The sequence below is a fragment of the Pinus tabuliformis genome, chromosome J (genome assembly GCF_031772625.1).
Source record: "Pinus tabuliformis cultivar Carrire ecotype Pingquan chromosome J, CPIR1, whole genome shotgun sequence".
In the NCBI taxonomy this organism is placed as follows: Eukaryota; Viridiplantae; Streptophyta; class Pinopsida; order Pinales; family Pinaceae; genus Pinus; species Pinus tabuliformis.
This window is the reverse complement of record NC_142295.1, coordinates 844,141,965-844,286,143: the sequence shown is the minus strand read 5'-3', so window position 1 is coordinate 844,286,143 and position 144,179 is coordinate 844,141,965.

The window sequence follows — 144,179 nt, the reverse complement described above, 5'->3', positions numbered from 1 at the left end:
GTAGAAGCCTGAGTTTGCGTTTTCGGGCTTCCTGTAGAAGCCTGTGATTGCGTTCCTGCAGATGCAATTCTCACCACCTTCTCTTGCCTTGTTGCGTGGCTTTTGCGTTTGGCTTGGACTGCAGAAGCTGACGAGGTGCTTGGGCTGGCAGGGGCCACCTCAGCTTTGACTGCCCTGCTCTTCAACCTCTGTTCTCTTGCTGATAGGATGAGGGTGTCCTCTTTGACTTTGTCATCTTCTCCCTCCTCCTTCTTCTTTCGTTCCTTTTTCTGTGCTGGAGCCGGAACTTTTTGGCTTTTTCCTTTCTTACTCCCGGCTGCCGGCTCGTCTTCTTCTCCGTTAGAGGATTCCGCTCCTTCAAGCAACATTTTTATGTTCCCCGTTCTTGATAAGTTCCTAAATGATTCCCAAGCGAGGGGAACTTTATATGAGCGGAGAGCATCCTCCACGAGGAGCTTGACTAGCCCATGGTGGGCTATCTGGTCCGGAATTCCGTCCTTGAGCTTGGTGGAACACTCCATTAAGGATTGTAGTAGAAAGTAAGGAATGCTCAACCTCTGTGCTGCAGGGAGGTCAATATGGTGTCTTAGTTCGTTAAGCAGCCTGAAGTGATACGCATATACAATGCTATATCGGCCCTCACAGGTGATATATTTCATAATTTGTAGACTGACTTCGTTCCATGGCGGCAACAGGCTTGCCCTTTTGACTCCATTTTTGTCTTCGGTGAATGACTCTTCCGGTGGGAAGAACTCCTTCTTTGCTTGCTGGCTCTGCTTCCGCTCTTCTTTGTCCCACGGCAGACCCATGGGCAACTCTGTAATCCGACTGATATGCTCGGGGGTGAGTTTGAGGCTGAGACCTCTGAAGGTTACCGTGGCCAACGTCTGTGATTTAGGCTGCAGAGCCTGCAAAAATTCCTCGGCTACTTCCTCATCGTAGCCCTGTAGTTTATCACAGAAAGGCATCCATTGTGCTCTAGTGAAGAGCTCAACCACTGCCGGGTTTCTCCTTAATGCATTTGAATTAGTGGGCTCTCGCCTGATAAACCCGCCAGGCATGATGAACACAGTGTTTGTACCAGAGGTGGTGGATACACAGGAAATTCGGTCTTAAAGACAGAACATGCAATGAATTTTCAGACCACAGTGTGATTATACAGCTATCCTGTAGGAGCGATAGTATAGGCACGGCAAACCAAAATTTTTTATGACCACACTATGACTAATTGCCTTGCCACCTTTTTAAAAACCAATTGCGGAAGGAGTTGCAGGGTTACCTCTTTTCTGCCACCTTTTTTTTTTACGTGAAGACTTCACCTTCCTGTAGAGCCGCGTGCCTGTAGAAACTGCTTCCTGTAGGACGGCGTTCCTGTAGAAACTGTTCCTGTAGGAGCAGTGTGCAGGCTTCGGGAAGAGCTTTTAGCTGGCTGGCGGTCGAGAGGTGCTTTACCAGCGTTCAGGTGGCCGAGAGCTCGGCGTGTCAACATGTAGAGGTAAGCAGAGGATCTACTCGAGTTTTGAAGTGAGGTTGATGGAGATACACGCTTAATCGAGCCGATTAGATTTTGAATCGGCGCAGCTCGTGGCGCGGAGGTGAGCTGTCCCCGCCGGACCGTTGGGTGACGTCACCCCTCATCCGCCTGCACATTCGTTTGTTGCCGCATTCATTCCCACAGATCTGCCGCCGCCCTTTTCGGTTAAACTTCACTTCTCGGTTGACGGGACTGATCTTCACATGCTTGCTGCGTGTGTCTCTCGTCGTGGCTGCCACCTCGTCCTCTGACTATCCCTTTACTAACCGACGTGGCCCATCACTGGCCTTTAGGCCGCTCAACCATTCACCTTTATGCCATGCAAAACAAATCGAAGTAATAATCATGCAGTTTGATGGAGAGAAGGATTAGAACACTTACCTGCGCGCGGCTGCACATGATTTCCAGATTTTTTTTAGCGATGGATCCACCTGCCGCATGTGGCTGCACATTCCTGTAGGCTCGTGGTTACAGGATGCTGGCGATGGAGTGGATGGATCTGCGTTCATGCGCCCGTGTTTGATCTCAGATGGCGGTGCTGTGAACGGTCTTCACTTGAGCAGGTCGAACTGTTACAGGATCCCCGCGAGGGGTCTTGTCACCGTTCTTTCTTCTCGGGTGTATGCTGCATGCTGGCGGTTCTGGCTTCTCGATCATGATCCCAGCGCTTCTGATGTATCAACATGGATGTGGTATGGTTCTCGGTGCTTAGTTTCTCTTTGACAGGTGCTTTCTCACGAGAACTGATTACTTTGGTGTGCTGCTGCAGGGATCTGGGTTGCATGGCGACGAGGGTGGTGGAGGACGATAATGGCAATGTTCAGGGGTGCCATCATTGACATGCATGCATTCAATCCACTCCTCAGTCGCTAGATCTTCATTTGAAACACATTTCGGCCATCGTAACCTTCTACAGGAAGTTTCCTGTAGAACACAGAGCTTCCTGTAGAAATTTGGCACTTTCCTGTAGAAGATCCACGTCTTCCTGTAGGAAGACTGTCTGTTCCTGTAGAAAAACTGTATCCTCCTGTAGAAGATCCAAAGCATGATAATAACTGCACATACCTTAAAAACATTGCTGTTCTTGGAGGAGGTGCTGATGACATCCTTTGCTAGCATGATGAAGGCCCCTGGCTTGGAGTGGAGAGGCTTCTTCTCCTCCATAGAACATCTGCATGCAAACCTTTTTATTGTGTTGATTGTCTTTTTCTTTTTTTTTTTTTTTTTTTTAGAAAGACAATAGGAGCGCCTTGATGAGGTTTTCACCCCCACTGCCTGCTTTGGGTGCCTCAGAGAGGTTTTCACCCAAGGATCTTTATTTTCCTCTTTTTTTCTTGAAAGACAATAGGAGCACCTCAATGAGGTTTTCACCCCTACTGCCTGCCTTGGGCGCCTCAGAGAGGTTTTCACCCAAGGATCTTTATTTTTATTTTTTATTTTTTTTTTATTTTTTTTTGTGTTTTAGATCCTTCAGGGTATGCCCAAAGTGGATGCAGAACCCTTCTCTATGACCAAAACAGATTTCTCCATAGTGTTGATAAACTCTTGTCTTGAGGGAGGTCTTCTATAGATCTTCAATCGGTGCCCATTTACAAGCATGGGAATGGATTCCTCATCAATGGTTCGAATGAGGACAGATCCATTGTCATGGCACTGTTCCACCACATATGGTCCTAGCCATCTGGTTCTCAACTTCCCCTTGAAATCTTTGAATCTGGAATCATACAACAAAGCCCAATCTCCCGGCTGAAATTGCTTGTCATGGAGATGTTGGTCATGCCACACCTTCCTCTGAAGTTGAACCACCTCTGAGTGAAGGAGGGCCTGCATGCGGTGTTCATCCAGTCCATTCAGCTGCAATAGCCTTTCTTGCTGTGCATGGCTGAGATCTAGGTCCAGCTGAGCTGCCAACCTCAAAGTGTTATACTCAAATTCAATGGACAGCAAAGCTTTCTTCCCATAGACCAGCTCATAAGGTGTGAAACCGGTGGTGGTCTTCCAAGTGGTGTTGTAAGCCCATGTGGCTTCAACTAGGCGATCTGCCCAGTCTTTTCTGCTGCTGTCTACCACTTTGGTCAAGATCCCTTCTAGAGCTCTATTGGTGACTTCCACCTGCCCATTGGCTTGAGGATGATAAGGGGTGGAAGTCCTATGCTTGATCTTGTGATGAGCCAATAGATCTTCAACCAAGTTAGAGGTGAACTGGCTCCCTTGATCGGTCACCAGCTCTCTTGGGTAGCCAAACTTGTAGAAGATGTTCTCTCTTAAGAACTCAACCACTTTTCTTCAGTTGCTGCTTTGATTGCTTTAGTCTCTGCCCACTTTGTCAAGTAGTCAGTACACACTATGATGTAGGATCTTTGCCTCGAAGAGGGATTGATTGGGCCCACAAAGTCCATGCCCCACTTCTCAAATGGCTCGAGAGTCACTTGAGGTTGGAGAGGCATCTCATCCCTTTGGGTCAGTTTCCCCATTCTTTGGCATTGGTCACACTGGCTAACATATCTTCTGACATCTTGATGAAGTGTGGGCCAATAGTAGCCTGCCTGCAGGATCTTGAAGGCAGTTCTCTTTGCCGCAAAATGTCCTCCACAAGGCCCATCATGACAGGTGAGGAGAATGTCAAAGACTTCCTCCTCCCTTACACAACGCCTTAAGATCTGATCAGGGCCAAGCTTGAACAGGTTGCCCCCAATCCATGTAAATGAGGCACTCTTTCTGATGATTTTGCTCTTCTCTTTTGAAGAGAGGTGCGGAGGAAACTGAGCTGAAACAAGGTAGTTTGCTATGTCAGCAAACCATGGAGAGAGTACTGAGATAGCAAACAGATGCTCATCAGGCATCTGGTCATCCACCGTCCCATCTTCATCTGCAGACAAATCCAATCTAGACAAGAAGTCAGCAACAACATTTTCTTTTCCTGGTTTATCAACAATGGTTAGATCAAACTGCTGCAATAAAAGTAACCATCTAATAATACGAGCATTCACATCTGGTTTATTCATCAAGTATCTAATAGCAGCATGGTCAGTATGTACAAAAGTCTGGTAACCGGTAATGTAATGTCGGAACTTGTTCAGTGCATGAACCACAGCTAAGAATTCCTTCTCGGTTACAGTGTAATTCAGCTCTGCTTTGGACAAGTTTTTGCTAACGAAGTAAATGGCATATGGAAGTTTTTGCTCAACTTGTCCTAAGGCTGCACCTATGGCTTTGTTCGAGGCATCAGTGTGGATGTGGAAAGGTAGGGCCCAGTTTGGACCTCTTAGGATTGGAGCTGACACTAACTTGTCTTTTAATTCATTCAAACTCTTCTGACAATCGTCAGTCCAATTAAACTCCACATCTTTTGCCAACAAACCAAACAACGGTGAGGCTAACTTGCTGAAGTCTTTAATGAACCTCCGGTAGTATCTTGCTAATCCCAAGAAACTCCGAACATCCCTTACTTTTTGAGGAGGTGGAACCCTCTTGATGAGAGCAATTTTGTTAGGATCCACCTGCAATCCTTGAGAAGAAATGGTATGGCCTAGCACTGTCCCTTCAGTCATTAGGAATTCACATTTCTCAGGGCTAAGGGACAAGTTCATCTCGATGCACTTGGTTAGGACCTTTCCCAAGTTGGACAATGCTTCCTGGAAGTTGGCCCCATAAGGGGTAAAGTCATCCATGTAGATTTCCACTGCATCATGGACCAACTCCGAGAAGATGCTCAAGACAGCTCTCTGAAAAGTAGCAGGAGCATTGCATAGCCCAAAGGGAAGGACTCGGTAGGCAAAGGTACCCCAAGGACAAGTGAAGGTGGTCTTATCTTGGTCTTCCGGGCTGATTTGGATTTGATTGTACCCGCTGAACCCATCCAGGAAAGAGAAGAACTTCTTTCCTGCCAGTCCATCCAACACTTGATCTATGAAGGGTAGAGGGAAATGGTCCTTCTTGGTAGCTTTGTTCAGCTCCCGGTAATCTACACAGATCCTCCACTTCCCATTCTTCTTGGGAACCAACACCAGAGGGGACACCCATTCACTATCTGAGATGGGGTAAATGAATCCGGCGTCCAACAGTTTTTGCAATTCTTCCTTGACAATGTCCTTAAGGGCTGGATCCATTCTCCTCTGGGGTTGCCTAACTGGTTTACAATCCTCTTTGATGTATATATGATGGGTACAGACCGAGGGATGGACTCCTTTCATCTCCTTATAGCTCCAAGCAAAGGCATCTAAGTGGCTGGACAATAGGCTACACAACTCCTTCTCCTGGGAAGGAGATAGGGAGGAGCTGATCTTCAATGCTCTCTCAGGGCCGAACTCCACATTCTTAACTCTGGGAGTGACAGGGTTGGTTGTACAAAGATCCACTAAGGTGCTGGCTTGGGCATCCTCCACCAATTTTTCTAAAGGTAGTGCATTGGTAGGTGGGCTTTGGATCAAGTTCTCGATCAAATCATCCTCGGTTGGGGGATTTCTTCTATTGGTTTCTATGGTACATAGAGGTGCTAAATACACCTCGTCTTCTTCTCCTTCTTCCAACCAGAGTGGTAAGTCATGCTCTAAAGAGGGTTGGGCAGGAGGGTATAGGACAAGTTGCTTGGACATAGGACCATTTTTGATGGTCATATTTCCAGCACGACAACTGATATAGGCATCTGCAGTGGCTAACCAAGGCCTTCCCAAAATGAGGGGATATCCAGTAAGCTTTGCCTTTGGTTGCAGAACCAGGAAGTCTGCAGGATACTCCCAAGAGTCAATAGAGACCAAGACATCCTCCACAATCCCTTCGGGAGTCACGGTGGAGCGATCTGCTAACTGCAGTACTGTCGAAGTCTTTCTCAAGGAACCCTGAAGATTGAGTTTAAGCATGGTATCCTTGGTCATCACATTGATGGCTGCCCCCAGATTAATCAAGGTGTGGGGGATAATGGTGCCATTGATGTGTACATCTACTACAGGACTTCCAGGATCTAGGTATTTTGGGCAGATGACTTGTCCTAGCATAAGGTCAGACAGTTGTCCTATGACGTTGATAGTTGAGGCATCTTTCTTCCATCTGCCTGGGTGTTTGAAACACTTCTCCTTAATCAGCTTGTTATATATTGGCACATCCTTGATGGCTTGGAGAAGTGGGATTTTAACACACAACTGTTTGAGCTCACCCAAAAGCTCATCTTCCTCCGGGTTGGGTTGTGTGGTGGCTGTAAGTCTCTCAGGAAAGGGTGGAATAGGCTTTGGTTCACTTTCCTGATGGTCTTCCTCCTCCTCTGGGGGAGGAGGTTGGCGATCTGGAAGAGTCTTTCCAGATCTCAGATTGATCTCCTGGATCTCCACAGCATAGGTAGGGCATGAGGTCTCCCCAGTATATACCTGCTGAGCCTGTCTATTGTTGGGGTTCGGGTTTGGTTGAGCAGGCATTTGAGGTTGCCTTGGAGGAGCAGGAGGTAAAGGCTGAGGTTGAACTGGAGGTGGAGGCAGAATGGAGGGAGGATTGTTGTATTGAGGCCTCCACCCCGACTGAGGTGCACTCCATTGAGGCTGCGACTGGGTATGTGAGTGATATGGATGAGAAGTAGGTTGAGTAGGGTACTGAGGTGGATAAGACCATGGAGGAGGCATGGACTAGGAAGGATGAGCAGGGGGACCCCAGGAAGGCATGGGAGTCAAGTGGTTGGGGTTGTAATAAGCTTGAGATGCCCCTTACATCCCCTGCTGATAAGGTCTAGATCCTTGAGGCCTCCTTTGGTTGATGAAGTAGAGAGGTTCAGTGGGGGCTTCAGTCCCTTGGTACATAGCTTTAAACCCAGGCAAGGTTGGACACTGATTTGTTGGGTGGTCCTCCTCACAAACGAAACACACTTCAATCGAATGCAATGGACATTCGTTCTTAGGGTGTCTTCTGGTGCACCTAGGGCAGAAGACAGCCAAGGCTCTCTCAGCTTCCTCTTTCTTTTGCTGGATCCTGAATGTGTCCAGCTGCATGGCAATGGTATGTCTCACCTCACTCTTAAGATCTTCTAATTGGTTTGTAAGCTCATGTTTGGAGAAAGGGACACCGGTGGAGAGGAGGTTTCCTCTACCTCGTTTTCTAGCTGCCCTGGAATGATTTCGAAACACAGTTTTGATGTCCTCATAAGGCAGTTGGTAAATGTCCCCCCCGGCTAACATGTGAAGGGTGTCTAGGAGATCTTCAGGGACTCCTCGGAGTAGAACCAACTTGAGGGATTCAGGGTCAAGTGTGCACCTGGCCCGTTTATAGCTAAGTTGGAACCTCTCCTCATAGTCCTCCAAAGACTCATCATTCCCCATGGTCATTCGAAAGATTTCTCCCTTGGTTTCCTTGGACCTACAATAATCCCTATACTTGGTATTGAAGGCTTGCTGCATCTGAGCCCAAGTGGTGATGCTATTCCCAGGTAATCCCATGAACCAACGTAGTGCTGCATCCTTGAGAGTGGAAGGGAAAAGCTTCAACTTTTGCTCATCCTCAGTATAGTCATAGGTTCGACAAAGGACAGCAAACTCAAACAAGAAGGTATCCGAATCCTCAGTGGTCAGTCCATGGAAGTGAGGCAAGGCAGAGGGGCTAATGTTTTTCATTTTCATATCCCCATTGGTTTCTTGGATGGGGAAAGCTCCTTCTATTCTCTCATCTTCTCTCCCATTATCAGCCATGGCTTCAGATGGAGTGGTTTCTAACTCTTCTTCGTCTATAGGGTCTTGGTATATCTCGGGATGTTCACCTATAGGTTCCTCTGGGTCACTGTCACCAAAGAAGAGAGAAGGGTGACTTAGTGATGTGGTGGGGGTGTTTGGTAGGAATTTGCCTGATCTATCTCGGTTCCTACGAGGCATGAAAGGGAAAGGACTCTTCTCTGTTTTTAGTGCTTTTGCTTTTTTCTTGTACCTGCAAAACTGAAACAAAGTGATCTACAACTAACTAGATTGCTCAAATGAAATTTGCGGAATTGGAAATATTAATCTAGGAAAGCAGGAAATACTAATCTAGGAAAGCAGGAAATACTAATCTAGGAAAGCAGGAAATACTAGTCTAAGAAAGCAGGAAAGTCTATGCTACTTTTGCAGAATGGAAATGAAGCAAACTACTTAGCAGAAGCGTCAGAGCTCCAGTATTGTAGCAATAATGCTACAACTCCTGGGGCTTCCTGTCTCTTAATTTTATCAACCCGGTAGTTCGTACAAACTTGGAAGCGACGGTGCTGTATGCACAAGTACTAGCCCTTGTCGCAGCTGTCACTTGGTCAGCTGGCACAAGTCCGCTAGGGTTTAAGCCAACTTCTATAGGCTCACAGAAGAAGCTTTATCAATGATGGACGAAAGTTAACTTCAAAGAAAGGCTACTCTACTTGACAAACTGAATCAAAAGCAACTTAAAGCATGTAAATCTATGAAACCCTAATTTAACTAGTCTATCCTCTATAATGCAAAGAATGTGGGTGCAACTCTTATGAATGCTGTCATCGCCTCTAACAAGTATGAATGCATGGGTCTAAGCTACTGGCATCATGAGAAATGTGTTTTTGTGTTTTTCCTTTAAGTGTGTGGAATGATGGTGATCTTGAGCTAACTAGGGTTTGGTTGTGCAGATGGGATGGAGAAGGAAGGAAAGCGTGGGATAGGTTGGGGAGGCTAGGAGAGGTCCCTAGGGATCCTTAGCACCCATCCACAGAGGTTCCTCGCATTCAGATGCTCAGCAACCGAGAGAGTGGCCTCCTACAGGATGGCTGTGGAGAATCCTACAGGATACTCTGTTTTCTACAGGATGTCGAGAAATGGCTACAGGATGACCTACTGTGAATGTTTGGAGTGATGGAGGGATGGTGAAATGGTAGGGGGAGATGTGGAAGGTAGGGATGAGGTTGGTGATGGCCTTAGAAGCGAAAGATTAGGATGGGAGGTGAGTGTAGGAAAGAGGATAGAAGGTGAAGGGCTATGTCAACGAAAGGCGAGAGAATGGAGACACGTGAAGAATGCAAGACTTGATGAGGTAACAGAGCGGAGCAGGGGTCAAAGAGATGTCTGCATGCGTGATCAAGATGGAGGACAAAGTGATGGAACGAGAGAGAGAGGGAGAGCAGTGTAAGTGAAACAAATGATTATGACTGTTACTTAACCAAGAATGCATCAACCTAAACTACTTGTGCTTGTAAATTCAATGAGCAGCAATCGAAATGTGAAAGAGAACGTGCATGAAGCTGTGGTAAGGAAGTGCAGTGCATGAGTGGATGACAAGGAAGCATCTAACGTAACAGTGACTGTATTGCAGCAATCATCAAGTGAAGAAATGCGTGTTTTTGGTGGCTAGCTTTGGGCTGCACCCCAATATTCAAGAAAGATGGCAGTGAGTCCTAACAGCCTTTTTGTTGGAGCTCCAATGGACTCTATCTATCCTCTGCCACACTAAATGACTGTAAAAAAAACTCACCATAAGCAAATCCTATCTACTCATGAAAAAGACCAACTCATCAACTTGTAATTCGAATTGCATGTGTAAATGGAAAGCTCACAATGCTGCAAATGAAATGGAAATAACACTACAACAGAGGGGATCTATGGCTCTCAGGTTGGGCCCTAACATGAGAGCTATAGTCTCCTTAAGGAACTCAGAACTAGATCACAAACTGTCTTCTTTATTCATAACTGATATCATGCCAAATTGGCTTACAAAAGAGAACGAAACTTGAGCTGTGCTCCAAAATTACAATAGTAATACGAGAGTTTCAACAACCTAACCAAGGCTAAGGCTTCTATACTTATACAAAATGATGCTCCAACAGATATCCATGATTCTAGGAGCTCGGCTGTTCAATCTATAGTTTAACTGCTGATCCTGTAGGATGGTCATAAATGCTGTTTCCTGTAGAGCAGTTTTGAACTGCTGTTCCTGTAGAACAGCTGGCCGTGTATTAAGCTCGGAGGGAGGCTGAAGTGGGCTCGGAGTTCTTGGTGAGGATCACGAGGAATGTCCCCCAAAACCGTGGACAACCTCTCCTTATGTCAGCAATGCCAACTCGTTGTCTCCTTGCCACCTTTTCGTTGTCTTTTGCTCCCTTTTAATGCCAAAACCTGGAATCACAATGCATTAGCTACGTGGATAAAGTGCCTATCCTTTCTCCTACAAACAACATGAATAAACTAAGAAGTGTATGCATAAACAATAAAAATGAATGGTTTGAGCAAGCAAAATAGGCCAAAAATGAGCCCAAATTGTATCAAAATTGGGGCTCATCAATCATCCTTTCCATGCTGCAAAGGTTCCATATTTCCCAAAAAACAGAAAAATTTAAAAAATGTAAAGAGGGTATGCCCTAAAAGAAAAATCAAAGGGCAAGAAGAATGAATTGGTCAAAAAAGAAAGAAATTGAACCCCAAAGAAAGACCAGGAAAGTGGCTAGTCAAAATGCTACTACTGTACTACTTTTTGCAAAGAAGTTTTGAATGTGCAATCACTGACTTCTGTCACATTTGATGGATGGCCCAATAGCACAATATTAGCCAATCCATGTTTAAATTTCTTGTTTTAGCATTAGAGAATAAGGTCTGTTCAAACAGTTCAAGCTTGGCAGATCACTAGCTAGGTAGAGAAACAAGGGTGCTCAACAGTTGAATTTGAGCCCCTGAAGAGATAAGGGCAGACTTAGATAGGAAGGCAGTCAAAAGAAAAAGGAAGAAGGGGTTTGCTAGTTCAAATTCACCCAAATAGGATGAAGAAAAAATATTAGGTGTAGCAGAATGGGTAGGTAATTCTGGTGTTGCAGAAGCAGGTTACTGTTCAGTTTTAAATATGATCTATCTCATAAGTATCACAAACATCATGGCAAAGTGGCTACAGTCCAGTGGAGCATGACTGATTTCCCCTCTCATTTCCCCAAGAACCATTACTAACATACCCTCAAGGACATTGGGATCTGCTCAGTGGTCCTAGCTCATTTCATTTTATGAGAAATACTAAGTAAAACTTTGTGTTTATTTGGTCAAAACAAGCCACATTTCTTGTGTAAAATAATCACTTTATTTCCCTTTCATTTCCCTAAAAACCTAAGTTTCCACCTTCTGAACTTAGCATTCTCCTATCATTTGTCATATTAACACCCTAACTTTATTATATAACTCCTATATAAAGTTTCCATGCCCCTACTATATATAAATAACAAAAGAACCCAAAAACATTATAGATATCCAGCCCCAGCCTAATATGGCTATATTTTAAGTTTTCTTGGGAGTCATCGGTCCACCTGGGGCCAATAACAACCCACCACGTGTTCTGCCGGGTTTGTTTGACCTTTGGTTAAACAAATAACCATAGTTCGCCGCGCAATAGCAGTGGGATTTAATTAACATTCGGTTAATTAAATAACCATATCCGCATACCTCGATAACCGAAGTTTTTTAACCCTGCAATGCATATAAAGCATTAATATTTGGTGGGCTCCCGTGCCATAACTGCCCGCCACCTCCACGTTCCGTCAACCGTCGGATCGGGCCCTCCCCATCCAACGACTCTCATTAATATCGGAGCCGCTCCGACGTTCGAACATTAGCGCCCGATAGAAAGCGGTTTTCCCGCCGTACCCCAGGATGTGTGTCGTCAGCCCATTGCATCGGGCCCGTTCTGCCAGAAACCGCCCCCGTACATAAGGCGGTGCGATAGAAACCACAAACCGCTCCCGCCTCCCGCTGACCATGTCATCCGCCCACGTCAGTGCCCACGTCACTATTTAGTCTGCCGTATCTGCCATGTCATCTGCCCATGTCAGCAACCACGTCATCCGCCACATCACCTTCCATACTCTGCTACAGGACAAAATTACGTCATGATGACGTCATCCCAAAAAGCGCCAAAAAGGCCGAAAAAGCCCAAATTTCGTTAAAAAGGCGTGAAAGTGATGGTTTTTTGTTTATTGCTATTTTGTTGTGTTGTAGAGACTGTGCATGCATATTACGTCCAATTCACCACCAACGCTCCAGTCCGCCACCCAAGCGAGTTCACGCTGCAAACCCGACCCCCTCAGCTCAGTCTGCAACCACATTTCGTGCCAGACACCTGTAAAACAGGTATTTACTCGATAGTCGCCCATAAACCCTGTTTTTACGAAATTTCTCTCTTACAATCACCAGAAGAGCTAAATTCGAGTAAAATGCGCTATTGTCTATAAACCTGTGCATTTTAAGTCACTGTTTGACCATTGTTTCCAAAGAAAATCCAGCAAATCCTGTTCTCCTCCGCAAATTGCCCACTATATTGCAATTCAAGTCCATTTCCGCTAGAAAAATCTCCAAAAATTCCTAAATGTTGAGTTAAATTTGTCAAACTCACTTGCAAAAGAGCACCATTTCCTCTGTTTTATCCAGCTTCCCAATTAAACTCTGCAGACTCTGTCTTTCCTTTGAATTTTACCCAGTGAGGCCATTTCCATATAAAACTCAGTTTGTAAAATTCCTGTGAAATTCCTGTGAAGGACCCAGTGCCAGTACTCTGTTTCCTGTTGTAACATAGACCCAAAATCCAATTATAAACACAGACAGTGAACCATGGAAGCTCAAGTGGCCTTGAATGTTGCCCCTTTGAATGCCCCACATAAAGAATTGGAATGGATGCCCGTTGCTGACAGGGACTACCAAATTAAGGATATGATGTGTTACAAATCTCACTTTCAAGCCTTTTGTGAAATTAGAAATAGCCACAAAAGCAGCACTGATTTCTTGGGAATTTGGGAGTCCAACATGCCTATCTATTACCTCCCTTCAGTGAATGTGCTCCCTGATTTCATTCATTTATGCTGTGCAAATTATGAACCCACACAAAGAGCAGTTATGGCTCCATCTGGGTCTGTGCTCTTCTATATTACTCCTCAATCCATAAATGAGATGTTGAACTTCAAGCCAACTCAGCCTCTGGCTCCTCTCACCATGAAATTCTTGCTTGACCAAGGGGCCAAACTACCTAGCTCAGAGATAACAAGAATTTCTCAGTTGTTTATGAAACCAAATTGCCAGCCTGATCAACCTCCTCCTTATCTCCAAGTCTAGTTCAATGAGGCAGGGAGACTCATTATAGACATGATATCCTACATTTTATGATTCAAAACCAGTGAGTATGTTGATGAAACTGTTTTGGTATTAATGTCCATATTCACTCCAGGACAGCCCCCTGCTATCAAGTATGATTATGCCACCTTCATATCAAATAAAATCCATGAGCAATTCATGAATTTGGAGAGAGAAAGAGTGTTCAAATTCCTACATATATCATTTGCTGCTGTACTATCAACCTGATAGTTTCCAAGTTCCTCTTAGAAAATTGGACCTCAAAGGTGAAAGGAGGTCTATGATTTTCTGGACCTCAGTATTCCATGAGGTCCACCATTCCCCTTATACATATTGTGAGTTCATTGACCTGTTCATATATCCAGCCACTTCTTTGTTGATAACAACTCCTCCTGCTAGGCTCTCTACTGAAATGCAAAAAATTTTACATCTCTCAAAGGAATACAGTATTGGTGACTGGTATTTTTACCAAAACCACACAGTGATCAGGATTTATGGCTGTCAATTAGCTCCCTACAAGCTGCAAAAGTATGTCCCTATGAGACTCTTTGCCCTGGAATATTACCGGCAATTTAGTAGTTCAGATTTGACTCATTTCTATGGTGCTAGGAAAAAAGCACAACTCAAGATAAGGCATCAATTGGGTCCTTTTATCTTCAATAAGAGGGAAGAAGCCTGGGAAGAAGTAGATAAGATATTAAAAGATCAACTTATGCTGAAACAAAGTTTTCATTGGTCACCATATGACCCTGAACACTTCATAAGTTTTAGAAGAGTCAAAAACAAGCTTACAGGATATGTGCACCACAAAATCCCTGAAATTGAACAATATGCTAATCAACAGGAATGGGTAGAAGGCACACTAGTTGAAGAGCTTACTGAAGAAGAGAAATTAGAAAAAGAAATGAAAGAGCTTGAAAAAACACTTGACCTAGACTCTTTTGGACAGGTGCCTTTCACATTGCCTCAACAACTTGGAGCGGGCACATCATCTACCACAACTTCACAACAGCCTGCCCAAGAGACTACTCCACATGCAGGGACATCCAAAGGCAAGGAAGTACAACATTTAGAGCAGCAAGATACAATGGCAGACCGGCCAGATACAACAAAATAGCAAAGTCAAGGGCAAGGTCCTTCAACACAAACAAAGGCACCTGAAATCCCTGTGTTACAAACTCCTCTCAATGAGGAAAGAGACACCTACAGGTGGATCCACAGAACAGCAAGGGGAAAAGAGGCAAAGATTGAATCCTTACTCTGAGGAAAAATTGACAGAAGAAACAACAGGAAAATTGAGGGGTGAGGAAACAACTGAACAACAGATTCCTCCAATTCTGGAAACATCAACTAGCTCCTTTCAGCAAGAGCAAGAGAGGCAACATGGTGTGGAGGTTACATCCACCAAGCAACAAAGCAAGCAAGGCTCGGATATCAAAAAATCATTCACTGAAATATAGGCCAGAAATGATCCAGTAAGGTTCCAGCTTTATAATCAATTGCTAAGAATGGCTCCCACCAATCAACAAAGGCTAATGGCAGACTATGATATCCAAGAAGGGAAAATGACCCTTAGTCACTTCAGGCCTACAATGCAGTAGCCACAGTCAACTGCTGATTATATCAGAACCAATCTGGAAGTTCTCTCCAAAGACATCCACCCAATGGACGAGATTGAGTTACATAAACAAACCGGTGAAATGGTGTATTCCACCTTGGCAGACAAAACATTATTGGTTCACAGACTGTAGAATTCATTGCACAATACTTCTGCCCAATTGGAATTGGAGAAGGCCTCCTCATTAGCCAAGGATAATAGAATCAAATCCTTGGAGGAAATTATTATGGAGTTGGGACATGATCCTGTTAACACCCAGGTTGTTCCCTTTGACTCCCAAGGGAATACGGCCGGGGTAACCACTAACCAATCTTTGGATTACAGTTTCTAGCCAAACTGTAATCAGAGAGGGCTCTCTCTTTATGATTTGTCTCTGTTTTGATAGTTTTTTAGGCTAGCTATAATGTTCAGGGTTTTGTTTTATGTTTTGGTTGAGGGATGTCTTCTGCATCTAAGGTGTAAGTTTTCAGGCAGTATTAGTCCATTGGGCAATGGAGTCTGTGGCTACAGGTTGACTGAATATTGAGTTGAGTTACTGAAATTACAGGTGTTGTTGGGAAAAGTATCCAATACGGAATGACCCTATCCCACTCTAAGGGTGATAGTACCTCAGCAACAACCGAATGCAAAGCTATTCAAGATTACTTCTTTATGAGATGTAAGAGAGAGGAGAAAGAGATCCACTAACCGTTGTCTTCTGCTAATGATTGATCCAATCTTCTCTCTTTGCCGCTTGCTCCTAGCTCCTTGCTCTTTCACTGGCCCAGCTACACAAAGATCCTGCAAAAGGGCAAGAGAGGAAAACTACAAGCAACATACATTCATAACTGATTCAAGGATTAGAATAAATCAAATACACAAGTATAACAATTCACCATTGAGACACATGCATATAGAAGAACCTCAAATGCTTTATTAATGGAAGAAGTAAAGTTCTGAGAGTGTTACAACCATAAGAGGCCCAATCCAGCAACACCTCTCAGCAGAAAGAAATCTCCTCTTCACCTCCTTCAAGCAAATCACCCAATAGTTCTATACTCAAACCAACAGCACTTCCTTACATTCACAAGATTCCAGCCTCCCTAGACCTCATGAGAGAGCTCTATATATAGGAGTTTTGGAGAAAAGATGAGTCAGCTTGAGGCTGGCATGAAGCTGACTAGTGTCCTTTCCCACTTCAGTTATTCTTTAGTTCTTGAGTCCACTTGGAGGTTCTTGCTTCCACTTGGAGATCTAGACCCTCTTACTCATCACAAGGCGAATTCCTTGATCCAAGTGTCATTTTGGAAGCTTCCTGGGCATTTGACACCTTGAGGAATGACTGTGCCACTTGGCCAATCTCGCCCAGCGCAGGTAGCCTTCATTACTGTTGACATTCAGCGCAGGTACAGAGTGGAGCAGTTGACATTCAGCGCAGATGCTCAGTGGAGCAGTTGACATGATCCAATATTTGCTTGTTTTTGAGTGTTTTCAGGTGGAGAACTGATATTTAGTGCTGTGGTTTGCTGACCTTGTTCCTCTAGGGGTAGGAACAACATGTTTAGGGACTTTGGATCCCTCAGATTATTGACATTTCATGCTTCATGCTGTAAGGCACAAAAATGTCTATAACAGTTGCCCCCTAAAGTATGAGGTCGTTTATCGGGTGAAATGCTTTATCAGGAGGATCCGAAGTTCATTCAATCGCTGAGAGGTGACCTGTAATTAAATACAATACAATACATTATTTTTCATTCTGCTTTCATGATCTAGCTGAGGCGGGCATTCCCATGCTCAGCTTTATAAATTCATTTTGGTACATAGAACAGACGATCGTCTGATGGTAGACTGATAATTCTCTGCTGAAATTATCATCCTTTGAGTAGGATGATCATTTGCTGCAATGATGTACATATCAAATGTCTTTATATTTCCTGAATATATATCGCAGCCCGGATGGATGAAACTAGATCTGGGGTCTTCAAACTCGTTCGATCTTCACTCTAAGTACAAGTCGATCCATGTGAGAATTGCGCTGAAGTCGAACATGGAAAGACATCGCTTGATTACCGGTCAATAATGTAAACCGTTAACAAGCGTGAGAGGAATCACCGATAATGATAATGACCCTCAAGGTACTGCAGTACAATTCACGTGGTGTGAATATAGGACTTGGCGTCGAACACCACGCAAAATCTTCTGGTCGAAGGTCATTGATGTATACCTGTCGCCGGAAGTGAGAAACTTGCCATTGAGGCATGCAAGCTTCAAAGTACAGAGGGGGGTGTTCCTAGATCAACTTCTTGGATAATGAGCTGAAGTCGACAAGAAGCGATCCGTCAAAGGAGGGCCTTAATGAATCCCACATCAGTGACACGGAACGGAGCAAATGATTTTAGTGGAGGTGAAAACAATCTGTGAAATATGATTCAGGGTGGCGATCATGGGTGGATGAAGGATAATGTATGGCAGTGGATGGGACACGGTTGACTCTTTCTGAACAACATCTCTTGAACATATAACGACACTGATGTGATGGATCGGTAGCATTACCCCAAATGTGGATGGTTTGGCGAAGACCATGGTGATGAGACCGGTGAATGAAACAACCCAACCCGATGTGATACGGAGGACAAAGTGTCATGTTCAAGAGCAACTTGCTACCATTAAAGCTTTGAGGTTCTCCCAATTTTTCCCCAGTCATTTCTGACCAGTACCTCTTTATTTTTGTCAAGCTTGAGGAGGATAACATATGCTTGTTCTATAACCTGCCCTTCGGGCAAGCCCATCGCTATGTTTTAACGAGCCTAGCGATAGGGAAACTCGTTCTCGTCTAAAGACAAGTTTGTCGCTATTTAATCATTTTAACGAGTCTAACAACAAAGAAAACTCGGTCCTTTTCATTTTTAGAGAGTCTGAAAAGGTACAGAAAGTTAACTCCAAAATTCCTTTTTCGTCATCTAATCCCTTAAGTCCGAAAAAGTATAAAACAATACAGAAGGGATGAGTTTTCGATAACTTTAACGAGCCGAATAAAACAAGCGCTCGACCTTTTTGTGCAATAATCCCTCAGGTCCAAAAAGATTAAAATCTAGAGGAGGGATAGCTCTTCCGGTCCTTTTAACGAGCTGGAAGGCCAAAACTCGGCAAACTTTTCATATTTTACGAGTCAGGAGAAAAGAGCTCAAAGAAGACTCGTCTTTTGAGGAACGAGTGATAAACAGGGATAGCAGCAGATTCCAGGTACAGGTTGGAATTTTCCAATCACGGCAGTGTCACAAGGATGGCTAAGTGAAATCACTCTTCGCAGCTGTTCCTCAAAATGGGTAAACAATCATATGGGGGTGAACGATCGGCCAAATGGAATGGAGGTGGCAGGTGCAAACACGACCAAGGCTTTTTATGGCTAATAAATTTACGATCACAATGGTTATTTACCGGAATAAGTTCATTTTTTAATGAGCTTAAACTCTGGAGGAAACTCTTGCTCAATCTTATGTTTATTTTTTAACGAGCATGAACTATGTGCTAAAACTGCTCGGATCTTCGCTTTTCTATTTTTTAACGAGCATAAATTCCGCGGTAAAACTGCTCGATAATACCAGTCATAAGATAAGAATGTCTCCTGTGAGATCTCTATTTTTTATAGAGCTTCATCTTCACTAAGCTTTGCTCCCTCTCATCCTTTCTTTATGCAAGTTTGGAAACGGATAATCTTAAAAAACAGATAAATAACCGCTCTTAGCTTGCACTCCAAAAGGTTTGCATGCCCCCAGGTATAAAGTACAATTTCAAGGCTGCCCCTACTTATCCAATAAAACATTTGTTTTAAAGGGTGAGGCTTGCCTCTTTCTGGTTACCCAAAGATTGTTTTGTTAACACCATCAAACAAAAACATCTCCTCGGCACTGTCTACCGAAGTAGACAATGGTGAATGACCTTTGTCAAACAAGTAACCTTATCAAAAGAATCTTGTTCTAGAACAACCCCTCTTCCTTCCACGGACGGGGTACGGACTAGTCATATTCCTTCGCGGAAATTCTACTTTATACCCAAGGTTTCCTCTGCCCGAAGCAGACCAGGATGCATGCCCCCTGGGTTCCAGTCCCATCTTTCCGAATCACTCGCACTCATCGGGAAGGAGGACTGGGGGTGGAGACATTTCTCGAGTGAATAGACCATTGAGGGTTGGTATGTGACTATTTGCGATGCGTGATCCCGGAAATGAAAGTTGGTCTACGAGCTTGACCATTCTTCCTTCGTGTGGAAAACACATTACTCTAAAGAGTGAGGAGACTATAGCTCCCATGCAATATATATAGTCTCGTCCAAGGAGTAGGTTATAATCCAAGGGTCCTTGAACAACCATCACGTTCAATTGAACGGTCTTCCCTTTCAATGTAACAGGCACATTGGGGAGGATCCCTAACGGTCGACTGGTTCCTTTATCAAAACCCGAGAGATTTCTTATCTCAGGCAAAAGCTCCGGGGAACCCAGTTCTTTCCAAGCAATAGAGGAAAGGATACTCACAGATGCCCCTTCATCAATAATAGTTCCAGCCATTACCATTCTATAAATTTGGACTATGATTCTGAATGGTATACTGGCTGGTAACCGGGGTCTGCCTAGTTGGTTCCAATCAAAGGACACAACCAGGTTGCTTGGTGGTGGGACCGAATACACGGCCGAATATGACCCTGACGATGTTCCTTCCTGCGATAAAGGAATGGGCGCATTGCCCTGATGCTCATCAGAGTTGGTGTTGATGAAAAGAATCTGGATGGTGTCATCCTTATTCTCTTCAGTGAGGGTGTCATTTGAAGATGAATCTTCAGTGACGGTGTCATTTGAAGATGAAACCTCTGAAGGCGGAACCGGGTCAACTACCGTATCGACCTTTAGACTTTCGTCTGGTCTGGATTCAGTAGGTTCATTTTCAATGACTGACTCTTCAGCTGACCACTTGAGCGGGCCGGCTGTATTTCCAACCAACGAAGGACTCGGCACGAGTTTTTTGTATCCAGGAGGAAGTCTCGAGGGTGAAACCGGGCGATCTTCCAAAACTCTCTTCGCTTCGTCTAAGAAGGGACAACGGTGGATGGCGTGATCGCCTTTACACAGTTTGCAGGGGGATCTTATTCCCCCTCTTTGTCTTGAACCTTCACTTTCGCTGGTTGACGGTAAGCATTCAACATGGCTATCAGAGGTTGATGCTCCCGAATTGTGCAACCGAGGGGGCCAGTCCCTTAGTATCTGGGGAATACAGGGACAATCTCTATGGAAGTGGTCTCCTCTACATATGACACATGGCGATTTAGGCCTGGTCTGTGCTGTGTGTGGATTTTTGTCAGATGTCTTTTGCTTGCCCCCAGTCGCCTTAGGCTCCTTCTTCTTCTTCTCTCTCTTCTTCTTCTCCTTCTTCTCCATGGGAGCTTGGCTTTTGCCGGCTCTACCTTGCGAAGATGAAGGATTGGAGGAAGAGTTATAGGAAGTAGAAGGCTGGTGGACAGCTCTAGACTCATCTAACTGTTGACTCGACTGTTCAGGAACCATGGTGTTCTGAACTACATTGGTCGAGAATAGCCAAATTGGCAGGCCAATTGTCAGTCCTGGAAGCGACAATGTGGCCATGTGGGGCGCACCAACTTCTCCCCAAGAGGAGAAAGGACTAGGATTTCCATCTTGTGGAATTCCTTGGTTGGGGCGTTCCATGTTCTCAACCTACAGATCAACGCGGGAATAGGAGGTGATTATGTTCCGTTTAAAATAAATTTTATAACGACGCTTTAGACACAACTTGCTTTTTCACTTTTTAAGAGTCGAGAAAAAGCTAAAGATGACTCTAGTCTCCTTCGATGTTTTAACGAGCCTGAAGTGACAAATGCTCGGATGGACTTTTTCAGTTATAGAGTTTGAAAAAGGCCAAAAGAAACTGCTCTGGAGATCTAGGCAGAGGGTGTGCCAAACCTTTCGCAAAACCACAGAATACGTTTTACGGTACGAGTGGTCGATCTTCGTGAATGCTGTGTTCACTGCATTGCGATCAGTAGGGCGGCCGACACGGTTTCCTATGGATAAAGGTTTTGTTCCTATAGGGGTCTCCCAATATATACGCGACGGTACGTGGGAGCACAAGTCCGTATTGATACTTATCGCTTCACCGTGGAGGAATCACCCAACCACTCAACGCTAAGATATCACGTTTAACGACGTCGGAACACGTCTCTAGCTTAGACCTCTATGTGTTTGCGTTATGTTCCAATGCGTTGTTATGTAAATTCAATTTATTTTAAGGTTGATCTTGTTTAGCAGTTTGCCTTTATGGATCACCACGAGATGTATGATAACACTCCTAAATGCAGTCTAAGATGATAAGCAAGCTTTTCAATCTTTCAACTTTGAAAATCTTAACTACTGAGGGAAAAGAAAGACAACATCTTTTCACACAGATCATAGAGCACACACTAATGCATTTTTCCTAAATCAATATGCAAACTGTCATAATGCACATGCACAATGCAAGTATTTCTTTTCTCTTTCTTAATGTTGGTGCGATACAAAAAGAAAGCTGTTGTATAACTTTGAATTCAATTTCAAGTGAAAGCAAACAAGCTTGTCCAAAATCAAAAGACACCTTAAGATTTACTTGTTTCGACACTAGAAATATATAAATTCAAACCATATTACGAAAGCAAAAGCTCAATCAGCTATGAACAGCAAATAAACTAACTCTTAAGATCAAAACGACACTTAATCACAGGTCTAGATCTAAGAGGCCACAGCAAGACTAGTTCACTTTCGGTATGGGAAACTGCAAATGATACAAGAAATACACAAAGAAGAAACACAGTTTCTTTATACAACCGAGGTGGAATAGTGGCAAGGAAAGTTGGTTTCAGATAGGTACATTGACTGGTAACAGGCAGCAAAAACAAGGGTGAAAACAGGGCAAGAAACAGCAGGAAACCCCAGTAGCACAAGGCAAGACTGGTTCAGCGCAGGTGGGACACAGGCAGTTTGACCTTCAGCGCAGGTAGCCCCTTCGGGAACTGCGCTGAAATGCAGACAGCCTTCACACAGCCTGCACTGAAGAACGAAACTTTCATTTCTCTTGGTTTCCGGGTCACAGATTGCTAAAAAATTCACAGTTTTTGGCCAAATCAGAAGCTATCAATCAAGGACACACTAAGGGATGAAAAGGAGGATGAAAAACTATCACTAAGAGCTTATTAGAGTCCTTGTGGATCAGCTCTTCAAATCATAAACTTGCCCAGAAACTGAGCTAGAGTAGCTGCCCTCTACTTTGCATTTGAAAGATCCAAATGCAGTTCGATTCGGTACTCCCTGTGTTTATGAAATGAATAGCAAAAACACAAACAACCAACAAGATACGATCCCCAGTGGAGTCGCCAATTTGTTGTTGGGAAAAGTATCCAATACGGAATGACCCTATCCCACTCTAAGGGTGATAGTACCTCAGCAACAACCGAATGCAAAGCTATTCAAGATTACTTCTTTATGAGATGTAAGAGAGAGGAGAAAGAGATCCACTAACCGTTGTCTTCCGCTAATGATTGATCCAATCTTCTCTCTTTGCCGCTTGCTCCTAGCTCCTTGCTCTTTCACTGGCCCAGCTACACAAAGATCCTGCAAAAGGGCAAGAAAGGAAAACTACAAGCAACATACATTCATAACTGATTCAAGGATTAGAATAAATCAAATACACAAGTATAACAATTCACCATTGAGACACATGCATATAGAAGAACCTCAAATGCTTTATTAATGGAAGAAGTAAAGTTCTGAGAGTGTTACAACCATAAGAGGCCCAATCCAGCAACACCTCCCAGCAGAAAGAAATCTCCTCTTCACCTCCTTCAAGCAAATCACCCAATAGTTCTATACTCAAACCAACAGCACTTCCTTACATTCACAAGATTCCAGCCTCCCTAGACCTCATGAGAGAGCTCTATATATAGGAGTTTTGGAGAAAAGATGAGTCAGCTTGAGGTTGGCATGAAGCTGACTAGTGTCCTTTCCCACTTCAGTTATTCTTCAGTTCTTGAGTCCACTTGGAGGTTCTTGCTTCCACTTGGAGATCTAGACCCTCTTACTCATCACAAGGCGAATTCCTTGATCCAAGTGTCATTTTGGAAGCTTCCTGGGCATTTGACACCTTGGGGAATGACTGTGCCACTTGGCCAATCTCGCCCAGCGCAGGTAGCCTTCATTACTGTTGACATTCAGCGCAGGTACAGAGTGGAGCAGTTGACATTCAGCACAGATGCTCAGTGGAGCAGTTGACATGATCCAGTATTTGCTTGTTTTTGAGTGTTTTAAGGTGGAGAACTGATATTTAGTGCTGTGGTTTGCTGACCTTGTTCCTCTAGGGGTAGGAACAACATGTTTAGGGACTTTGGATCCCTCAGATTATTGACATTTCATGCTTCATGCTGTAAGGCACAAAAATGTCTATAACAACAAGGCCATTTAAATATCTCATGGAACAAATCTGAAATTGTGATTATGAGGTGTGTTCAACCAGTGAAAGGCAATTAAGAATTTTCCACTAAGCTGGGTGTCGGAAAGAGATATGCTGCACAGGAGCAAACTTGAATTCCTGAAACAACAATCACTGTGAAAGTATATAGTTTGAAAGTGCAGCAATTAAGAATTACACCTTTATAACTGTAACTGAAGAAAACATTTATAATAGCAAAGATTGAGTCTAGGGTAATCTGTGATTAAATCCTAGAACTATTCTTTTTCTTTGCCATTAACTGTAAAACACAGAACATGAATGAGCTATGAGAAGATGACAAAACACATAACTAAGAGTTTGAAGAAAACTTATTGATTCATGAGACACGTAGGAATCCTGTAACATTCAGCAAAACACCACAATGACTCAGATAACGCAGAGCTTTGGAAATTCCATCAGCTTTTGTATTAATAGTCTGGAAATTTACAGCATAAGAAACTCTTGAAGAGAGATCAACAACAACCCCTGCAAGATTATGCGAGGGGGGAATATATACAATCGGTCATACAAAATATCTGGAGCGTTGAGTCATTTTTAGAAATGAATACGTTCACCAACTTTTCAAGATAGTAGATAAGAAAGTTATTACATCATTGAATACAAAATAAGTGCCCTTTATGTATGTCAGAAGATATTTTGACCTTTGGAGGCCACTGAGTCGGTCTGAACGCTCTGCTTTAATTCTGGAAAAATGTGCCTTTATGGCTGTCGTGCTGTAGTTTTTTGGCCCTGTCATCTGTAGCTGTCAATCTTGCTTTATTGGCCGATTAGTTCTGCTGAGTTGGCCCAGCCTTTTCCTTTTCATGCATGCTGATTTTATCAAATTTTCCTGTGTATGATCACCTATGAATTTAAATGAAAATTTGATTTACAGGCTCTGGTTTATAATATCAACTGTATCATTTTGGTCCAGTATTCCTGTGTGGGCAATTGATGTCTCAGAATTGCCTCCAATGTCTCATCTGCCTCTGTGTATTTGTAGAAGTTGGGAGGCACTTCAAACAGATGTTTGATCTCATCCATGATAAAAAATAAGTTTTCTACCCTGTTGTAGAGACTTTGTCCTGTAGCTGGCCCTGTTTCCTCTGAGGTGCTGGGCCTTTCAGTGATCTGATTTGTGGCGAATGTGTTGACCCTCTTGGCATACTGCTCATGTGTAAGTAGCCTTCCTGCGTTGTTCAGTAAGCCAGGGAGACCTCTGTTTTGCAATGCCACAAATTTGTCCATGAATCTATTGACCTCTGTCTGCATGTCCTGGGTCCTTCTTTCTAGTGTCTGCACCAGGTTTCTTAGTGTTAGGACCCTCTTTATTAACAAAATAGTCTCAGTCCTGTTGGAGATTCCCATAGTTGCTAACTGAGCACTTGTTCTATTATTAAGCACATTGATCATCCTGTTGGTAACTTCAGGCATATTGCCTAGAGAGGCCCTTGATCTCTGGATTTCCCTCTGTGCTTTTGCAATGAGCTCCAACTGCTCATGAATTGTCTCAATATATTGCCATTGATCAGTGATGGATTGGCCAATATTGGCCCATAGCACTGTCTTGAGCTCAGCCACTACTTTATCCAGTGTGAGCTCCTTCTCCAGCTCCTTTATCCTTTCTTTGAGGGCTTTTATTTCCCTGCCCTTTTCTGCCACAGTCTGCTTGGATTTATCATATCTTTCATTGAGCTTGGCTAGACTCTCCCTAGCCTCATTTAGCTCTGCCATTTGGGCTTCCAGGGCCTGAATCTCATTTCTCAGCTTTTGCATGTCCAAGCTTGGGGCCTGCTCTGTTGTTGGTGGTGGTGCTGAGGTAGAAGGTGCTGCCTGTTCTGTTTGTTGAGTGAGGGGAGCAGTAGTTGGAGGAGCTTCCTCAAGGTTAATTATTTCTGGAGGAGGCTGAGATGTTTGACCTCCTTCCTTTTGCTGTAATGCTGCTTGCAATTCTGCCTGTGCAGCCTCCGATTCTCCCAACTTTTCTTGAGTTTGGATCAGCTGTTTGTATAAAGACACCAGCAAAGCTGCCGCATCTTGATCATGTCTCAGCTGGGCAACTTCTTCCGTTTGAGGGTGAATAGTTGCTGGGATTTTGATCTTTTTCCCCAATGCTGCCATGTCTGCATCCCATAATTTCAATAATGCTTGTATGCCCTTGATGTCCTTGGGGTCATGCCCAATCTCTATGATTATATCTTCTAAGGCCCTGATCCTGTTGTCCTTTGCTTGAGAGGATGCTCTCTCCAACTCAAGTTGGGCAGCTGTATTATTTAGGCTATTTTCTAGCCTGTAGTTATCCAATGTCTTATCTGCCAAGGAGGCATACACCATCTCACCCGTTTGCTTATGCAATTCAATTTTGTCCATTGGGTGGATGTCCTTGGCAAGGACCTCAAGGTTGGTCCTTATGTAATCTGCAGGGGACTGTGGTTGCAATGCAGTTGGCATGAAGTGACTCATGATCATTTTGCCTTCACTAACATCATATGCAGACATTAGTCTTTGCTGGTTAGTGGGAGCCATTTTCAACAAATGATTATATAGCTGTATTTTTATTGGCTCATTCCTCCTCTTTATGTCAATGAACTGCTGTTTGATGCTCAGTTCACCTTCTCTCTGCTGGCTTGAGGAGCTGACTTCTCCTCCCACTATCCTCTCTTGTTCCTGCTGGAAGGAACTTGCTGAGGCCTCCATACTTGGTGGGCCCATGCCCAAAGATTGCCCCATAGGCATTTCCTCTTCTGAAAGGGGATTCATTCTGTGTCTTTTCTGCCCTTGAGTTGTTGTTGTTGTGAGGGGAGTCTCTCTGTCCCTCTTTCTACTTATATCCTCCTTTTGTGGGGTTTGTAGGTTTGAGGCTTCAGCTGTTGTTTCCTGCCTAGGAGGCACAATTTGTGGTGGCTGCTGCTCAGTAAAAATTGGGGCCTCAGCTGCCTTTTCTTGCTGTAGTGGCTGCTCTTTCTCTTGCTGCCCCTCTTGTGGCTGTTGTACCTATTGTTGTTGCTGCTATACCTCCTCATGAGGTGGCTGTTCTGGTTCCATTTCCTTTTCCTTGCCTTTGGTAGAGGTTTGCTCAGTAGCTTTGGCTGCTTGCTGATTTGCTGTGGAGGAAGATGCAGCTGCTCCCACTTGAGTGCTTGGAAGAGTAAACACCTGTGAACAAAGCTCTAGGTCAGCCACCTTTTTTAGATTTCTTAGTGCTCTTTGATTTAACTCTTCTTGTGTGATAGGCTCCTCTAAGGTTCCTCTCCTCCACTTTGTTTGATTTGCATACTTTTCTATATGAGGAAGTCTGACGTGGTCATAACTGGCCAGCCTATATTTGACCCTTCTTAGGCTTATGAAGTGACCGGGGTCATATGGTTTCCAAAGGAAACTGGTTTGCAAGCCAAGGGATTCTAACATTCTATCCGCCTCTTGCCAACCTTCCTCCCTTTTGTTGTAGATAAAGTGGCCTAATTGGTTCCTGACCTTGAGCTGTGCTTTCTTGCCTCTACCTGAAAAGTGTAGCACATCAGCATTCCCAAATTGCCTGAAGTATTCCAGGGCAAACAATCTCATGGGCACATATTTGGGCAATCTGTATGGGGGCAACTCACACCCATATATCCTTATAACTGTGTGGTTCTGGTAGAAGTACTAGTCCCCAATGCTGTATGATTTAGACAACTGAAGTACCCTTTGCATCTCATCAGTTAGTCTTGGAGGAGGTGAGCTCATCATCAGAGACATGGCTGGGTGGATGAAGAGATCAATGAACTCACAGTAAGTATATGGAGAGTCAGATCTGTAGTGGAAGGCAGAGGACCAATAGACCACTGACCTTGGATTGCCTTGGGCATCCACTCTTTTCACAACAAAAGAAAACTTTTCATGTTGATAATATAGGATTAAGTGGTAGATGTAAGAGGTGTATCTGAACACCTTTTCTCTTGCCAAGTTCATCAACTGCTCATGTATCTTATCAGAGATGTAGGTGGCATAGTCATAGCAGATTGGAGACTTGCCAGGAGAGAACATGAGCATGATCACCAGCACAGTTTCATCAACAAATTCAATTGAATTATAGCCCAAAATGGGACTAATCATGTCTGCAAGATCTCTGCCCAATTGGTTGAGGTATACTTGGTTAATAGGAGGATACTTCACAGATTTAGAGCCAATGTACAGCTGATTGAGTTTGGTGACCTGAGCATCTGTCAATCTAGCTCCTTGATTTATCAAATCTATTAGTGACAAAGGAACTAATTTCTTCTGAGTCTTGAAGTTCAGCATCTCTTTGATAGCTTCAGGGGTGATATAGAAAACAACTGAGCCTGAAGGGTCAAGCACAGCCCTCTAAGTAGGGTCATAGCATTCGGCACATAGGTGGATTAAATCAGGAAACTGGTTGACCTGAGGGAGCTTGAAGATAGGGAGAAAAGAGTCCCATATGCCCAACACATCTGTTCCACTCTCATGTTTAGCCTTCAATTCATTTAGCAGGTGGATGTGGAACTTGGTATTCATCAGCATTTCCTCTGATATTTGATAATCCAGGTCTGCTAGAGGTTGCCATTCCAATTCTCTCTGAGGGGCATTTAAAGGAGCAATGTTCAATGCTACAGGAGCTACTGGTGGATCCATGGTTACTTTTAGGATTTCTGTTGTTTATAAACTGGTGTTACTGTGCAGAGCAACACCAAAGAGTTTTTCTTTAAAAAGAAAGGTGAATTACTGATGAACAGAGAATAAATGGTTAATTACAGCAATTGAAATACTGCTCAAAGTATGGATAAGACAAATGCCTGGCTTTAAACTCTTTTTCACAGCAAATTGGTGCAGTTTAGGCTACTAGTCCACGATTGCGCGAACAGAATGTAAGTTTTATGAAAACTCTGGTAATATAAAGCTCAGCTGGTGAATTTCGACCTTACAGTGCAAATGGGGACTAGGCACAGGGGATTCGCCGGTGAATTATGTGTTTTTTCACTGTTTTAAGCTATTTTTGGCGATTCACAGACAAAACGAGGCGCAGGAGGGATTTACAGGGATAAATACCTGGCAACTGTTAACAATGGTCACGAATGCAGGTGGAAATGGCGCACCAGCGGTCTCCAGGTCGAATTTAGCAGGTTGGCGTGAGTTTGGACGTGAAAAACATGCAGAGAAAACGACAGCCGTTTTTGCAAAAAGTGCAAAAAACGCGAAATTTTGGCCAAAATATGGATTTTTTGGAACATTGGCGCTTTTTTTGGATGACGTCAGCATGACGTCATCAGGCAGGGTCAAGGTCAGATGACGTCAGCATGACGTCATCGGGTGACGTGGTGGCATAAGAGAGATCCACGGGGATGGTGAGGTGGCAGACAGGTGGAACAAAGGCGGACGGGGGCGCCGACGCGGCGATGATGCTGGCGATGACGCTGGCGGTGACGCTGGTAGTGACGCTGGCAGGTGGGTTCACCGAAACCGGAAGTGGTTAGCGGTTTCATATCGCACCGCCTTCCATACGGAAGCGGAATTGTCAGAGGGGCCTCCGATACGACGTGGGGGTGACGCGTGGCAGAGGCCTGACGTCACCCTCTGACAAATTTCGGACGGTATCTTTCGGACGTCGGGGCCGGTCCGAAATGCACGAGGGCCGTCAGATGAAAAGGGCCTGATCCGACGGTCGACAGATCGTTGAGGTGGCTGGACGATACGGATGGGGGGCGGGATTAAAATAATATATCTTTTGAAATTTGCGCCCAGCGGGAACCTTGGGAATTTGGCAGTTTACATGGTTTTTTCAATGTTTTTTATAAAAATGCGGATAGCGCTAAGACTTTGGGTAAATGGAAAAAGTGGGTTTTTATATGTATTTTGCAAATGAAGCGGGTTAGGGGTAAAAAGGGGTTTATCGCAAGGTTTCTTAGCAAATGAAGGGTTTAATGGGTTAAATGACTTCTGAAGGGGAAAGAGGGGTAAGGCTTAGGGCTCTTAAACTGACCAGATGTCAATTTAATCCCTGATAGTGAACATATGGCTATAATGCCAAGGGGAGGGATATTTATACAATGCTTGTGGTTTATACACCATAGTGTTATAATAGTAGGGAAAGGGTAACATAGGGGATTTAGATAATAGAAGTTAGGGGTTAATATGGATGGAAAAGGTGAATGAGGAGTGAAATCACTAAGTTTATGTGAAGATAACTTAGCTTAGGGAGTAGATCAAAATGAAAAGATTTTTAGACAAGAAATGTGGCTTTTAAAGGAATAAGAACCACCATAAAACCTCAAATTCTTCCATGAATCTCAACTGATGAAGGGATGTTAGTAATGAATGTGAAAGGGGAAAATGTGAAGTTAGACATGCTCCTTTGCTTTGCTGCAACATGATGGAGAAGAATACCTTCTCAATCCATCGATTTTCCTTTGTGAATAGGTTAGCACACATTCAATTGTAAGGAATGACATTTATGCAACCCCATCTGCCTACCCATCTACCTGCCTAGCATTTTTTGTTTCTTCATGGAGGGTGCATTTAGACTTGCAGACCCTTATGTGCCTTTTCTTTTCTTTGGCTTTTTCCTTTTGATTTTCTATCTAGAACTACCCTTATTGCTTCCAAGGTCCCAGATTAAGCAGTTGGGAACCTTACTTCTCTACCTAAGCTACTGGTCTGCCAAGATTAAACAGTTTGGACAGACTTCTTTCTCTATTTTACAACAGAAAAATTGAAACATGGCATGATCTAGATTAGGCTTTTGGACCATCCATCAAAACTTAATCAACATGAAGCTATATACACACCTTGTCTCCTTTTGGAAATATGGGATCTTTGTATCACCAAAGCAGAGCATATTTGGAAATTTCTTTGCCAATCATGAAATATGAAACCTATTGGTATAGGTAGCTAACAGTGGCTCCACATGGGGATGGCTTTTCCATTTGAAAGGCCAAGAACAGTAGGTCAGAATGCCTTGGCCCTTGACTGCTTTTACCAGAACTTGAAGTATGCTGCTTTGATATGCCAAATTGTACTCTTCCCATCTTGGTAGATCTCTGAACCCATTTGCCTTTTGCTGATAACTAATAAAACTTGAGAAACTGCATTTTTACATTTTAACAGAAAGTAATATATACACCTGAATATGTACAAGGGAAACTCAGGATGTACTTATGGATAGTAGTCAAAATAGTGCTTCAACATCCTGCCATTCACAGGACCTTCATCCAAATCAGTTTCATTAAGACTTTTAAGGAAATAAGTATTGTTTCCTTGTACTGCTTGAACAGCAAATGGTCCTCTCCAAAGGGAATCAAATTTTCCATGTTTTCCCTTATCTTCTCTTCTTGAGTCCCACTTGAGGACTTTGTCTCCAACATTAAAATCTTCTGCCTTTGTCCTTCTGTCAAAGGCTTTCTTTAACTTTTCTTGTAAAACTTGAACTCTGCTGTAAACTTGGTCTCTAGTTTGCTGCAAACATATTATTTGATTTATCCTTCTTTGCACATCATTTGGTTCTGCCTGGCTTTCTTGAAGAATTTTCATGACAGGGATCCCTAGTGATGAAGGAAATTTGGCTTCTAATCCATAAACTAACTCATATGGGCTGATCCCAATTGATCTTTTGGTTGTTAGTCTATCTGCCCATAAGGCATTCACAAGCTTCTTATGCCAATTCTTCTTATTTTCTTCCAATACCTTCTTTATGATGTTCACAAGGCTTTTGTTTGATGATTCAGCAAGGCCATTTCCTTGGGGATAGTATGCAGTAGAATGGCCCAAGGTAATGTGAAATTTGTGGCAGAAATTCACCATCTTCTTAGATCTGAAGGCAGCAGCATTGTCTGTTATTATTTTGTCAGGACAGCCAAATCTAGAAAGAATATTGGTCTCAAGGAACTGAATGATTGTGGAATCATTGGCTTGTCTACATGGAATAGCTTCAATCCATTTAGTAAAGTAGTCTGTAGCTGTTAGAATCCATCTATGCTGGCCTGAAGATGAGGGATGAATTTCCCCAATGAAATCCAAGCCCCATTGTTGAAAAGGTCTCTCTGTTGCAATAGGCCTCAAAGGAAGTGGCAGTAACTTTCTCTTTCCCTCAAACACTTGACATTTATGACAAGAGGTGGTAAATTTCTTGACATCAGAGAAAACAGTGGGCCAATAGTAACCAGCCCTTAGTATCTTATCCACAGTGGACTTCCAATACAAGTGTCCACCACAGTCACCTGCATGAAATTCTTTGGTGATATTATTAGCTTCATTTTCAATCAGGCAGTTTAACAATATACCCTCATGGTTTTTCCAAAGCAAATTGCCATCCATGACACAAAATCTTGAAGCTTTCATTTTTAGGAACCTACATTTAGTTCTGGACAATCCTGGGGGAGCACACAGGTTTTGTAACACATAACATATATCAGAGTACCAAGGGGATTGTTCAAAGGCTACATTGATCTTTGGAGTCGCCAGCTCCGGTTCATTGTCCAGCTGGTTTATGTCTAGGGCTTGGAAGTTTGCTTCTGTCATTAGTCTGGCCAAACCTTGCCCTTTTATTAATTTTGTAGGTTTTATTTCAATATCAAATTCGAGGATGTTGGCAATCCATTTTCCTCTTCTACCTTCTAAGTTTTCTTGAGTGAGAATGTCTTTAACAATGGGACTTGGCACATAAGCTATAACATGGGAATAGAGGATGTAAATCCTAAAGTCTTTAATGGCCTTGACCAAAGCATAAGCTTGTTTCTCCATGATTTGATATTTCAGAGGTGCATCTCTAAGAGCTCTGCTAAAGAAAGCAATGGGTTTCTCATTTCCTTGGTCATCTTTCTGTAATAAAACAGCAGCAATGGTATGCTGGGAGGCAAAAGAGAAAATGATAAATTCTCTGTCAAATTGAGGATTTGTTAAGACTGGGGTTTGGGTAAGGGCCAATTTTATACCTTCAAAGGCTTGATTTGCCTCAACTGTCCATTTCACTTTTGAATCCTTCTTTAGCATGTTATTTAGTAATCTGATCAATTCTGCTAAGTTTGGGATAAACCTTCTCAAGAAGTTGATCTTACCCAAGAAGGCTTGCAATTCTTTGATGTTTCTTGGGTGGGGCATTTGTAAGATAGCTTGTATCCTGTCCGGGTCAATTCTTATGCCATCCTTTGAAATAATATGCCCTAACAGCTTACCTTCTTCCAAACCAAATAGAGATTTCTTGGGATTCAAGGAAATCCCATATTTCCTACATGTTAGGAAGATCTGTCTCAAATGCTTCAAATGTTCTTGGTCTGATTTTGAGAAAGGTGTGAGGTCATCTAAATAAATGACAAGAAAGTCATGAATCTCCTTGGCAAAAGCAATATCCATTGCTCTTTGAAATGTTGCCCCTGCATTTTTCAATCCAAAAGGAATTTTTACATATTTGAAAGTTCCCCATGGGGTTGTGAATGCAGTTTTGTCTTGATCATCAGGGTGCACTAGGATTTGATTAAAACCTGAGAATCCATCAAGTAATGAAATCCTTGAGGCCCCTACCACTCTTTGGAGAATGTGATCCATCTTAGGTAGGGGGTAGTTGTCTTTGAGGGATACTTGGTTTAGGTTTCTAAGATCAACACAAAGTCTTATTTCACCAGTTTTCTTTCTTGTGAGCACTAAATTCGAGATCCAATCAGAAAACCTGATTGGTGCTATGATACCAGCTTTAAACATTTTTTGTACCTCTTTCTCAATTGCAAGGAGAAGCATGGGGTTTATTCTTCTCAATTTTTGCTTAAATGGCTTTTGATTTGGCTTGAGAGGGATGGTATGTTGGATAACAGAGGTGTCATAGGATTTTAAGTCCTCATAACTCCATGCAAAGACATCTTGGAATTCTTTGAATAGGTCAATGTATTTGGGTTTCTGATCAGGAGGAAGGGATGCAGATAATTTTATTATCTTGGGTTTTTCAACAGTTCCAATGTTGCATTCTTCAGTGGCAGAGTTAAGGGGCTGCATTTTTGGTTTTCTAGGGACGTCATTTGAATCAAAAATATCCTCTAGTGGAGTTAGGCCTATTGGAAGAAAATTGTCTTTCAATTGTATCACTTCAGCATCAGCATCAACCACTTCTTCACAACTGATTTGTTGAATTTCTTGTATATTGTCTTTGTTGAAAATTGTTGGATGTAGGATTTTGTGAACTGTCTTAGGTGATAATGGCTTGTTATTCTGTTCATTCTGTATTTGTGATTGACTTGCTCTTTCAAGTATTTGTGATTGACTTGCTCTCTCAAGTATTTGTGATTGACTTGCTCCCTCAATGTCAATATTTAGTCCTGCAAATTCTTGTTGCAGGGTCAGGAAATTATTTATTTGTGCATCATCTTCAAATACTTGCCAGTCTTTGACATTGTTTGGGACAGAAGGTCTGTGTTTTACCTCAGCTGTAAAGCAATGATGGGGCTCAAAAGGCAACTTGCAGGTGCTTGCAAATGTGGCCGAGCTATGAGCATGCAGGTTATGGGTCCTGGGAATCTTGGTAATTTGAAATTCAGTGAAGGACTGTAGTAGTTCAGCAGCAGCAGATCTATAAGATCTTAGTCTTTTATTATTAGTAACAAAATTTCCCTTTACTTGTTGGATAATCAAGTCTGAATCTCCCATAATTGAAACTTTTATGGCTTGTAAGGATTTTACTAGCTTAAGGCCTAGCAAGAGAGCTTCATATTCTGCCATGTTATTAGTGCATCTGAAATTTAGTCTATAGGCCCGACCTTCTGCATGATTGTTCTGCTTGTTATGTATCCAAACCCCAGCTCCTGCCCCTAATTTGTTAACTGACCCATCAAATTCTAGAAACCATAGGTTCTCTTTTTCTAGGGGAGATTTAATAACTTCTCTGTGATCTGGGATCATAAGTTGAAGTTCTGGTTTTTCACCTATTTTGTCTTTTAGGACAGTCTCATTACTTGTTTGGATCAGCTCTATTTCTAGGGCAGCATCTTGTTCATTAATGTCCTGATCTTGTTCAAGTGTTTTGGTTTCAACATCATTATTTGTAAGACCTGTATTGTCATTGAAAAGAATGTATGAGTCTATGTCAGAATGGACAACATATATGGGAAAATTTTGAGGTTTTTCTTCACTGCTGACCATGTATTTCATAAGTGACTCTCTATATAACCTCTTGGGTTGACCAAAGACTGAGATGGTTGCGTATGACATGTCTAATTGTAGGGAGCCTTGGAGTTTAGCCCCCCATGACCTTGATAACAACATCCCATATTTGGGTGGGATATCAGCAACCACAACATCCATGAGGATTGTTTTATTGGGATATTGGACGAGTGAGACACAGAGGTCTTTTATGAGACCTAAACACTTAACTTGGCTGGAGTCAAATGAGAATAGGTCCTTGTATGGTCTTGTAATATCTAGGTTCAATCTCTCCATGACTGATTTAGGCATCAAGTTGTGAGAGGCACCTGAGTCAAACATTGCGTTGTGTAGTATCTTGTCATGAACATGCAGGCTGACATAGAAAGGTAAGATACCTGTGACTGCTGTTTTTCCATCAACTTCTGGACCGAACAGTAATTCTGGGGTGTCATCCAACACATTGACATTATCTTTATTACGAGTAATTTGAAGGGACTTCTTGATTTGTTGTCTATAAATGTCATGCTTGGCTAGTTCTGAAAGAGGAATAGCTACCTTCAATTTGCCAATTTCAGCTTCTAAGTCAAAGGGCTTTTCAGATTGGATTTTGGGGTTGTGGATGACAGTCTTTTCCTTGTTCACTAAGTCTTCTTCTTGATTCTTATCTCGGTCTTGCGGCTTGTCCTTCTTACTCATCTCTTGAGGAGTGTTACTTGGATTGGGCTGCAAGGGTGATGAATCTACTGGTTGCTGTTTTGAGGGAGAAGTTTCAGCTATTTCCTCAACTGTTACCTCATCTGTAATTGGACCAGTTTTGTCACTTGGTTCTGTGATAATAGCTTTCTTAGGCTGTGTAGTGTCCTTTGTCTTGTCAGGCTGTGTCACATTTATAGTTCTGCTTCTTAGCTTATATTGTTTATGAACTTCATAAACTGCTGTGTCATATCCTTGTTTAAAGTCAAATGACTCACCTGACCTAGTTTGGAATTGCTGAATGTCATCATCTTTATGATCCTCTTGACTCAAGAAAACTTGCTGCTCATCATTCAGGCCCATTAGGTTAATGTGGGTGTCATCTGTTTGCTCATTCGAAGTGGATGCCTCAGTATAGTTTTCCTGGAAAGGAGGCCTTATGTCTGGATCAGAACCGGTTTTTCCAGTGTTTGGGTTTTGATTTCTCCTAAAATTTGGATTCCTGATAGGGTTATTTTGTGGTGCTTCCCATGATGACTTTCTCTCAACTGATTCTACTCTATCACCCAATCTCTTCATACCAGTAAGTATTGCATCCAGTTTTTGATCAAAGGCTGAGGGTTCTTCTTTAAAAGTGGTTCTCTTTTCCAATCTTGCCCTGTTTCTTTTGGCAATCAGGTTAGCATCTACTGTGACAGCAACCTTTTGGGCTTCTTCAAGGGTTTCAGGCGCCCTTTCTTTTAATTGATATGCCATATCAGGGTCAAAACCATCAGGAAATTTGTACAAGGCTAAATCAGGGGGGGGTCTTAAATTCTGTGGTATTGCGTTATATACATTATTGAATCTTGCACAATACTCCAAAACGGTCTCTTGAGGACCTCATTTGATTGTGTCATATTCACCAAGTATGTGCAGGGGATCTTTCTTCTTCTCCCATCTATTAGTAAAGGCTTGATAAAGGTCATCAGGAGTTGTGATGGTATTTGCAGCCAGTGATCTAAACCAAGTTCTTACATCCCCTGTGAGGCTCTGAACAAAGATTCTCATTCTCACACTGTCATCATCTATTTCATAGTTCTCAAAGTGGTCTTGCATCCTTCTGGCATGATGAATTGTTGTGAAAGGGCCAGTGGAGTCAAAATATGAGATCTTGGATTGATAGTCCTGAGGTAGAGCTGGAGCATTGGCAGGTAACTGCAGGGGTGCATATCTATTAGCCATATTTGCAGGATTTATAGGGTTGACAGGGATAACTGGGATAGCATGAATGACTGGTACAACAGGGGTAGTGGGAAAGGTGGAAACTAGAGTGTTGGTCAAGGGAATATGTGCAGTGGATGGAGGTGTGAAAGGAGGGCTTTGAGATGTGGATGGTGAACTGGGGGAATCAAGGGTAGACCGAAATAGAACCTTGATTGGAGTTGGAACAGGGTTTGGATGGGCTGTCTCAGGACTTGAATCAGCAAGAGTTTCCTGTCCCTGTTGCTTCCTAATGATCTTAGGGATTGTATTAGGATTTTCAAAAACAGCTGGTGGATTTGGGTCAGGATTTGACCTTGTATATCGTGGATTCTTCTTGGGAGCCAGGTTCTGAATTTCTTTTTGGTATTTTTAGGATATTTTAGGACTGCTTCAAGGGGGTGCTCAAGATTTTTAGAACCACAGTCTATGGACAGACCACAGTTGAAAAATAATATGCTCCTCCCCAGTGGAGTCGCCAATTATGTTAACACCCAGGTTGTTCCCTTTGACTCCCAAGGGAATACGGCCGGGGTAACCACTAACCAATCTTTGGATTACAGTTTCTAGCCAAACTGTAATCAGAGAGGGCTCTCTCTTTATGATTTGTCTCTGTTTTGATAGTATTTTAGGCTAGCTATAATGTTCAGGGTTTTGTTTTATGTTTTGGTTGAGGGATGTCTTCTGCATCTAAGGTGTAAGTTTTCAGGCAGTATTAGTCCATTGGGCAATGGAGTCTGTGGCTACAGGTTGACTGAATATTGAGTTGAGTTACTGAAATTACAGGGCCATTTAAATATCTCATGGAACAAATCTGAAATTGTGATTATGAGGTGTGTTCAACCAGTGAAAGGCAATTAAGAATTTTCCACTAAGCTGGGTGTGAGAAAGAGATATGTTGCACAGGAGCAAACTTGAATTCCTGAAACAACAATCACTGTGAAAGTATATAGTTTGAAAGTGCAGCAATTAAGAATTACACCTTTATAACTGTAACTGAAGAAAACATTTATAATAGCATAGATTGAGTCTAGGGTAATCTGTGATTAAATCCTAGAACTATTCTTTTTCTTTGCCATTAACTGTAAAACACAGAACATGAATGAGCTATGAGAAGATGACAAAACACATAACTAAGAGTTTGAAGAAAACTTATTGATTCATGAAACACGCAGGAATCCTGTAACATTCAGCAAAACACCACAATGACTCAGATAACGCAGAGCTTTGGAAATTCCATCAGCTTTTGTATTAATAGTCTGGAAATTTACAGCATAAGAAACTCTTGAAGAGAGATCAACAACAACCCCTGCAAGATTATGCGAGGGGGGAATATATACAATCGGTCATACAAAATATCTGGAGCGTTGAGTCATTTTTAGAAATGAATACGTTCACCAACTTTTCAAGATAGTAGATAAGAAAGTTATTACATCATTGAATACAAAATAAGTGCTCTTTATGTATGTCAGAAGATATTTTGACCTTTGGAGGCCACTGAGTCGGTCTGAACGTTCTGCTTTAATTCTGGAAAAATGTGCCTTTATGGCTGTCGTGCTGTAGTTTTTTGGCCCTGTCATCTGTAGCTGTCAATCTTGCTTTATTGGCCGATTAGTTCTGCTGAGTTGGCCCAGCCTTTTCCTTTTCATGCATGCTGATTTTATCAAATTTTCCTGTGTATGATCACCTATGAATTTAAATGAAAATTTGATTTACAGGCTCTGGTTTATAATATCAACTGTATCATTTTGGTCCAGTATTCCTGTGTGGGCAATTGATGTCTCAGAATTGCCTCCAATGTCTCATCTGCCTCTGTGTATTTGTAGAAGTTGGGAGGCACTTCAAACAGATGTTTGATCTCATCCATGATAAAAAATAAGTTTTCTACCCTGTTGTAGAGACTTTGTCCTGTAGCTGGCCCTGTTTCCTCTGAGGTGCTGGGCCTTTCAGTGATCTGATTTGTGGCGAATGTGTTGACCCTCTTGGCATACTGCTCATGTGTAAGTAGCCTTCCTGCGCTGTTCAGTAAGCCAGGGAGACCTCTGTTTTGCAATGCCACAAATTTGTCCATGAATCTATTGACCTCTGTCTGCATGTCCTGGGTCCTTCTTTCTAGTGTCTGCACCAGGTTTCTTAGTGTTAGGACCCTCTTTATTAACAAAATAGTCTCAGTCCTGTTGGAGATTCCCATAGTTGCTAACTGAGCACTTGTTCTATTATTAAGCACATTGATCATCATGTTGGCAACTTCAGGCATATTGCCTAGAGAGGCCCTTGATCTCTGGATTTCCCTCTGTGCTTTTGCAATGAGCTCCAACTGCTCATGAATTGTCTCAATATATTGCCATTTATCAGTGATGGATTGGCCAATATTGGCCCATAGCACTGTCTTGAGCTCAGCCACTACTTTATCCAGTGTGAGCTCCTTCTCCAGCTCCTTTATCCTTTCTTTGAGGGCTTTTATTTCCCTGCCCTTTTCTGCCACAGTTGCTTGGATTTATCATATCTTTCATTGAGCTTGGCTAGACTCTCCCTGGCCTCATTTAGCTCTGCCATTTGGGCTTCCAGGGCCTGAATCTCATTTCTCAGCTTTTGCATGTCCAGGCTTGGGGCCTGCTCTGTTGTTGGTGGTGGTGCTGAGGTAGAAGGTGCTGCCTGTTCTGTTTGTTGAGTGAGGGGAGCAGTAGTTGGAGGAGCTTCCTCAAGGTTAATTATTTCTGGAGGAGGCTGAGATGTTTGACCTCCTTCCTTTTGCTGTAATGCTGCTTGCAATGCTGCCTGTGCAGCCTCTGATTCTCCCAACTTTTCTTGAGTCTGGATTAGCTGTTTGTATAAAGACACCAGCAAAGCTGCCGCATCTTGATCATGTCTCAGCTGGGCAACTTCTTCCGTTTGAGGGTGAATAGTTGCTGGGATTTTGATCTTTTTCCTCAATGCTGCCATGTCTGCATCCCTCAATTTCAATAATTCTTGTATGCCCTTGATGTCCTTGGGGTCATGCCCAATCTCTATGATTATATCTTCTAAGGCCCTGATCCTGTTGTCCTTTGCTTGAGAGGATGCTCTCTCCAACTCAAGTTGGGCAGCTGTATTATTTAGGCTATTTTCTAGCCTGTAGTTATCTAATGTCTTATCTGCCAAGGAGGCATACACCATCTCACCCGTTTGCTTATGAAATTCGATTTTGTCCATTGGGTGGATGTCCTTGGCAAGGACCTCAAGGTTGGTCCTTATGTAATCTGCAGGGGACTGTGGTTGCAATGCAGTTGGCATGAAGTGACTCATGATCATTTTGCCTTCACTAACATCATATGCAGACATTAGTCTTTGCTGGTTAGTGGGAGCCATTTTCAACAAATGATTATATAGCTGTATTTTTATTGGCTCATTCCTCCTCTTTATGTCAATGAACTGCTGTTTGATGCTCAGTTCACCTTCTCTCTGCTGGCTTGAGGAGCTGACTTCTCCTCCCACTATCCTCTCTTGTTCCTGCTGGAAGGAACTTGCTGAGGCCTCCATACTTGGTGGGCCCATGCCCAAAGATTGCCCCATAGGCATTTCCTCTTCTGAAAGGGGATTCATTCTGTGTCTTTTCTGCCCTTGAGTTGTTGTTGTTGTGAGGGGAGTCTCTCTGTCCCTCTTTCTACTTATATCCTCCTTTTGTGGGGTTTGGAGGGTTGAGGCTTCAGCTGTTGTTTCCTGCCTAGGAGGCACAATTTGTGGTGGCTGCTGCTCAGTAAAAATTGGGGCCTCAGCTGCCTTTTCTTGCTGTAGTGGTTGCTCTTTCTCTTGCTGCCCCTCTTGTGGCTGTTGTACCTGTTGTTTTTGCTGCTGTACCTCCTCATGAGGTGGCTGTTCTGGTTCCATTTCCTTTTCCTTGCCTTTGGTAGAGGTTTGCTCAGTAGCTTTGGCTGCTTGCTGATTTGCTGTGGAGGAAGATGCAGCTGCTCCCACTTGAGTGCTTGGAAGAGTAAACACCTGTGAACAAAGCTCTAGGTTAGCCACCTTTTTCAGATTTCTTAGTTCTCTTTGATTTAACTCTTCTTGTGTGATAGGCTCCTGTAAGGTTCCTCTCCTCCACTTTGTTTGATTTGCATACTTTTCTATATGAGGAAGTCTTACGTGGTCATAACTGGCCAGCCTATATTTGACCCTTCTTAGGCTTATGAAGTGACCGGGGTCATATGGTTTCCAAAGGAAACTGGTTTGCAAGCCAAGGGATTCTAACATTCTATCCGCCTCTTGCCAACCTTCCTCCCTTTTGTTGTAGATAAAGTGGCCTAATTGGTTCCTGACCTTGAGCTGTGCTTTCTTGCCTCTACCTGAAAAGTGTAGCACATCAGCATTCCCAAATTGCCTGAAGTATTCCAGGGCAAACAATCTCATGGGCACATATTTGGGCAATCTGTATGGGGGCAACTCACACCCATATATCCTTATAACTGTGTGGTTCTGGTAGAAGTACCAGTTCCCAATGCTGTATGATTTAGACAACTGAAGTACCCTTTGCATCTCATCAGTTAGTCTTGGAGGAGGTGAGCTCATCATCAGAGACATGGCTGGGTGGATGAAGAGATCAATGAACTCACAGTAAGTATATGGAGAGTCAGATCTGTAGTGGAAGGCAGAGGACCAATAGACCACTGACCTTGGATTGCCTTGGGCATCCACTCTTTTCACAACAAAAGAAAACTTTTCATGTTGATAATATAGGATTAAGTGGTAGATGTAAGAGGTGTATCTGAACACCTTTTCTCTTGCCAAGTTCATCAACTGCTCATGTATCTTATCAGAGATGTAGGTGGCATAGTCATAGCAGATTGGAGACTTGCCAGGAGAGAACATGAGCATGATCACCAGCACAGTTTCATCAACAAATTCAATTGAATTATAGCCCAAAATGGGACTAATCATGTCTGCAAGATCTCTGCCCAATTGGTTGAGGTATACTTGGTTAATAGGAGGATACTTCACAGAGTCAGAGCCAATGTACAACTGATTGAGTTTGGTGACCTGAGCATCTGTCAATCTAGCTCCTTGATTTATCAAATCTATTAGTGACAAAGGAACTAATTTCTTCTGAGTCTTGAAGTTCAACATCTCTTTGATAGCTTCAGGGGTGATATAGAAAACAACTGAGCCTGAAGGGTCAAGCACAGCCCTCTGAGTAGGGTCATAGCATTCGACACATAGGTGGATTAAATCAGGAAACTGGTTGACCTGAGGGAGCTTGAAGATAGGGAGAAAAGAGTCCCATATGCCCAATACATCTGTTCCACTCTCATGTTTAGCCTTCAATTCATTTAGCAGGTGGATGTGGAACTTGGTATTCATCAGCATTTCCTCTGATATTTGATAATCTAGGTCTGCTAGAGGTTGCCATTCCAATTCTCTCCGAGGGGCATTTAAAGGAGCAATGTTCAATGCTATAGGAGCTACTGGTGGATCCATGGTTACTTTTAGGATTTCTGTTGTTTATAAACTGGTGTTACTGTGCAGAGCAACACCAAAGAGTTTTTCTTTAAAAAGAAAGGTGAATTACTGATGAACAAAGAATAAATGGTTAATTACAGCAATTGAAATACTGCTCAAAGTATGGATAAGACAAATGCCTGGCTTTAAACTCTTTTTCACAGCAAATTGGTGCAGTTTAGGCTACCAGTCCACGATTGCGCGAACAGAATGTAAGTTTTATGAAAACTCTGGTAATATAAAGCTCAGCTGGTGAATTTCGACCTTACAGTGCAAATGGGGACTAGGCACAGGGGATTCGCCGGTGAATTATGTGTTTTTTCACTGTTTTAAGCTATTTTTGGCGATTCACAGACAAAACGAGGCGCAGGAGGGATTTACAGGGATAAATACCTGGCAACTGTTAACAATGGTCACGAATGCAGGTGGAAATGGCGCACCAGCGGTCTCCAGGTCGAATTCAGCAGGTTGGCGTGAGTTTGGACGTGAAAAACATGCAGAGAAAACGACAACCATTTTTGCAAAAAGTGCAAAAAACGCGAAATTTTGGCCAAAATATGGATTTTTTGGAACATTGGCGCTTTTTTTGGATGATGTCAGCATGACGTCATCAGGCGGGGTCAAGGTCAGATAACGTCAGCATGACATCATCGGGTGACGTGGCGGCATAAGAGAGATCCACGGGGATGGTGAGGTGGCAGACAGGTGGAGCAAAGGCGGACGGGGGCGCCGACGCGGCGATGACGCTGGCGGTGACGCTGGCAGGCGGGTTCACCGAAACCGGAAGTGGTTAGTGGTTTCATATCGCACCGCCTTCCATTCGGAAGCGGAATTGTCAGAGGGGCCTCCGATACGACGTGGGGGTGACGCGTGGCAGAGGCCTGACGTCACCCTCTGACAAATTTCAGACGGTATCTTTCGGACGTCGGGGCCGGTCCGAAATGCACGAGGGCCGTCAGATGAAAAGGGCCCGATCCGACGGTCGACGGATCGTTGAGGTGGCCGGACGATACGGATGGGGGGCGGGATTAAAATAATATATCTTTTGAAATTTGCGCCCGGCGGGAACCTTGGGAATTTGGCAGTTTACATGGTTTTTTCAATGTTTTTTTATAAAAATGCGGATAGCGCTAAGACTTTGGGTAAATGGAAAAAGTGGGTTTTTATATGTATTTTGCAAATGAAGCGGGTTAGGGGTAAAAAGGGGTTTATCGCAAGGTTTCTTAGCAAATGAAGGGTTTAATGGGTTAAATGACTTCTGAAGGGGAAAGAGGGGTAAGGCTTAGGGCTCTTAAACTGACCAGATATCAATTTAATCCCTGATAGTGAACATATGGCTATAATGCCAAGGGGAGGGATATTTATACAATGCTTGGGGTTTATACACCATAGTGTTATAATAGTAGGGAAAGGGTAACATAGGGGATTTAGATAATAGAAGTTAGGGGTTAATATGGATGGAAAAGGTGAATGAGGAGTGAAATCACTAAGTTTATGTGAAGATAACTTAGCTTAGGGAGTAGATCAAAATGAAAAGATTTTTAGACAAGAAATGTGGCTTTTAAAGGAATAAGAACCACCATAAAACCTCAAATTCTTCCATGAATCTCAACTGATGAAGGGATGTTAGTAATGAATGTGAAAGGGGAAAATGTGAAGTTAGACATGCTCCTTTGCTTTGCTGCAACATGATGGAGAAGAAGACCTTCTCAATCCATTGATTTTCCTTTGTGAATAGGTTAGCACACATTCAATTGTAAGGAATGACATTTCTGCAACCCCATCTGCCTACCCATCTACTTGCCTAGCATTTTTTGTTTCTTCATGGAGGGTGCATTTAGACTTGCAGACCCTTATGTGCCTTTTCTTTTCTTTGGCTTTTTCCTTTTGATTTTCTATCTAGAACTACCCTTATTGCTTCCAAGGTCCCAGATTAAGCAGTTGGGAACCTTACTTCTCTACCTAAGCTACTGGTCTGCCAAGATTAAACAGTTTGGACAGACTTCTTTCTCTATTTTACAACAGAAAAATTGAAACATGGCATGATCCAGATTAGGCTTTTGGACCATCCATCAAAACTTAATCAACATGAAGCTATATACACACCTTGTCTCCTTTTGGAAATATGGGATCTTTGTATCACCAAAGCAGAGCATATTTGGAACTTTCTTTGCCAATCATGAAATATGAAACCTATTGGTATAGGTAGCTAACAGATCCCAAGGATCCCAAGGGCATATAGGCCTTGATAAAAAAGAAAGAAGAAGATATAGTAGCCCTCAGAAAATAACTTAAGCTCCCAATTACAATGCACCCTCAGACCACAGAAGTTGCACATAGAAAGAAGAGGAGGATGTGGTAAGTTTGCTAATGAGGATGAATGAAAGGCTAGTAGAAACAGAGAAAGCCTTGGAGACGGCACTGCAAGGAAAACAGGGAGAGTTGGCCTCTCAGCCAGCTCAAACAGCTCCAATTATTACAACTGCTATTCCTACAGTCACCACAGCAGTCCCTCCCATTGTCACGGAATCAACAGCAGGTACCTCAACTACATCAATAACTAAAGCAGTACCAGATACTAGCCTGAGCATGGAAGATATGATGAAGGAAATAAAGGCTTTGGAACTCCAAATGGGAGAGTTGAAGGAAGCCAAAGAAAAACTAGCAAAGATTGAGGTAAATTATGATAAATCAAAAATGAATGTGGTTGAGAAAACAAGAGAAGTGAAGGCCCTGGAAAATAAGGTAAAAGCCTTGGATAAGGACCTTACTCTTCACAAAACTCTGGTAGAAATCAAAACAATTTTGTGGGCTAAAATTGGCCAGTCCATCACTAATAAATGGACATCAATCCAGACTATTCATGACCAGATTGAATTGATAGCGATAGCTCAATTTGAGGCTAAAAAATCCAGAGCATTATTGGCAAACAAGCCCGAATAGGCCAATAAACTAATTCATTTTTTGAATACTCATACCAGAGAGCAGCTAACAACACTAGACATTCAAGACATAACAGATACAATTTTGACAGTAAAAAAGGTGCTGACCATGGGGAATTTTGTACAAACTTTGGAAAGAAAGTGCCAAGAGATGCAAACAGAAATAAATGCCTTCAGACAAAAGTTTGCAGTGTTGCAGAGCAAGGGGTTACCCAGCTTATTGACCAGAAATGGAAGATTGTTAACACATGAACAATATGCTCACAGGGTAAATAGCTATGTTACCAATCAAATCACAACATCATCAAGCAGCTCAAAAGAGACAGTGCCTCCCTCTGGACAAAGTTTATATGACAAATTAGAAAATTTGTTCTACATTGAACATGAAATGACACATCTTTTTGAAGTCCAACCCAATTACTACATGTATAATGAAGCTGATGAGACATTAATAAAATTACAAAGACACCAGTTGCCAACAAATCAATAGTGGTAGAGCATGCTTGAGGTTTTACCAAGGTAATTTTGGTTCTCTTTCTTTGATCATCTACATTAAAGCAAATTCCAATATACGGGTCACCTATCAGAAAACCAAAATAACAAGGGAAGGAATTCATGCTAGAATGCGTTAAGGCAGAATCAGGCACAGTTGACAGGGCTGTGACAGCAACATAGGAACGCAAATCAAAGGGACAGCTATCATCCGACTAATTGGGTCAAAAAGGTCAAGCGTAGCACACCACCTAAGGCAGCCAGTACAATGTAGCTACTTCTACATTCATTACAGGCTGTTTCCAACATCATTTATTGCCTTTGAAGAAGTAGATGGATAAATTTATTGTTTGATATTTTCCCTATGGGATATTTTGTAATTCTCTTTGTATAAATACCTCCTCAAGATATGTATTATTGTTGGCTGGTGAATATCATTCTGGACTTGCGCTGTAGTTTTGAGAAATTTTCTGAATAAAGATTGCTGGAATGATTTGCTGGTGAACTTTCTGTTGTGGAATTAATGGCAGAAGAATATGTTGCAGAATTCTCGTGTTACTACATGGATCAATAAGTCTTTTAACCCTTGTTTACTGTTCTTATGTTTTACATATCATCTATATATCATATTCTGAATTGCAGGAAAAAAGGATAACCCAGAATTTACTTGACTGTACTCTGTGTTCAATTCCTGTTAATTTTTATGTTTTCTACAGGTCCAACATAGGCAAGAATTCTTGACTGCTCTTCTCTCCCTTGTTCTTTCACTCTAACTATCATCAAGGAATTCTTAACTGCTCCCTGATAATGTTTATTCAATTTCCCTCTGTTAGCATAATGAAAGATTCTTGATTGCCTTTCATTCCCTGACTTCATTTCATCTTATTCCAGCTTGAAAACTGTTCTGTGTTTAATTATCTTGCTCTGTAGTCCTCCTTTTTCGTAGGAAACCATACTAGAGGTTCATCTTCGACAGACTCCATTAACCCAATGGTCTGAATTTCTCTTATCTTGCAGCCCTGTTCTACTGAATGTCACCTTCCAAACACCAAACAAATACCTGTGCTTCATATCTAGCCTAACATATAACAAAACAAATCTAAATCATAAAGAGAGAGCCCTCTCTGGTTGTAGATTGGCTAGAATCTGCAGCTAAAAGACTGGTTAGTGGTTACGTCGGCTGTATTCCTTTTTTTCAAGATCTTTTGGGGAACAACCTGAGTGATAACATCATTGGCGACTCCGCTGGGGACCAGAATGACTGTTTGTTACTACTGTCTATTTTGTAAAGCTACAGATGGAGCCTGAACTTGGCCAGGTAGCCTTTGAAACTATTTCTGCTATGCATTTACAGGAGTAAATAAAAGCTGCTTCAGTCAAACTCCAGACTAGCATTAGGATTTATACAGCTGTTTCAAAAATTCTATCAGTTTCCTTTTGTTTTCAAAAAATATCCTTAAGGAAAATTCAAAACTTTGCAATTCATACTTTCTTAGAAAAATATTGTAAAAAACAGTGTCCTTTAAACATTTCCAGAAAATACCAAAAACAGAACTAGAAGCTGGCTCCAAAGAAGAAAGTGCATTACACTAGATCAAAACCTGATCCTGACCCTCCGGCTATTTTTGAAAATCCTAATTTAATCTCCAAAACCCTAAGAAGACAAGAAAGTATAGAAAATTCTACTGATGTAAATCTTGATATAGTTCAACAAAAGTTGACCCAATCTCCTCCTGGAAAAGGAGAAGTCCTTTCTACTGTGGCTACAGCCTCTTCTAGTTCACCATCATCACTCCAGAGTACATCTTCCACCCCTCCATTCACTCCGTTCTCCTCAGCTGTTATCCTTGTGCTACCAACTGTCCCATTTATACCTGTAAATATGGCAAACCGTTATGCTCCTCTGTAGTTGCCTGCAAATCTAGGTGCTATGCCTCAGGATTATCAGAGCAAAATTACATATTTTGATGGCACTGGCTCCTATACGGCCCAACAACACACAAAAAAAATGATGGACTACTTTGAGAACTATGAAATTGATGACAACGATGTCAGAATGAAAATTTTTGTTCAAAGCTTAACTGGTGAAGTAAGGACCTGGTTTAGGGCACTTGGGGCAAACACAATTGCTGATCTCGATGCCCTGTACCAAACCTTTTTGAATAGATGGGAAAAGAAGAAGGACCCATTGCATATCCTATCAGAGTATGACAGTTTAAAAAGAGGCCCACAAGAAACTGTCCAAGACTATTGTGCTAGATTCAACAATGTATACAATGCTATCCCTCAAAACCTTAGACCTCCACCTGACTTAGCCTTAATCAAATTCCCTGATGGATTTGACTCTGACATGGCATATCAGCTAAGAGAAAGAGCTCCTGCCAGCTTGGAAGACATGCAGAGCATAGCTGTTAGTGTAGAGGCAAATCTGATCTCTAAAAGAGCCCGAGCTAGAGCTGAAAGAAGGACAACTTTCAAAGAAGAGCCTTCAGCATTTGAACAAAAACTGGATGAAATCATCAAAGGCATGGATAGACTGGGTGATAGAGTGGAAACCATTGAAAGAAAATCTTCTTGGGAAGGTCAACCAAGTAACACCACTAGGAATCCAAACTTTAGAAAAAATCAAAATCCTAACACCGGGAAGGCTGGCCCTGATCAGAATATCAGACCTCCATTTCAAGAGAACTATGTCGAAGCCTCAACCTCTAGTGAGCCAACAGAGGACACCCAAATCAACCTAATGGGTTTAAACAGTGAGCAACAAATCTTTCTAACACAAGATGACCAAGAGGCCCATAATTTCAATCAATTTCAAACCAAGTCCAGAGAATCATTTGATTTCAGAGAAGGTTATGATGCAGCGGTCTATGAGGTCCATAAACAATACAAATTAAGAAGCAGAATGATAGATGTGCCTGAGCCTAACAAGCTGAAAGATATCAAGCAGCCTAAGAAAGCAAAGGATAAAACTGTGCTGACAAAACTCCCTGTTAAAACAGACCTCAACCCATAAGAACCCACGGTTGAAGATATATCAGACTTACAGCCCTCAAAAAATCAACCATCCACATCTTTTCCTCCAAAAGAAAATGTAAACAGCTCTCCTAAAAATAATTTCAAAACAGATTTAGCTCAGAACAACACTCATGATGAAGAGAAGGTCACTGAAAATACAGCAAAAAAGGAAAACCTTGCTGCTTGCAATACAAGAATTTGAGTGGAAAAACCTTTTAACCTAGAAACAGAAATAGGCAAACTGAAAATAGCCATTCCTCTGTCTGAATTGGCTAAACATGAAGTTTATAGGGAACAAATCAATAGGTCACTTTAAATATCAGAGAATAGGGATGCAGTCAATGTTTTAGATGACCAACCAGAATTGATTTTTGGTCCTGAAGTCAATGGTAAAACAGTAGATGGAGGAGTTCCTCCATTCTATGTGAGCTTAAACATTCATGACAAGGTGCTGCATAATGCAATGTTTGATTCGGGAGCTTCTCATAATCTAATGCCTAAGTCTGTGATGGAAATATTAGACCTAGATATCATAAGGCCATACAAAGACTTGTTCTCATTTGATTCCAGCCAGGTCAGGTGTCTAGGCCTAATCAAAGATTTGTGTGTATCTCTAGTGCAATATCCTACCAGGACAATCTTGATGGATGTGGTGGTAGCTGATATCCCACCTAAGTATGGAATGCTTTTGTCCAGATCGTGGGGTGCAAAACTCCAAGGATCTTTGTAGCTAGACATGTCCTATGCCACCATTTCAGTCTTTGGCCAGCCAAAGAGATTATATCGGGAAACATTGATGAAATATGTGGTCAGCAGTCAAAGAAACCCAAAAACTTCCCCATTTATTCCATGCATTAAGATATGGATTCATTCATATTATACAATGCTGAAAGGTGTCCCAAAACTGATGTAAAGCTCCTAGAATCAACACAAGCAAGGAATATAAATGAACAATTCAGTGCTCAAGATCGAAAAATCGTTGAAGTGGTTGATGCAACAAATGAACAAGACATACCATATGAGCTACAAAATCCAAATCTGCCCACTGAGCAAGTTTCCAAAACTCCTAAGGCTAGTGGTAATCAAGAAACCTTATGGTACTTAGAGTTTGATGGGTCAGTGAACAAATTAGGAGCAGGGGCAGGGGTTTGGATGCACAACATGCAAAATGACCATGCTCAAGTACATGCATATAGGCTAAATTTCAGATGTACAAACAATATGGCCGAATATGAGGCCCTTTTGCTGGGACTCAAACTGATTAGAAGTCTAGGGGCAACCAAGATTTCAATTCTAGGGGACTCAGATTTTATTATCCAATAGATAAAGGGAAACTTTGTTACTAATGATCTTAGGCTAAGAGCTTACAGAGGGGCAGCCATTGAAATCCTCAACACCTTCATTGAATTTCATCTCACCAAAATCCCAAGAAACCATAATTTACATGCGCATAGTTTGGCAACGTTTGCTAGCACTTGTAAGCTACCATTCAAGCCCAATCATCACTTCACTGCTGAAATCAAACACAGACCTGCTGTCCCAGATAATGTCAAAAATTGGCAAGTGTTTGAAAATGATACACAAATCAATAATTTCCTGACTTTGAAAGAGGAATTTTCAAGCACATGCATAGACACAAGCCCCATTGATGATCAACAACAAATAGACAAATTTGAGCAAAATATATCAGTTGAAACGACAAATCAGATTTTGCATCCAACAATTTTTTCCAACAACAATTTACAAGAGCTGAAACAAATGGACCTTGATGAAATTGCTGAAGGAGAAGCTGAAGTAATTGATTTAAAAGATAACTTTTTGCCCACAGGCCTGACTCCTTTGGAGGATATATTTGATTCAAATGATATTCAAAGAAAGCCAAAAATGTAGCCTCTAAATGTAGAGATTGAGGACTGTAACATAGGAACAACACAAAATCCTAAAATGATAAAATTGTCCAAAGCCTTGCCTCCAAATCAAAAACTGAAATAAATTGATCTCTTTAAAGAATTCCAAGATGTCTTTGCGTGGAGCTATGAGGACCTCAAGTCCTATGATACTTCGGTTATCCAACACACAATGCCTTTAAAAGAAAATCAAAAGCCTTTTAAACAAAAGCTGAGAAGGGTTAACCCAATCCTCCTTCCTCTCATTGAAAAAGAAGTTAAAAGAATGTACGAAGCTGGAATAATTGCACCTATCAGGTTCTCAGAGTGGATTTCAAATCTGGTGCCCACTAGGAAGAAAATGGGAGAGATAAGACTGTGTGTTGACTTAAGGAATATGAATAAAGTATCTCTCAAAGACCATTACCCCTTGCCCAAGATGGATCACATTTTACAAAGGGTAGTGGGAGCCTCTAGGATCTCACTGCTAGATGGATTCTCAGGATTCAATCAGATCTTGGTTCACCGGATGATCAGGATAAAACTGCCTTTACAACACCTTGGGGAACCTTCAAATATGTCAAAATGCGTTTTGGACTTAAAAATGCAGGGGCCACTGTTGTAGGGAAAAGTATCCGATTCGGATGACCCTATCCCACTCTAAGGGTGATAGTACCTCAGCAACAACTGTAAAGAAAACTACTTAAGGTTTACTTCTTTATGAAAGCAAGAGAGAATGAAGAAATGCACTAACCGTTGCCTTGCGCTTAATGTCGAATCCAAACTCTTCTCTTTGCTTGCTTGCTCCCAGCTCCTTGCTCTTTTGCTGGCCCAGCTACAATGAGATCCTGCAAAATAACAAAGAAGGAAACTACAAGAAGCATGCAATCATAACTGATTCAAGGATTAGCATAAATCAAATATACAATTATCACAATACATCATTGAAACAAGTGCATATAGAAGAACCTCAATAGCTTTTATTAATGGAAGAAGTAAAGTTCTGAGAGTGTTACAACCATTGAAGGCCCCAATCCAGCAACACCTCCCAGCAGAAAGAATTTCTCCTCTTCACCTCCTTCAAGCAATCACCCAATAGCTCTATAGTGAAACCAACAACATATCATTACTTTGCACAAAATTCCAGCCTCCTGAGCTCATAGGAGAGAGCTCAATATATAGATGAATTGAGAAAGGATGAGTCAGCTTGCAACTGATGTGTAGCTGCCTTGTGTCCTCTCTCTCTTCAGTTGATCTTCAGTTCTTGAGTCCACTTGGAGAACCTTGCTTCCACTTGGAGAAACAGAGCCTCTGACTCATCACAAGGCGAAATCCCTGATCCAAGTGTCATTTTTGGAAGATTCCAGAGCAATGACTCAGTGTGCCACTTGTCCCATCTCGCTCAGCGCAGGTGGCCTTTGTTCTACCTGCTTTGCAACGCAGGTACACCATGGAGGAGTTGAGTTTCAGCGCAGAAGCCTAGTGGAGCACCTGCTTTGATTTCAGGATTGCTTGTTTTTGAGTGTTTTCAGGTGGAGAACTGATCTGAGAGCTGTTGGTTTGCTGACCTTGTTCCTCTAGGGGTAGGAACATCATGTTTAGGGACTTTGGATCCCTTGGATTATTGACAATTCATGCCTGATGCTGCAAGGCACAAAATTGTCTATAACAGATGCCCCCTAAAGTATGAGGTCGTTTATCGGGTGAAATGCTTTATTAGGAGGATCCGAAGTTCATTCAATCTGCTGAGAAGTGTCCTGTAATAAGATACAATACAATACATTATTTTTCATTCTTTTTCATGATCTAGCTGAGGCGGGCATTCCCATGCTCAGCTTTATAAATTCATTTTGGTACATAGAACAGACGATCGTCTGATGGTAGACTGACAATTCTCTGCTGAAATTATCATCCTTTGAGAAGGATGATCATCTGCTGCAATGATGTACACATCAAATGTCTTTATATCCTGAATATATATCGCAGCCCGGATGGATGAAACTAGATCCGGGGTCTTCAATCTCTTCCGATCTTCACTCGATGTACAAGTCGATCCATGTGAGAATTTCTTGAAGTCGAACATGGAAAGACATCGCTTGATTACCGGTCAATGATGTAAACCGTTAACAAGCGCGAGAGGAATCACCGATAAGGATGATGACCCTCAAGGTACAGCAGTACAATTCACATGGTGGGAATAAAGGACTTGGCGTCGACCACCATGCAAAATCCTCTGGTCGAAGGTCATTGATGTATACCTGTCGCCGGAAGTGAGAAACTTGCCATTGAGGCATGCAAGCTTCAAAGTACTGAAGGGGTTGTTCCTAGATCAACTCCTTGGATAATGAGCTGATGTCGACAAGGAGCGATCCGTCAAAGGAGGGCCTTAATGAATCCCACATCATTGACACGGAACGGAGCTAGTGATTGTGATGAGGTGAAAACAAACTGTGATGTATGATTCAGGGTGGCGGTCATGAAATGGATGAAGGACAATGTATGGCAGTGGATGGGACACGGTTGACTCTTTGCAGAACAACATCTCTTGAACATATAACGACACTGATGTGATGGATTGGTAGCATTACCCCAAATGTGGATGGTGTGGCGAGGACCATGGTGATGAGACCGATGAATGAAACAACCCAACCCGATGTGATACGGAGGACAAAGTGTCATGTTCAAGAGCGACTTGCTACCATCAAAGCTGTGAGGTTCTCCCAATTTTTCCCCAGTCATTGCTGACCAGTACCTCTTTATTTTTATCAAGCTTGAGGAGGATAGCATATGCTTGTTCTATAACCTGCCCTTCGGGCAAGCCCATCGCTATGTTTTAACGAGCCTAGCGATAGGGAAACTCGTTCTCGTCTAAAGACAAGTTTGTCGCTATTTAATGAATTTAACGAGTCTAACGACAAGGATAACTCGGTCCTTTTCATTTTTAGAGAGTCTGAAAAGGTACATAAAGTCAACTCCTGAATTCCTTTTTCGTCATCTAATCCCTTAAGTCCGAAAAAGTATAAAACAATACAGAAGGGATGAATTTTCGATTGCTTTAACGAGCCGAACAAAACAAGCGCTCGATCTTTTTGTGCAATAATCCCTCAGGTCCAAAAAGATTAAAATCTAGAGGAGGGATAGCTCTTCCGGTCGTTTAACGAGCTGGAAGGCCAAAACTCGGCAAACTTTTCATATTTTACGAGTCAGTGAAAAGAGCTCAAAGAAGACTCGTCTTTTGAGGAACGAGTGATGAACAGGGCAACAGCAGATTCCAGGTACAGGTTGGAATATTCCAATCACGGCAGTGTCACAAGGATGGCTTAGTGAAATCACTCTTCGCAGCTGTTCCTCAAAATGGGTAAACAAACATATGGAGATGAACGATTGGCCAAATGAACGGATGGAGGTGATGGCATATAAACACGACCAATGGCTTTTAATATGGCTGTCAAAGGTTACATTTACCAAGGTTATTTACCGGTTCATTTTTTCTGGGTGAGCTTGAACTCTAGGGGAAGATTGCTCACAACTTATGTTTATTTTTTAACGAGCATGAACTATGTGCGAAAACTGCTCGGATCTTGCGTTTATTTTTTAACGAGCATGAACTGTGTGCTAAAACTGCTCGATTATACCAGTCATAATACAAGAAACGCCTCAGGTGAGATAGCTATTTTTTAAGGAGCTTTATCTCACGAAGCTATGCTCCTATTTGGCAAGTTTTGACTTTTGCCCCACATCCTTTCTTTATGCAAGCTGGAAACGGCTAATCCTACGAGTTTAACGGGTTAGACCTACAGGTTTAAAGGGAGGACCTAAAAATTTAAAAAATAAATAGTCGTCCCGCGCTTGCACTCCAAAAGGTTTGCATGCCCCCAGGTATAAAGTATAATTTCGAGGCGCTGCCTCTTTCTTATTATCCGAAAAATGGTTTTATTTGCTGCCGCAAACTGAACTCTCTTTTCGGCGATGTCTATCATTAGGTTGCTAAGGATGGTGACTACTTGTTGCAGCAATTTCATCTCTTTCTTTGGAGGCTGCCCCTACTTATCCTTCAAAACATATGTTTTAATGGGTGAGGCTTGCCTTCAAAGATGGTGGCTACTTGCTGCCACAAATGGATCTCCTTCCTCAGGAGAGCCTACTTACCTAGACAAGGGGAGCGAGAAGCTGATTATCTCACTCACATAACTTTGACAAAAGAATCTTATTCTAGAACAACCCTCTCTTCCTTCTTTCGGACGGGGTACGGACTAGTCATATTCTTCTGCGGAAATCAACTTTATACCCAAGGTTTCCTCTGCCCAAGGCAGGCCAGGGTGCATGCCCCCTGGGTCCCAGTTCTTTCTTCCGAATCACTCGCATTCATCGGGAAGTAGAACCGGGGGTGGAGGCATTCCTTGAGTGAATAAACCGTTAAGGGATGGTATTTGACTATTTGCGATGCGTGATCCTGGAAATGAAAGTTGGTCTACGAGCTTGACCATTCTTCCTTCGTGCGGAAAACACATAACTCTGAAGAGTGAGGACACTATTGCCTCCATGCAATATATATAGTCTCGTCCAAGGAGTAAGTTATAAACCAAGGGTCCCTGGACGACCATGACGTTCATATGAACTGTCTTCCCCTTCAATGTAATGGGAACATTGGGGAGAATCCCTAACGGGCGACTGGTTCCTTTATCAAAACCTGATAGATTTCTCATCTTAGGTAAAAGCGCCGGGGAACCCAGTGCTTTCCAAGCAGTAGAGGAAAGGATACTCACAGAAGCCCCTTCATCAATGATAGTTCCAGCCATCACCATTCTGTAGATTTGGACGATGATTCTGAATGGGATACTGGCTCGTAACCGGGGTCTGCCTAGTTGATTCCAATCAAAGGACACAACCAGGTTGCTTGGTGGTGGGACCGAATACACGGCCGGATACGACCCTGACGATGTTCCTTCCTGCGATAAAGGAATGGGCGCGTTGCCCTGATGCTCATCAGAGTCTGTGTTGATGAAAAGAATCTGGATGGTGTCATCCTTATTCTCTTCAGTGAGGGTGTCATTCGAAGATGAATCTTCAACGACGGTGTCATTTGAGGATGAAACCTCTGAAGGAAGAACCGGGTCAACTGCCGTTTCGACCTTTAGACTTTCGTCTGGTCTGGATTCAGTAGGTTCATTCTCAATGACCGACACTTCAGCTGACCACTTGATCGGGCCAGCTGGATTTTCAACTATCGAGGGACTTGGCACGAGTTTTTGGTATCCAGGAGGAAGTCGTAACGGTGAAACCGGACGATCTTCCAAAACTCTCTTCGCCTCATCTAAGAATGGACAACGGTGGATGGCGTGATCGCCTTCACACAGTCTGCAGGGTGATCTTGGTCTCCCTCTTTGTCCTTCACTCTCACTAGTTGACGGAATGCAATCAACATGTCTATCAGAGGTTGATGCTACCGGATTGTGCAACCTGGGGGACCAGTCCCTTAGTATCCGGGGAATACAAGGACAATCACGGTGGAAGTGGGTCCCTTTGCAAATGACACATGGCGATTTAGGCCCGGTCGGTGCAGTGTGTGGATTTTTGTCAGATGTCTTTTGCTTGCCCCCAGTTGCCTTCGCCATAGGCCCCTTCTGCTTCTTTTCTCTCTTCTTCTTTTCCTTCTTCTCCATGGGAGGCTGACTTTTTCCGGCTCTACCCTGCGAAGATGAAGGATCAGAGGAAGAATTGTAAGAGGTGGAAGGCTGGTGGGTAGCTCGAGACTGGTCTGACTGTTGATTCGACTGCTCAGGATTAGTGGCGATTTGAACTACATTAGTTGAAAAGAGCCATACAGGTAGGCCAATTGTCAATCCTGGAAGTGACAATGTGGCCATATGAGGCGCACCAACATCTCCCCAAGAGGAGAAGGGATTGGGACTTCCACCAAGGTGACTTCCTTGGTTGGTGGGCTCCATACTTTTCAACTGAAAGATCAACGTGGGAATAATAGGTGATTATGTTCCGATTAAAATAAATTTTATTAATGACGCTTTAGACACAACTTTGCTTTTTCATGTTTTAAGAGTCGAGAAAAAGCTAAAGATGACTCTAGTCTCCTTCGATGTTTTAACGAGCCCGAAGTGACAAATGCTCGGATGGACTTTTTCAGTTATAGAGTTTGAAAAAGGCCAAAAGAAACTACTCTGGAGTTCTAGGCAGAGGGTGTGCCAAACTTTTCGCGAAACCACAGAATACGTTTTACGGTACGGGTGGTCGATCTTCGTGAATGCTGTGTTCACTGCATCGCGATCAGTAGGGCGGCCGACACGGCTTCCTATGGATAAAGGCTTTGTTCCTATAGGGGTCTCCCAATATATACGCGACGGTACGTGGGAGCACAAGTCCGTATTAGTGCCACCGACTCTCAGGAGGAATCACCCACCTTCGAAGAGATCGACAGTCACTACGTTTAACGACGTCGGAACACGTCTCTACCTAGACCTCTATGTGTTTGCGTTATGTTTCAAAGCGTTGTCATGTAAATTGAATTTATTTTAATGTTGATCTTGCTTAGCAGTTTGCCTTTAAGGATCACCACGAGATGTATATGACAAATTCCTGATGCAGTCTAAGATGAGAAGCAAACTTTTCAATCTTTCAACTTTGAAAATCTTAACTACTGAGGGAGAAGAAAGGCAAATCTTTTCACACAGATCATAGAGCACACACTAATGCAAAATTTCCTAAATCGTCATGCAAGCAGTCAAATGCAAAATGCACAATGCATGTATTTTCTTTTCCCTTTCTTAATGTTGATGTATTACAAAAAGAAAGTTGTTATATAACTTTGATTTCGATTTAAAGCGAAAGTAAACAAGCTAGTCCAAAATCAAAAGACACCTTAAGATTTACTTGTTTAATCACTGGAAATACATGAAATCAAACCATAATGACGAAAGTAAAAAGACTAATCAGCTATGGACAGCAAACAAGCTAACTCTTTAGACCACCAAAATGCCTAACACAGGTTCAGATCTAAGAGGCCAAAGCAAGACTGGTTCACTTTCGTTATGGGAAATTGTAAATGATGGAAGAAATACAAAAGAACAAGTACAATTTCGTTATATAACAGAGGCGGAATGATGGCAAGTAAGGTTGGTTTCAGAATAGGTACAAGACTGGTAACTGGCTGCAAAATCTATAGTGAAAACAGGCAAGAAAAAGGGAGGAAACCCCAAATGCACAAGGCAAAATTGGGCCAACGCAGGTGCTGCACAGCCAGTCTGGCTCTCAGCGCAGGTAGCCCCTTCGGGACCTGCGTTGCAAAGCAGGTAGCCTGTGTACTACCTGCTTTGGAAAACGAAAGTTGCGTTTTCACAGTTTCCGGGTCACAATTTTCTCAAAAATTCACAGTTTTTGCTCAAATCAGAAGCTATCAGTCAAGCACACACTAAGGGATGACAAGGAAGATGAAAAGCTATCACTAAGAGCTTACAAGGATCCTTGTAGATCAGCTCTTCAAATCATGAACATGCTCAGAAATGAGCTAGAGTAGCTGCCCTCTACTTCGCTTTTGATATAGTCAAAAGCTTTTCGATTTGGTACTCTTTTGTTCAGGAAATGAATAGCAAAATACTACAAACAATCAAACAGATACGATCCCCAGCGGAGTCGCCAGTTTGTTGTAGGGAAAAGTATCTGATTCGGATGACCCTATCCCACTCTAAGGGTGATAGTACCTCAGCAACAACTGTAAAGAAAACTACTTAAGGTTTACTTCTTTATGAAAGCAAGAGAGAATGAAGAAATGCACTAACCGTTGCCTTGCGCTTAATGTCGAATCCAAACTCTTCTCTTTGCTTGCTTGCTCCCAGCTCCTTGCTCTTTTGCTGGCCCAGCTACAATGAGATCCTGCAAAATAACAAAGAAGGAAACTACAAGAAGCATGCAATCATAACTGATTCAAGGATTAGCATAAATCAAATATACAATTATCACAATACATCATTGAAACAAGTGCATATAGAAGAACCTCAATAGCTTTTATTAATGGAAGAAGTAAAGTTCTGAGAGTGTTACAACCATTGAAGGCCCCAATCCAGCAACACCTCCCAGCAGAAAGAATTTCTCCTCTTCACCTCCTTCAAGCAATCACCCAATAGCTCTATAGTGAAACCAACAGCATATCATTACTTTGCACAAAATTCCAGCCTCCTGAGCTCATAGGAGAGAGCTCAATATATAGATGAATTGAGAAAGGATGAGTCAGCTTGCAACTGATGTGTAGCTGCCTTGTGTCCTCTCTCTCTTCAGTTGATCTTCAGTTCTTGAGTCCACTTGGAGAACCTTGCTTCCACTTGGAGAAACAGAGCCTCTGACTCATCACAAGGCGAAATCCCTGATCCAAGTGTCATTTTTGGAAGATTCCAGAGCAATGACTCAGTGTGCCACTTGTCCCATCTCGCTCAGCGCAAGTGGCCTTTGTTCTACCTGCTTTGCAACGCAGGTACACCATGGAGGAGTTGAGTTTCAGCGCAGAAGCCTAGTGGAGCACCTGCTTTGATTTCAGGATTGCTTGTTTTTGAGTGTTTTCAGGTGGAGAACTGATCTGAGAGCTGTTGGTTTGCTGACCTTGTTCCTCTAGGGGTAGGAACATCATGTTTAGGGACTTTGGATCCCTTGGATTATTGACAATTCATGCCTGATGCTGCAAGGCACAAAATTGTCTATAACAGCCACATTTCAATGAGCAATGGATATAGCCTTTGCAAAAGAGATCCATGACTTCCTTGTCATATATCTTGATGATCTCACTGCTTTTTCCAAATCAGATCAAGAACATATAGAACATCTCAGGCAAGTATTCCTAATTTGCAGAAAATATGGCATATCTTTGAACCCAAAGAAATCATTGTTTGGCCTAGAAGAAGGCAAACTCCTAGGTCATATAATCTCAAAAGATGGCATTAGAATTGACTCGGACAGAATTCAAGCTATCCTCCATGTGCCTCACCCAAGGAACATCAAAGAATTGCAAGCTTTCCTAGGAAAGATTAATTTCCTAAGAAGATTCATTCCTAACTTGGTCGAACTGATAAGATTGTTGAATAATATGCTGAAGAAGGACTCTAAAGTCAAATGGACAACAGAAGCTAAACAAGCCTTTGATGAAATCAAAATAGCCTTGACCAAAACACCTGTCCTTACAAGCCCCAAATTTGATAGAGATTTCATAATCTTTTCCTTTGCATCTGAGCATACTATTGTTGCTGTCCTATTACAAAAAGATGACCAAGGATGTGAGAAGCCCATTGCTTTTTTCAGCAAAGCACTTAGAGATTCACCACTTAAATATCAAATCATAGAGAAACAAGCTTATGCCCTTGTAAAGGCCATCAAGGATTTCAGAATTTATATCTTGTACTCTCATGTGATAGCCTATGTCCCAAATGCTGTGGTCAAAGACATTCTTGTTACAGGGAAAAGTGTCTACACAGAACTGCTTATCCCACTAAGGTGTGGTAGCTACCTTAGAAACAAACAAAGTAAAGCTACTGTCGTTTTTCATTTATGAAATATAGATGAGAGAAGAACAAAGAAGACCAACCTCTGTCTTGCGCTAATCTCCTAGTTCAATTCCTCTCTCTCTTGATAGTCTTTCGCTACTTGCTCCCTTGTACGCCCAGCTTCACAGAGTACCTGTAGGATCACAGTAGCATAAAACTATACAAGAACATGGATCTATAATCATAAACAATCTAGGATCAGATGTAAATTGACCATACAAATGCATAAAACATAAATAACACAAGAGTATGGAGGAAAACTTGAATAGCTTTTATTGATAAACAAGAAAGAGCCAAGGGAGTTACAACCAGTTGTTCTGACCCAGCATCATCCTCTCAGCAAGTAAGACCTTCTTCACCTCATACAAAGCTTAGATCACCCAACACTCTGATGTTGTCTCAAGAAACCAATAGCAATTCCTTACAATATGCAAAATTCCAGCCTCTGGATCTCTGGGATGAGGGATCCATATATATATATCTGTAAGGGGAATGAGTCAGCTTGTGGTTTGATTAGTGTCTTCCCTCTGATAGTTCTTGCTTCCACTTTGAGATTGTTGATCTCTTACTCATCCTTGGTTGAATTCAGAGAGGCAAGTGTCATAGGAGAAGTTTCTGGAAGATTCCATGCCTCTCCACCTCGGGGAATGGCACTGCCATTTGTCACTTCTCACCCATCGCACCCCATAGAAGGGCTTTTTGAAATGCAACGCACCCACACAGTGTATTTAGGTGAGATGCAACGCACTTTGCCTATGGAGCAGCTGAAATGATCATGTTTTGACCAATTCTGAGCAATTTTTCATGGAGAACTTCTGGGAGAAGCTGTAATCAGTTGACCTTGTTCCTTTAGGGGTTAGAACAACACTTTTAAGGACTTAGGAGCCCTTGGTTTATGGACATTTCATGCTTGGGGTTGTAGTGCCCAAAAATGTCTATAATAGTTGGCCCCTAAAGCATGAGGTCGTTAATCTTTTGATGTCGGGTGAAATGCTTTATTATGAGGATCCGAAGTTCTTTCAAGCTGAGAGGAGACCTGTAATAAGATACAATACAATACATTATCTTCATATATTTTCATGATCTAGCTGAGGCGGGCATTCCCATGCTCAGCTTTATAAATTCATTTTCATGTACATAGGACAGACAATCGTCTGAGTGTAGACTAATGATTCTAGTAGAGTCATCATCCCTTTGATTGGATGATTATCTGTGCAGCAATAATGTACATTTGATGTCTTTATTTCCCTGAATATATATCGCAGCCCGGATGTATGAAACTAGATCCGGGGTCTTCAATCTCATTCAATCTTCACTTGAAGTACAAGTCTATCCATGTGAGAGTTGTTCTGGAGTCGAACATGGAAAGACATCGCCTGATTACCAGCCAATGATGTAAGCTGTTAATAGGCACGAGAGGAATCACCGATAATGATAATGACCCTCAAGGTACTGCAGTACAATTCACGTGGTGTGAATAAAGGACTTGGCGTCGAACACTACGTGAAATCTTTCGGTCGAAGGACATTGATGTAAACCTGTCGCCGGAAGTGAGAAACTTGCCATTGAGGCATGCAAGCTTCAAAGTATTGGATGGGGTGTTCCTAAATCAGCTTCTTGGATAATGAGCTGATGTCGACAAGAAGCGATTCGTCACATGAGGGCCTTAATGAATCCCACATCAATGACACAGAATGGAGCAAATGATTTTAATGGAGGTGAAAACGATCTGATGACATAAGGTTCAGGGTGGCGGTCATGAAAGAATGGAGTGTAAATGTGTTGTAGTGGGTGAGACACAGGTGAATTCTCTGAATGACTTCTCTTGAACATATCAGCGACACTGACGTGATGGATTGGTAGCATTAACCCCAAATGTGGATGGTGTGATGGGACCATGGTGATGTGACCGGTGAATGAAACAACCCAACCCGACTTGGATGTGGAGTTAAAGTGTCATGTTCAAGAGCGACTTGCTACCAACAAAGTTTCTTCAAGTTTTCTTCCCAATTTTCCCCAGTCATTGCTGACCAGTACCTCTTTATTTTCGTCAAGCTTGAGGAGGATAACATATGCTTGTTCTATAATTTTCCCTTCGGGCAAACCCATCGCTATGTTTTAACAAGCCTAGCAATAGTGAAACTCGTTCTTGTTTTCTATGGACAAGTTTGTCGCTATTAAGTTTTAACGAGTTTAACGACAAAGATAACTTGGTCCTTTTCAGTTTTAGAGAGTCTTAAAAGGAACGTAAAGGAAACTCCAAAATTCCTTTTTCGTCATCTAATCCCTTAAGTCCGAAAAAGTATAAAACAATATAGAAGGGATGAATTTTCGATACTTTTAACGAGCCGAACAAAACAAGCGCTCGATCTTTTTGTGTAATAATCCCTCAGGTCCAAAAAGATTAAAATCTAATGGAGGGATAGCACTTCCGGTCCCTTTAACGAGCTGGAGCGGCCAATGGCTTGGAAATCTTTTCATATTTTACGAGTCAGTTGAAAAGAGCTTAAAGGAGACTCATCTTTTGAGGAACGAGTGATAAAATTAGGTAGCAGCTGATTCCAGGTAAGGTTTGGAATTTTCCAATCACGGCAGTGTTACAAGGATGGCTAGTGGGATCACTCTTCGCAGCTGTTCCTCAAAAGGGGTAAACACTCAAATGGAGGTGAATGATCGGCCAATACAGAGTGGAGGTGATGATGAGAACATGACCAGGGCTTTAAAGGCTGAAGTACTACATTCACGATGGTTATTTACCGGGAATTGGTTCATTTTTTTTTGATTGAGCTTAAACACTGGGGGAAACATTTGCTCATGACTTATGTTTATTTTTTAACGAGCTTGAACTATGTGCTAAAACTGCTCGATTAATCCAGTCGTATAATAAGAATGTCTCATATAAAAACAACAATTTTTAGAGTTTTGCCCCACATCCTTTCTTTATGCAAGTTAGGAAACGACCAATCCTACGAGTTTAAAGGGTTAGAGGACCTACAAATTTAAAAAATAAATAGTCACTCTTCGCTTGCACGCCAAAAGGTTTGCATGCCCCCAGGTATAAAATAAAGTTTCAAGGTCACCTTTCATTCTACCGACAAAACATTTGTTTTATCAGGAAAGGTCTACCTCTTTCAGGTTACCAAAGATTGTTCTATTCACACTGCAAACAAAACACTTCTTCGGCGATGTCTACCGAAATAGATAAAGGTGAGACAATCCACTCACATAACTTTGACGAGGGAATCTTATTCCAGTCTAACCCCCTCTTCCAATCACGGATGGGAGTACAGTCTAGTCATATATCTCTCGCGGAAACCTACCCTATACCTGAAGTTTTCTTGCCAAAGCAGACTAGGGTGCATGCTCCCTGGGTTTCAGTGATGTCCCCCGAATCACTCGCGCTCATCAGGTGGATGGACTGGGGATTGATGAGACATTCCTTGTGTGAAAAGACCATTTAGGGATGGTATATGACTATTTGCTATGTGTGATCCGGGAAATGAAAGCTGGTCTACGAGCTTGACCACTCTTCCTTCGTGCGGAAAACACATTACTCTAAAGAGTGATGAGAGAATCACTCCCATGCAATAAATATAGTCTCGTCCAAGGAGTAGATTATAATCCAGGGGTCCTTGGACTACCATTACGTTCATTTGAACAGTTTTCCCTCTCAATGTTATGGGCACATTGGGAAGGATCCATAATGGTCGACTGGTTCCTTTATCAAAGCCTGTTAGATTTCTCATCTCAGGAAAAAGCGATGGTGAACCAAGCACTTTCCAAGCAGTCGAGGAAAGGATACTCACAGAAGCCCCTTCATCCATGATGGTACCAGCCATAACCATTCTATATATTTGAACAATAATTTAGAATGGTACACTAGCTGGTAAACGGGGTCTGCCTGGTTGATTCCAGTCGAAAGAAACAACTAGGTTGCTTGGAGGTGGGACCGAATAGACGGCCGGGTACGGCTCTGACGAATTCCTTCCTGCGGTAAAGGAATGGGTAAATTGCCCCCATGTTCATCGGAGTCTGTGCTTACGAAAAGAATTTGGACGGTGTCATTCTTATTCTCTTCTGTGACTGTATCATCTGAAGATGGAACCTCTGAAGGCAAGACCGGGTCAACTTCCGCCTCGACCTTTTGACTTTCGTCTGGTATGGGTTCAGATGGTTCGTCTTCAATGATAGACGGTTTGGCCGACCACCTGGGCGGGTCAGCCAGATTTTCAACTAGTGACGGACTCGGCAAGAGTTTTTTATATCCAGGAGGAAGTCCTAACGGTGAAACCGGACGATCATCCAAAACTCTTTTAGCCTCGTCTAAGAAGGGGCAACGGTGGACGGCATGATCGCCTTCGCACAGTTTACAAGGAAATCTATATTTTCCTTTTTGTCCTGGGGCTTCACTTTCACTAGTCGACAGTGTGTTTTCAACATGATCATCAGAGGTTGACGACACCAGGTTGTGCAAACGAGGAGACCAGTCCCTTAAGATCCGAGGGATGCAGGGACAATCTCTATGATAGTGGTCTCCTTTGTAAATGACACATGGCGATTTAGGCCTGGTCGGTGCAGTGTGTGGATTTTCGCTAGACGATGCTCGGTTGCCCCCTTTCACTTTTGGCTCCTTCTTCTTCTTTTCTTTCTTCTTCTCAGGTACTTGATTTTTGGCTTTACCAACCCCATCAAGCGAAGAGGAAGGAGGAGAGGAAGAATTGGAGGAAGTAGAAGGTTGGTGGGTAACTCTGGATTCGTCTAGTTGCTGACTCGATTGTTTAGGAATTGCGATGTTCTGAACGATAGAGGTTGAGAAGAGCCATACGGGCAAGCCGATTATCAATCCTGGAAGCGACAATGTGGCCATATGGGGTGCACCAACATCTCCCCATGAGGAGAAGGGACTAGGATTTCTCCCAAGGGGAATTCCTTGGTTGGTGGGTTCCATTTTCTCAACCTAATATCAACGTAGGAAAGGGTGATGATTATTCCATTTAAAATAAATTTTAGACGCTTTGACACAACTTGTTTTTTCAATTTTAAAGAGTCGAGAAAAAACAAAAGATGACTCTAGTCGCCTTCGATTTTTAATGAGCCTGAAGTGACAAGTGCTCAGATGGACCTTTTCCATTAAGGAGTCTGAAAAGGTATGAAAGGGACTGCTCTAGAAATCTAGGTAGAGGCATTACCAAACCAATCGCAAAACTGCAGAATACTTTTTACGGTACGGCAGTCAATCTTCCCGAATGCTGTGTTCAGTGCATTGCAATCGATAGGGCGGCAGACACGGCTTCCTATGGATAAAGGATTAAGCCTATTGTGGTCTCCCAAAATATACTCGATGGTACGTGGGTGCACAAGTTTGTACTGGCATTTATCGTCTCAAAGTGGAGGAATCACCCAACCATCAGTGAGAACAACAGTTACCAGGCTTTACGACGCCGGAATACGTCTCTAGCCTAGACTTATAGATGTTGTGCGTTAGGTTCCAAAGCGTTGTTAGATTCATTAAATTTATTTTATAGTTTATCTTGCTTAAGAAATTTTCCTTTCAGGTTCACCGCGAGATGTAAATGTATAATTCCTAAAATGCAATCTAAGATGATAAACAGTCTTTTATCTTCTTTGTGCAATGAAAATCCTAGCTACTAAGGAAAGAGAGACAGCGCTCTTTCACAAAGAGAAAAGAGCACACACTAAATGCACTGTCCTAAATCAAACCAATCAAACAGTCTAAATGCAAATGCACATGCATGTATTTGTTTTCGGCTTTCTTAGTATGTGAATGGTAAAAAGAAAGCTAATGCACAAATTTGAATTACTTTTCAAGCGACAATTACTAACAAGTTTCTTTTCGAAATCAAAAAATGGAGACAATCACAACACTTTACGATTTGGAAATGAATACTTGCTTTCGACACTAGAAAAATTACAATTTCAGACCAAATACAATAGTAACAGGGTAATCAACTATCTACAACAACCAAACTCTTTCCTATGACTGAAAACGACACTTGCGACACTTTCAAATCAAAGGACGAAAGTACAATTACGTTACTTTTTGCAAAGGAGAACTGAAAATGACTCAACAAATACACAAAAAAATTTACAGTTCTTTTGCACAACGAAGGTGGAATATCAGCAAGGAAAAGGGGTTTCAAACAGAGATATACTGATTACAGGCAGCAAAATTGATGAATAGAACTGAAAAGAATGAATCACAGAAACCAAAACTGAACAATGCCTAGACTGATCAGCGCACCTGTAACACAGGGAATTTGAAATGCAGTGCACCTACTACGCTAGGGAAGTGCGCTGAATTTCAGATTCACAGAATAGTACCTGCGCTGGGCCAGAGATGAGACTTTGCTTGGGTTCCGGGTCACAGTTTGCAGTTCAGTTCATGGGTTTTGGCCGAGCAAATGGTAATCAGTAATGCAACAATCAGGGGTAGATCTAAGGAGGTTACTAGAGCTACCACGAGGGCAATCAGAGAGTTTGTGAATCAGTTGTTTAAGTCATAAACAAATCCCGGAGATTGACTGAAGCAGCATTTATCTACTTTGCATTTGCATAGCAAATGCAGTTCGAAAGCTACCTGGCTCAACTTCAGGCTCCATCTGTAAGTTTATAAAATAATCAATCAAGGAAGATAAACAAACAAACTAATTCGTCCCCAGCAGAGTCGCCATTTTGTTACAGGGAAAAGTGTCTACACAGAATTGCTTATCCCACTAAGGTGTGGTAGCTACCTTAGAAACAAACAAAGTAAAGCTACTTTCGTTTTTCCTTTACGAAATATAGATGAGAGAAGAACAAAGAAGACCAACCTCTGTCTTGCGCTAATCTCCTAGTTCGATTCCTCTCTCTCTTGATAGTATTTCGCTACTTGCTCCCTTGTACGCCCAGCTTCACAGAGTACCTGTAGGATCACAGTAGCATAAAACTATACAAGAACATGGATCTATAATCATAAACAACCTAGGATCAGATGTAAATTGACCATACAAATGCATAAAACATAAATAACACAAGAGTATGGAGGAAAACTTGAATAGCTTTTATTGATAAACAAGAAAGAGCCAAGGGAGTTACAACCAGTTGTTCTGACCCAACATCATCCTCTCAGCAAGTAAGCCCTTCTTCACCTCATATAAAGCTTAGATCACCCAACACTCTGATGTTGTCTCAAGAAACCAACAACAATTCCTTACAATATGCAAAATTCCAGCCTCTGGATCTCTGGGATGAGGGATCCATATATAGATATCTGTAAGGGGAATGAGTCAGCTTGTGGTTTGATTAGTGTCTTCCCTCTAATAGTTCTTGCTTCCACTTGGAGATTGTTGATCTCTTACTCATCATTGGTCGAATTCAGAGAGGCAAGTGTCACAGGAGAAGTTTCTAGAAGATTCCATGCCTCTCCACCTCGCGGAATGACACTGCCATTTGTCACTTCTCGCCCATCGCACCCCATAGAAGGTCTTTTTGAAATGCAACACACCCACATAGTGTATTTAGGTGAGATGCAACGCACTTTGCCTATGGAGCAGCTAAAATGATCCTGTTTTGACCAGTTCTGAGCAGTTTTTCATGGAGAACTTTTGGGAGAAGATGTAATTAGTTGACCTTGTTCCTTTAGGGGTTAGAACAACACTTTTAGGGACTTAGGAGCCCTTGGTTTATGGACATTTCATGCTTGGGTTGTAGTGCCCAAAAATGTCTATAACAATTTGACTCAAGAAGGAATTGAAGGTAAGAGGGGCAAATGGATAGCCAACATTTTGGAATATGACATTGAAATCAAACCAACAAAACTGATAAAAGGACAAGGTTTAGCTAAATTGATGTCTGAAACCAATTTCCAGGCCCTTGACATCAACGAACTGGATAACGAGCAGGATATGGCAACTCCACAGATCAATCAAGCCTTCTTACAATCACCTTGGTATGCTGACATAATTTATGTATTGTTAAACCTGCAAGCTCCTCCAGGGTTATCCAGAACTAAGAGGAGATTCTTAAAAATGAAAGCTTCAAAGTTTTGTATTATAGACAATGTTTTATTTTGGAAAAATCATGAAGGTATTTTGCTAAATTACCTAGTACAGGATGAAACTGACAAAGTGCTCAAGGAATTTCATGCAGGGGACTGTGGTGGACATTTATATTGGAAGTCAACAGCTGATAAAATTCTAAGAGCTGGTTTCTATTGGCCCTAGGGGTGATTTTTGGGGCGAATGTTCGCCCTTTGGCAAAATTAAGGGGTCTTAAATTTTTAGTGGGCGAATATTTTGTATCATAGTACATTTTTACAAATCACCTCAAATAACCCACCTTATTTTAAGGGAGAGGGTAAAAAAGGTAAATTTAGCCCTTGAAATTAGGAGTTACAACCTTCCATTCACCCATTTTCAAGAATAGGTTTTATTTAAGTGAATCCATTCGCCCATTTTCAAGAATAGGTTTTAATTTAAGTGAATCCTATGGGCCAAAGGCCCAAGTACCATATTTATGAAATAGGTATGGTAAATTAATAAAAATATAAATAAATGAGAGGTATGGTAAATAAATAAAGCATTTTTTATATTTACTCCATAAGCCACCTTATATACATGCAAGGGTGTAAACAAATAAAAAAATAAGTAAAGTGGAGGTATGGTAAATAAATAAAACGTCTTTTTATACTTACTCAAAAGGTATGGTAAATCAATAAAAATATAAATAAACTAGACGCATGGTAAATAAATAAAACCTCTTTTAATATTTAGTCCATAACCCTCATTCTATTTATGAAGGCTCAAGAAAGAGGTTTTATTTAAGTGAATCCCATGGGCCAAATACCATATTTGTAAAAGAGATATGGTAAATTAATAAAAATATAAATAAGCGAGAGGTATGGTAAACAAATAAAACATTTTTTTATATTTACTCCATAAGTCACCTTGTATTTATGAATGGTATGGTAAATTAATAAAAATATAAATAAACGAGAGGTATGGTAAACAAATAAAACATTTTTTTATATTTACTCCATAAATCACCTTATATTTATACTATGGGACAAATACCATGGACTAGATTGTTATTAATACCATGCAAAAAAACATTATTAACCCTAATATTGGTATTAATAAAAATAAAAATGGCATATGGTATTGACCCATGGTATTCACAAAAATGGCACATGGTATTGACCCATGGTATTCACCAAAATGGCACATGGTATTGACCCATGGTATTCACCAAAATGGCACATGGTATTGACCCATGGTATTCACTTGGAATGTAGCCTATTTAAATGGGGTAATTCCATCTTTACTCTGGATCTACTAACCCCCGAGAGGTATCAAATATCGTGATATGCAAACTAGCATAGAGTGAAAAAATATTTGATCCGATCAAGAGTAAAAATGGATGTTGTAATTTAATGTATGTTAAACATTTTAGCTTGGCTAAAATAAAAAATAAAATAAAAATCAACTATTAATTTTATTAATTTTTATAAATTACTAATAGTAATTTTTAAGCTCTAGGTTTATGATAACCCATGGTATTCATGTGAGCATAGACTATTTAAAGGGGAAATTCTATCTTAGATCCATCTTAATTCTCGGTCTACCAAGTGCTCAGAGGGATAAATAGATTTCATCCCCCTAAGAGTGGTAGATGTGGAGTTAAGATGGATATAGGTTGGTTTTTATGATAATGAAGATATTCAATAGACTTAGGAAATTATATTGTAAAAACATCTTAAGGTGAATGGTTAAAGCATAGACACTGGACAAGTATATTTGTATACTTATGTTTTAAACTGAAACAAATCTAGGGCTAACACGAATGGATTGATTGCACTAGTCATCCTTCTATAACTTTCCAACATATGCTGGAGTAAACAGATTGTAATTTGGGTAATTTTTCTAATTGCAAACGGGAACAAACTTGTGTATTGGCAGGGTGGTTACGAGGTCCCTAGAAGTGGAGTAAACAGATTGCAATTTGGGTAATTTTTCTAATTGCAAACAGGAACATACTTGTGTATTGGGTGGTTATGAGGTCCCTAGAAGTGATGAATTTGAATTTTTCTTGGTTTTATATATAGTATTAGGTGATTTCTCATGCTTTCTGTGAATGGCACGGGTGAATTTTATCCTACACCCACTAGGTTATCGATATGTAATTTCGGTAATTTTGATTTCAAAAGATATTTTAAAGAAATGCAATGATTTCATTTGTGTATTCAATAAACACAAGATTTTATAATTGAGTAAAATATTGGCCATGCCTAGTGAGAGATTCGCCAAAAAATTATATATACATATCATATTATTGATGAAATTGCCTTCCATTTTTCCTATATACCATGGAGATTCGCCCATTTATTATACATGTAAATTTAGGGGGGGTTCTTAAAATTTTCCCTGATTGGCCCTCCCTGTTTGTTGATGTGAAAAAATTTGTAGTTTCTTGCCATAAATGCCAGATCTTTGAAGGCAAGAGAAAGCTGTTACCTTTACATCTAAAACCCATTTCCACCGAAAGACCATTTCAACAATGGGGTTTAGATTTCATTGGAGAAATTCACCCTTCCTCCTCTGGCCAACACAAGTGGATTTTAACTGCCACAGACTACTTCACCAAGTGGATAGAAGCCGTCCCTTGTAGGCAAGCCAATGACTCAATTATCATGCAATTCTTAGAAACCAATATCCTATCTAGGTTTGGCTGTCCGGAAAAGATCATAACAGATAAAGATGCTGCCTTTAAATCCAAAAGAATGATCAAATTCTACCACAAGTACCATATTACCTTAGGCCACTCCACAGCCTATTACCCTCAAAGTAATGGTCTAGCTGAATCATCCAATAAGAGTCTGATAAACATCATAAAAAAAGTATTGGAGGAAAATAAAAAGAATTGGCATAAAAAGCTTGTTAATGCACTTTGGGCAGACACGCTATCTACAAAAATATCTATTGGAACAAGCCCATATGAATTGGTTTATGGCATGGAGTCTCTGTTCCCTTCATCCTTGGGAATCCCTATGATCAAATTGCTGCAAGAAATACAAGCAGAACCCAATGGTATCCAAAGAAGGATCAATCAAACTATTCACTTGCAGCAGACTAGAGAGGAAGTGTATCAGAGAACTCAAGTTTTGCAAGACAGACTCAAGAAGATTTTTGACAAAAGAACAAAAGAAGAGGATTTATTCATTTAAAGCAAAGTGCTGAAGTGGGATTCTAGGAGGGAAAACAAAGGAAAACATGGCAAATTTGATTTCCTATGGAAAGGCCCTGTTGTCATTCAGGCTGTACAAGGAAATAACACCTATTTTTTGAAGAGTTTGGATGGTACAGAAGCTGAGGAAGGGCCAGTCAATGGGAAAATGCTCAAGCATTATTTTGATCCTCTTTGATAAACATAATAGGACTGTATATTGTACATAAATAGTGTCTATTTTAGCAGTTCATTACAGCAATAAGATAGGGAATAGGATGCAACAAATTTTGAGGGAAAAGCAAGGAATTGTGCCACCCTTTTGTGTATATTTTGTCTTTATCAGAAGAAATCAAGAAGAAAACTTGGGAGCTATAGAGATGGTGACAAATACTCAGACAAACCAGCAAAGACAGAGCTATAATTCTGTACAGATCAGCTCATGAGAAGTGTATACATGCTACAAAGACTCAGTTTGTTTGTCTACAGCAGAAGGAAGTCTCAGATTACAGCAAGAGTTGAAAGTAAGGCCATCTGACCTGTTGTTCTTGGCTTTTCACCTGGAAAAGCCATCCCCAAGTGGAGCCACTATTAGGTTCCTATACCAATAGGTGTCATATTTCATGATTGACTGGGGAAATGCCAAATATGATCATCCTTTCCATGCTGCAAAGGTTCCATATTTCCCAAAAAACAGAAAAATTTAAAAAATGTAAAGAGGGTATGCCCTAAAAGAAAAATCAAAGGGCAAGAAGAATGAATTGGTCAAAAAAGAAAGAAAATGAACCCCAAAGAAAGACCAGGAAAGTGGCTAGTCAAAATGCTACTACTGTACTACTTTTTGCAAAGAAGTTTTCAATGTGAAATCACTGACTTCTGTCACATTTGATGGATGGCCCAACAACACAATCTTGGCCAATCCATGTTTAAATTTCTTGTTTTAGCATTAGAGAATAAGGTCTGTTCAAACAGTTCAAGCTTGGCAGATCACTAGCTAGGTAGAGAAACAAGGGTGCTCAACAGTTGAATCTGAGCCCCTGGAAGAGATAAGGGCAGACTTAGATAGGAGGGCAGTCAAAAGAAAAAGGAAGAAGGGGTTTTCTAGTTCAAATGCACCCAAACAGGATGAAGAAAAAATGTTAGGTGTAGCAGAATGGGTAGGTAATTCTGGTGTTGCATAAGCAGGTTGCTGATCAGTTTTAAATATGATCTATCTCATAAGTATCACAAACATCATGGAAAAGTGGCTACAGTCCAGTGGAGCATGACTGATTTCCCCTCTCATTTCCCCAAGAACCATTACTAACATCCCCTCAAGGACATTGGGATCTGCTCAGTGGTCCTAGCTCATTTCATTTTATGAGAAATACTAAGTAAAACTTTGTGTTTACTTGGTCAGAACAAGCCACATTTCTTGTGTAAAATAATCACTTTATTTCCCTTTCATTTCCCTAAAAACCTAAGTTTCCACCTTTTGAACTTAGCATTCTCCTATCATTTGTCATATTAACACCCTAACTCTATTATATAACTCCTATATAAAGTTTCCCTACCCCTACTATATATAAATAGCAAAAAAACCCAAAAACATTATAGATATCCCGCCCCAGCCTAATATGGCTATATTTTAAGTTTTCTTGGGAGTCATTGGTCCACTTGGGGCCAATAACAACCCACCACGTGTTCTGCTGGGTTTGTTTGACCTTTGGTTAAACAAATAACCATAGTTCACCGCGCAACAGCAGTGGGATTTAATTAACATTCGGTTAATTAAATAACCATATCCGCATACCCCGATAACCAAAGTTTTTTAACCCTGCAATGCAGATAAAGCATTAATATTTGGTTGGCTCCCATGCCATAACTACCTACCACCTCCACGTTCCGTCAACCGTCGGATCGGGCCCTCCCCATCCAATGGCTCTCGTTAATATCGGAGCCGCTCCGACGTCTGAACATTAGCACCCGATAGAAAGCGGTTTTCCCGCCATACCCCAGGACGCGTGTTGTCAGCCCATTGCATCGGGCCTGTTCTACCAGAAACCGCCCCTGTACATAAGGCGGTGGGAAGGAAACCACAAACCACTCTCGCTTCCCGCTAACCATGTCATCCGCCCATGTCAGCGCCCGTGTCACTATTTAGTCCGCTGTGTCTGCCATGTCATCCGCCCATGTTAGCAACCACGTCATCCGCCACATCACCTTCTGTACTCCACTAGGACAAAATTACGTCATGATGACGTCATCCCAAAAAGCACCAAAAAGGCCGAAAAAGCCCAAATTTCGTTAAAAAGGCGTGAAAGTGATGGTTTTTTGTTTATTGCTATTTTGTTGTGTTGCGGTGACTGTGCATGCATATTACGTCCAATTCGCCACCAACGCTCTAGTCCGCTACCCAGGCAAGTTCACGCTGCAAACCCGACCCCCTCAGCTCAGTCTGTGACCACATTTCGTGCCAGACACCTGTAAAACAGGTATTTACTCGATAGTCGCCCATAAACCCTGTTTTTACGAAATTTCTCTGTTACAATCACCAGAAGAGCTAAATTCGAGTAAAATGCGCTATTGTCTATAAACATGTGCATTTTAAGTCACTGTTTGACCATTGTTTCCAAAGAAAAACCTGCAAATCCTATTCTCCTCTGCAAATTGCCCACTAGATTGCAATTCAAGTCCATTTCCGCCGGTAAAATCTCCAAAAATGCCTAAATGTTGAGTTAAATTTGTCAAACTCACTTGCAAAAGAGAACCATTTCCTTTGTTTTATCCAGCTTCCCAATTAAACTCTGCAGACTCTGTCTTTCCTTTGAATTTTACCCAGTGAGGCCATTTCCATATAAAACTTAGTTTGTAAAATTCCTGTGAAATTCCTGTGAAGGACCCAGTGCTAGTACTCTGTTTCTTGTTGTAACACAGACCCAAAATCCAATTATAAACACAGATAGTGAACCATGGAAGCTCCAGTGGCCTTGAATGTTGCCCCTTTGAATGCCCCACATAAAGAATTGGAATGGATACCCCTTGCTGACAGGGACTACCAAATTAAGGATATGATGGGTTACAAATCTCACCTGCAAGCCTTTTGTGAAATTAGAAATAACCAAAAAAGTAGCACTGATTTCTTGGGAATTTGGGAGTCCAACATGCCTATCTATTACCTCCCTTCAGTGAATGTGCTCCCTGATTTCATTCATTTATGCTGTGCAAATTATGAACCCACACAAAGAGAAGTTATGGCTCCATCTGGGTTTGTGCTCTTATATATTACTCCTCAATCCATAAATGAGATGTTGAACTTCAAGCCAACTCAGCCTCTGGCTCCTCTCACCATGAAATTCTTGCTTGACCAAGGGGCCAAACTTCCTAGCTCAGAGATAACAAGAATTGCTCAGTTGTTTATGAAACCAAATTGCCAGCCTGATCAGCCTCCTCCTTATCTCCAAGTCTGGTTCAATGAGGCAGGGAGACTCATTATAGACATGATATCCTACATTTTAGGATTCAAAACCAGTGAGTATGTTGATGAAACTGTTTTGGTATTAATGTCCATATTCACTCCAGGACAGCCCCCTACTATCAAGTATGATTATGCCACCTTCATAGCAAATAAAATCCATGAGCAATTCATGAATTTGGAGAGAGAAAGAGTGTTCAAATACACTTCCTACATATATCATTTGTTTCTGTACTATCAACCTGATAGTTTCCAAGTTCCTCTTAAAAAATTGGACCTCAAAGGTGAAAGGAGGTCTGTGATTTTCTGGACCTCAGTATTCCATGAGGTCCACCATTCCCCTTATACATATTGTGAGTTCATTGACCTGTTCATATATCCAGCCACTTCTTTGTTGATAACAACTCCTCCTGCTAGGCTCTCTGCTAAAATGCAGAAAACTTTACATCTATCAAAGGAATACAATATTGGTGACTGGTATTTTTACCAAAACCACACAGTGATCAAGATTTATGGCTGTCAATTAGCTCCCTACAAGCTGCAGAAGTATGTCTCTATGAGACTCTTTGCCCTGGAATATTACCGGTAATTCAGTAGTTCAGATTTGACTCATTTCTATGGTGCTAGGAAAAAAGTACAGCTCAAGACAAGGCATCAATTGGGCCCTTTTATCTTCAATAAGAGGGAAGAAGCAGATAAGATATTAAAAGATCAACTTATGCTGAAACAAAGTTTTCATTGGTCACCATATGACCCTGAACACTTCATAAGTTTTAGAAGAGTCAAAAACAAGCTTACAGGATATGTGCACCACAAAATCCCTGAAATTGAACAATATGCTAATCAACAGGAATGGGTATAAGGCACACTAGTTGAAGAGCTTACTGAAGAAGAGAAATTAGAAAAAGAAATGAAAGAGCTTGAAAAAACACTTGACCTAGACTCTTTTGGACAGGTGCCTTTCACATTGCCTCAACAACTTGGAGTGGGCACATCATCTACTACAACTTCACAACAACCTGCCCAAGAGACTACTCCACCTGCAGGGACATCCAAAGGCAAGGAAGTACAACATTTAGAGCAGCAAGATACAATGGCAGACCGGCCAGATACAACAAAAGAGAAAAGTCAAGGGCAAGGTCCTTCAACACAAACAAAGGCACCTGAAATCCCTGTGTTACAAACTCCTCTCAATGAGGAAAGAGCCAAGAAAAGGGACAGGCAGGAAGAGACACCTACAAGTGGATCCACAGAACAACAAGGGGAAAAGAGGCAAAGATTGAATCCTTACTCTGAGGGGTGAGGAAACAACTGAACAACAGATTCCTCCAATTCTGGAAACATCAACTAGCTCCTTTCAGCAAGAGCAAGAGAGGCAACATGGTGTGGAGGTTACATCCACCAAGCAATAGAGCAAGCAAGGCTCGGATATCAAAAAAGCATTCACTGAAATAAAGGCCAGAGATGAGCCAGTAAGGTTCCAACTTTATAATCAATTGCTAAGAATGGCTCCCACCAATCAACAAAGGCTAATGGCAGCCTATGATATCCAAGAAGGGAAAATGACCCTTAGTCACTTCACGCCTACAACGCAGCAGCCACAGTCAGCTGTTGATTATATCAGAACCAATCTGGAAGTTCTCTCCAAAGACATCCACCCAATGGACCAGATTGAGTTACACAAACAAACCGGTGAAATGGTGTACTCCACCTTGGCAGACAAAAAATTATTGGTTCACAGACTACAAAATTCATTGCACAATACTTCTGCCCAATTGGAATTGGAGAAGGCCTCCTCATTAGCCAAGGATAATAGAATCAAATCCTTGGAGGAAATTATTATGGAGCTGGGACATGATCCCAAGGATCCCAAGGGCATACAGGCCTTGATAAAAAAGAAAGAAGAAGATATAGCAGCCCTCAGAAAACAACTTAAGCTGCCAATTACAATGCACGCTCAGACCACAGAAGTTGCATAGCAGAAAGAAGAGGAGGATGTGGTAAGTTTGCTAACGAGGATGAATGAAAGGCTAGCAGAAACAGAGAAAGCCTTGGAGGCGGCACTGTAAGGAAAAAAGGGAGAGTTGGCCTCTCAGCTAGCTCAAACAACTCCAATTCTTACAACTGCTATTCCTACAGTCACCACAACAGTCCCTCCCATTGTCACAGAATCAACAGCAGGTACCTCAACTACAACAATAACTAAACAGTACCAGATACCAGCTTGAGCATGGAAGATATGATGAAGGAAATAAAGGCTTTGGAACTCCAAATGGCAGAGCTGAAGGAAGCCAAAGAAAAACTAGCAAAGATTGAGGTAAATTATGATAAATCCAAAATGAATGTGGCTGAGAAAACAAGAGAAGTGAAGGCCCTGGAAAATAAGGTAAAAGCCTTGGAGAAGGACCTTACTCTTCACAAAACTCTGGCAGAAATCAAAACAATTTTGTGGGCTAAAATTGGCCAGTCCATCACTGATCAATGGACATCAATCCAGACTATTCATGACCAGATTGAATTGATAGCGATAGCTCAATTTGAGACTCAAAAATCCAGAGCATTATTGGCAAACAAGCCCGAACAGGCCAATAAACTAATTCATTTTTTGAATACTCATACCAGAGAGCAGCTAGCAGCAATAGACATTCAGGACAGAATAGATACAATTTTGACAGTAAAAAAGGTGTTGACCATGAGGAATTTTGTACAAACTTTGGAAAGAAAGTGCCAAGAGATGCAAACAGAAATAAATGCCTTCAGACAAAAGTTTGCAGTGTTGTAGAGCAAGGGGTTACCCAGCTTATTGCCTAGAAATGGAAGACTGTTAACACATGAAAAGTATGCTCACAGGGTAAATAGCTATGTTACCAATAAAATCATAGCATCATCAAGCAGCTCAGAAGAGACAGTGCCTCCCTCTGGAAAGAGTTTATATGAAAAATTAGAAAATTTGTTCTACATTGAACATGAAATGACACATCTTTTTGAAGTCCAGCCCAATTACTACAGGTATACTGAAGCTGATGAGACATTAATAAAATTACAAAGACACCAGTTGCCAACAAATCAATGGTGGCAGAGCATGCTTGAGGTTTTACCAAGGTAATTTTGGTTCTCTTTCTTTGATCATCTGTATTAAAGCAAATTCCAACATACGGGTCACCTATGAGAAAACCAAAATAACAAGGGAAGGAATTCACACTAGAATACATTAAGGCAGAATCAGGCACAGGTGACAGGGCCGTGACAGCAACACAGGAACGCAAATCAAAGGGACAACTATCAGCCGACTAATTGGGTCAAAAAAGTCAAGCATAGCAGACCACCTAAGGTAGCCAGTACAGCGTAGTTACTTCTACATTCATTACGCGCTGTTTCCAACATCATTTATTGCCTTTGAAGAAGTAGATGGATAAATTTATTGTTTGATATTTTCCCTATGGGATATTTTGTAATTCTCTTTGTATAAATACCTCCTCAAGATATGTAGTATTGTTGGCTGGTGAATATCATTCTGGACCTGCGTTGTAGTTTTGAGAAATTTTCTGAATAAAGATTGCTGGAATGATTTGCTGGTGAACTTTCTGTTGTGGAATTAATGGCAGAAGAATATGTTGCAGAATTCTCGTGTTACTACATGGATCAATAAGTCTTTTAACCCTTGTTTACTGTTCTTATGTTTTACATATCATCTATATATCATATTCTGAGTTGCAGGAAAAAAGGATAACCCAGAATTTACTTGACTGTACTCTGTGTTCAATTCCTGTTAATTTTTATGTTTTCTACAGGTCTAGCATAGGTAAGAATTCTTGACTACTCTTGTCTCCCTGGTTCTTTCACTCTAAATATCATTAAGGAATTCTTAACTGCTCCCTCATAATGTTTATTCAATTTCCCTCTGTTAACATAATGAAAGATTCTTGATTGCCTTTCATTCCCTGACTTCATTTCATCTTATTCCAGCTTGAAAACTGTTTTGTGTTTAATTATCTTGCTCTGTAGTCCTCCTTTTGCCTAAGAAACCATACCAGAGGTTCATTTTCGACAGACTCCATTAACCGAATGGTCTGAATTTCTCTTATCTTGCAGCCCTGTTCTACTGAATGTCACCTTCCAAACACCAAACAAATACTTGTGCTTCATATCTAGCCTAACATATAACAAAACAAATCTAAATCATAAGGAGAGAGCCCTCTCTGGTTGCAGATTGGCTAGAATCTGCAGCTAAAAGACTGGTTAGTGGTTACCTCGGCCATATTCCTTTTCTCAAGATCTTTTGGGGAACTACCTGAGTGATAACATCATTGGCGACTCCACTGGGGACTAGAATGACAGTTTGTTACTGCTGTCTATTTTCTAAAGCTACAGATGGAGCCTGAAGTTGGCCAGGTAGCCTTTGAAACTATTTCTGCTATACATTTATAGGAGTAAATAAAAGCTACTTCAGTCAAACTCCAGACTAGCATTAGGATTTATACAACTGTCTAAAAAATTCTATCAGTTTCCTTTTGTTTTCAAAAAAGATCCTTAAGGAAACTACCTCAACCCTCAACCAAAGTGATTTCACCTCTATGGTTCATAAATCACTAACATAAACTAGATCGGTCTCTAACCAAGTTGTGTAGGACTCCAATAACTACTGACTCAATCCACATCTAAATTAGGGTTCCCGAGCATTTGTTCCAACTCGTGACTCGAGGGACTAGTAACTCAACCCATAAGGCTCTAGAGCATTTGTCCCAACCTGTAGGCTCTAAGAACTAGTAACTCAAACCAAGTTGTTATAGGGCTCTAAAGAATTTGTTCCAACCCTCAACCATAGGGAACCTGGGAACCAATCAGAAAAAGAATGGGAAAACCCACAACGCCATGGCTATCCAGGAAATGGAAAGGAAAGGCTGAAACCACTGCCAATCTAGGCAAATATCCATGCCGATGACAACACATAACCAATGAACCACATGCATATATTATGCATCCAAAAATTAGCAAGGAGATCACACATGCAACCTGCTACCTGCAAAGTAAGTCTGTTGTTGGGTCCCTATAATACTAGTGATTACCCCATTACTATTGTAGTTATACCCCTTATTAATATTGTTGTGCCCCTATTGCCCCCATATTGTTATTACTGTGCCCCATAGAATCCCTCTATTGTTATTTTTGTGGCTTTATATTATTATTGTTAGGTCGGCTGGATTATATTGTGACTCCTTAGACTCCTATATATAGAAAGGAGGTTTTTTCATTTGAATCATCCAAGAATTGTTCATTTATGTAATGTAAAGGAGGTTGCTCACTCGAAGAGGCTGAATTCTAAGGCGTTGATCTATCTGTTCTATCTTTTCTTGGGCTGGTTTCATAACATTTGGTATCAGAGAAATTAGTTTGAAGGAATTCAAAGGGCATATTAAAGCATTATTATTGGTAATTGATGCCCCGAGGAAAGAAAATGCAAACACCTAGTAGGCAACCTGAAAGCTCTAGCATGACCCATGAAGAAGAGGAAGAAATGCAACATGATATATCAAAATTACGAGACCAAGTGCAACAATTGTCACTTGCACAAAAAGGAACAAAATCTAAGATGGATGGTTTAAAGAAAGATGTAGAAGCTAAGATGGATGGTTTAAAGAAAGGCGTATAAGCTAAGATGGACGATTTGAAGATAGATATGAAGACAGACATGGACGAATTGAAGATAAATATGAATAAATTGCTACAAGAAATGGTCACTAAGGGTGAAAGGGTACTAAAGGAAACTCATGATGAGAACAAAAGAAATGTTAATCATGATTCCATAGACTCTAATGTTGGATCGAAGACTCACCATATTCCAAAAATTGATATGAGGAAGTTTGATGGCAAGGATCCGCCACATGGATATTACAGATGGAACAATTCTTCGATCTCAATAATGTGCAAAACACACAAAAGGTACGTATGGAAACTTTATATTTGGAACCAAATCAGTTTGTATGGTATCAATGGCTTTGCTCTTGTAAACAATTTATCACTTGGGCAATTTTTACGGAAGAATTGATAGCACATTATGAGGATACAAAAAGCAACACTTTTTTTAGCCAATTGATAAGTCTCAAACAAAAGGGTTCAATAATGGAGCAAATTGAGGAGTTCCAAAAATTGAACATAAGGGTAAAAGATATTCCAGAGGAGCATAGGATTGATGTGTTCATAGGGTCTTTAAAGGATAATATCCAACATGATGTTCGCCTTTGGGAACTTGATTCATTAGAGAAGGCATTCAGGTTAGCAAGAAAAATGGAAAGCAAAATTATGGCAACCAGGAAGCATACCACTCACAACTATAAAGACGGAAGTGTTGTTGCCCCTAGTCTTCCACAACCTATAAGGTTGACACCACAAAAATTGGAAGAAAAAAGAGTAAAAGGGCTTTGTTACAATTGTGATAGCAAATACACTAAAGGTCATAAGTGTGTTGAGAAGAAATTATTCTACATAGATTGTGAAGAGGAAGAAGAAAAGGAGCAAGAAAGGTCAAAAGAAGAGGATATACTCCAGGAACAAAGCCTAGATGAAGAACAAATAAATCCGACCATATCTTGTAATGCATTGGCGGGAATTACCACTCCTGAAACCATCAAGATAGAAGGACAAATCAAGAAGAAAAAGGTAATAATGTTGATTGATTCAGGAAGCACCCACAATTTTATTCATTGTAAGGTTGCAAAAGAATTGAATTGCTTCCTATATCTAGCACCAGAGTGTCAAGTGATGATTGCAAATGGAGGAACAATAAATTGCTCTGGAAAGTGCCATAATATCAAGCTATCCATGGGAGAATATGTATTGACTAGCCCAATGCTTTCCATTCCAATGGGAGGTGCTGATGTTGTACTAGGAGTCCAATGGCTACAATCCTTGGGTACAATAGCTTTTAATTTTCAAGAACTTTTCATCAAATTTTCTACGGAAGGAAAGGAAGTTGAATTAAGGGTATTGCAGGGAAACCAGGAAAGATAATCAGCTCTAATGGTATGACAAAGCTTCTAAAAAACGAGCAAAGCGGTGTAATTGCACAATTATGTTCGCTAGATGTTTCCACATCGGAATCATCTATTTCTCCAGATCTCCAAAAAGTCCTGGACAATCATTCCAAGGTATTTGAGACTCCCAAAGGTCTCCCACCTATGCATAATCATGATCATGCTATTCATCTGATTCCAGGAAGTGTTCCTCCAAACATCAGGGCGTACAGATACCCCTATGTCCAAAAGAGTGAAATTGAACGTATGGTTGCAGAAATGCTAGAGGCTGGTATAATTCAACCGAGTCAAAGTTCTTTCTCTGCTCCAGTAGTATTAGTGCACAAGAAGGATGGATCATGGCACATGTGTCCGGATTATAGGGAGCTCAACAAGCTCACTATTAAAGATAAGTTCCCCATTCCTGTCATTGATGAATTACTGGATGAATTGCATGGATCAATTTACTTCACCAAGTTGGATCTTCGTTCAGGATATCATCAAATCAGAATGAAGACTGAAGACATTCCGAAAACAACATTTAGAACTCATGAGGGTCATTATGAATTTTTGGTCATGCCTTTTGGCCTTACCAATGCACCTTCAACATTTCAAGGTTTGATGAATTCAATTTTCAAACCATTCCTTAGAAAATTTGTGTTAGTATTTTTTGATGATATACTAATCTACAGCAAGTCTTGGAAGGATCATGTTGAACATGTTGATAGGGTGCTACAACTATTGGAGGAGAAAAAATTATATGCAAAAAGATCCAAATGTTTCTTTGGAGTCCAGGAGGTGGAATATCTGGGTCATATTGTATCTCATGAAGGAGTTAAGGTAGACCCTAGCAAAATTAAAGCCATTAAGGAATGGAAAATCCCCACATCCATAAAGCATCTGCGAGGATTTCTCGGGTTGACAGGGTATTATCGCAAGTTTGTTAAGGATTATGGGAGAATAGCAGCACCTCTAACAACATTATTGAAGAAAGATGCATTTTCATGGACTACAGAAGCAACAAAGGCCTTTGAACATCTTAAAGAGGCAATGTGCCAAGCACCGGTCTTAGCTACACCGGACTTCACAAAAACCTTTATTGTGGAATGTGATGCTTCAGGAAATGGAATTGGTGCTATTCTAATGCAAGATGAAAGACCCATTGCTTTTGAAAGTTGTCCAATCAAGGGAAAGTTTTTAAGCAAATCTATTTATGAGAAGGAAATGTTGGCAATACTCCATGCACTTAAGAAATGGCGAGCCTACCTAATGGGAAGACACTTCAAGGTAAAAACGGATCATGATAGCCTTAAATACTTTTTAGAACAAAGATTATCCTCTGAAGAGCAACAAAAGTGGGTCACAAAGATGTTGGGTTATGACTTTGAAATCATCTACAAAAAGGGGAAGCAAAATGTGGTGGCAAATGCACTCTCAAGAAAGGATGAGGATGTGGAAGCATTGTTGAGCGCCATTTCTATTATCCAACCAGATTGAATAAACGAAGCAAGGGAGGAATGGAAGAATGACGAAGAAGTGTGGGCACTTATTCGAAAATTACAACAAGATTCTAGTACGTCTGATACATTTAGCTGGAAAAATGATTCGTTATGGTACAAAGATCACTTATACTGTAAGAATTCCCAGCTAAAACAAAAGATTCTTATGGAATTGCACACTTCTCCCTTAGGAGGGCACTCAGGATTTTTAAAAACTTACCACAGGGTTAAGAAGGAATTTTTTTGGGATGGCCTTAAATCAGATATTCAAAAGTTTGTGGCGGAATGTTTGCTTTGCCAACAAAATAAAGTTGAAACAATTAAGACACCGGGTCTATTACAACCTTTATCCATTCCAAGCCAACGTTGGGAGGAGGTTTCAATGGATTTTATCATAGGTTTACCCAAGTCTGAGGGAAAGAGTGTCATCATGGTGGTAGTTGACAGACTTACCAAGTATGCACACTTTTGTGCATTATCACATCCATTTAAAGCTAGTACAGTTTCTACTGCATTTATGGAAACAGTTCAAAAGCTACATGGAAACCCAAAGATTATTGTAAGTGTCAGAGATCCCATTTTCACTGGAAATTTTTGGACATAATTATTTTCTTGTCTTGGTACTCAGTTAGCTCATAGCTCATCTTATCATCCTCAATCTGATGGGAAAAATGAGATAGTAAACAAATGTTTGGAAGGATATCTTCGTTGCTTTGTATATGATAAACAGACACAATGGGTCAAATGGTTGCCTCTGGCTGAATGGTGGTATAACACTTCCTTCCATACAACAACAAAAATGACCCCATTTATGGCACTTTATGGGTATCAACCACCATCCATCACATCATATTTAAGAGAAAATTCTAAGGTTCAGGCAGTGGAACATCACATCGAACATCAACAACAAGTCCTCCAACTCTTAAAGGATAACCTCGTGTTGGCACAAAATAGAATGAAACAACAGGCAGATCAACATCACAACGAAAGAAGTTTTGATGTAGGTGATTGGGTATTCCTACAGCTACAACCATATAAGCAAATGTCCCTCAAGCAAGCTAAGAAGGATAATAAATTATCACCAAAGTATTATGGTTCATACAAGGTGTTGCAAAAGATTGGTACTATGGAATACAAATTGGAGCTTCCTGCAGCTTCTCGATTGCACCCAGTTTTCCATGTTTCATGTTTAAAGAAGGTTATAGGCGACAAGCTCCCAGTTCAAACAATATTGCCAGAACTTGACGAAGAAGGAAAAATTATATTGGAACTGGAAGTAGTCACAGAAACAAGAACTCGATAGCTATGAAATCGATCAATTTCAGAGTATCTTATCAAGTGGAAGAACTTATCCGCTGAAGATTCCACATGGGAGGATGAGAATTTTATGCAGAAGTATCCAGAACTACTCAAGCGTTGAGGACAACACTTTTTTGAAGGAGAGGGGCATGTTGGGTCCCTATAATACTAGTGATTACCCCGTTACTATTGTAGTTATACCCCTTATTAATATTGTTGTGCCCCTATTTCCCCCATATTGTTATTACTGTGCCCCACAAAATCCCTCTATTGCTATTTTTGTGGCTTTATATTATTATTGTTAGGTCGGCTGGATTATATTGTGACTCCTTAGACTCCTATATATAGAAAGGAGGTTTTGTCATTTGAATCATCCAAGAATTGTTCATTTATGTAATGTAAAGGAGGTTGCCCCCTCGAAGAGGCTGAATTCTATGGCGTTGATCTATCTTTTCTATCTTTTCTTGGGTTGGTTTCATAACATCTGTTGTAGACGATGTTCAAACTTTCCCCTTGTGTTTCCTTGCTTTCCCCTGCTTGCTTTCTCCAATCCAAGTGAATTCTATAATTCTCCAAGCGTGCTCCAAGAATTATCTAAGTGTGCAAGAGTGTATGAGAGAGAAAATGGAAGGAGAGAGCCAAAAATCAACTAACAAAAACTACAACTAATCAAAGGTTGTGAACTATTTCTTTGATGCCTTTTTATCATTGATGTCTCCTTTTTTCTTTATTTTCCTTCATTTTCCCTTACATGCAAATTTGTGTTTCATTTTCTCGTATTTTCCTTTATTTTCATAATTAAATACCATTTATTTCCTCTTTGCATTTGCCAATGGCTTTGCCAATTTCCATAGCCATTATCAATCCACAATTGATGCTCACTAAAGTGTTTTCCCAACATTCAACTTGGAATATGTGTCTTGTGACTTTTGTTTTATTTTATCTACATGGAAAATCAATGAGGGGCTCTTACATCCCTAATTAGGGTAATAAAAAGAGTTGTTAATGTAGAAATTTTGAATAATTTAACACATATTCACAGAGATTATCCTGATCATACAATTATAAGCGGAACATGTATAATACATAATCTCCTCTACGTTGATCATCAATTTACAGAAGCAGAAACATTCACAGGCACACATAGAAGCATCAATCAAACTCATTAACACAGTATGTATCCCGGGGAAAGCATCTCGCTAAAAACCCCACACTATCTGTATATTGTATTGATTGAATCATGTAACATTACAAATTACAATGCTTATCACAAGCAATCCAGTACCAGCTCCACCTGTTACACACAATACAGCTAAGATCTGATCTCCAAATCTATTCCACTGCTTGCCTGCCTCCACTGCTCAATACCTGCTCAAGAATGAATGAGAATGGTCTACCAAACTCGTATTTCACCTCCAAAGAATCACTCACAATGTGTAAGACGTGATTAGAAGCTATAAACTGGGCAAATGCATGAGAAAACTCATTGGCATACTCAATCCCTTGATTGTGCAAGATCTGATGCACAACTATAGTCACAACTGATAGCAATATGATTCTCTAACACCTGTCCCTGCTGAACTGAACATGCACTGACATGCAACTAAGTTAACTGATGTATTTTATAGTTGTATTATGAGTTAATAATTAGTTTAACAACTCATCATTAGTCTATCTGCAGTTAGACTAACTACAACTAGTTTAACCAAGTCAAACTGAACACAACTCCATCAACTCCACAATAAACTCCACCAAACTCAACTGATTGAGTTCTAACTGAAGTCATGCATGCAACAACTCAACTGACTCATAAGAAAAGCGTACTTCCTTCTGACAGTTGCATGGGCCACATTTGTAGCTCAAACTGAAGTGCTCCAAGAGAATAAGATCAAGTTTATAGTCCAAATATTATTATGAGACAATAATATTTGACTTTTCTATTTTTGATAGCCAGTCTAAAAATAGACTTTGATCACCCACACTTTGGTCACCCACATTTTGGTCACCCACATTGTGATCACTCACACTGTGATCACCCACACTGTGATCATCCACACTGTGATCATCCACACTATGATAAAAAATAGAACTTGCGCCATAATTTGCCTGTGGGCCCACTTAGTGAAGGCGACTCTTTTCACTAAGATCCATCATCTTGTTGCAATCTCAACAGTTAAGGTCACAAAATCCTAGATTGTACTTCTAGTTTTCTGAATTTTTTTTGATTACCTAGTTGTTATAATCAACAATTTGGAATTGGATCAAAGATTTGATTAATGTAGTTATAAGGGCATGGAATCCTAGAGTATACTCTTAGAATCCTGTTTTTCTAAAGGAAAATCAATTATAAACATGCACGAGATTATGGTATGCACAATAGTGAAAATTCAATCCCTAATGTACATTGGGTTAGCTGTGAGAGACTTCATAGTGACTAGCCCCGAGGGGTACTGTAGGGAATGTTTTTTAGGTAGGTAAAAATTTGTTCATAGTCTATGCATCTATTGTTTTATCATATTACATCTTTTGTCTATTTCAAGGATTTTGTCATCAATTCCCAATTAGCTTCAAACACATTGTTTTGAGAGACACCCAATATATGCAAAAGGATATATAATAGGGACACTTCTATTTTATTGGTTGTTTTTTTATATTTCGTTGTAGACCATAGTTACATATATACTACTTTTAATGGACTAAGAAAATAAGTGCGATGCAATAACAATATGGGGTACATGTAATAGACATTATAGTTTAATTGGTTTATATGACATTTAGCCCCCCATCAAATTATTGATTTAAATCATATAAACATGTTTGATTTACATGAAATAAACATATTGATCACACATCAATATTCAATTATAAAATGTTTTATAATTGACATTTAGTTTGACATTGATATTTATACCCATATATGAAATCTGTAATGCAAATACTTAGCTTGAAAAATGGGCATCCATGCAGACAATGGACATCATGTAAAGCACCCCTTAATTAGACAGGTGGACTCCCATGCAAATCAACATTGGAACGAAAATTATGAAGGAGAAACATAAGGAACCAAAGCATTTTTGTGCCATAATCGCTGCATATTTGGCTAATTACTCTGAATCTTCATACCCCTTTAGATATAGTATGAGAAAATAATTATAAATAATGTTTGGAACAAATGAAATGGACACAAAGGTAGGAAAAAATGTACAAAAGGCATAGGAAGCACTTGGAGGAGATGGAAAAAAGCTTTCGACCTTGAGGAGAGGATGGGGTATGAACTGAAATGGGCTCTTGAAGAAAGTGAAGTGATTAGGAAGCCATGCCATTCCAATGAACCCCTAACATCATTAGAATATCTAGAGAAAATATTCACTTGAAATGTGTTTCCATTCTATAATTTCTTAATGCAAAGAATAATACCAGAGACAATAGTATAGGAAATTAAAAGAGACATTCTCACGCATGATAGGCCTGGCATAATTGTCGGCTTGCAAGAAGGAGTTGAGGTGGTAACAAAAAAATTAAAGGAAAAGGTAGTAAGACATATGATGGAAGAAGTAAAGGAAAGGTGGCTAAGGTTGTAAGGCTAAAGAGCCTCTAGAAAGGACATGTTTCCAAAGCCTACTCGACTCAAGAAATGGCTCTAAGAGAACGAGATGCAACTGAGAAAGAGGTAAAAAGGATATGCCACAACCTTCAACAATAGAGAAGGAGGTCAAACGGCTACACCACATCCTTCAAAAGTAGAGTAATGGATTGAAGGGACATGTGCTTAAAGCTTCTAGGGAAGAAGATGAATGCAACCAAATTCTTACTAAGAAGCTTACTAAGAATTAAAATTATAGGCACATGTTTAAAATTTTTGTATTGTTGATTTTTAAGGCTTAATATTTTCTGAATTCATCCCAGGTTTGGTTATTGTCTTTCTAGATCTCTAAAAATGTTACATTATTCAAGTTAGTTTCTTGTTAAAATTTGCTACTTTCAAAAATCCTGTGTCAAGTTAGTTCCATGGATATTTCAAGTTGTTTATATTAAGTTTTTCTGTTAAACATTAGCAATTGAAGACAATTATGTAGTAGCAATTTAGATGTATATTACCAAAACAACCATATTTTGTTAAATGTTAGCAGTTGTAGACAATTAAAAAGTATGCAGTTCAAAAGGATACTATCAAAATAACTATTTAGAAAAACAACAAGTCGTTTTGCAATGGGAGCAAAAACAAACAACACACTAGTTCAATAAACTATAATAAAGATTGGCTCATCCCATGGATTTTTAACAAACTAATCTAAAGTGGACTTTTATGACATCACAACAATGAAATCACTCACTAGCCATTGTTGTTGGCCATTTTTATTTCCTGAGTGTTTTATATTTGACTTGCAAATCCTCTGAATCCAAAAATTGGCTTATCACATAGATTACTAACAAATTCATCTAAAGTTGATGGTCACGACAATGAAATCACTCACAGGTCATTATTGATTCTTGGGTATTTGATATTTGAGTTAAAAATCCTCTGAATCCATGCCAATAGTTGTACACCATATACAACTTGGTCTTCTACATGTTATAGATAGATAAAGGTGTAGTAAATGCTTAATTGAGTGAGGAAGGCAATAGTCTATTCACATATCTTCCATCATGAGTAGAAACAAGAAGCTCAATATTGTGGAATGAGGTTATCTATGGGTCATCCAGAACTTTATTTCCAATGTACATGATATAAACCTATAGTATCAAGCCTTGGGTATAGAATAAAAGAGGAAACCTACAATATCAAGCCTCATGGGCAACAACCTGAGGTTAAAAGTTCATGTAATAAAGTTAATAAAGGAAAAAATAAGACCAAGGTCATGGGATACTCATTCAAAGATGAATGTTAGCAAAACATCCTAGTGGGTGTTCATTTGGTTTATTATGGCTAAGGGAAAATTGGCAAAGGCAATGGAAAAGGATTTGGAAAGAGAAGATGATTAATTGGCATTTTATTTATGAAAATAAAGAAAATTAGGAGAAAAGGAAGGTGAAAGGTCACAGGTTGTATGTGAGGAGGAAAATGAAGGAAAAATAACGGAAATTGAATAAGTTAGAGGCCTCAATGATAAAAATTCTTATGAGGATTAGTTCATAGCATTTTGACTATTTTAGATTAGAGCTCTCTCTATATTCTCTCTACTCTCTCATACTCTTGCATACTTAGAGAACTCTTTGAGCACTCCAGCATTGGAAAAATGAAGGTAAAGGAAAGAAAAGGAGGAAAATGGAAGCAAATATCAAACAAGGAAGAGTTGGATCAAGAGGCTACAACAAGATTACTTGCAGGTATCGAGTTGCATGTATTATTTCCTTGCTATTTTTGGCATGCATGGTAAATGCATGTGTGTATTTGGTTCTCTTGCTGTCATTGACATGGGTTTTTCAAAGTATGATAGTGGTTTCATCCTTTCCTTTCAATTTTTGGATAACTATGGTGTGATGGGTTACTATACTTGGTTGATCTAGATTGTTGAATGGTTCTGAGACTGAGTGGGGTGGTCTCTGGACAATTCCCAAAGGCCTAGGAATCCCTTAACCTGTAAATGACGGGATACATGGTAAATCTTGAGGGTGGATATGGAAAAAATCCTCATAGTTTAGGTGGAGAGATATGGATGCATCCATGCTTTTTTAGGGCCTAGTGATCCCTTGACTACTATATGGTGATATTATGGTAAAAAATGTAGTGTATTTTATTTATTTGGGCCTAGGAATCCCTTGACCAGTAATGACGGGATACATGGTAAAGCCTGAGAAGCCCTTGTTTTTTGTTGTTGTGAGTCCCACATTCATGCTCAGAATATGGCACAGGTTGATTTGTTGGAAGAAATATTTGGTTTAGCCCAATCTATGGTTGGGTGGCACATGGAAGTCCCTAACTTGGTTGGTGTTTGCATATGTTAATAATAGTTCTTTTTCCCTTGTATTTCATGAGTAAATTTACTTGCTATTATGTGGCTTTGATGGTTGTTCTATCATTTTTATTTTTGGTTATATGCTGGTTATAAGCATGGTTAATGACAAACTTGAGTTATGGCTCTCATCATGTTTTGATTAGTAAATGATTGGTTAATTAATGTATGACTTAATATATCTTTTGACGGTGCTAGACCTGCCAAAATTCAGGGGATCTCCCCAATATGAAGTCCTAATCAGACCTCACACCGTTTGGTGTTGGAGTCGCATTCGGTATAAGGCTCGGTTGACAAATCCTTAAACATTTTCCTTGGCTCTAGTTGTCAGCAAAAGAGAGTGATGCAATGGTGTCTTTGAAAAGAAACGGAAGTGTGTCTGGTGAGTGTGTAGTCGCAACTGTGTTAAGGTTCTTCTACTGCAAAGGGGGAAGAGAAGTGATCCTCTAAATGAGAGGTAATAGTACCAATCAGGAAAAGACACACATGAACCTGAAGGATCCGTCTAACATCCAACAAAATAGTCCACAGTGGATGTGATGGTCGCTACAACCAATAAACAAGGAAATATATGTCTAATATCCTACAGAATATTACACAAGGATGGGAGAGAGATACCAATCATTACAACACATTCTCAATAAGATAAGCACTAAAATAACCGAAATAGTTCACCTATGTTTGTAAATGTGAAAGCAAACATGAAATACAAACATACACATAATAGTCTTAAAAACATTCATAGTCCATGCATGAAGAATGTGCTGGCCTTAAAAGGCTTCTATTATTAAGCAAAAGTTCCAAGACACATGTTTACAATGTACATCACTAGCCTTAGTGGTGGGACATTGGAGCCACTCCTTGCTCCTCAAAGAGCTAGCTAATATTTCTAATGCCTTGTGGGAGGAGCCAAGGTGGAAAGTCCTTTTCTCATATAATGAGAGGTATATATAACCAAGGGGTGATGCTTCCCCCTTGTTACTCTTTGAATAAACTCATTATTGTTCAACCTCGTATGAATTTTCAACTTACACGACTCTTCATATTCATGTTTGTCCTTTAGACTTCCACTTTACAATACATTCAACTACAATGCACATGGTCCACAATAGTGATGTGGCATATGACTACTCATGACATGGCATGACATAACACTGCTAACATGGACTACTTGATGATGTGGCAATATCTGGTCACTATTATTGCTCAGTGCTAGATGTATTCTTGGATATGCTTTCTCTTCTCCTTCGCATGGCTTGGTAAGGCAGAGTCTTCAATGCTCTTAAGTCTCAGATGGTAGCTGCAAACTTGTGTCCCTTTTATTCCTCTTGATATACCCACTTGTGATTTTAGATACAAGAGATTATTTAGGAAAGCTTCCCTCCTTCTTCTCCTTCTTCATCATCTCACCATGACTTGATAGTGTACTTGTTCCTGTAATTCACTCATGATGGGATGACATCAATCCAAAAATTCCCCAGCCTAAGATGATGCATTGTTATCCATGAAATGAGTCCAGGGCAAGTCACATGTTGGGAGAAAGGTCTTAGTGACTATGTATTGTGTAGTTCCAGTAGATAGGGGAATACCTTGATCACTGAGACTGTGTAATGTGCAACTCAGGCTAGAATGAGGGATATTTCTGCACATTCCTCACTGAGGGGAAAAATTTTGTAGTGCCCACTGAATGACAAAATTATGTAGTTCAAGTAGGTAGTGGAGGTTGCGAGATGGATCCTTGGGAGGAACGAGTGTATAGTTTTAGGAAGCAAAAGGATCTGAGCAGCTAGGAAGCTTGAAGGGAAGAATTGTGCAATTTCTGAAGGAAGTGAGCTCCAGCTGAGGGAAGGACATTAGAGGAAGCATATTCGTAGTTTTGGAGGCTAAGGGAGGCTGGGATTTATGCGCATTGAGAACATCTAATAGGAAATGAAAAGGCTTGAGGGTTGAAGATGCGAAGTGCGCAGTTCAAGGCAATCTAGGAGACACAACTACATAATTTTGGAGGTTAAGGGAGGCTGTTGGACTTAGGAATTGCGTAGAACACTAGCCCTAAAGGGTAGGGATTGTGCACTACTTTGTTCCAAGAAGTAGGGTCACATCTAAGAGGGCTGAGACTATGTAGTGCACAAATTAGTCGGGGCTTGGTGAAGCTAAGTTGTATGGTTAAGAAGATTTTCTGAAAATGGCTAAGTGCGGGAAGAGAGATGGACTCACGAAGAACTTGAAATGTGATCACACACTTAGCATACTTTGACGACATGACAACATAGATCATCAGAAAACACAAACAAAAGATTCCCATCTCTATGACTGCCTCATGACAACATACGACAAGTATGACACTTACTATATACTTTGGGATGACCATGATGACACTTGTGTGACAGTGATGAAGACTTTGTGTATGAATGCGAAATATCTTTATATGGTTGGGGAAAATCATATACACAAAGGCTGACATTTGAAACCACCAAAAAAGGTTTGAAAACATTGTACGACAATCAAACATGCCAAAAGACGACAATTCATCCAACATGCAAAAGGGGCTAAAGAACTTCAAGAAAGCTCATTTAATGAGCTTAAGTGAGTGAAACAATCAATGAAAAGGCCAAGGAAGGCTCCAAAATTTGAGTGCAAGTCAAAATTTTGGAGGGTGTTGTAGTAGCTACAACACTTGGCGACACACTGGTTGAACTCTAGCCTCTTTACCTTGGTTATTTTCTTTTCTGTAAGGGATTGATTTGTCAGGGAGTATTGATTCATCGTGCATACCACTTTGTCCTTCCCACTTACCCATGGACATACATGGTCCCCTCTATATCTTAGTAGTTGAACACAACATAAGATTCAACATAATCATATTGCTTTGAGTTGGGAAGGGTAGTTTAGCTCACAAGCTTAATATTTTCAGAGTATAGTTTTTCATCTCTGGTGGTGCTCAATACCGACATGCCTAAACAGTACCTCGATGGAGTCACACAGGAACACAAACATTGCTTCACTGCCAGGGAGCCTGGATAGTACCCCGACGGAGTTGTTTGCTTCACCTATCCGAGGAGGAACCATTTCTCTTCTTTTTCCTTTATTTATTATTAAAGAGAAATGTGCATCGATACTTATTTATTTTGGGGCAAAAGATGGATCCCAACTTATTGAGATTAAAAGAGGTTTCTCCTTTAGAGAATCATATAGAGACCTCTGATATATGTTTTCTTGTTTAGATTTTTACCCTTCTTTGTTTCCACTTATTAGATAAGATTGAGAACACCAACAGGAAAAACGAGTATAGGAATGAGATTTGAGGACTATCCATGGGTTCATGGTTGGACCAAAACTCTCCTAACGAATGTATCATATTTTCCGTTGAAACTTCATCAGCCAAAATATTTAACCAACACAAGGAAGACGAACAAAAGGCTAGCCAAATTTTGAAGCATCACAAAACTCTTTACATTTTAGGCACAAAACACTTAGAAGCCTCAACACATCCATGAACAACACTTATTCAGAATTAAAAACCAAAATAAAATTAAAGCAAAGAAACAAACAACAAGCAACAAAAGACTATGTACATTGTGTCAGGCACAACCCCATATTTTCATTGAAAATATTTTTTTAAGTCATAGCCATTGACAAGGAGAGAGTCAATCTTCCCTTCAAGTGATTGAAGACAATATGTGTGCTAGAAAAGTTTCTCATGTATCGTGTACGGTCTAATCCACTAGGACTAAAACTTAGTGTGTTTTTCTTTGTCCTTGTGGGCTTTGTCCCACTTTGAGACTAAGTCACCCATACAAAAGCTCCTTTGCCCTGTAGACTTCCTATTAAGCAACCTCTAATATGACTCTTGTGAAGTAAAACAATTTCTTTAGATTTCAACCTTTCTTCCTATAGCTTGGGCAGAGTGTCAATTCTATGCTAAACTAACATATAGGGCTTGCCTTGGGATTTTTGTGACAGTTGGATAACGAGGAAGTAAATATTCGTCAAGAGGATGACTTCTTTTCCTTACACCAGGAAATGAGGGGAGGTGTTCAGGGAATTTTTTTGCGTGACTCAGTCATCCCATAAGGCATTCACCAAAGCAGAGTGCCAGTTCTGTTGTTCAAAGAATATGGTCCTTTTGATATTGTGGATAAGGTTCTTGTTTGTGATTCAACAAGACCATTCCATTGTGGATAGGAATTAGTTGATTCATTCAATATAATACCAATTTCCAACGCAAAATCATAAATTTTTAGTGATGAGAAATATGTTGCATTATCAAAATCAACTGATGTAGGAATGTTGAACCTAGAAATGATGTTTTGTTTCAGAAAGCTGATGAGTTCATGATCGTTCACCTGTTTTAACAGAACTGGCTCTGTCCACCACATGAAATAGTGAGTAGCAGTCAAGATGTTGTGGTGCTTCTTTGGTGACTGTGGGAAAATTTCACCAATAATGTCCAAGCCCCACTGTTGAAAAGGATCTTCCACTACAATGGGTTGCAGCAGGGTTGCTGACTTCTGATTTTTACTAGCACGACTTTGATAGACCAAACACTTGCGTGCATAGGGATGATAATATTTTAATAATGTAGGCCAGTAAAAGTTGGCCTGAATAACCTTATGTGATGTAGTGTTTCCTGTAACGTGTCCCTCGGCTGGTCCATCGTGGAGATCATGCAATACCTTTTCGGAATAGTGTGCCTCCAAACACCTGAGCAATACTCCGTTGTGGTGCTTTTTGAAGAGCACCCCATGCACCAACTGATAAGATAATTCTTTAAGTCTAAGTGCCCTCTTCTGCCATGTGTAAAAGTGAGAAGGAAATTTTCTATGCTCAAGGTATTTGTGCACATACATGTACTAAGAGTTTATGTCTGTACTGTGGGAGGCTTGCTCAACATTATACATATTAATCTCTTGCACCCATCTTGGGAGCTCTTCTTCTTCCTCTTCATGTTTCCTGCTTCTGCTCTTAATTGGAAAAGACCATGACCCTTTATTGTGTGAATTGGCTTGATGTCTAGATCATACTCTTGTAACTCGGTCATCCAGTTCACCCTCCTTTCACCCAACTCTTGTTGAATAAGTAGTGACCTGACTCCTAGATGTGGAAAAAAGTGTTGGCATTATGATGCATGTGTTGTACTTGATGGCAACCCTCTCATAGAAGATCATCTCACTTGTATACATTCAGATGAATCTACAGAAGAAATATCAGATGTGACAGAGTGCATGGGATCACCAGACAAGCACAAAGGGACCAGATGACAGTTCATAAGTAAGCTTTGCCATCAAGTCCAAAGGGGGAGATTGTTGGCATTATGGCTAAAGTGTTGTCCTTGATGGCAACCCATTCAGGGGATAGATCACAGCAGCAGAGATTGATGATCAGCTATCAAATATTGAAGAAAATAAGGGGTACGCAGGTAAACCTTACAGAAGGTGCGTACACGTAGGCCAATGTTACATAAAGTGCGTACATACCCGCAGTTATCCCGTTCAGGAGGTGCGTAACCCCAGTGCACTTACTTCAAGGCAGAGAAAAACACACACGGGGTTTCTTATGTTTAACCCTTGATATTTAGCCGACGGTATTGTGTTATTATGGTTTTAGCTCCTGGTATTGATCCATGATTTGAGGAAGAGCTTGCCTATATAAAGCAAAGGAGATCATTCGGCTTGGGCATGTTTTGGGTTGAACATCTTATGAAAGCTAGATCTGAAATATTATGATCTCTTGGGAGTAATGTCTAGATCTAAATAAGGCGAATCTACTGATGGATTGAGATCTCTTCGGCGCATGATCAGATCTGTAGATCTGACTGTCTGGGTTATTCTTGAAGTCTTGAAATTATCTATGCCCGAAGGTACGCAGGTACAGTGAAAGAAAAGTGCGTATATACGCTGGCACGAAGCGTTTCAGGTGCGCCGGTACGCAGGAACAGAAGGGTTGCGGGTGCGGAGGTCCGCAGACAGTTCAATGGACACAGAGCGTGGGTAAGCAGGTGAGCAGTTGAGTACAGTGCGTACGTAAGCAGGTGAGCAGTTGAGTACAGTGCGTACGTAAGCAGGTGAGCAGTTGAGTAGAGTGCGTACTGTAAGCAGGCAGTACATGGGTGAAGCTGCTTACTTCTCTTGAAATCTTTGTTTATCATTTTTATGATCTGGGTTTTTTGAAGTGATGTTTGGTTTTGGTAATAGCAGTGATTAAGTGAATGATTATGATTAACTTCAGTTTTGTTGGATGAATGGATCGGTTTTAAAATGACTTACCTCCATGTGATCTGATGTACTAGATCTGGTTGATAATTCTCATAATATCATTGTATATGGATGGATCTGGTGATTGGGTGATTAAGAAGGTTGTTTGATTATGAGCTTCAATGTTGTTTGGATGAAAAGTGGCCTTTCAAATTATGTGTTGTGCTTCAATGTATCCAGTCTGAAAATTGATGAAACGTGGTACCTGGAGGAGAGAAGATTGTAGGTCAGCACCTACGTATTAGTATCTAAGCTAGTACAAAAGCTAAAGGAAATCTTTGGAGCATTGTAGTAGGTAGCAACCTGCGTACTAGTAAATGGATCGGCTAGTACAAAAGCAAAGGGGGTTGTAGCTCCCATACTGGTATAAGACTGCACCAGTATAAAATATTGTAAAAGGATTTTCTTATTAAGAAGAAGATTGAGACGACTTGCAGCAGGTGGTTTTCTCCCGCATTGGGTTTCCACCTTATATCATGGTGTTCATGTGTGTGCCTTATGTGTGATGATCTATTCTCTATTACTGCATCTGTTATATGATAATATGGTTGATAATGTTCTAATGCATTCATTGAAGATCAATTAACTTAATCATAAGAAGTTGTGGAAGTAGCATATATGAATCTGATTATGGAAATGAAAAAGTTTTATTAATGTGATAATACTGATTCACCCCCCCCTCTCAGTATTATTTCCAACAAAAAGATAACACAACGGTTCCTCAACAAATAGGGCCTAAAGTGCTTTACCACCTTGTATACTTCATAATCCTATTTTTCCACAATGGGGTGATTAATATCTGGTCCTTGAAGACTTGCACTCATGAAGGAGATAGGTCGTTCATGATTTGATTCATCCTTCTAAGTAAGTACAGTAGAAAGAGAGGTATCAGACACAAAAGTGTAGAGAAATAATTCTTTACCAAAGTATGGGTTATACAACGTGGGTGCTTCTACTATAGCCCATTTGATACATGTAAACACATCCTTTTCCCTTTCATCCCATTTGTGAACTATGTCCTTCTTCACCATCTCCTGTATCGGTTTAACAATCTGGCGTAGTCAAAGATGAACTTGCAGAGGAAGTTGATCTTCCCCAAGAAAGACTGCATGGATTTCTTATTTACTGGGAAGGGAATTTGCATGATAGTCGTGACCCTATCTAGGTCTACCTTGATCCTAATTTTAGCAATGGTGTTTCCCAAGAGATTACCCTCGGACACTGCAAAGATTCTCTTATTTGGGTTCAAGGATATCCTGTACTTGCGAAATCACTCAAGAATCTTCTTCAAGTGGCATAGGTGGTATGAACTATGTTTGGATAATACTGTTACAGCATCAAGGTATACCACTGGACTTTGTCCAATAAGCCTACAGAAGTAGATGTCCATTTCACATTGGAATGGTGTACCAATGTTGATTAAACCAAATGGCATTCATCGAAACATGAATGTGCCCCAATTCGTTCTGAATGTAGTCTTAAGTCTGTCAGGCTCTGTAACCAAAATCTGGTTATATCTTGAATATCCATTGAGCAAGGAAAAAATTTCAGACCTCGATATTGTTTACATTATTTTCTCCATGGATGGCATAGCGTAGTTATCCTTTTCTGAGGCATAGCTGAGATTCCATAAATATACACACATCCCCAGACCTCTTCCTCACAGGAACTAAATTTGACACCCACGTCGAGTGTCGCACTTTGTATATGATTTGAGCCTCCGACATTTTTCACAACTCCTTCTATATGAGAGGCTCAAGTGTTGGATGAACTTTCCTCAGTTTTTGTTGAAATGGCTTGGTCCCTTCCTTCATTGGTATTACATGCTAGATGATTCATGTGTCATATTTCTTGAGTTCTTAGTACATCCACGTGAATAAATCATGGTACTGCTAAAATTATCAAATGAAGGCTTTCAACTCTTGTGGTGTACAACAAGTATTGAGATTGACATATTTTAGATCCTTCTCAGTTCCCAATTTGATCTTCTCATGCAATAGAGTGGAACTGTGGGTCTTAGCATTGAGGGGTACCCAAAAGAGGTTTTGTAGATCATATAGTTTTTCCAATGATACTACACCCTTGGGAATGAGGTTCCCTTTACTTGTATTGGTTGCACCCTGCGGTGCCTTTTCGTGCTTATCCTCATTAATCGCTGTGTTTTTGAACACATCAACATTCACCATAAAATACAGTATTTGTTGGTTGTCATAGAAAACATGTAAATTAGTGATATTATTCGAGACAAAATGTTTATAAATAATTTTAATAAAAAACCATCCCTTAATGGTGACATCCTAGCAATAGCGTTTTCCAAGGCATTCGCAGCTACACTACGCATTCCTGGAATAGAAATAATATTAAAAGACTGGAAATTTGAGATAAGACACATACCTCTTATTTCATGGGGAGATGCATATGGATGATGGTAACATGCTCAAGCAATTTCAACAAATTTTAGTGCACACTTTTTGAGAAATCGACTTCAATCACCTAAAACCATTTTTAGGTTTTCTCTGTATTAGTGCATCCATTGGCAAAGATGTTTTATGGGGAGGTGGATAAGGATGATGAAAACATGATAAAAAATGTTGAAGTCAATTCAGTCTACCATTTGAGATATATGAATGAAACAATTTGGCTACATGAGACTGTCCTAAAATGCTACGGGAGGGTCCAAAAATGCTATAGGACCTCACCTACAATATCCCCTCCATCCTTACATCCATACCATCTCATATACATACCCCTAACTCATATAACTATCTCTCTCCACTCTCCAATCAACTAAAAAGTCAAATTTCACCTCACTGTAATGTTACAGGAAGGTCCTGTAATGCTACAGGAGGTTCTGTAATGCTATAGGAGGAGTTTGTGAAGGTATAGGAGGGAGATACAATGAGAAAAGCATCCCAAAAGGACATGATGCCTCAAGGAAAAAATGAATAATTCCCTCCAATGATTTACCCATCACCCATCCATCACTCATCCACTTCATTTCACCTAAACTTGCTCAAAATGTTCACTCTATCCTGCCTAAAAAAACACACAACGGGGACTGTTCTCCATTTTTCCATTCTTCACACTACCTCCTCATTACTCCAACCTTGTTTATATGTCTTTTCATCACTCCCCTAAACACCACCATGCCAACTAAATACTAGAAGACAAGATCAAAAGGTTGCTACAACAAGAAACTCCTCCTATAGAAATTTGTGCAGTCAGAAGAAATCTCTAATATTTTTTCTCCCCCACCAACAGGAAGCATGAGGGAGCAATGTCTATACCCAGGAAGGGACTCATCACCCTCAAAGAAGCACTCCACTAGTATATGTAACCCAGTGATGAGAGAAACACTTGTACACACACAGGAACATCATTAGTCAAGGTGCAATCCAGTTCAGAAGACATGCACAACAACCTTACCTATATTTAGATATAAGATATGATCAGCTACAACACTCACATCAAGAGCATCTCAGGAGTAGAGAAACAAAAATAGCAAGAAAACCTAGAGGATCTCTAGAATATTATCACATGCAACTTTAGGATCATCGAAGGCAGCCTCCACAACTACAACAACATCCTCCACACAAAAAAAAGACACTCATGGTAAGACACATGTATGCAACTCTCTATCCTCACCCTTCGAACCTATTCTAGATTAAGGAAACATTAAAAGTGTGAGAAGGAAAGGTATTTTATAGCCAAAATTAATAGCAGGAAGCCCCAGCCTTATCTAGCAAGTCACTTAACTTTTCTCCAAAGGACAACCACACATGTGGGATATCAATGAGACAAAAGTGAAAAAAAGACTTAAGAAAGTGGGATATTATCATGGAGTTCAAAAAGTAGTTGGGGACCAACTCAGTTAACTCAAAGCACTTTGAGTTTATTTTGCAAGCAATGAAAAAAAACAAAGAAAAAATAATGAAAAAAATCGATAAAATTAATAAAAAGGTGGACCCACCACCTCTTGGCATGTAAGGAGTAGATGCTATAGGATTCAGATTGACTACTACTGAAGAAAACAAAGTTGCTATAGGAGGAACAAAACTGCCACAGGAAGGATAAATTTTCTACAAGAAGAACATATTTTCTACAGGAAGCTAACAGAGTGCTACAGGAAAGAAAATTTCACCCAGAATAGCCAGTAGAGCCTTGGGAAGCAAGGAAATATTCAAAGGAAAATTAAGTAAAAATTCCTTCTCTCCAACATTTGGCATAAGGGTTCCAAAAGCACCTCAATCATCAAGAAAAGGTACTCTGCAAATTTACAGTTTGGATTCGAGTAAGATAAAACATTTGGATGGGTTAAGTATTTGCTTAAGAATATGGTGTGTTAAATAGGGCAAGGCTGTATTTTGTGATTTTTCTTTCCTCAAAGTTGAAACAATACTGTCAAAAACTTCTTTTGCTACAACAACCTCCACTGCATAGTAACCTATAGGGTTTGCAAAAAGTGCTACAAGAAAGTCACATGTTGCTACATGAAGCTTTCTAGTGGAGATAATTTCCCTGAAACCCTAAGAAGGATGAAAAAATCATGAGGGAAAGTGTAAGTACAAATTTCCTCCACCAATACTTGGCATGAAAACCCTTAAAACTCTCTCAATTATCAAAAGCATATTATGTAGTTGCCACATATTTAAATCTTAGTAAGAAAGATCAGTGAATTTGTGTCATTAAGGATAAAGTGTCTTGGGTTGCATGTTGAATTCTATCTTCTCCTCAACATCATAAAAATAACATTTATTCTACCTTTGTTTCCATAAACACTCTCACTCCTGTAGTAGAAAATAGAAACTCCTTGTTTCACATTGATAAATGTTTATTGAAGTCATGAGAGGAGGAGAATCAACAAATACTTCTGAAATACTAAAACCAAGAGGGAGAATGAAAGGAATGATGGGACATTGAGATAAACATAAACCTTATCCAACAGGGGCAGTTACATCCACATCAGTATGGGACATCATGAAATTCATCTAAGGCGTGAGAGAAGAACAACAAGGCAAGAAGATGGATAGGCTGCTCAAAGGATGAGAAACAGTTTCAGTAGGAGGGTATGATGGGCCTCTAAATTAGACACAAATAAAGGCCCATATAACATTTCTTAGGCACTTGAAGGCTATATTAAAAATCTCCTTCTACACTTAATAATGTCTTTTTTTTCTTTAATATGTTCTTAGCAAGGTTTAGAGATGATTGCATATTATGTTCCTAATATTATTTATTTTTGAAGAATATTGTGAGATTATTGGACAGATTATGAATATTTGGAGGAGGAGATAATCTAGAGACTTGATCCCTACTATAAGAGGATAAATATTGGATAATAAATGAACAAAATATAATGAAATTATTGACAAATTATAGAGCTCGAGTGATTGAGGAAATCTAGGAATGTGTTCCCTATCATTTAATGCAGATTCCTAGTGTTGGGAACCAGATCCACTATTTGAGGGATTTTTGATGGGAAAGATTCCTCCTTTGAAGGAGAATGCTTCCTCATCATTTCGTATGAGTACCAATTCGAATTTTCCTCTAGAGGCATGTATTTCTTAGTCTTCTTGTGGAGAAAACTTGTATTTTTGCAGCTCCACTTTCATTTGTAGCAAGGATGTACTTGGATTGATTCAAATAATGAAGTTTGGTGCCATCTTTAGCTTCTAAAGTTTGGTCTCCTTCATAGGACTCTAATTATCCCTGGTCTTAGCCATACAAAGATCCTCATAGCCCCTTTGTATAATTTTATTTTCTTCTTTTCACTTCTTATTCACATGCATCTCTTATTCTTGTTTTTCCTATTTCTGCACTTAGTATTGATGCTTCCTTTTCTGTAGGATTGGGTTAAATGATTGAAGTAACTTATTTTGGAATTTATTTATAAAGTCACAAGAATTATGCATCTTTATAAAAAAATTGAAAAATTATATTCTCCATTGAGCTACTTGGATTGGTTTACTAATTCACAAATCTAGAATTTCTAGAAGTCCCTTGTAGCAAAATAGTAGTAATTTTCTGCTATTTTTTAGAACATATTAATGGGATTCATTTGAGTTTATTTCACTTGAATTAGGTGATAAAAAAATTCATGTTAATAAAAAAAAGTGATCCCGTTTAATTTTCAATTCATTAGGTTAGGAATTTGATAGGTTAACTAGCTCGCTAGTTCTTGAATTTCCAGTTTTTAGAGTAGTAATTTTATGTTATTTTTTAGCACGTGTTAACAGGGGTATTTTGGAGTGATTCCACTTGGAATGGATACCTAAGACATCATAATTAATAAAAAAAAATTACATCCCATTGGAGTATAATTTACTTTGGTATTTAGTAAGATTCTCGCTCTTGTAGCATTACAGGCCTCCTGTAGCAATAACTTGTAGCAAACCTATAGCATCACTTTCCTTCACTAGTTTTGATATCCACTGAAAATTTGACTTAGTATATATAAATAATTAACCCTCAGCTCTAAATCCATGATTGGGGAATACCAAAGACCACTTAGGATTTTCCCTTTTAACCATGCAACACATCTCAACGATTTGGTTTATTGGACTGGTTGATGAATTGGATAGCACAATAATGATTTCCTTTATTGCCACATGAAGTATATAATGAAATTTTTCAATGGATATAACCTCTTTGGAATGTAGTGATTGATGAAATTATCTTTCCTTTAGGCATTTTATATTATTTTACTTTCCTTATTCTTAAGTTAATACTAGGTTCCCTTTTCAATGCAACTTTCACATGCAATTAGGCTAGTGTTTGATTTCCATTTCTGCAATTAGGATTAGTGTTTACATTTGAGCAAGTAGAATTTCCATTTCTACAATTATTTTAGGTTAGATTTTATGATACTCACTTCATTGTGTTAGATCAGCGAAACAAGGACACATTGCATGATGCACATATAGTGTCGACACCTCTTAAGTTTGTACGAACCCCAAGTTGATAATTTGAGTTCATAGCCTTGGGAGTTGTAGCATTCTTGTTGCAATACTAAGGCTCATCACATAAATGGGCCCCATAACACTTTACCCATTTATACACTCTTAAATATGAAAATATAAAATAAAGTGCTATTTTTTAGGGGGGGTTTACGGGTTTTACCGAGAGCCGACCTATAGGAGCTTGTGGCCTAACAGATATAACAAATTTTAGGTGGTATATATACACCCCTTGGGTAGGCATGATCAACATGAGAGGAAATACATTGACATTATACTCGATTTCCCCCAGATCAAGTCTTCTTTTCCCGTGTCTTCTGCACTCCTAGTCTTTAGGAAACCTTGGTTTCCTTTGCAGAGATGCTCAACATCCTTATATAGAATATTCTTGCACCTATTAGACAGGTTGTCTTTGTGGCTCAGGCTGGATGGATTTGAAGGAAGGCTTTATCGGTGCCTTTGGCCTAGATCAAGTTGTATCTATCCTATACTTATTGTTGTTAATCAATAACGAAGCTCTTGTCTTCTTCCCGATATATGTTTTCATCTTATGAATGGTGTTTTTAATGTTTATATATGATGATCTAACATATTATTATGTATGCACATCGAATTATATATTATGTATATTCTTAAGTGATTGATTTGCAAGTCTGCACATCTTAGAGGAAGTAGAGGGTTTGAAACCTACAAGAACATCTTCAAACGTAGGACCCTTAGGTATGTCTCTAAATCGAAATTTGATAATTCAGATGTTTCACATGCTTTATTGAGTGTTCTTTGTTGATTATTTTATCCCACTCTGTTGAGGCTTTCAACCGTTTCCTTAGGGAACTTTTCCTACAAACAGAATTGGTGACTCCACTAGGGAATATTATCAAGTATTTCCTAGAAGGGTTGTTTTTCTTTGATTTGGGTTTAGTTTTTGTTTCTTGGTTTTTTCTAGCCTTCTTGAGTCTTAAGTGATTTAGACATTCAACTTATTCTCTCAAATCAAGGATTTCTTTTTATTTTTTCATTAGTTTTCTATTTATATGCACTTTTTTTTATACATAGTTGTGTATATATGCAGTTTCTTCCAAAGAAACTTGTGTATACATGTGTTGCTTCACATATAGTTGTGTATATACATTTAACTGGATTTAAACAGTCACATACAAATATGAAAAATCAAAATTTTTCATTTTTGGCTTATGCTAGGGTCTTGACCAAGTTTTTTTATGTTTATGAACTTTGGAATCACCTTTATGACTATTGTTCTTGGTATCTTTCATCTTGTTGGAGAAATGCTTATGTGGACCTAGTATTTGCAGTTTTTGAAGATTTTTATGTTCGAGGTTGGGTTCGATATCTTCTTTGTGAGGTATCTAGTTGTTTTGTGGCTCTCGTACAAATCTTGTTTCTCTTAAACTTGTTGATAACCTAATCTTTTATTTTCTTCTTTTGTGACCTAAAAGTTGGCTCTCCTTTGCTTCCTATTTCTTGTTTTTGAAAGGGGCTTGTGATTCTTGGATGCATGAGATATTTCAGTTATATGTAGTCTTTTTTTATTTTATTTTCAGAGTACTTTACATCTTTTTGGCCAAATTCTTGAAGTGATTAAGTCTCGCATTTGCATTAGTCTTTTAGATCTTTGTGACCATTTGTGACTAGGTGGATTTGAGTTATTTTCATGCCTTTGGTCTTAAGATCTTTTATTGTTTTCCCTTTCTAAATTGTTAGTTATTTAAATATTTAAAGGAAAAAGTAAAACATTTTCTTTGTTGTTTATTTTCTTTTGTTTCTTGTTTGTGTAGTATTTTGGGTCTTTGGAAAGTGTGCGAACTCTTGTTATAAGGTTAAAAGTATTTTTTCTTTGAGGAGTGCTTTCTCTTTTGGGATTTGCTTCTCTTCACTTGTTGAATTGGCCGTTACGTTTCTGATCACATTTGTTTACCTTTAAGTATTTCTTTGAATCTTTCATTTACATACTAGTGTGTATTAGGTTAGATGAATTTTAGACATCATTTAATTCTTTTTGTTAGGTTTTGAATGTGTGGGTGCTAAATTGAAAATGAAAAAGTTTTTTTGCTTTCTTATATTTCTTGTAGAACCCTTCTAGAAATCTCTTTCATTGAAGAAAAATAAGTGTTGCATTTTGACCTAGCCTATGTTTTCTATTGATTTATTTTTCTTCAGAATATCATTAGTTTCACTTCTGCTTCCCTTGTCCTAAATAACAACCCACTAAAATGAGCACTTAAAATTAAAATAAACTAGACATTTTCTTTTTGTCATAGAAACCTCAACTAGTCTAGGGAATTTAGGGCCTTGGAATAGGTCTGTGTAGAGTAAAATCTCCAAGGCCACGTAAACTGAAAGTATATAAGTTTATTAATTAGTGGAAATCTGGTGTCGTTAATATATCTTAGAAATCTCCTCTAACATAGGAGTCAAGAAAGAGGACATGTGAAGATAAGGAAAGAGAGATACCCCCTCTCCTACTTGTTGGATCGCGCGCGCACAACTGTTATCCCTAGCTTCTGATCACAAGCTGTTGACCTTAGTTGCATATCCTAGGGACCACACAGGTGACTATGGGGGGGAATTCTTGTGGTGCTTGAGGTATACATTGTATCACTTTCATAGTACTTCTAGAGGGTGCCCTTGTAAAGCTTGGGTACTTGCATCGGCAAAGAATATTGTCGATAGGTCAATGTAACTACTTGATATGTTCACTTGTAGGATTGGGCCCTCATCATTAAAAAATTCCTTCAGGAGGTCCTTTTCTTCACTTGTATTTCGGTGTCTAGTCCTAATCACTTAGAGTAGAAATACTTGGAAGTTGTTTGCTTGGTTGTATATTTAAGACTCTTTTAGAGAGTGCTTTGTGCTCCTAGCTTGCCTTAGGTGATTTGATTCTTTAATTTTTCTTTATATATAAAGGTGGTTGATTGACCAATTCGTTGGTCTAGAAGGCTTCCTGGGTTTTCACCTACGAGTGTCAATCCTTCACCTAGAAGGCGTAGGAGTAATTCTGCTAGTTCATTTAAACGAGTACAATCTAATGCAATGGAGTCAAATCCTTCGCTGAGGGCTCTTATTTCATAGGGAAAACCTAGTATAGTCCATAATCTGGGAGGAAACAATCTGGTTCTCACTAGAGTGCTATTATACTAAGAAGAAGAAGTAAAAATTGAAGATATTTCAAAGTCCCCTACAACTCCTATAGAGCCTCTTCCTTCTCATCTTCCTTATGTTTTATCATACATGGGTGCTTCGACTCATAGACCAGCTAGCCTTGTTCACTCTCCTTATTTCTTCTTAATGGCCAATGTTAGTGGCATAAGTATGGTTGCCAATACGGTTGGTGTGCATATTCCTTATTCAACTATAGGGGGAGGTACTATTTCTATCTCTACTATTACACCTAGCACAGTAGATGTTGGCTCTACCTCCATCCCGGGTTCAAATGGGGGCACCCAACCTTCTTTTGCTTTCACTGGTGCTTATCCTTTTAGAATTCCATCTAGTGGGATTCCCTCAGTCTCATCAACCTTACCTTCTGCAACTTCCATATCTATGTCTTCGATGGCTAGTGATTCAACATTTTTACAAGGCTTTGCATTTGAGAGTTGACATGTACCTCCTTCTAATCCATCTTTGAATGTAATATTAATGCCTTTCTCTGACTATACTCAAAACATTAATCCTTTTCAATGGAGCCAAGGCTTGTTATATCCTTCTGTTAGTGGTTTTGGGTTCAAGAATCTCTCTAATTTATTTGGTGAGTGGGGGATTATGTCCTTCCCTACTGCTAGTACTTCATGGTTTTATCCTCCTTTGTCTAGTGCTTAGAACCCTTACCAAGGGCTCTCCCCTTCATATAATGTTCCGCTAGGAGGAATTTTTCATATGAATAGTAATGCTACAATAAGGGGTGGATAAAATTTTATACCCTTGAATTACAAGATTTTCCTTATAGTTTAGTTTCTTCTATGAGTAATCCTTGGCAGCATGGTGCCTCCCAAAATCTAGGATACTCTTTTTTGAATGTTGGGAATTCCACTCTTGGAGCTTGGAATTCTGTAGTCTCTCCATGCTTACCATTTCTGGCAACTCCTAATTTTCAAGATCGTTCAAAATTGAATAATGATACGATCTGTTACAAACTAGCTTGGTCTTCAGTCCCTACCAATCTTCCATATGATATACCAAAATTGGAAGGGAAGTCTAGTGAGGATCCAACTAACTATGTAACGAATTTCCACTTATGGTGTTCATCAAACTCCCTGATTGGTAATTCAGTTAGGTTGAGACTCTTTCAATACACCTTAGCTAAAAATGCAGTGAGATGGTATATAAAATTAAAGGGTGGGTCATTTTCTATGTTTGGTGAGTTGTCTACAATGTTTCTTAGCCATTTTGTTTCCTATCCGTTATGATGTCGGAACTAAACTTCTAGCCAATTTTGAGTAGAACAAGGCCACCCATATTTCTGACCATATTCAAGAGTAGCACAGAAGGAAGAGATTGATAAAGGATTATATTCTTGATGAATTTATTCTTGAATGGTCTTTGAAATAATTTTTTTCTGGATATATCTAAGGAGGTGTCACTTTTAGAATTGTTCACAAAAGAACATACTATCTTTAGAGCCCATAAATTAGAGCTTACTTATTCCTAGTCTGGAGTTCTCTATAAGATCTCGCCTGATGCTCCTAGATTGAAAATTGATCTTCCAAACCAAAATATGACCCCATGTAGATAGAGTTGTGGTATCGATCGATAGTAATACAACTAGTTTTTAAATCAATTACAAAAATTGTCTTTACAATCTACTTTTGCGACACAAACTACGCTGTCAATGTCTACTCCTTCTCAACCTTTAGTGGTTAATGTTATTGATTCCTAAAATCCCAAAGGAAAATAAAAAATCTGATTGGAAGAAGAAAGGGTATGGGAAAAATAAATAAAAGGGAGGGAAGGGAAATGCGAATAAACCTAGCGAAGACACTCGTGAGGGAAATAAAGAGTCTAAAAAGAAGGTTAAATTCCCATGCAAGTTATGCAATGGGGATCATATTACTAATCTTTGCCCCAAGATTCAAGATTCTTAGTTTTTTTTTTCTCATCAAGGTTCTTCTAGTTCCCAGGCTATGCTTACTAACCTTTTTTGCCAAGGGTGGAAATTACTTGATGGTGTGAATGCTAATACTGGAGCCCCTATAGAAGGAAACTAGGAAGGGGAATCCACATTGAATGTGTATATGGTTAAGACTAATGTGATTATGGAGAGATAGAACCTTCTAAGGCTAAGAAGGCTTATGATACTCAAGAACCTCTTCATATAGAGAAGTCTGTAGTTGAACATATACCTCAGATGACGAAAGGCTCTTAAAAATAGTCGACTTATAATCCAAATGCTAGGGCTACTCAGATCCATTCCGTTGTTGAAGATTTATCTCAGAGCCCCTGTTTTATGTCGGTGTTAAAGGTACTCCAGTCGTTTTCTGTACAAAGAGTGATTTTCTCATTGCGTTCAGAGCAGTTGAACCAAAATATTCTTGAGTGATTATATTTGATATGTCAAATGTTAAAATAAGACTCTCTCATCATATGGATTTTAAAATTAAATCTATGTATCATACGAATACCATATTTCTAACTGTAGTTGATGAAGGGGCTTCCACATGTGTCATGTTGGAAAGCTATTGAGTCCCTTGGAGTTGTTCCCTCTCATATTCTTTTAACCATATTTGATGGTCATTCTCATAGGCCTCATGTGATTCTTCCTGCCTTCCCTATTTTTGTAGGGGGAAAGGTTGTTACCGTGGAGTAGATATAGTTAGTGCTAATCTTTATTATAATATTTTATTGGGTCAAAATTGGGTTTATACAATGGATTCCAAAGTCTCGTCTTTATTTCGCATCCAATGTTTTCCTCATGAAGGGATAATTGTTACGATAGATCAGTTAGACTATTCTCCCAATGAAACAAAGGCATTTGATGACTCCATTATCTCCTTGGTGGAGAATACCAATGTTAATCAAACTAATCCCTCTTGCGGACAAGATGGATCTCTCTAAGTATCAAATGAAATCTAGTAACAAACAAGAAAAAAACTGCTACCTTTCCTTAGCTTATGATTGATTGAAATGAGTAATATGTGAGAGATCACTTACTGTTTTATCGAAATTCCTGTTGAAGTCCATTTCAGTGCCTTCGATAGTTTAGCTTCTCCTTGATTCTTTAAATATTGTTCTAGTTCTTTCCACAACTTCTCCATGATGTTTTGAACAAGATTTGCACACATAGAAACACACAAAGGACAAAGAATCTAGTATATAGAATAAAAGATAAATGAAACACTTAACTCAGCAGATATCATCAATTGAATCAATAACCAATCATAACCTATGTTAGTGATCATGGAATTGCATAAATGATATCAGAGAATACATGATTAGGAAAGAACAATTTTTTTTAATAAATAAAAGGGAGAACAAACTTACAACCTTAAAGACTTGATGATACAAGCCTCTTGTCACAATCTCCAAACTTCTCCTTGGATGAAAAGCCTCCTAGCCTTATTTCTATAGCATAAGCCTACCTTCAATGGTCTTCCCCAATCCTCTAGCCTGTGCTTGATGTATAGGCCAAGAGGAGGAGGTTTGAGATCCTCTTCCCAAGGGATGAGATTCACAAATGGTGGAATAGGGGTTCTACAAAGAGAGGGAAGTAGCTCCATGATGGGAGGGATCAAGCTTGAGTAGGCATCCATTTGAAGTTGTTAGTTGGGAAATATTCGACTAAAAAATATTTTAGACTTACTTTTTATTTTTTACTTGCATTAAGTCATGTGCGCAGGCCACAATGTCAAACATAGCAGAATTTTGTGTAGTTTCTAATGGTTTCTTCTACGTATGATCAGAAATGGACTAGGGAACTCCATTGGAAGCCAAAAAGAGGTTTTTGAGCCTTGAGAACCAAGAATTTCATTCTCTTTCAGATTGTTTGGGTTGTAGCCTTACAGTGGGATGCTTTGGAACACTTTTATAGATAACAAAAGATCCATACTGATGGTCATTTGCCTAATGTGACAAAATTATGTGTAACATATTACCCCCTAAAGTGGAAAGTCAAAAGAGATATTTGAGGACTGAAGTTCTTTATCAAGTGAAGGTTTGGGCTAGAGACTACAGTCAAAGACCTGAAATAATCAATCAAATGTTACAATGCAATACAAAATCATCGCTAAGGTAGGTATTCCCATACTCATAACATAAATGTCTTAAAGAACCAATACCTAAGTACATCAAAAGATCCATGTCAATAGACAAAATAGTATGGATGCAACCATCAATGGATCTATGTTTACAATCATGAATATTTAATAACTCCACACACCCTGGATGGATGAAACTAGATCCAGGATCTTAATATAAATCTCTTGATTCATAGTATGAATCTAGCGATGCAAGTGAATGTCTCATAAGTCGAACATGGTAGAAACCACTTGATTACTAGTCAATGATGTCAATTGTTAACAAGCACAAGAGAAACCACCAATAATGACAATGGTTCTCAAGGTACTTCCATTACAATCTATGAATTGTGAATAGATGTGTTGATGTCGAACACTCATAGAATCATTTGATCGGAGATCAATGATGAGAACCTATTGTTAAAGGCAAGAAACCTACCATTAAGGCGTGTAGGCTCCAAGGTACTCAAGAATGTTCCTAGATCAACTTCCTAGATAGTGAGCTAAAGTTGATAGGAGGTGACTCATCGTAGGATGGACTATGACATGAAACTCATGTGGAGTGAATAACAACAGTTTGGAGTAATCCAGGTCTGACTTAGGGATGGTCATCGTGATTGAAGGCTATGAATAGCAAAGTAATTTTGAATGACGTTGGAATTCTCTTGAACATATTGGTCACATGACATTCTGACTTAGTAGCATTCGACTCAAAAAATAATACCCAAAACCAACTGAAGTCTTTCAATGAGGTATGGTCAATTGAGAGGAAAACATATTTCCCAACCTGGACACAAAGGTGATGGAATGTCATGCTCAAGAGTGACATACTACCTATTATAATACAAAAAAAATTTCTTTCCAAATTCCCCCCCACCATTACTGGCAAGTACCTCTTTATTTTTTGCAAGCTTGAGGAGGATAAAATATGCTTATCTTGTAAGCTCATCATTTAGAGTATTTTTAACAAACCCTAGGAAGGAGTGGTTTGGTCTTGTCATGATTAATGACTCCTACATTGTTTAAGTTTTAATAGACTAGTGAAGGGGTTACTCAATGTCCTTTTCACATTTAAAGAGTTTGAAAAGACATAAAAAGAAAACTCATTCATTTCTTTCAATGTAAAATTTTAATGATCCCAGAGAAAGTAAAGATGAGTGTTTTTCAGTTTTAGCGAGTTAGGAGAAAAACATAAGTAAACTCTACAGTGTCCTTTTTCGTAATTTTAGTCCCTTAATGTTGAAAAAGGGTAAAATAATGCAAGTAAGAAATTTATTGACCATGATTAGTCAAAGTATACATTTTTTGCAAATAGTCTAGTTTAGTCCCTACAAGGGGTAAAATTACATTGAATAAATGATTGTTCATTTACTTTTACCAGTTCGTATAGTCAAGTACTCCGTGATATTATTATGTTTAGGGAGTATTAAAAGGGCTTAAAGAGAACTCCTTGTATCGATTTCTTGTAAGTTTTTAATGAGTTCGAAAAAGCGATAAAAATATACTCATCACTAAAATGATTATTTTTCGTAAATAACCCATGATATGCACACTTAAAATAAAAAATTATCGTCACCACTCAAAAGTATAGTAAAAACATTAAAATTTTGGATTTGAGAGGCTAATAGGAAAAGAATAATTTTTTTAATGGGCCTAAAAACTTATAAAAATCTAAAAAAGTTAAAACTTTTTACTATTTGTGTTTTTTACCATTTAAGAGTGTGTTGTGGCGGCTACAACCACCCTCCAAAATTTTTCATTAGCTTTGTTTTGGAGCCTCCCTACCAATCTTCACATTAGCATGTCTTACTTCGTCAAGTACACAAGCTCCAGTGATTTTCTTGTAGAAAGACATCTTGTTGATTAAACCTTGATGCATGCCCCTCACCGTTGTTCATCCGTATTTTGTCTAGCAGCAGGCTGGGCAGCTCCTTCAAGAACTTGCGCAAATTTGGAGGGAAACCAACCTTCCCTCCAGAAATTACGCAATCCTGACTGGTAGCCAGTTGGGCCCAAGAATTGTGCAATTCTGTTGAGCAAGCTTCACCTAGGAAATTGTGCAATCCTTCCCAGCTGCGCTGCTCAGCCCAAAATTTGCGCAAATCTGGACATCAGTCAGCTGCTCTGCCCAGAAATTGCGCAAATCTTCTAAGAAACCAACCCAACTCCTAGCCAAAAATGCGCATTTTCTCCCAACAGTTGAGCAACCTCTTGCATGTGCAACTGAGTTGACCGATTCCCTCCAGGACTAAGGAAAATAGACTTGCATGCATGGACTGCTTCTCCCAAGGAAGCATGCAAAGGCATCCCTTGTTTTAGGGATGTATTTTAGGTAGTTGGAGGTTACATGCAAGGATCATTTCAAAAACCTCCCACCAAGTTTCCCTTCCCTAGATTTGTGGCATGCACGTCACAACCTCAATTTGATAAAAAATAATCAACTGGACGCTACAGAGCTCATTTCTCAAATCAACCTTGCAGCTCTGACATCCCACATTGCATCTAGGAACCGTCGGCACATTTAGCTTAGTTGTTTTGGGGTAAGCCCGCTTTCCATGTCTTGTGTTACATTTCTGGCGCTTTTTGTGTTTCGCCTTGTATGAATGTTGTCTGCTTGATTTAAGTGAGTGCTTGCTGTCTTTTTGATACATACTAGCTTGTACAAGCACTGTTTCAGTTTTCATTAACATCTCACTTCTGTCACATGCATGAAATTGTTTTTCATGAACGATTGTCGATTCAGTGACTCACCTCACTCACATGCATGTTGTTCCATTTTTTGACTCCATCATTCACCGTTTTCATGCATGATCATTCACTTATACTTACACTCAGCATCGCCATGCATCCACATTCACTTTCGCTTTCAATTTCCCGTTAGCTAGTCTGGGCAGCCTTGGCCCAGACTCTGCATCACCAAGAAAACATTGCGCAATCCTGAGAGGGAAGGCTCTGACTTCCTCTTAGGAAATACGCATTTCTTCCCAATGACTATCCTCCAGTATTGCATTACGCAATTATGAGGGATAGTGACTATTGGCCCAGAAAATTACACAATGCAGCCACTAAGCCAACAACCATTGCTAGCTGAGATTGTGCAATCCCAGTAGTCAGCAGCTAGCGTAGACTGTGCATTGTGCAGTTCCAACAACCAGTCAACCTCCCAGCGTCCCAAACAGTGCCTTGCACAGTCTTAGTAGTCAGTCTCCAAACCTCCCTGCAGAAATTGCACGACCTTCATGATCAGTCACACAGGTATGTTGCAAGTCAGTTCTCAAGTTCATTTTGGTTTTCGACTAACAGATTTCTTGCGATGAGTGTTGCCATGTCTCCAGGTATCGCAGGTGTTCTTCTGCGTCTCAGCATCACAGGTAAAATGGTTCTAGGAGAGAAAAGTCGAAGACACCATTCAAAGCACACTTGGGGATTCAGTCAATAAAGTGTCTATGAGCTTGCCTACTCATGAAGACATCAAGTTGTTTGTAGACGAGGACATCAAGATATGATGGTAGCAGCATTACAGTGAGTAGCATCATGAAGAGTAGTTGAAGGCAGCATACCGGATGCAAAAAATGCAGGGGGAAGTTTGTTGACAACACGGAGGAGGAACAAAGTTGCAAGCTCAAGAAGATCCACTGATGATGAAAGCAACTTTGGAGACTCAGGCTATGAGGTGACAGTGCGATTGTCCGAAGACAGAGAATGGAACAAAGAAGGAGTTGCATGTGCTGAAGCAGCAACTTAAGGAAGAACATGAGTTTCACAGACAAGAAAATGAGTTGCAACAGGAACAAGAACAACAGGGGGTGTAAAATGCACTCACAGATGAAACTGCGCCTGTACAAGTTCTAGATCCATCCCAATAGCTGGCATGAAGCAGACATGGTGAGCAGTGTTGTTGATCACATGCAAGGGATTCAGTAGCATGCATGTTATTGTGCAGACACATGCAATCCAACCCATTCAACACACTCACCAAGGCGAAGACAAGAAGAAAGTCCGACTGGAGCTGAGCATGTAATTAACAGTTGATGCACATGACCACCAACACACACTGGAATATCAACACAGACACTCTGCATCAGTGTGTTGTCGGTTCATTTGCACCAAGAAGACCATGTGCATGCTAGTAGACGAGTTGGATGAAGGAGCCACACCAATGCACCCGGATGTAATGGAGGTAAGAGTTTGCTTCAGCAAGATGTCACCATGGGGTGCATGCACACCATCACGGATGACCAAGCTTGGCATCAGCTCACCACCTTCACCATTAGAAGCATGTCAAAGAGTTGGTCTCACCACAATGGACCAAGTGTCAGTGATGTCTTTCATGGATGGCTCAAGCCATTTTGTCTCACATGAGCACATGTGCATTGTAATGTAATGTCGTGTCAAGTGGAAGTTAAAGTGTCAATAGTTGGATGTAACAATCATAGAGTAGACGAAGAGTCATGAGGGTAGATGAACTATCACAAAGGGGGATGTCAAGGGTCACCCCACCCTTTGCTATAAATATAACCTATTAACTCATTGTAAAGTATTTTGGTAAGCCAAGCTTATGATAAGACTATATTAGAGAGAGCTTGGACAGTATTGTAACGAGCCTTGGCTTCTCCAATGCACAAAGCTAGTACATCTCTTTGGAGTAGCAGGCGGTTGTGGAGGTAACATTCCGCTATTGAAACTAGTGTTTGGACATGGATGTATTGTATGATTGGAACTTACACTTCTTAATAAAAAAGGTCCAACATGTTTCATGCATATTTTGTATTGTATTCTATGCTATTTGGTTTACTCTAAATGATATATGTATTTGTTTTCTTACGCATGCATGTATGGACTATTCTGTATAAGTATGTATGAATCTTTCTGAAATGTGTTGTTGGTTTAACCATCAATTTGGATGGCTCACTAACTTGCTTTCCGGTTGGTGATGCTTCTTCGCTTGTGTGTTCCCTTACAAGCCATGTACTATTACAGGTTTCCAAGGGGTGAAATCACCTCACTCTCCGTGTGTTAGAACCTCTCATGCACCTTCCTTGACTTACTGCATTTGTCACACCCTTGCTACCAACAAAGTTATCTTACTTGCCTCTATGAGAAATCACGGTCAAGGCATTATCGTAAGACCCACTGCTGGGACTCCTACACCAAACGGTCTGAGGTCTAATTGGGACTTCTTACTGAGGAGATCCCCTGACATGTTGGAGGGTCCAACACTGTCAACATTTCTGGAACTAGAAGGAGGGCCAGATGACAATATGTGTCCTCTCATCTTGGTTTGAACCTTTGCATATCTTTCATGGATTCTTCCACTCTTCTCCCTCCGTGATGTTTTTTGAATCATGAAGATGTCACCATCACGAGGGAGTTTTTCGATCACTTTTCCACTTACTTGTATGATGGTGAAGGTGAAGTAACCTGGCCTAAGTACTTACATGAATTTCTTTCCATGCTTCATGAGGAAGATGGGTGTTTTGATGAACAGGCCAACTTGCTTCTTACATACACACTTCGTGAATCTCCACTTCGATGGTTATTCATCCTACCAGCTGACAACGTGCACTAACTTGAGCACTTCTGTGATCTCATTGAAGACACTTTCTATCATTTTGATCTAGACCATCTTGACAAAAAATTGCTACAACAACTGAAGGCTCCTCATGAATCAATTATGGATTTTTGGTAGCGCTTCCGTGACTTGCAGTTTCAAGCTACAAGGAGCTAGATGAAATTTCTCTATCTTTGGGACTGATTCAAGTATTACATTAAGAAATTTGCTCGTCCTAAGAAGAAGTTTGAAATCAAGCCTCACTTGACATTCTTCATTGAGGGAGCTGCGTAATCTTAGCCGAATTCAGTCACTGTCACGAGTGGTTGTCCGCCATCCCCTCATCAAACAACTCCACCATTGTCGAGTGATGTTGAGGATCATGCTCACACACTTGTTCAGCTTTGACATCCTCCCAACATCACTTCAATTAATTTTTGTGCTGATTTGGTTGTGAGTCCTTCAAGTTTTCACATGCATCTTGTTCCACAACCTTCATCTTCGCACTCAGTAGTTCCTCCCGATGATATTGTCTTGTGTTCTTCCATTCCGGACTCTTCACTTGTTGTGAACGAGGAACAAGACATTGATGGAGTTGGTGTTGCGCAACCAACATGCACTATCATTCGTCAAGAGTATGAGTGGGATCTTGAGCATCAACACTCGGTGAAGGATGAATCCCTTCCATCCGTGCCTCTTCTGTTCTTTCTTGACATCTTGGGTGAACCTACCATCCATGATTTTGCATGTGTATCTTCATCACGGGGGCTTCACTAGAGGAGAAATACCATACCAGGTGGGTTCATATTGGGGGATATATATTGAGGAAAAAATGACATAATATATTGGGGGATAAAGGTTTTTTATATTAGAAAGCATGAAAAATGGAGTTCAAAGTTAATGAAAAAATATAAAGGGGTATAAAAAATGTTAATGAAAAAATGGATACCCACAATATCTAGTGGAAGTATGGGGTTTTTAAACTAGAAAGGTGTATTGGGCTTGTATTGGTAGGGGGTTAAATAATATGATTTTTAGAGGTATTTTCCGATATGTATTAAAATTAGGTGTATTTTTTAGTATGCCACAAACACACGTGATATGTCAGAGGTTCATTGACACCCGTGATCTTCATCCACGGATGCCCCCATTGTTGATCATTCGCAGGATAGGCCGGATGTTTGTCCATCATTCGACAAACAGAGAGGATATTTCATATGCCTTTTCCAGAAACATATAGGATGAGTTTGTTCGCTTTTCATCTACCCCTCTGTTTGATTCATCTGATCATGAGGATGCCGATGAGCTTATTTATTTTTCTAATCATGGCGATCGTCATCCATTTTCTTCCATATTTGATCATGATCATGACTATATCACAGTTGATCTTTCGAAGCCACCGGTTTATGATGGTCTACCTAATGATGAAGTTGAAACACCCAAGATTGTCGAGGCACTTTAGCTCACGTTGATGGTTATGTGAAGCCTCCACTCTCTTGGGGTTAGTCTCACTTCCAATCAGGAAACTATTCAATCACCCAAGGCTCCTCATCACTCATCTATATGCATTGAAGATCAATCTCACAAAAATATCATGCTTCCTTCGCTCGAACTACATGATACCATCACTCATGCATTGGAGGAGTCTTACATTGCAAGCACAAGTGCACTACGCAAGTTATCTTTGTTTCTTTCATTTTCTTGCATGTCATAGTCAAGAGCGTGCTTATGATTCAAAGTTGCGTGTAGTGTTACACAACTTCATGATAAGTCCATGGATTGCTTTCCATGCACTTTTTCTCTCCCACTTGTTGTTTTCTTTCCACAGGGAGCCACAGGAGAGCTTAGTCATTTTTCCAGCCCTGAAATGCCCATTGTTTCTCTACACCAGGAGAACTTCTTAGAGCTCACAGATTTTGTCAATGCATCTGCAGTATTCTTCAAAGTGTCGACCTTTACCAGCAACACCTTTTTGTCTTCTATCATATCCCTCACAAAGTGATACTGAACATCAATGTGCTTTGTCTTTGAATGATATGCAGGGTTATTTTCCAAGAAAATTGCACTTTGGCTATCACAGTCTATCCTTATAGACAAAGCACCCCAATCTCTAGAACCAAACTACTTCCTTGCTTACATGAGTGGCTGCCATGTATTCTGCCTCTGTAGTTGATAGTGCCACTACAGATTGTTTCTTACTCATCCCGCTGACTGCACCTCCAAATAGGTTAAACACATACCCACTTGTAGATCTTCTCTGATCCAGATCTCCAGCCCAGTCTGCATCAACAAAGCCATGAATATCCAACACTCTGTCCAATCCTGGTCTTCCTTGGTAGCACAAACCATAATCACTAGTGGCACGTAAATACCTAAAAACCCGCTTCACTACTGTCTAATGCTCCTTTCCTGGTTTTGACATAAACCTGCTCAATACTCCCACTGCCTGTGCAATGTCTGGTTTAGTACATACCATTGCATACATTAGGCTACCAACTGCACTTGCATATGGAACACGGGACAAATCCTCTTCCTCTTCTTGTGTCTTGGGACACTGTTCAACAGATAAATTTACACCTACAGGAATAGGAACCTTCACCAGTTTACTATCTTGCATATTAAACCTCTGCAATATTGTCTTGACATACTTCCTCTGGTTTAACCAGAGCTTCCTCTTTTCCCGATCTCTTTTAATTTCCATGCCCAAAATATAGGTTGCAGCACCAAGATTTTTCATGTCGAATTCGGAGGACAAATGGGTCTTCAAATCCTGGATAATTTCTTTGTCATTTCCAACCAGCAACATATCATCCACATATGAGACGAGATAAATAACACGGTCACCAATTAATTTAAAATACACCCAATGATCTGCTTTGCTTCTGGTGAAGCCAAGTCCTCATATAAATGTATCAAATTTCTGATACCACATCCTTGGTGACTGTTTTAACCCATACAGAGACTTCTTTAAGTTGCATACCAGTTCTTTCTTACCCTTCACCGCAAAGCCTTCAGGTTGCTTCATGTAGATCTCCTCTTCTAGATCCCTGTGAAGAAATGTTGTCTTCACATCCATCTGTTCTACCTCAAAATCAAAAGCAACAGCAACAGATAAAAGTAATCTAATAGAACTTACCTTGACAACAGGACAAAAAATATCACCAAAATCAATTCCCGGCACCTAGGAATAACCTTTTGCTACCAACCGAGCTTTGTATTTCTCCACTTTTCCTTCTACATTTGTCTTCTTTTTGAACACCCATTTGCTACCAATGGGTTTCCTTCCAGTCAGAAAATCCACCAGATCCCAAGCCTCATTTTGTGCAAAGATGCCATTTCATCAACCATGGCCTCTTTCTAGAGTTTTCCATCGTCTGAATCCACTGCTTCCTTCACAGTTCTGGGATCATCATCAGTAACAGACAAAGCAAAATTTGAACAGAAAGCAGATGGACTTTACCTTTTTGGCTGCCTTCTTTCTCGAACTGATCTTCTCACAGCCAGAGTTTGTGGCTCTTCATCTTTTGATTCCTCCTCTGTTGTAGAGTCTAATTTTTCCTCCTTTAGCTCAAACTCTATCTTATCAGGTTCCTTTGGTTGGACTTCATGTTTAATAACATCTTTCACCTCTCTGAACACCACATCTCGGTTGTACATAACCTTCCTTGTTACTAGGTTCCAAAGCTTATAACCTTTTAAATCATCCTTATACCCAATAAAGATGCACTTTTCAGATTTACTATCCAACTTTGTTCTTTTCTCCTTTGGAACATGTACATATGCATCACATCCAAATACCCTCAGATGTGAAAGAGAGGGTTTCTTACCAATCCATACCTCTTGTGGAGTCTTATCCTCCAACACTGATGAAGGTGACCTGTTGACCAGGTAAAATGCATTATCCACCACCTCTGCCCAGAATTCTTGTCCTAACCCGACACCACTGAGCATGCTTCTTACCCTTTCCATCAACGTCTTGTTCATTCTTTCTGCAACTCCATTTTTCTGAGGTGTATATGGAGTAGTCTTCTGCCATGTTATACCACACTTCTTGCAAATTCTTCAAATTTCTTACTGCAAAACTCTCCACCATTATCTGTCCTCAACACCTTTATCTTCTTCTCTGTCTGGTTTTCCACTAGAGCCTTAAATTCTTTAAACCTATCAAAGACTTCAGACTTCTTCTTAAGGAAATATATCCATGTATTCCTTGACAAGTCATCTATAAATGATACATAGTACATAGACTTACCCAGTGATGGAACCTTCACAGGTCCAAACACATCATTGTGCACAAGCTCTAATATATGTTTCGCCCTCTTACCACCAGAGGGAAAACTCACCCGATTCTGCTTCCCATATACACAATTTTCATAGAAATCAAAATCCAGAGAGCTATTACTCATACCTTCTACCATACCTTTACCATGAAGTATTCAAAGGCCCTTCTCTCCAATATGTCCAAGCCTTTGATGCCACATCATGGTCTTTTCTCCAGATACCACTAGATTTTCTGCTCCACTTTCAGGAACCATGGAACTATTGCACCCATCAACAACAGTGCTACTTTGCAGCTTGTACAGAGTTCCAATCTGAACTCCTTGCATCAATACCAGTGCTTCCTGAACCATCTTGCAGGTATCCTTCTCGAACACTGTTTTTACACTTGCATCATCCGGCTTACTAATAGAAATAAGATTTCTGGCTAATGTAGGAATATGCAGAGCACCCGGAAGTGTTCTAACCCTTCCACCTTACAGCTTCAACTTTACTTTTCCACGACCAATGATTCTAGCTTTCCTGTCATCCCCCAAGAAGACATCACCACCATCATATTTCTCATACTCATAGAACCACTCTCTATGGGGAGTGAAATGAAAGGATGCACCTGAATCAATCAACCATGGCTCATGATCTACATGTGTACTTGAAGAAGCCAAGTACACATCCCCACCTTCATTTGAGGTGGTTTTCACCTCTGCAGAAGGAGCCTCATCAGATCCCTTTACTTTGTCAGGAGCTTTAGATTTACATTCCCTTTTGAAGTGGCCTTCCTTTCCGCATTTCGAGCACACCACCTTTACAGGTTTTCCTGGAGATTTAGATCTCCCTCTAGATTTAGATCTCCCACTTGATGACTTATTTTTGTTTCTGTTCTGGGACCGTCCTCATACAGACAAGGCATCACCATTTTGGCTCTCCATATTTTTCCGTCTCATCTCCTCTGTCAACAAGGCTGAGACTATTTCATCAAACTGCAAGGCAGTTGCATTTGCTACCTATTGCAATAACCAGACTATCCCACGAATCTGGTAGAGAACACAATAAACTGATGCACTTATCTTCATCTGAAATTTTAATATCAGCATATGCTAATTGACTTACCATAGTATTAAATGCATTTAGATGCTCTGTCACCGAGTCTCCATCTTTCATCCTCAGGTTATACAACTTTTTCCGAAAGAACAGTTTATTCACTAGAGACTTAGATTGGTACAAAGTCCCTAACTTGTCCCACAAAGCCTTTGCTGTAGCTTCCCATGATACATTCAACAATACTGAATCTGAGACACAATCATATTGTGCTCTTTGCCTTTCGATCCAACTTCTTCCATTCTTCATTGGACACTCCCGTTGGTTTAGTACCCGGATCTACCGCGATCCACTAATCTTTATCCACCAACAGATCCTCCATCTTGAGTTTCGACAACTCAAAACTCTAACCATTAAATTTCTCGATCTCTATCTTTCCACTGCTCACCATCTTCTTTCACCACCAGAATTGATCTCACAGATCTCCCACTGAACAGGGTTGACCATAGGCCCGAGCAAAACCCCTGAGCAACAAAGGCGTCCCCTTGAAGCCAAAATAGCTCTGATACCAAATGTAGGTTTTAACCCCGTACAGAAATTACCTATATATGAATTCTAAAACATAGAAAAATAAACAATGCGAGAGCATAACACATAAAACACATATACATAGAGATTTTCCCACTAGATTCCAAAACCAGGACTACCAGCTTGATTTTTCATTATGTTCCTTTCAATGTTACAATACATATTCATACATGTTGAAGCATCCAATACCATGGACCGAAAACCATCACATCCAATACCGACTGAAAACCATCATGTCTAATACCATGGACTGAAAAACCATCGCGTCTAAAAAACGTGTGCAAAAATCACGCACAAAACCATAGGTGGGTCCGCCCAACCTAACATAGGGTCCAAAATCAAAATTTTCCGGGGTGCTGCCCCGGACCCCATAAAGTGGGGTTATGGGTACCCCTCAAACCCCCTGTTAACTACGTGGAAAGAATATAACACAACCCAACATGTTCTCACTTATGTCCTCTAGGCACTTTGAAACACGAAGTGTGGTTGTCTTCATTGTTATATCTTTCTTGCTTGCTGGTTCACACAACTGGGTTGCTCGTGGACCAAGCCTTCACCAACATGGGTCAACCAATGCACCAGTGGGTGCATTGGAAATATCACTTCATGTGATCAGGCCCATGCACCATTAGCTTAGGAGTAGGAGTACTATTTGCTTTCATTCAGTTTTATTGCATGCTCGTTTGCTTACTTACTTTGTCGGTTTGTTTGTTTGTTTGCTTTTTTCCTTACTCACTTTGCTTTCACTTTTGCTTCTGCTCTTGCTTTGCATTGTTGTTAGTTAGTTTGCTTGTTTCGTTCGTAGGTTAGTTTTGCATGAAACTACGTATGACTCTTGAAACAAGCTGGGTAAATTAAATGAGGGCTTGTACAAATATCACTACTTGGTTATCTGTCATCTTGCCTTTGTATGAAGAACTTGTTTTTAGTCCATGATAAGACAAAGGAAAATATGTATTGTTCGAAATGAATCTTGATGAAAACTGATCTGGATTTAAACAGGAACGCAACAAATTATAGATATAACCATAAATACAAATATGCAGTAGAAATAACACTTCATTTCATTAATATGAAACACTGAAATATGCTTAAAAACAGAATGGAAATAAGACTAGCTCGGACGATGGTAGTTTATCTCTGAGAAGAGATGTGGTTTCTACATGCCTCTAAAATGTGTTACAATGAGTTTCAAGGGCCTTTTTATTATTCAACAATAAGAGCAAACCCTAAACAACCAAAATCCTAACCCGAGGAGATGTAACACCAAGAGTTTATGGGCTCCGTTGGGGTGAGTTGGACAACCAACTTCCCGAGGTTGCGACTTGGTCATATTATCTTCGTTTGACGCGCATGATAACCTGTTGGAAAGATCTCTCTGAGGACTACAATGAAAAATATGATTTCAGACAGAAAATTGATGGTAGTAGATTTCCAAAAAAACGTCGTTTAGGGCCTCAAAACGGCTCTGGAAGTTTAGAAACCGAAGAACTGCTAAAAATAGTAAATTGTTTTACAATTAAGGAAATTGAAAAATTGAAAGAAACAATGGTGGGGGTCCAAGTGGAATTGGCCGGTGGCCACCAATATCCGCCTGGATCATTCCTCCCCCCTTAGGAAGCAATGGTCCCCATTGTATTTAGCTCCTTGATGAGATGAGGAAACTTCTGCTGAATTTGGTCCCTAGTGAGCCACTTGCCTTGGTGAAGGAGTTGGATTGTTTTAACAACTCGATACAGTTGGATCTTCTGCTGGCGAGTGTTCTTGATATGCGTGTCCATGATTTGATCAGTTTTGGCTTGCTCCATGCAATCTGGATTTAACTATGAAGTTGTGAGTTGTTCTACAGTGTTTGATGTGTCTAGCAATGGTGGGAAGTATGGTCGAAGGCAGTCCACATTGAACACTGGGTGTAGGCCAAGGAATGGGAGAATGTTGAGCTCAAATGCATTGTCACCCACAGCCTTTCTAATGGTGTAAGGACCATATCAGAGTGGTTTTAGTTTATGATAGGCTCCGGTAAGGTGTTCTTTCTGCAAATGCAACTAGACTTTGTCGCCCACCCGAAACTTGTGTGGCACCTAATGTTGATCATGTCGCTACTTGTACTTGGAATTTGATTTCTCCAGAATGTCATGGAACTGCTGGTGGATATGTTGGATGTGCTTAATGAAGCTGTTTGCCTTATTAGCTTCTGACTGGACATGATCTGAATCTGCTTGAGTAACTGCAAATGTTATGGCCACATCAATGGGACATAGTGGCTGGAATCCCAAGCCCACCTGAAAAGGGATGTGGCCAGTCGAGTTTTGGAGATCTTGGTTATAGTTGTGTTGGACATAGGGAAGGCTCTCATCCCATGTGCATGGATGCTTTGAGTTTTACATGCCCATAATGTGTACGATCATCCTGTTGACGAGCTCTGTCTGGCCATCAGTTTGGGGATGGAAAGACGTGGACGTAGTGAGCTTGGTGTCCAGCATCGACCAGAGACTAGAACAAAATGTACTGAGGAACTTGTTGTCCCAATCTGAGATGATATACTGTGGGATCCCAAAATGTACCCACACTCATTCTAAGAATAATTTAGCAATGGCTTATGTTGTGATATTCTCCTTGCAAGCTGCTAGAATGGCCATCTTCGAGAATCTTTCAACAACCACAAAAACACAGTCATTACCATGCTTAGTAGAAAGGAAGGGTCGACATGTAATCCATGGAGATGGATTCCCAAGGTTGACTAGGGGTAGGTAGCGGAGTATAGAAGCCTTGCTTCTTGATGGTCATTTTGGCAATGGCATAGACAATGCAGGATTTGATGTACTTCCTGAGATCCTGTCGAAGATTCAGCCAGTAGAAATACTTTTGTAGTACTGCCAATTTTTTCTCAACCCCGAAATGACCACCGGCTCGAATGTAGTGCGCTTCCCAAATCATATTGACTCACTCTCTTGAAGGAACACAAAGGTGTCCTAGGTGTCATAGCAGAGCATCCTGGAGGTGAAAATCTGGAACTTGTTGACCCTCCAAGAGAATATGGTATGTGTGGTTGAACTTCGAGTCACTTTTGTAGAGAAGTGGCTAATCAGAAGTCTCATGCCCACAAGAGTTGAGCATGGTGGTTAACGCCATGATCGTTGGTCGGCTAAGGCAATCTACAACATTATTGGTGCTACCCTTATTATACTTGATATTCAAATGGAACTGCTGCAGGTATGTGGACCACTTTTGATGGCGATCATTCTACAACTTCCCTTGTGTCTGTATGAACTAAAGGGGTCAGTGGTCTATGTGGATGACTGTTTCCTTCCCCAAAATGTAATGCTTCCATTGTCGATAATCCTGCACAATAGAATACATCTCTTTGTCATAAGTGGGATACTTCCAGACCGTGTCTGAAAGTGTCTCACTGTGATATGCCACTGGATGCCCTTGTTGAGTAAGGATTGCCCCAATAGCACAGTCAGAGGCATCTATCTCAATCTCAAATGGCTGTTGCAAGTCTGGTAAAGTGAGCACTGGTGTAGAGGATAGGTGATGTTTCAACTCTGCGAATGCCTTCTATTGAGATTCAGACCAAAATATTTTTTCTTTCGCTCCTCCCTTGGTGACTTGACTCAAGGGCCAAGTGATATGAGAGAATCCCAACACAAACTTGCGGTAGAAATTGGAAAGACCCAGAAAGCTACGAAGCTCTGTCAGAGTGGTTGGGGCTGGCCAATCCCGAATGACTTGGATCTTGGCTGGATCCACATGCACCCCTCGTTCATCAATAATATATCCCAGATACTGAACCTGGGTCATGCCAAAAGTGGATTTGATAGGACCATATAATATTAGTGATTACCCCATTACTATTGTAGTTGTATCCCTTATTAATATTGTTGTGCCCCTATTGTCCCCATATTTTTATTACTGTGCCCCATAGAACCCCTCTATTGTTATTTTTGTGGCTATATATTATTATTGTTAGGTCAGCTAGGTTATATTGTGACTCCTTAGACTCCTATATATAGAAAGGAGGTTTTGTCATTTGAATCACCCAAGAATTGTTCATTTATGTAATGTAAAGGAGGTTGCCCCCTCGAAGAGGCTGAATTCTAAGGCGTTGATCTATCTTTTCTATCTTTTTGTGAGTTGGTTTCATAACATTTGGTATCAGAGCTTTGGATTCTAGGGTTTCGCTGCTCCAAACAGGTCATCGTGGAATTTTCGCTATAACTTTTTTTCTACGACGTTTCGGAAGCAAAAAAAAAACCCATTTGAGAAGAAATCACATTGAATCTCGGGTCCAAATTTCAGAGCTTTTCGCGCTATATTTGCAAAGATATGATCTGAGGAAGTTGGTCTTTTTGCAGACTCTTGAATTACATTCCAAACAGGTGACCTGGGGAAAATCGTCATAACTTTCTTTCTGAGCATTGATTGAAATTTTGTAAGAAGGTACAGAAAGAGAACGAAATGTAGTTTCTTGTATATATTTTTCAGAGCCAAAAGTCGAAACAGTGACTCATGGCACGTCATACAAGTTCGCTCTACTGAACTAGTCTATAATCAGGTCACTATGGGAGATTGTGCATAACTCTTTCTTGGAGAATCCAATTTGGATTAGACTGGTGGCATTGGAAAGAGGAAGCAGAGGGCTACTACAGATCACAATTTTAGAACTGGATGATCCGAAATTACAGAGATACATTAGATTCAATATCAGGCTCCTACAAAGTGAAAAAAGGTGTGTAGTTATTTTAAAATTTTTGCATAAGCTTGGTTTGAAAAATTAGTTTGAAGGAATTGAAAGGGCATAGTAAAGCATTATTATCGACAATTGATGCCCCGAGGAAAGAAAACAAAAACACCTAGTAGGCAACCTGAAAGCTCTAGCATGACTCATGAATAAGAGGAAGAAATGCAACATGATATATCAAAATTACGAGACCAGGTGCAACAAGTGTCACTTGCACAAAAAGGAACAAAATCTAAGATGGATGGTTTAAAGAAAGAGGTAGAATCTAAGATGGATGGTTTAAAGAAAGGCGTAGAAGCTAAGATGGATTGTTGAAATAAAGGCGTAGAAGCTAAGATGAATGACATGGAAGCTAAGATGGATGATTTGAAGATAGATTTGAAGACAGACATGGAAGAATTGAAGATAAATATGAATAAGTTGCTACAAGAAATGGTCACTAATGGTGAAAGGGTAGTAAAGGAAACTCATGATGAGAACAAAAGAAATGTTAATCATGATTCCATAGACTCTAATGTTGGATCGAAGATCCACCATATTCCAAAAATCGATATGAGGAAGTTTGATGGCAAGGATCCCGCAACATGGATATTACAGATGGAGCAATTTTTCGATCTCAATAATGTGCAAAACACACAAAAGGTACGTATTGCAACTTTATATTTGGAACCAAATCAGTTTGTATGGTATCAATGGATTTTCTCTCATAAACAAATTATCACTTGGGCAATTTTTACGGAAGAATTGACAGCACATTATGAGGATACAAAAAGCAACACTTTTTTTAACCAATTGATAAGTCTCAAACAAAAGGGTTCAATAATGGAGCACATTGAGGAGTTCCAAAAATTGAACATAAGGGTAAAAAATATTCCAGAGGAGAATAGGATTGATGTGTTCATAGGGACTTTAAAGGATAATATCCAACATGATTTTCACATTTGGGAACCTGACTCATTAGACAAGGCATTCAGGTTAGCAAGAAAAATGGAAAGCAAAATTATGGCAACCAGGAAGCATACCAGTCACAACTATAAAGATGGAAGTGTTGTTACCCCTAGCCTTCCACAACCTATAAGGTTGACACCACAACAATTGGAAGAAAAAAGAGCAAAAGGGCTTTGTTACAGTTGTGATAGAAAATACACTAAAGGTCATAAGTTTGCTCAGAAGAAATTATTCTACATAGATTGTGAAGAGGAAGAAGAAAAGGAGCAAGAAAGGTCAAAGGAAGAGGATATACTCCAGGAACAAAACCTAGATAAAGAAGAAATGAATCCAACCATATCTTGTAATGCATTGGATGGAATTACCACTCCTCAAACCATCAAGATAGAAGGACACATCAAGAAGAAAAAGGTAATAGTGTTGATTGATTCAGGAAGTACCCACAATTTTATTCATTGTAAGGTAGCAAAGGAATTGAATTGCTTCCTATATCCAGCACCAGAGTGTCAAGTGATGATTGCAAATGGAGGAACAATAAATTGCTCTGGAAAGTGCCATAATATCAAGCTATCCATGGGAGAATATGTATTGACTAGCCCAATGCTTTCCATTCCAATGGGAGGTGCTGATGTTGTACTAGGAGTCTAATGGCTACAATCCGTGGGTACAATAGCTTTCAATTTTCAAGAACTTTTCATGAAATTTTCTGCGGAAGGAAAGGAAGTTGAATTAAGGGGTATTGCAGGGAAACCAGGAAAGGTAATTAGCTCTAACGGTATGAAAAAGCTTCTAAAAAAGGAACAAAGATGTGTAATTGCAAAATTATGTTCGCTAGATGTTTCCACATCGAAATCATCTATTTCTCCAGATCTCCAAAAAGTCTTGGACAATCATTCCAAGGTATTTGAGACTCCCAAAGGTCTCCCACCTATTCGTGATCATGATCATGCTATTCATCTGATTCCAGGAAGTGTTCCTCTAAACATCAGGCCGTATAGATATCCCTATGCCCAAAAGAGTGAAATTGAACGTATGGTTGCAGAAATGCTAGAGGCTGGTATAATTCAACCTAGTCAAAGTTCTTTCTCTGCTCCAGTAGTATTGGTGCACAAGAAGGATGGATCATGGCACATGTGTCTGGATTATAGGGAGCTCAACAAGCTCACTATTAAAGATAAGTTTCCCATTCTTGTCATTGATGAATTATTGGATGAATTGCATGGATCAATTTACTTCAACAAGTTGGATCTTCGTTCAGGATATCATCAAATCATAATGAAGACTGTAGACATTCCAAAAACAACATTTAGAACTCATGAGGGTCATTATGAATTTTTGGTCATGCCTTTTGGCCTTACCAATGCACCTTCTACATTTCAAGGTTTGATGAATTCCATTTTCAAACCCTTCCTTAGAAAATTTCTGTTAGTATTTTTTGATTATATACTAATCTACAGCAAGTCTTGGAAGGATCATGTTGGACATGTTGACAGGGTGCTACAACTATTGGAGGAGAAACAATTATATGCAAAAAGATCCAAATGTTTCTTTGGAGTACAAGAGGTGGAATATCTGAGTCATACTGTATCTCATGCAGGAGTTAAGGTAGACCCTAGCAAAATTAAAGACATTAAGGAATGGAAACTCCCCACATCCATAAAGCATCTGCGAGGATTTCTCGGGTTGACAGGGTATTATTGCAAGTTTGTTAAGAATTATGGGAGAATAGCAGCACCTCTAACAACATTATTGAAGAAAGATGCATTTTCATGGACTCCAGAAGCAACAAAGGCCTTCGAACATCTTAAAGAGGCAATGTGCCAAGCACCGGTCTTAGCTACACCGGACTTCACAAAAACCTTTATTGTGGAATGTGATGTTTCAGGAAATGGAATTGGTGCTGTTTTAATACAAGATGAAAGACCCATTGCTTTTGAAAGCCGTCCAATCAAGGGAAAGTTTTTACACAAAGCTATTTATGAGAAGGAAATGTTGGCAATACTACATGCACTTGAGAAATGGCGACCCTACCTAATGGGAAGACACTTCAAGGTAAAAACAGATCATGATAGCCTTAAATACTTTTTAGAACAAAGATTATCCTCTAAAGAGCAACAAAAGTGGGTAACAAAGAATTTGGGTTATGACTTTGAAATCATCTACAAAAAAGGGAAGCAAAACGTGGTGGCAGATGCACTCTCAAGAAAGGATGAGGATGTGGAAGCGTTCTTGTGTGCCATTTCTATTATCCAACCAGATTGGATAAATGAAGCAAGGGAGGAGTGGAAGAATGATGAAGAAGTGTGGGCACTTATTCAAAAGTTACAACAAGATTCCAGTACATCTGATACATTTAGCTGGCAAAATGATTCATTATGGTACAAAGATCGCTTATACCTCTATAAGAATTTGCAACTCAAACAAAAGATTCTTATGGAATTGCACACTTCTCCCTTAGGAGGGCACTCAAGATTTTTAAAAACTTACAACAGGGTTAAGAAGGAATTTTTTTGGGATGGCCTTAAATTAGATATTCAAAAGTTTGTGGTGGAATGTTTGGTTTGCCAAAAGAATAAAGTTGAAACAATTAAGACCCTGGGTCTATTACAACCTTTATCCATTCCAAGCCAACGTTGGGAGGAGGTTTCAATGGATTTTATCACAGGTTTACCCAAGTCCGAGGGAAAGAGTGTCATCATGGTGGTAGTTGATAGACTTACCAAGTATGCGCACTTTTGTGCATTATCACATCCATTGAAAGCCAGTACAGTTTCTACTGCATTTATGGAAACAATTCAAAAGCTACATGGAAACCCAAAGTTTATTGTAAGTGACAGAGATCCCATTTTCACTGGAAATTTTTGGACATAATTATTTTCTTGTCTTGGTACTCAGTTAGCTCATAGCTAATCTTATCATCCTCAATCTGATGGGCAAACTGAGATAGTAAACAAATTTTTGGAAGGATATCTTCGTTGCTTTGTATATGATAAACAGACACAATGGATCAAATGGTTGCCTCTGGCTGAATGGTGGTATAACACTTCCTTCCATACAACAACAATGACCCCATTTATGGCACTTTATGGATATTAGCCACCATCCATCACATCATATTTAAGAGAAAATTCTAAGGTTCAAGTAGTGGAACATCACATTGAACATCAACAACAAGTCCTCCAACTCTTAAAGGATAACCTCATGTTGGCACAAAATAGAATGAAACAACAGGCAGATCAACATCGTAGTGAAAGAAGTTCTAATGTAGGCAATTGGGTATTCCTACGGCTACAACCATATAAACAAATGTCCCTCAAGCAAGCTAAGAAGGATAATAAATTATCACTAAGGTATTATGGTCCGTACAAGGTGTTGCAAAAGATTGGTACTATGGCATACAAATTGGAGCTTCCTGCAATGTCTTGAGTGCACCCAGTTTTCCATGTTTCATGTTTAAAGAAGGTTATAAGCGACAAGCTCCCAGTTCAAACAATATTGCTAGAACTTGAAGAGGAAGGAAAAATTATATTGGAACTGGAAGCAGTCACAGAAACAGGAACTCGACAGCTACGAAATCGATCAATCTCGGAGTATCTCATCAAGTGGAAGAACTTATCCGCTGAAGATTCCACATGGGAGGATGAGAATTTTATACAGAAGCATCCAGAACTACTCAAGCATTGAGGACAACACTTTTTTTGAAGGAGAGGGGCATGATAGGACCCTATAATACTAGTGATTACCCCATTACTATTGTAGTTGTATCCCTTATTAATATTTTTGTGCCCCTATTGTCCCCATATTTTTATTACTCTGCCCCATAGAACCCCTCTATTGTTATTTTTGTGGCTATATATTATTATTGTTAGGTTGGCTGGGTTATATTGTGACTCCTTAGACTCTTATATATAGAAAGGAGGTTTTGTCATTTGAATCATCCAAGAATTGTTCATTTATGTAATGTAAAGGAGGTTTCCCCCTAGAAGAGGTTGAATTCTAAGGCGTTGATCTATCTTTTCTATCTTTTTGTAAGCTGGTTTCATAACAAAATTTCTCCAAATTGGCACATAGCTTCTGTTGCCATAGTGTTTGGATAACCTGTCAGATGTGTTGGAGGTGCTCTTCCCAACTCTAGCTAAAGATCAGGATGTCATCCAAGTATACCACTACAAATGAGTTAGTGAATGGCCGCAAGATGTCATCCATCAGCCTCATGAAGGTTGTAGGAGCATTCGTCAACCGAAAAGGCATAACCAACCATTCAAAAAGGCCCTCCTTGGATTTGAAGGCAATCTTCCACACATTGGAGGGTTCGATTGGTACCTAATGATAGGCAGACTTCAATTCGATCTTGCTGAAATATTTTTCCCCCTTCAGTTGGTCCAGAAGGTCATTAATCCATGGGATCAGGTACCTATTCTGGATAGTGATCTTATTCAACACCCGATAGTCAATACAAAGTCTCCAAGTCCCATCCTTCTTCTGTACCAACACGATCGGGATCCCAGAGGGCGATGAACTTAGATGGATGTGACCTTTCTGTAGCAGATCCTAAATCTGCCTCTTGATTTTGTTGTTTTCCAAAATGGAGCACTGATAGATTGGTCCATTGGGTAGTGGCACACCTGGGGTCAGATTGATGGAGTTCTTGACCTGACAGTGTAGATGCACCCCTATGGGGGAGTTGAATATGTCCTCATACTTCCCCACAACCTTGTCCATTGTTGTTGTCGTGCGGAGGAACCCTGTTTGGAGGTCATGGCCACTGTCTTCTTATTTTCCTAAGGGAATATCATCAGGAAATTTTTTTTTCCCGGTTTTGGAAATGAGCTTACTACATTGTTTTGCAGTAACCAAAGAGATGGCGGTAGGTGGTGCTACCTCCAGTATCCTGTACAACTTATTTTCCAAAGTAACAATAATAGCATGAGGCCTTGCATCATACACAACATATCACTTCCATAAGTATGGTTGGCCTAATAATACACCACAAACATTAAGGGGAGCAATGTCACATAATACCTCATCCCTAAAGGGCTTGATGTTGTATGGAAGGCGACACTGCTAGCTCACGCGAAGATCTTGTCCTTGTTGAAGCCACCCGATGGTGTATGATTGTGGATGTGCTGTGGTCGGTAAGCCCAATCGCTTCACGACCTCTGCCAAAATTTGGTTCTTTTTGCTCCCGATGTCAAAAATGAACTATAGCGGGGAACCCTTTACCCATATCTGGGAGTGGAAGAGGCGATCCTCCTCCTTTGGATCTTCCGGTTCCTCCTTCTGGATCTTCATGGTGGCAATGGTGGCATTGGGATCTGCATTGATAATTTGCTTCCCTTTGTTACCCTTGTTGGGTTCTGACTCAAAGTCATAACATGCATCTGATTCCAAAACCTTTAGCTCGTCCACAAGTGACTTTTTGGCCCGACACTCACTTATGTTGTGAGTGGAGCTCTTATGGACCTCACACCACTTTCCTATGTCCTTGTTCAGCTTCGTTGTGTTGTTATTTGCTTGCGGCTTTGGCGGGTTGTCCAGGGCCACCCCACCTTGGCTTTGTCCTTTGTTCTGCGGTTTGGGGTCACCTTTTCCTTTCTTCAGATTCGCAGATCCAAAGTCTCACTTATTCTGTTTAAACGTTTTCTCGATCTTAACCGTATATCGGTATGTCATGCCGAGTGAGGAGATGTCCAGGAATTCCATCTCATCCTAGATGTACTTGTTCAGGAAGCCAAGGTACTTGAGAACCAAATGCTTCTTAGAATCCTTGATACCCATCTTTGTGCAAAGGGTATGAAAAACATTGGTAAACTCCAACACATCTTGGTCCCTTCCCTGTTGTAGTGTTGTCCACTTTATGTATTTATCCTCATAGCTCCTGATAGGGTAGTACTACTCCTTGATGGCATCCCGAAATGATTTCCAAGTGGGTGTGGCTGAAAACAGTGAGTTCGTACTTTCATCCTTCTTCTCACAGTAGGTTTCCCACTAGTCCTTGACGTGGGGGGCTGCTTTGAGAAGTGCAAAGGTGATATTTTCCCGGCTAGAAAAATCATGAATGGAAAAATATCCTTCTAGAAGATTTAACCATTTATCTACAGTGTCTGCATCTATCTGACCCTCAAATATAGGAATGTCAAAGTTAACTTGTACCTTAAAGCGTGTGGCGCTTCTAGAATAGATTCCAGAAGTAGGTGCGTCGCCCCTGGGTAGCCGCTGGAGGATTTGGGAAAAGTTGTCTATCATCACATTCCTTTGTCACTTGATGGCTTCCTCGAGCAAGATTTTTGATCAGGTGCTCATGTCCTAAGTGTCGTAAAAATGCTCAAAATTTAAAGTGCTCAGAACTGGTTCAAAGTTGAACGACTGGAAAGTGCTCGTCCTCCCGATTCTGGCGCTGCAAATGGTTCGAAAAACGGTCGCCGTATGAGGAAGATATGGCCAAAAGAATAATTTGCCCAAAACATTAGAAAATTTGATTTTTTGAAAAAAAATTAAAAAAAGAATATTCCACAGAATATTCCTTGGAATATTCCCTTTTTGGCAGCCAATCACAGGCCGCCACGTGGCAGGCCTGGAGGGCACCACGTGGCCCCAGATGACGTCAGCAAACATTTTGGGCGCATTTCAAAAGTTTTGGTGTAGGCCGGGTTTGAACCCGCGACCTATGCATTACCACTACAGCGCCTTACCGTTGCGCCAAAGCACCGAGACTTGTTGTGTAGACCGAAAAAATAACATTTAAAGTTTAAACTTGGTTCTGGTGGGAAACCAAAGGGGGCCAGCCCCCCATACCATATGACCACGCCCGGGAACCAGGGGCTTAAGCCTAACCGCCAGCCCGCAAACAGCCAGCACGCAATCCGAGGCCAGCATTAAATTTGACTGCAGTTCAGTTGGCGGCAGAATTGGCGGAGCGCCAAATTTGGCGGTCCCACCATATTTGGCGGGCCTAACTGGCCGTCACTAAAGTTAACTGGGGTTTTGTTAGGCCAAACTGGCAGTTGGGAGTAAATGGCCATAACTTTGGCTAGGAAAGTCGGTTTTGGACGATTTTTTTTTTTATTTTGGGTATTTTCGACCTTCTGAAGCCATTGGCATAGGTCTTACAGCCATCAGAGGTCATTTTCATACGTTTTGGAGCCGTGAAAGATCTAGGAGCCACTAGGGGCCAGTATTGGGAAGACTGTACAGGGTTGCAGGTATCCATTGGAGGTGATCCAATAGTCAATTCTGAAGGATTCAAGTGTTCTGAATCTATTTCTACCATCTATTTCTCCTGTAGATGCTTCTATTCAGCTGTATTTTCAATTTGAGCATTTAATAAAAACAAGGACAACCCCGGTTGGGAGCTTTGGACCCAGCAGACGTAGCCCTGGAGGGGGTGAACTGCTTTATCAACTTCTTTTGCATATGTGGTTGATTTATTTTGCAGAACAAATTCATTTTAATGTGTTAAACAGTAAAAGGAAATAACTCTGCTATGCTTGAATGGGTCATGAATAGCTGAAAATTTCATGTGTTTTCTTTCTGCAAGACATGGAAGTCTTTTAAACATGTTTAATTCTGAATTGAATACCTTGCAAACAAATTTCAAGTAGTTTCAAATTCAGATCAAGTTGGTATCAGAGCTAGATTGTTGCTTCTTTGTATCAAAATCAGTCAAATAAGCTATAGACAGAGCTTGAAATGAGCCAGGAAGCCTTCGAAATGCTCTTGTTATACAATTGCAAAGTACATAAATGCTCTTTCAGTCAATCTCTGGTGTAGTTGTCTTTTGATTGTTTTTTTGCAAAGATCTTCTAACTGTCTTGCAAAGTATTGATGCTTACCAGGTTGAAACTTAAAAGAGGGGAAGGACAGTTGACTAGAGAACGAGAGAATCCTCAGTCAAGGAAGGCCAGAGAGCCATCACCTCCACCTTCAATTTCACCCTCAAGAGTCTCAGTAGAAGCTTCAAGGATGTCTAAACATGAAGGAGAAATTCCTATAGAGACAGATCCAAGAGAAGAAGAAAGAGTCTTCAGAAAGGCTTTCTTAGATCTCACTGAAATGGTGAGGATATTGTACCAAGAAAGAAATGAGAAATTGGCTGGAGAAGGGTCCAAACATCCACATGAAGGAGAGGGCTCTTCAGGAGGTAAGAAGGATGATGATCATTCCAAGAAAGGACATGGAGGTAATGGTGATCCACCACCCCCATCTTCACCTTCTTTCTCTTCATCCTCGTCTTCTTCTGTTCATAAGCATAGATCCTCTGGAAAAAGCCCTTTTTTGAAGCTTGATGTAAAATTCGAATTACCTATGTTTAATGGTGAAGTGAATGCAGAAAAGCTTGACAACTGGATTAGGCAATTGGAAGTTTACTTGAGGATCCAGAATATGCATGATGATGCCACAAAGATTCAGTTGGCTTCTTTGAGAATGGATGGAGCAGCCTTGGTCTGGTGGGAGGCCAAGACTAAAGAGGAGATCAAGAAATTTGGTAAGGTTACCTTAACATGGCCTGAATTTCTGTTAGCCATTAAAAAACAGTTTTATCCTCTTGCTCACATGCAGAAAGCCATTATGAACTGGAAAAATTTCAGACAACTTAAGGGTCAGAGTGTCCAAGACTACACCCAAGAATTCAGGAGAAGAGCTCTCTTGTTAGGGGTAGATTTACAGACCCAAGAAACCTTGCTGAAATATATTGGAGGCTTGCATAGCTACCTTAGACACACCATCTTGATGTTTAACCCTACTAACCTGGACGAGGTTTGTGTCCAAGCTACCCATTTAGAGGCAAGGGGAAAAAACACATTTGAAGAAGGTAGAAACAAGCCCCCAAGGGGAAAAGCAAAGAGAAAACCTCCAAGGGAAAAGGAAAAAAGAATGCATCTGTCAAACAGGAGAGTGAGAAAGTGATATGTAAACACTGTTCTAAACCAGGCCATGAGGAGAAAAACTGTTGGAAATTACATCCTGAAAAAAGACCTCAATCTAACAAATCCAAAGGGAAACAGAAAACTGCTGCTGCTACATCTACACCACAAGATTTAGGGGAAGATTTAGGTGATGAAACCAAAATTGCAGCCATGGGTTTGAAAAACTTGGAGGGAAAAGAAATCGAAACTCAAGCCAGCACTAGTACCTCAAACTGCCATGTACAAGCTCCTAACGAGGAAGAAAGAATTGAACTGTTTCATGTGAGGGTGATTTCAAAACATACTAAAATTGACACACTTTTTGATAGTGGGTCACAAGCAAATCTTATATCAGAGGACTTGGTCAAGCAGCTTAAACTTGAGACCATTCCACATCCGAAGCCATATCCACTTGGATGGATTTGCAAGGATGCAAATTTACAAGTTTCAAGAAAGTGCACATTGCGCTTTGCAATTACTGCACATTTTATTGACACAGTTGAACTTGATTTGGTACCTTTTGATATAGCATGAATTGTTTTGGGAAGTCCTTACTTGTTTGACAGGAAAGCTATCTTTCATCGCCATGAAAACAAATATCATCTGTTCAAAGATGGCAAGGAGTTCATTGTTAGAGCTCATCGCAAGAAGACAAATATAGGGATGGTGAATGCAGGACAGGTAAAAAGGCTGGTCAATTCAAGTAAGAATTTTGTTCTTCTTATGATTAAGCCCAAGGTTGATGTGAATCATGAGTCATTTGACAATTGTGATCCAAAACTTAAATCAGATCTGTATGATGTAGTTGATGCATATCATGAGATGTTTCAGGAGCCAACAGGTTTGCCTCCTAAGAGGGAGATTCAACATGAAATCCATTTGCATCCAGATTTTCCTCTTCCAAACATAGGCATGTACCGCATGTCTATTATGGAGAATGCTGAAATAAAGAAGCAAATCAAGGACTTGTTGGACAAGGGTTTCATAAGGCCAATTACTTCGCCATGTGGGTCACCGATTGTATTGATTCCAAAGAAAGATGGCACTTGGCGTATGTGTGTTGATTTCAGGGCCTTGAACAAGATAAGGGTAAAGAATCGTTACCCACTCCCAAGGATAGATGATTTGCTAGACCAGCTAAAAGATGCTCGATATTTCACTAAGTTAGACTTGCGTAGTGGATATCATCAAGTAAGAATTGAAGAAAGTGACATTTGGAAGACAGCCTTTAAAACCAAACAAGGACTCTTTGAGTGGCTTGTGATGCCATTTGGTTTGTGCAATGCACCTGCAACTTTCATGCGGGTAATGGATGATGTCTTGCGTCCTTTTCTTGATGATTTCGTTATTGTCTACTTAGATGACATCTTAATTTTCAGCAAGTCTAGAGAAGATCATGTCATGCATGTTAGAAAAGTACTTGATGTTTTGAAGAAGAATCAGTTATTTCTTAAAATGTCAAAGTGTGAATTTGGAAAGACTTCTTTGGTTTATTTGGGACACATAGTAGGAGGAGGTGCTTTGAGAATTGATCCTGCTAAGATTGAGGCTATTGTGAAATGGCCTACTCCCAAATCCATAACAGAGGTAAGAAGTTTTTTGGGTGCAACTCAATATTGGAGGAAGTTCATCTCTAACTTCTCTTCTATAGCAGCTCCTATGCATGCAGTGACAAGTGTGAAGCATGCTTTCCAATGGGGAGGCAAGCAGCAAAAAGCTTTCGAATCTTTGAAAGAGAAGATTAGTTCAGCTCCAGTCCTTGCATTACCGGATTTGAGACAGCCATTTGAGATACAAACTGATGCTAGTGATTATGCTATGGGTGCAGTTCTTCTACAGCATGGTAAGCCTATTGCTTTTCATTCTGAAACTTTTAATGGTGTTGTTGTAAATTATCCTACATATGATAAGGAGTTGTATGCATTGGTACAAAGCGTCAAAAAGTGGAAACACTATTTGATGGGCAAAGAAACTGTTATACATACCGACCATCAGCCCTTACAGTACTTGCAATCGCAAAGCAAGTTACAACAGTCACGACACTTCAGATGGATGGGCTTCTTGCAACAGTTCCATTTGGTAATAAGGTATAAGAAAGGTACTTTGAATAAGGTTGCTGATATGCTTTCAAGGCCTATTATTGGTGCTGTTACTTTACTTAAGAATGCTTCCATTGTACATGATAGTTACATAGAACAATATGCATCTGATGATGACTTTAAAGATGTGTATGCTAACTTGAGTAAAGGGAATCATGTAGAGGAAAATGATTATCACATGCATAACAATTTGCTGTTTCATTTGGGCAAGTTGTGTATACCACAGGGGGAGAGGATAAATGTCATAAGAGAAGCTCATTCTTCTCTTATTGCTGGCCATTTTGGTGTGAGCAAAACAGTTGCACATCTACAGAGGTATTGCTATTGGCCTCGCATGGTAGATTCGGTTTCAAGGTTCATAAGAGGTTGTTCATTATGTGCTACAAGCAAGCCTAGCAATAGGAAGCTTGGTTTGTATACTCCTTTGCCGGTACCTTCTAGACCATGGGAGAGCATCTCCATGGATTTTGTAGGAGGTTTGCCAAAATCTCGAAAGCAGCATGATTATTTATATGTAGTAGTTGATCGTTTCAGCAAAATGTGTATACTTATGCCTTGTAAGAAAACTATATCTGCTGAACAAACTGCTGAATTATTTTTTCATCATGTATGGATTCACTTTGGTTTGCCTACTTCCATTATTAGTGACAGGGATTCCAGAATTGTGGAGAATTTTTGGTCCAACCTATGGGAGATGATGGACACAAAGTTGAAGAAAAGCACTGCTTTCCATCCACAAACAGATGGACAAACCGAAGTTGTGAACAGAACCATTGTGCACCTCTTGAGAGGTTATTGCAGTAAGCATCCCAAGCTTTGGGATGAACATTTACACTACATACAACATGCTTACAACCGTGCCAAGCACTCTTCCACAAACACCTCACCGTTTGAAGCTTGTTTTGGTTACTTGCCAAAATCACCTCTTGATTTCATTCTTGAGAAAGATGTCGCCATTGAGGGACATAGTGACATTGACAAAGCTCGTTCATTCATTGAAAGAATTCAGCAAATACATCAGCAAATTCAAGAACAGCTTGAGAAAAGTCAAGGCAAGTACAAGGAAAGACACGACAAGCATAGAGTCGATCACAAGTTTCAAGAAGGGGATGAGGTATGGTTGTACATTAGTAAGGAAAGGATGCAAGGAGAAGGTAAAAAGCTGAAGCCTATTCGTTATGGTCCATTCAAAATCCTCAAGAAGGTTGGAAATAATGCTTTTCAATTAGATTTGCCTTCCTACATGCAAATGTATTCTGTTGTCAATGTGGAGAACTTACGTTTGTATGAACCTCCTTTGATTGCTGATCATGAAAGTGTTGTTCAGCTGCCATCTATAGAAGATTTCTCGCCAGAATTCTTAGATGAGCTGAAAGAAGATACAATCCTTGACAGAAGGACACACACTTCAAGGAGGGGCAGTGTAGATTATGTTCGGGTTGGTTTCAAAGGCAGCAAACCGAACAAGGAAAAGTGGATGGAGGTGGACAGAGTGAGGGAGCTGTACCCTCACCTCTTTAACAGGTAGTTGAAGGCTTTTGGGGTCCAAAAGCTTCCCAATGGGGAGGCGTGATCAAGTGCTCATGTCCTAAGTGTCGTAAAAATGCTCAAAATTTAAAGTGCTCAGAACTGGTTCAAAGTTGAACGACTGGAAAGTGCTCATCCTACCGATTCCGGTGCCGCAAACGGTTAGAAAAACGGTCGCCGTATGAGGAAGATATGGCCAAAAGAATAATTTTCCCAAAACATTAGAAAATTTGATTTTAAAAAATAAAATAAAAAAAAGAATATTCCGCAGAATATTCCTTGGAATATTCCAGGGAATATTTCCTTTTCGGCAGCCAATCACAGGCCGCCATGTGGCAGGCCTGGAGGGCGCCACGTGGCCCCAGATGACGTCAGCAAACTTTTTGGGCGCATTTCAAAAGTTTTGGCGTAAGCCGGGTTTGAACCCGCGACCTATGCATTACCACTACAACGCCTTACCATTGCGCCAAAGCACCGAGACTTGTTGTGTAGACTGAACAAATAATATTTAAAGTTTAAACTTGGTTCTGGCAGGAAACCAAAGGGGGCCAGCCCCCCATACCATATGACCACGCCCGGGAACCAGGGGCTTAAGCCTAACCGCCAGCTCGCAAACAGCCAGCACGCAATCCGAGGCCAACATTAAATTTGACTGCAGTTCAGTTGGCGGAAGAATTGGCGGAGCACCAAATTTGGTGGTCCTGCCATATTTGGCGGGCCTAACTGGCCGTCACTAAAGTTAACTGGGGTTTTGTTAGGCCAAACTAGCAGTTGGGAGTAAATGGCCATAACTTTGGCTAGGAAAGTCGGTTTTGGACGAATTTTTTTTTGATTTTGGGTATTTTTGACCTTCTGAAGCCATTGGCATAGGTCTTACAGCCATCAGAGGTCATTTGCATACGTTTTGGAGCCGTGAAAGATCTAGGAGCCACCAGGGGCTAGTATTGGGAAGACTGTACAGGGTTGCAGGTATCCATTGGAGGTGATCCAATAGTCAATTCTGAAGGATTCAAGTGTTATGAATCCATTTCTACCATCTATTTCTCCTGTAGATGCTTCTATTCAGCTGTATTTTCAATTTGAGCATTTAATAAAAACAAGGACAAGCCCGGTTGGGAGCTTTGGACCCAGCAGACGTAGCCCTAGAGGGGGTGAACTGCTTTATCAACTTGTTTTGCATATGTGGTTGATTTATTTTGCAGAACAAATTCATTTTAATGTGTTAAACAGTAAAAGGAAATAACTCTGCTATGCTTGAATGGGTCATGAACAGCTGAAAATTTCATGTGTTTTCTTTCTGCAAGACATGGAAGTCTTTTAAACATGTTTAATTCTGAATTGAATACCTTGCAAACAAATTTCAAGTAGTTTCAAATTCAGATCAATTTTGATAGGATCTCCTACCCCCTCGTCTTTCTTCTTATCCACCATGGGAGGCTGTCAGAATTTGCGAGGCTGGTCTTGCAAAGGTTCGACTAGTTCAAGCCCTAACTCCTTATATCCTGACCTCATTGGGGACATGCAAAGAAAAACAGAGAAAGATAAAACTGCTCTAATACAATTGATCCAGATTTAAACAAGAACGCAACAAATTACAGGTATAACCATAAATACAAAGATGCAGTAGAAATAACACTTCATTTCATTAAGATCAAATACTAAAATACGCTTAGAAACAAAGTGGAAATAAGACTAACTCTGTTGATGGTAGCTTATCTCTGAGAAGAGATGTGGAGGATACATGCCTCTGAACTACGTTAAAATGAGGTTCAAGGGCCTTTTTATTATTGAACAATAAGAGAAAACCCTAAACAACCAAAACCCTAACCCGAGGAGATGTAACACCAAGAGTTTATGGGCCCTGTTGGGGTGAGTTGGACATCCAACTTCCCAGGGCCTCGACTTGGTCATATTTTCTCCATTTAATGCGCACGATAGCCCATTAGAAATACATCTCTGAGGACTACGACGAAAAAGATGATTTTAGGTAAAAAACCGTTGGCGGTAAATAGCCAAGAAAACATCGTTTAGGACCTAAAAATCTGTTAAAAATATTAAACTTTGCTACAATTAAGGAAACTGAAAATCTAAAAGAAACAATGATGGGGGTCCAAGTGGAATTGGTCGGTGGCCACCAATATCCACCTGGATCAAAAACACAACGCTTGTGTGCTAACTGGTGTCACCTACTCTAGTCGGTTATTTTTGGGTTAACCCTTGTCAACTCATGCAAGTAGAGTAAGGTGAGGGGTAAAACCTTAATAGGCACATCAGAGATATAATAAACTACTTCTCTACTAGAACAACCTATTCTTCTCTCAATAAGTTGGGATCACTCTTCCGCCTTTGAAATGAATAATTTCTATGCACAATTTAAAAATGAAAAAAATGGAAGAATGAAAAGTGAAAAAATTCAAAATTAAAATGAATAAGGCAAAAGAAGAGAAAGGCTTCTTGTGCAGAGAGGTGATGCAAGTAACTCCGCTAGCGTATTGAGCAGGCTTGCTGGCAGTGGAGCCATGCTTGTGTTCTTATGTGACTCTGCCATGGTACTGTACAGCCCTGCTGGCAGCGGAGCAACACCAGAGATGAAACAAAGAATCTGACAACCATACTACATGTGCACCAATATAACTCTCAACCCAAATCAAAACAACTATGTTGCCATGGCTTGGAATGTGTGTCAATCTATGAAGAGCTTGGTGGATGGTACATCATACAATCAAGCTAGTGTGAAACCAAGACAAGTTGAACTGAACAATACTTCTGGAGGTGTTAGACTTGCTTGTCACGAACAAGGTCCATTCAGAGAGATGGAGTTCTACCAGTGTGTTGCCCAGTGTTGTAGCAGCTACAAACGCCCTCCAAAATTTTTCCTTAGCTTCATTTTGGAGCATCCCTAACAACGTTCACAGGAACTTGTCTTGCTTCATCAAGTAGATAAGCTCCAATGATTTTCTTGTAGAAAGACAGTGTGTCAATCAAACCTTGATGCACTCCCCTCACAGGTTATTCATCTGGACTTGGTCCAACAGCAGGCTGAGCAACTCCTTCAAGAATTTTCACAAATCTAGAGGGAAACCAGCCTTCCCTCCAGAAATTGTACAATACTGACTGGCAGCTAGCTAGGTCCCAAAATTGCGCAATTCTGCTGAGCAAGATTCACCCAGAAAATTGCTCAATCCTTCCCAGCTAGGCTGCTCAGTTGAGATTTTGTGAAAATCTGGGTAGCAGTCACTTGCTCTACCTAGAAATTGTGCAAATCTTCTGAGCAACTAGCCTAGCTCCCAGCCAGAAATGCACATTTTCTCCCAGAAGTTGAGTAGCCTCTTGCATGTGCAGTTGAGTTGACCGGTTCCTTCCGGGACTGAGGAAAACAAACTTTCATGCATGGGATGCTTCTCCCAAGGCAACATGCAAAGGCATTTCTTAGTTTTGGCAGTTGGTGGTTACATGCAAGGATCATTTCAAAAACCTCCCACTTAGTGTCGCTTTCCCT